General features: G+C 38.6%; 1 protein-coding gene and 1 pseudogene across 2 annotated transcripts; one reads left to right on the forward strand and one right to left on the reverse strand.

Moving 5' to 3' along the window:
* The first annotated feature begins 6,461 nt into the window (after nt 1–6,461).
* LOC149022492 (AP-2 complex subunit alpha-1-like) lies at nt 6,462–110,506 on the forward strand. 2 transcript variants are annotated; one of them, XM_089150563.1, is made up of 24 exons: nt 6,462–11,944; nt 12,029–12,126; nt 12,227–12,434; nt 28,242–28,313; nt 28,396–28,488; nt 34,055–34,156; nt 34,348–34,445; nt 49,608–49,689; nt 49,830–49,918; nt 60,020–60,125; nt 60,224–60,289; nt 67,240–67,346; nt 67,433–67,537; nt 68,130–68,250; nt 68,472–68,654; nt 68,751–68,993; nt 101,283–101,363; nt 101,565–101,729; nt 101,852–101,938; nt 102,031–102,156; nt 108,910–108,990; nt 109,066–109,137; nt 109,939–110,018; nt 110,095–110,506. In XM_089150563.1, the coding sequence occupies exons 2-24, from the start codon at nt 12,029–12,031 to the stop codon at nt 110,258–110,260; spliced, it is 2,631 nt and encodes an 876-aa protein (XP_089006689.1). In that variant the 5' UTR covers nt 6,462–11,944; the 3' UTR covers nt 110,261–110,506. The 2 variants fall into 2 exon arrangements, with proteins under 2 accessions (XP_089006689.1, XP_089006690.1); XM_089150564.1 differs by lacking the exons at nt 6,462–11,944; nt 12,029–12,126; nt 12,227–12,434 and adding an exon at nt 27,544–28,075.
* On the reverse strand, nt 72,122–86,049 carry LOC149022493 (F-box protein At3g07870-like; annotated as a pseudogene).
* Nucleotides 110,507–144,179: the final 33,673 nt, after the last annotated feature.

Consider the following 144,179-nt stretch of genomic DNA (forward strand, 5'->3'; position numbering starts at 1 on the left):
TTAGGGTGACAGCGTCTAATGGTGGGGATTAGGGGCAGGAAGGCTTCGGTCAGGGGGGGAGAGGCAGAGGGAGTTGCGTGAGCAGGGTGAGGGGTGTAGAGGGCTTGAGGACAGAGATGGGGGGCTGGGAATTTTTTTTTTAAGGGGGGGGGTCTTGAACTTACTTGAATACCTGTTGGAGTTGCTGATCTGATGTTCCTGAGCTTGAAGATGAAATGCTGGAATTGAATTAGAAAGCTTCAAAGCTAACTGCCAAGGTCCAACCTCACAGGAAACCCTGACTCAAACACTCAATTCATTGATTCATCAAAACTGAAATCAAATCACAAAGAAAGGCTATTTACAGCCTGGGAAAGTAAACACTGATTCAAACTCTGGATGTCCCTTTTGATAAGGACTCCTTTACAAACCAACTTGAACTCTTGAATTAAAATACTGGCTTAACTAAATAAGATAGGAAACCTATCCTAACTCAGTTGGACTTTTTTAAACTTAACTCGACTCACAAAGACTTACCCAAAACAATTTCAAATTGACTCAAAGAAAACCCCGAAGACTCCAAATTGCAGACTCTAAGTTTGAAGTAAATCCAACTCTTCAAAATGGGGCAAAATGCCCAAATTACCCCTCAAGGGGGTTTCTGCCAGATTAAGGAGGCCTTTTTAAGCCCTCTTGAGGGCCCTACTTGCTATTTTGATTGGGGGCATAGCTTGTGTTCACATCAGGAGTGCAGACTGGATCCCTCTAACCTACCAGTGGATGTGAGGAGTGGAGATTGAGATTGATTCGCTAACCTCCCAGTTGATTTACTTACGATGCATTGAGCGGGTTGGCTGCAATAACCCGATTGATGCAAGGAGTGGTGACTGGATCTTGTTACCATTGGTTGATGTGATACACAATGATGAATGAAGACAGATTGCAAGGGGCTCCCATTCAAGCGTGTTTGCTGTAGTTAGTACTGCATTTATTGTAATCGCATGTAGGTTGTAGTCGCTCATGCATTTGGAAGTGTTTGTGCCCGTCACTAGTTCAGTGGAACCTCTCCCGTGGTTATCCTTTCCTTGTTCGCTAATGGTATAGACGTAGGAATCCCTTTGGAGCAGGATCCCCAGAATCCTGGAAGGGATGGTGTTGTGGTCATTGGGTAGGTGGATACTGGCTATGTTGCTACGTGTGCATGTTATACTTGCTCGTGTGGGATCATCTAGTGTTCTTGGGCATTATTAATACATTGAGACATTGTTAGTATTCAATTTCTTTGCCACTCTTTTTGGGTTATGTAATTTTATCTCATTTTGGAACTTGTGTTGGATTGGGTATTAATCATTAGAACTCCTTAATTATTAATATCGTAAAGTTATTTGGAATCTCAATTTTCTCACTAGTGATTTGTGTTGCGAATGAAGTGTGTGGTTATGGTACTAAGTTTTTGTCATGTCTTGAGATCTGGTTTTTCAGAAACCAACCACCATGTGATTTAAACCATTTCTAGGGGCAGCACATGGCCTACGGTTGCTCCCCCAAACCCTTCCCCTAATTCCAGTTGGGATATTTTGGTTATTATGTTAATTTTCGTTGAGTCCAAGTTAGGGTATAATTGGGTCGATTGTGTTTGTGGGACTCTAGATCTACTTTTAATTTTAAATGAGTCCTTAGTTTGCAAGTTACTAAAGAGTCTTGATTAGAGTTGGATTCCTAGTTTGTGAAGGAGTTCATTAAAGATATCATATACTTTTCAAGGAATCTACATCTACTCTTAGAATTCAAATTTGATTCCTCTATAGTAAGTTATGAAGGTTCCTTGTGTGGGTTAAGGTCGTAGGAATTTTGGTTTGAATTTAATTACAAGTTAGATTCCAAGTTTGATTTCCTTCCTAAAGATGAGTGCTAGTCTAATTTTTTTAGTAGGCTATAAGATAAGCCCTAAAACCTTGTAAACAACAGATTGATTTTATGAATAAAGTTATTGAGCATTGAGTAGGGGTGTAAATGGATAACCAAAATCCTCTTCTGAATTCGCATCCGCATCCGTCCGATTACTAATAGGATGCGGATACGGTATACCCCTTTCTTGCCGATTATGATCTGTCCGATAAAATTATCCGATTAAGTTATTTAGATTTATTTTTCTTATTTTTATAAAATTTTACCTGTGATATGTGACTATTATTCTAGATTTTCTACTAAAATAGCTACCAAAGTTGCTAAATTCTTAAATTTCAAACCTAGCCCTCACAATTAAAATGGTAAAGATGTAAATAGATAGTCGAAAACCTGTATTCAATCTGTATTTATGCCCATTTAGAAGAATCTACTTAAGAAAATAACTATCCGATTATCATCTGAATCCGACTGAATCTGTTCGAAAACTAATAAGATATTATCCGAATCCGTCCAAATATAATAGGATGCGGATATGGTATTACCACTATCTGATCCGAATCCGGTCCATTTACACTCCTAGCGTTGAGGGCAAGAATCTATGTAGCTGACCCCAATTTAGTTGGGACAAGGCTTCTTCTTGTTGTTTTGATTGAGTGTTGAAAGCGTCCAAGAGTCGTGGGTTCCCTAGTGGGAGCCTGCGGCAGCATATAATAGAGTGAATTTTGCAGAAGGTTTTGAATTCCAGCAAGCTATTTCAACACCAAGTACCAGCTCTCCCTCCCCTCCGTCCCTGCTCCATTCCTCTAGCCCACCCATAAGCTTCCCGCCATCTCCCTCACTTGGTTTCTGCAATTTCTGCACCTCTCCCCCCATCTTAAATCAACCCCAGCACCTCCCCAACCCTGCAGCAGCCCTAGGAACCCTCCCCTCTCACTACTAGTTTACTCTGACGTTCCCCTAACCCTGAACTGTAGTTACAGCTGTCCCCTTTCCTGTCTTCTTTTCTTTTTTTCTTGTCCAGAAAATTAAGAAACCTGAATGGTTCCCAACCCCTTAAACCCTAGATCACCTGTATCTTATAAACCCTAGCCCCAATTTCCTCGCCCTTTTAGGATTATCTTCCCCATCCCCTTACAATCTCACATTCATACCAACCTCCATCCCTTACTTTCGTCTAAAGCCTAGAAAAATTATGCAAATTCCATCTTCTTTATTAGTAATGCTAACCCTATAATTTCAAATTCCTAAATCTTTACAATCATTCATCCAAATGTTAAGCCCTTCTAGAATTAGATTCATCCAACCCTAAGAGACACTCGAACTTAACCTTGGAAACTCTGATTTCCAAAAAACCCAAAAAACCCAAAATGTAACCTTGAATACTCAGTTCTGAAATTACGAGTACAGCTGTACAGCATAAAAACTCAAACCTGGGGCCCCTAAGCCTGGCTGAAACCTATCCTGACCCTAACCTAGCCCTAGCACCGTTATATTTGTTATAAAAGCCCTCCACCGAAGGTGATTAAAGCCGTAGAAGACTGCGGGTTCTCAGGGAGGAGGATGGTGGAGTGAGCCTAGATCTAGGCATTAATCCCACTACTTAACCCTAGATCTTGGATTACATGACTATGATTGCAAAAAGTCACATCAACCAATGCAATGACTGAAACATATGAAAGAAAGTCAGTTACATGACAAGTAGCAAGCAACTTGTGGTTACACATACAAGTAATTGAAGTGGAAAGAATGGTGTCAGTATGGGACTAGGGGGCCTGACTGTTCTACTAAGGCTTGGGTTGTATAAATCTTAACACTGACTAATTTAATTATCAAAAGTTAGACAAAAACATGAGATACAAAAAGGTAATTAATGATCAACCAATATATATATGCTAGTTATCTCAATTCAATATCTAAGATACACATAATTCTTTAGGGGTAAATGTGTCCCACACTTCCAATTTGCCACACGTTCTCTCACATGGGTTTCATATTATTTATTATTTTCTCTCCTCCCTTGATCATATTGGCCCCATATAGATGATACTGTTCCTCATGCCACCATTGTCGTGGCATAGGAGATCCTCCTTGCCCCACAATGGTGGTTACCAAGTAGGAAGATTGGATGGCTCAAGACTTGACCGGTTCCAAGCATGGTCATTAGCTTCTTGTTTTCATCTAAATTGAATTAGGAATACTAAGAAAAGGAGGCATCAGAATTTGCTTTTCCATGTATTAGCTTTTGTAGATCTTAGGGAAGATAGAAGAAGAATGAATTGAAAGGTGAGAAGAAGAAGATTTGAAGGAGCCTAGAAGGCCTTGCGTTCTTATGTAAGCCTCCAAAGCCATTACCATATTTATAGATGAAAAGAACACAAGCAACAATAGGAAACTGTTGGTTGAGTTTTACTAGGAGTTAAACTCTATTAGAGTTTTTGTTCATGTAAGTTTCTATTTCTTATTACCCAAGTAAGGGTATTTATGTAATAGTGTTCTTTCCACTTTATTACATATAGAGGGCTTGAGATCATACTGATTAATAAGCCATTCCACCAAAATTGTGTTTCTCAACATGGCATCAAAGTCTAAGTTCGATTAGGGAAGAGAAAGAAGAAAAAGAAAAGGAGAAAAAGAGCCGCTGCAACTGCTCTGTCACCGAAACCGAAACCGAAACCGAAACCGAAACCGAAACCGAAACCGAAACTGAAACCTCCGACTGCAACCTAACATCACCACCTAGTCCTAGAACCCATCGCAGAAACCGTCCGCCTTCTTCTTCTTCTGATTTCATATTCCGCCTTCTTCTTCTCTGAATTTCTGAAACGTTTTTCTTCTTCTTTGAATTTCTGAAATGTTTTTCTTCTTCTCTGAATTTCTGAAACAAGAACTCCATCTCCATCACAGACTCCATCTCCATCGCAAACTCCATCTCCATTGCAGACTCCATCTCCATCGCAAACTGCATCTCCATCGCAGTTCTGATTTCTGAAACGATATTCTGCCTTCTTCTTTTTTTTCTTCTCCTTCTAATTTGTAGACTCCATCTCCATCGCAGTTCTGATTTCTAAAATGATATTCTGCCTTCTTCTTCTGTTTTTTCTTCTCCTGATTTCTGAAACCTTCTACTGATTTTGTAACAATAGCTTCTACTGATTTTGTAACGATAGCTTCCTGCATCTTTTTCTTCTTCTGATTTCGTTACAGCCTCTTTACATTTTCTTCTTTTGAGTTTTAAAACGATAACTCCTTAAAAACATACTCAACCCTTAAACCAAATCATTCCTTGAACCAAAATTATGAACCAAATCAGACCAGGGGTCTACTTGTAAATCTGTATAGATGAAGGGGTCTTTTTTGAGAATTCACAGTTTTACAGGGACCTATATGAAATTGTTCATCTTTATAGGGGCCTATCTGCAAGTATTCATATTTATAGGGTCTATTTGTAATTATCTATGTTTTTAGGAATTTTTATGTAATTATCCATATTTTCAGGGCCTTTCTGCAATTTTGCATAGATATAGGAGGAAAAAACATGGTGTTCCTTATATGAACTTTTTGAATCGTGGTTTGGCTATTGCATTTTGCAACGTTTTAGTGAAGACTGAAGAACTGCAGATAACTTTTTTCAGCATGGCAACTACCGATGGTTCTACTGCTCCCATTGGCTCCGATCATTACCCCACTCTTTATCTTATTTCATAAGATTTGATGGAACAAATTATTTGATTTTGTCTCGATCTGCTTAGTTGACTATTGTCAGAAGAGGACTTTTTGGACACATTACAGGCACTACTATCAAACCTACTACCCCAAGTGTTTCACAGGATAAATGGATCTCGAATGACTCTCTTATTATGTCATTCCTTTTGAATGAAATCCAAATATTACCCGTGGATACCTATTACTTGATATTACAGCCCAAATCTGGAAGGCTACTACTGAAACATATGGACAGTTGAGGAATGATGCACTTGTTTATGAGCTACGAAAGAAGCTTCATGAGACTACCCAAAAGGAACTGACTGTGGCTTAATATTATGCTGAGTTGCGATCTATTTGGTAGGAATTGAATCATTATGGGGATTATCACCCCACTAATCCAGATGATGTGTCTACGTATAGGAAGCATGTTGATAAGATTTGGGTATATGACTTCTTGGCAGGTTTGAATGTGGAGTATGGTCAGATCAGAGTGCAAGTATAAAGTTGTTCTTCCTTTCCTACACTAAAAGAATCTTATGCCCTTGTTCAGTGTGAGGAGAGCTGTCGGTTAGCCATGCTTCATGCTCCTATTGTGGAGAGATCAGCCTTATAGTCTGTTAGCACTAAATCTGATTTGGCTAAGGAGATTGTCAAGTGTGAGCACTATCACAAACCATATCATACCAATGCCAATTGTTGGAAGCTCCATGGCAACTCATGCACTAACCTCCTATTTCCCATGCTTGGGCGGGTGGTGTCATCTATCGCGCATGGATCCCCGATTTCCAGCTAACGAAAAGAAAAATTCAAACGAAGAAAAAAGTAGAACTCCCGCGGGGCCCGCTGCCACCGGAAGCCTCCCCGATTTTGAGCAAAAAAGAGCACAAAGAAGGGGAAAACCGAAAGCTAATCTTTCTGAGACAGTTTCCACAACACCCTTTGCAGACATTGGTTTTTCACAAGAGGAGTTAGCTACTCTGCGACGTATTCTGCAGTCTTCTACTGCCGGTACAACTTCTACTACTGCTTCTTCCACTACTCATACCAACTCCTTTCTATTTTAGGTAAAACTTTTATAGGCTACCATGTTTCTTCAGTTTCTGCTCCCTGGATCATTGATACAGGAGCCACAGATCATATGACATGTTCATCTTCTTTTTTCTTACATAATGCTTTAATTTCTGGAAAAGATAAAGTTCAAATTGCTGATGGGTCCTATTCTTCCATTGCTGGAAAATGGACCATTCAACATTCTCTATCACTTTCTTTGTCTAAAGTTTTACACGTTCCCTCTTACTCTACTAACTTACTCTCCATCAGTAGTCTTACACATGACTTGAATTGTAAAGTGACTTTTTTCCCATCTTACTATATCTTCCAGGATCTGGTAATGGTGAAGGAGATTGGACGTGGTAAACTAGACAATGGACTTTATTTGTTGGAGTCAATTGGATGATCTACTTCTACTCTGATTGCATCTCCTAATCATGTCTATTCGGTAATATTAGACCTTCAGCAGTGGCACCGTAGGCTAGGTCAACCCCCTCTAGGAACTCTTAAGAAAGTGTTTCCGATTTAGTTTCTTCTTGTAACAATGATGATTTTTTTTGTGAAGCCTGCATTTTTGCGAAGCAAACTTGTTCTTATTTACCTTCTCTTCATAATAGAGAATCTATTACTTTTGGACTAATTTATACTGATGATGTGGGGCCCTTGCCGACGTGTGTCTATTACTGGCCATAGGTACTTTGTCACTTTTATTGATTGTCACTCTCATTCTACAAGGATTTATATTTTAAAACAAAAAAAATGGTGTTTTTCGATATTTTCATGATTCACATAATATGATTTAAGACTCAGTTCAATGCCACTATGAAGATCCTTCGCAGTGACAATGGCACAAAGTATATTGATGGTGAATTTCATAGATATCTCTCTGACTCTGGCATAATAAACCAAACCAGTTGTGTTGATACAGTTGCCCAAAATGGGGTTGCCGAAAGGAATAATCGGCATCTTTTAGAGATAGCTTGTTCACTTATGATTGCTATAAATGTCTCTGACCAATACTAGAGTGATGCTATCCTCACTGCCTCTTTCCTTATAAATAGGATGCCCAGTAAGATACTTAGTTTTAAATGTCCTAATGAGCTTCTTCAGGGAATCTCTTCTTTTATTATTCCTCCAAAGGTTTTTGGATATGTCTATTATGCCAGAATCACCACTCATTATAGTAAGCTAGTTCCCCGTGGCCTATGCTGCATTTTCCTATGGTATTCTGCTACTCAGAAAGGGTACAAATGTTATCATCCTCCTTCCAGGAAAACCATTGTCTCCATGGATGCCATTTTTAATGAGTCTTGCCCTTACTATACACCTCTCCAGGGGGAGAGTCGTAGAGGAGAGGTGCTTTTTCCAACCCTAGACCTTTTTATCACACAGCCACAACACAACTTAGAAGTTCAAGAAGTGTTTCCTGACCAGGGGGAGACTTTAGTATACCTAGGGACTCTAATACTCCCCCTCCGTTTTTAGAACCATGTGAAGAACCTGGCCAGGAGGAGACTACTCCTATGAGGCACATTATTGAGGTATTTCAAAACAAGATTGACCAGAATAAGGAGGTGCAGACTTATCAGAGGAAGAATTACAACCAGCCAAAGCAGATGGAGAAAGGTGACACCTTACCACTTCAGTCTCCTGCTCCAGAATTAGATTCTACTGTTCCCCTTGAGGTCTCTTCTTCTGATCTTCCTATTGCTATTAGAAAAGGAGTCAAATCTTGTACTCAACATCCCATAGCTACATATGTCTCTTATGACTCTTTGTCTGACTCTTGTTGTGCTTTTATATCCTCTCTATCATCATATCTGTTCCTAAAAGTTGGCGGAGATGGAAGGTAGCTGTGGTAAAGGAAATGTAGGCAATGAAGAAAAATGATACTTGAGAGTAAGGAACATTCGGTCGAAACTGGAATTTCGGTCGAAATTTCGACCGAAACTATACACTTTTTTTTTTTTATATTTTTATGTCGGGCATCAAATGGACTCAAAATGATTTGGATTCTTGCATACTACCTATTTTAAGCATAATAAACACTATAGAACTACTAATTTACCAAAAAGGCAATGCAAATTAACATCAAAGTACATACTACATATGAGAAGAAGTGAAAATGTTACCAAATACAAGAAAGAGAGTGCCTGATACAAGAAATACACACTAAGTAACTTGAAAAGCTCCACAATATGCTCAAAAAATTATATACATGCTTCTAATAATAACCTCCTATTTTTAAATAAAAAAATTTTTTTTAATATATAATAATTAAAAAATATATAAAATACACACTTACTATCTTAAAAGGCTCCACAACATGCCCCAAAAATTGCATACATGCTTCCACTAATACTCTTTTGTTTTTAAATTTAATACAAAATAAATTTTTTTTAATATTTAAATATATATTAAATACAGTAAAATTACATAATTAACAGAAAAAAAATTGATTCAACACCATCATAGTAATATGGTGTCTCAACTCTCACATACATTAATTTGAAGCTCATACATCTACTATACATATACATTTTTAGCAATATACATAATTTACTAAATAATTTTTAATAACAAAAAAATAAATAAATAGTAGGAAGAATAAAAAAATACTTAATTTTGACACTACAAATTCATAGATCAACACTCTAAAGTAAACATACTTAAATTTGGAAGCAATCCAAGAAGATTTAAGGCACACAAAAAAAATAAAAAAAATAAAATGAGGAAGTTGGTTACTCACCTTGCAAGATTTGAGAAAATGCACAAATGGAGGAACAAATCTAGTGTTTGAATGAAATGGAGTTGTAGAAATTAGGTGAAAAGAGGGATGAAATCAAAAGAAATAAATTTTTTTTTTTGAAAAGAGGGTCGAAATGTTTGAAGCAATATGGCTTGGTAGGCTCGAAATTGACGATAGGTCGAAAAACAGGTTGAAAATGGACACTTTATAGCATACCATTGTGTCATTTTGGCTCAATATCATATCAAGTCGATATTTTATATCGTATTGACCAAAATTTTGGTCGATACGATACGATATGGGACAATTTTCGTATATATCCTTGTATTTCGTTTCAATTTGGAAAAGTGCAGGCATTTCAACCCAAATTTTGTTAATTTCAGCCGAATTTTGTTCTATGCTTGAGAGCTGGTTACACTTCCTCCAAAAAAAACCAGTGGGCTACAAATGGGTGTTTGTGGTTAAACAAAATATGGATGGATCAGTCAACAAGTTGAAGGGTAGACTAGTTGCATAGGAATTTACCCATACCTATGGGATTGATTATCAGGAGATTTTTGCCCCTGTTGCGAAACTGAACACTGTCAGAGTTTTGTTGTTTGTAGCTGTGAACAAAGACTGAAACTTGCACCAATTGGATGTAAAGAATGCTGTATTACATGGGGAGTTAGAGGAAGAAGTCTATATGGAAATCCCACATGGTTTCTTTGATGACAATACTGAAGGGAAGTTTCTCGGTTGAAGAGGTCAATTATGGGTTAAAACAGTCTCCTAAATGTTGGTTTGGACGCCTCTTGAAGGCAATGACTTCTATTGGGTACAAGCAAAGCAATGCTGTTCATATACTATTTGTCAAGAAATCAGGTATTAACATCACACTTCTCATTGTTTATGTGGATGACATTGTCATCACAGGGAATGATGGTGAAGAAATTCAAAGGTTGAAGGACTTTCTTGGTAGAGAATTTGAGATTAAAAATCTAGGGAAGTTATAGTACTTCTTAGGGATTGAGGTGGCTTGATCAAAGAAGAGTATATTCCTATCCCAAAGAAAATATTTCCTAGATTTGTTATCAGAAGTGGGAATGTTGGGGTGTAAAGCAGCTGATACCCCTATTGAAGCTAGAGCTAAACTTAAAGAAAAAGAGGGAGAACCAGTGGACAAAGGAAGATACCAAAGGCTGGTGGGGGAGTTTATTTACTTGTCCCACACTTGGCTAGACATCGCTTTTGCTGTGGGGATAGTGAGTCAATTCATGCATGATCTGTATTTAGCTCATATGAAGGCTGTTACCAGAATACTACAATATTTAAAAGGAACTCCTGGAAAAGGAATATTTTTGTCACCCACTGATAATCTAAGAGTAGAAGCATACACTGATGCAGACTGGGCTGGATCTCCAGACAGGAAGTCAATTTCAGGTTACTGTACCTTTATAGGAGGTAATCTAGTTACTTGAAGAAGTAAGAAATAGAATGTGGTAGCTTTATCCAGTACCGAAGCTAAATATAGAGCTATGGTTCGTGGAATTTGTGAGCTACTATGCTTGAAAGGCTTACTATAAGATATTGGAGTCCAAGGTCCAAACCCTGTGATGCTATATTGTGACAACAAGGCTGCAATTAGTATTGGTAATAATCTTGTGCAACATGATCAAACTAAGCACATTGAAATTGACAGGTTTTTTGTCAAAGGAAAGTTGGAACAAGGGCTTATCTGCATGCCTTTTGTGAGATCTGGAGACCAAGTGGCATATGTTTTCACTAAGGGTTTGATAGAAGGAGATTTCATTTCTATTGTAGGCAAGTTGGGCATGACTAATATATATGCCTCAACTTGAGGGGGAGTGTTGGTTGAGTTCTATTAGAAGTTCAACTCTATTAGAGTTTTTGTTCATGTAAGTTTCTTTTTCTTGTTACCCAAGTAAGGGTATTTATATAATAGTGTTCTTTCCACTTTATTATAAATAGAGGGTTTGAGATCACACTAATCAATAAGCCATTCCAACAAAATCGTGTTTCTCAACAGAAACTTACAAAATGGAAAAAGAAAACCAGAATAGAACAGGAAACTACTATCTCAATCCTCAAATTAGTGCGAGTGCTAACTTGAGATCCTCTCTCTCTCTCTTCTTTCCCAAATTTGCCCTCTAACAGCTTTATTTGGTAATTTCTCATCTCAGTAGAAGCTTTCCAGAGAAAAACTATTATAGCCAAATTAGCAGCTCTTAGCAGCTCTTGGGAGGATAATAAACACTGTGTGTTCTATTCATTACCCCAAGTAATGCATCTGAATGCTTACCTCCTGCCAAATTTATCCCTTAAGATAAAGACATATTGGAAGAAGCAATTGAATGATAATCAGATGCTCAAAGAGCAGACCATCAACTCTGGAGAACCCTCTCTGGTTCTCAAATCAAAGAGAACTACACCCTTTTTGATATTGTTTTTTGTTGATTTCTAAATTAATTATGTGGATCATGTTTACAGGTTGGGAATATTGGTGGGAGGGAGTTTGCTGAATCATTGGCACCTGATGTCCAAAAATTGCTTGTAAGAAAAAAAAGAATGCAACTTTCCTGGTTCAGTTAGCTTTGAATTGAGTCTTGATGATGCATGGTGCATATCTGTTGTCAGATGTCCAGTAGCTGTAGACCACTTGTCCGAAAGAAGGCTGCTTTGTGTCTTCTTCGTCTGTACAGAAAAAATCCTGATGTGGTTAATGTGGATGGCTGGTGAGTTCAATTTTGTATTTTATATCCACATGCATGTTTTCCACTCCCAGGTTATTGTAATGTGTTCCAATTCATTATGTTTCTTCTTATGCCTTTCCAGGTCAGATCGTATGGTACAGCTTCTGGATGAGCGCGATCTCGGAGTCTTGACAGCTGTTATGAGCCTTCTTGTTGCTTTAGTGTCAAATAATCATGATACTTACTGGAGTTGTCTTCCAAAATGTGTAAAGATCTTGGAGAGGGTTGCAAGAAACCAAGATATCCCCCAAGATTATGCATACTATGGTATCCCATCTCCCTGGCTACAGGTTTGTGCATTTGCTTTTCTGTACTCTCTTTTCCAAGCTCTACATCATGCATATACACAAAGATGCACAGTGTGTGTATCTGAACATAAGTTTTAGTAGGAGAAGCAAAATAAATGCTATAAGGGGATTTCTATATTCAATACCAAGAAAAAAGTACATATATATATATATATATATATATATATATTATATATATATATATACATATTCTGCATGGGAAGATTGCCTTGTTGTCTCTGTTAGATTGTGGCTGTGTCAAAATCTGATATTGTGTATGTCCACCTCAGCTACAAGGCTTATGAGGAAGAAGTCTTGGTCACTTAGCATATCTGTTGAGCTGATTGAATCATCTTTGAAAGTAGTGGATAAGAAAGAGTTACAAGTTCATTACCTCTCATTGAAGATTGATATTTATCCTGCTAGACTTGTGCATCTCTGTTTGCCTTTATACCCCTATATCTGATAGATCATCTCTCACATTCTGTCAAAAACTTTAATAGCCTGAATAAATTAAGGAACTGATGTTAAGAGTTTCACATTAGATGCTCTTTTGTTGAATTGATGCTTTGGCTCATGGATCATGTTAAGACACCCTTAACACGTCAGTTGACATACCAAAGATACATCGTATAATTTTGTACCTGGTTGCAGGAAAATGAATTTTTTGGTAGGTTATGCTAACTGATTTAGGTTTTAGAAAGGAGATGCTCTCATTAAGGTTGTGGCTCATTTTCTTTCCATGATAAGTAGGCTTTGTATTATAAGAGGAAATAACAGAGTAGGCAGCCTCAGAACCCCCATAAGACATGGGGGCAGAAAGAATCATTCCAAGTAAGGTAGTACCTCCTAATCCACATTCCATACAGGATAAAAACCCTATTATTTTTGTTATATACAAATGATTTTTCATCCTTCTTAATGTTGTCTTCTAGTTCCCTGGGAAGGTTTGTGGGCTTCCATAGGGGGATGGGGTCTCAAATAAATTCGGATAAATTGAAGAGTCAAACCGGGGGAGAAAGAGATAGAAAGTGGTTTAGAGCCAGGCCAAGGGGAGAAGGGGGGGGGGGCTTGGTCAAGAAGGAGATCCAAGGGGTGGATGGGACATGGGTGGGGTGGTTGGGGGGATGAGGGTTTTGGTTCAAGGGAGTAGTGGATTGGTCTGGTCAAGCAATGGTGGACTGGATGGGTCTAACAAAGGTCAGGGTGGATTAGTCAGGTCTAGTAAAGTTAGGGGTGGGCCCCAGGGGGAGGAGGGAGTGGTGAGAGGGTTTGATTTGGTTCACAGTGGCAAGATGCTTCAAAGGAAGGACGTTCAAGTGGTGGTCCGGTTCCGTTCACCCAGGTGAGAGGGAGGGGTGAGACCCAGTTACTAGTCACAGGATCTCTCTGAAGAGGAAATGTAACGGGGATGGGGCAAAGAGGAAAAAAGGGAGGCGAGTTCATGGTTTCGACAGGGGAATGTTGCAAGGAAGGGGAAAGGGGGTTGATGTAGCGGAGACAAAGGGGGAGGGTGAAGCAGTCTTATAGCAGTGGGGTTGGCAGTGACTTGGGTAAGGGGATTTACATGGGCAGGCCCCAAAATAAAAGGCGCAGTTGAGATGATGACAACAGAGCATGCTAAAGTGCAATGGGTGGTTAGAACTGGTTCCTTGGGTGAAGACTCCTTTGCAGATGACAAAACAAACTTGCAGCTGTGAGACCAGATCCATATGCAGTGGCACCAAGGACAGGGTCAGTCTCAGGCTTGTTTGCAGTTGCAGCGGCAGCATCAGATGAGGCAGAGATAGTCTCTTCTTGGGCAGAGCAGCAGAGGTGGTCCCAGAGTGATGGGATTGCCCAGGCAGGGAGCTCGACACTGGCTGACCTCAGTGGCAGTGTGACATTGACAGGATCACCTACAATCATAACTGAGGTAAGGGGGCGATACAGTGTACCTGCAACCTGTTGCTGGCAGGAGCAATGAGAATGCATCAGTTGGAGGTGACGGTGCATGAATTGCAACGACAAAGGTACTAGTAGTGATAGCATCAGTTGCATCCCGTTGTTAGCAGGGGCATTCAGCAGCTTCTTTAATGGCAGAGGTGGTGACTGTGTTGGTGTCTATTGCAGCGGGACAAGTAAGGTGAGATAGCATTGAAGGTGGTGGGGAACTTGCTGCTATTGGGATGATGCACAAAGATTTTGCACAAGGTGGAGTGGGAAGGTATCCCATCATACTTTACTGGCTGATCAATGGATAGCCCCTCGTCATCGATAATAGAGATCTGTTGTAATGTGAAGAATTGCTCATCAAAGTATTTTATTGACAAGACCCCAACAGGGTATTTATAGTTACAACCTAGTTATGCCCTATACCAAGTAGGAAAAAGGAAATATAAAAACAAATAGAAATAAAATTCTAAACTTATTAGGAAACATAATCCTATTTTAATTAGAAAACCTCACTCCATGTTTTCAACACTCCCCCTCAAGTTTGAGCATAGATATTTATCATACTTAACTTGCTCATAATGTAATTGAATACCTTTGTGCTCAAGCTCTTTGTGAACACATCAGCTCATTGCTTGTTTGAAGTAACAAAGGTGATTTGGATCAACCCAGCCTCAACCTTTTCTTTGATGAAATGTCTGTCAATCTCCACATGCTTAGTCCTATCATGCTATATTGGGTTATGAGCTATGCTGATTGCTGACTTACTATCTGAATATAACTATATAGGAACTTCCAAATCTGTCCCAACCTCTTTAAGTAGCCCTTTAAGCCATAGTACCTCACAAATGCCTTGAGCAATCGCCCTAAACTTGGCTTCGGCATTGGACCACGCAACCACAACCTGTTTCTTGCTTCTCCAAGTCACAAGGTTACCTCCCACATACACACCATACCCAGTGGTAGACCTCCTATCATCTGGACATCTTGCCTAGTCTGCATCTGTATATGGCTCAATCTTCAAATGTCCATGAGCTGAAATTAAAATTCCTTCTCCTGGAGTAGTCTTCAAGTATCTCAAGATCCGATATACTACATCGAAGTGTGAGGAGTAGGGATCATGCATATACTGGCTATACTGGCTAACAAGACTTACTGCAAATGTGATGTCAGGTCTAGTGTAAGATAGATAGATCAATTTTCCCACTAATTTTTGATACATTATCTTGTCAACTGGTTCTCCTTCCTTTGCCTTCAAGTGTAGGTTAGTCTCAATAGGAGTCTCAGCAGGCTTACATCCTAGCATCCCAGTTTCCTTAAGAAGATCCAATGTATACTTCCTCTGGGATAGAGATATATCGCTAATAGAATATGCTAACTCTAAACCTAGGAAATATTTGAGTTTTCCCATGTCTTTGATTTCAAATTCAGTTTCCAAAAAAGTCTTCAATGTTGAAATCTCATCCTCAGTACTGCTTGTGATCACAATATCATCCACATATGCTAAAAGTATAGTAGTGTGGGAACCATCTCTTTTAATAAACAAAGTGTGGTCTGCATTGCTCTGTTTATAGCCATTAGATATCATTGCCTTATAGAACCTTTCAAACCACGCTTTTGGAGATTGCTTTAATCCATATAAAGCCCTCTTTGACTTGCACACTTTCCTATAAGTCTCTGTAGTAGAATATCCATATGGTATATCCATATATACCTCTTCTTGAAGTTCTCTATGCAAAAAAGCATTCTTCACATCTAATTGTTGTAAACTCCACCTTTTTTTAATTGTATATGAAATAATAGTACGAACTGTGTTCATCTTGGCAACATAGGCAAATGTCTCCTGGTAATCAACGCTATAAGTCTAAATGAAGCCTTTAAGCCAGCAATCTTGCCTTGTACCTTTCAACAGTCCCATCTACATTGTGCTTGATCACAAACACCCATTTGCATCCAATAGTTTGCTTTCCTATGGGCAAAGTCACAAAGTCCCATGTTTTTTTTTTTTTCTTTTTCCAGAGCTTGCATTTCCTCATTCATAGCTTCCAGTTTGAGTGAGATAATGCTTCCTGCCAAGTGTTAGGAATATAAGTAGAGGACAAAGAGGAAATAAAGTTTTGAAATTTTGGAGATAGTGACTGGTATGAAACATAATTGGAAATAGGATGTTTGGTGCAAGTTTGAGGCTGCTTTCTTAATGCAATTGGTAAGTCCAAAGTAGGATTAGAAGAAGGGTCAAAGACAGACTCACCTGGAGGAACGGATTGTTTAGGGCCAAGAACCAAAGCTTCTGATTGGCTTGGTTCAGAAGGGGTCACTCGTTGCTTTCTTTGATAAGTTTTCAGAGGTATTGTCTCCCCTTTTATATCATCCACCAGCTGTTCCTGTCCGGTCATTCCATCTTCCAAAGGAGGATCATCTGCAGGAATCTCAAGAGAAATATTAAAAGGAGGAATCAACACTAGAACTTCTTCACTAAAACTCTCCCCTTGAAGAGGTGTAGGGAAAAAAAAGAAATTTGTTCCTAGAACACAACATCCATAGAGACGAAAAAACGACGAGAACTAGGATGATAACACTTATACCCATGGTGGGAGATCTCGCCACTAAGAAAAAGCGAGATCTCGGTCGAGATCTACCAAAAAATGGGCGTAATCTCGGTGGCCCATCTTGGTGGGTTTTAGGGCCCCAGTTGGGCTAAAACTTGGTATTTAGCCTATTTAAGGCCTTTTGAACACATTGGTGGCCTTAGATTTGTGAGAAAATAGCCCTAACTATGTCTTCTAAGTCGACCCTATGTGTAAAACCTAAATTCTGTGACCCTATTTGTAAAACTGAAATTCTGTGAAATGCAAGGTTAGACAACATGTAATGTAAAGATATCAAGTAATTCAAGTTATCAAGTATTAAATACATTAACATTACACATCAAGTATTCAAGTGATCAAACTATCAAATAACTTAAATAGTTAAATGTCTTCAAAATTTTACAACCATAAGAAGTTTTAGACTTTTAGTTAGTCATAAATCATAATCCATAAGTTTACAATCACAACAAGAGTACAAGAGACAAGAGTAACAAGATTTGTAGATTACAACTTACAACTTACAAGACTATAAGAGTATCACTCAACACTTTGCATCAATTGATTCTGAACGGTGGCCAAATATGACTCCCAAGTCAACCCATCACTGTAGTATGTCACATATCGGTTTATATGGAACTGATATGTCTCCATGTCAGAATACTGGAGGAATAACACTCTGGATAACCGTTAATCGTGGGTGGGTGAAAGTGCCATTCTTGTTTTTGTTGTTCATATAGCTGTTGAGTATGTGGGTAGGGGTTTCTAAACCACTTAGTTAACAACCCACCTTCACTCCCATATTTGTACTCTCCAGGTGCAGGGTCTTGAGGAATAGCATGACCTCCATAAGAAGAATACCCACTATAATCTGACCCGGTGCTGTGATCCCCGTATTGGTACCCTGATGACTGGCAAGTGTCCAAACTCTGTTGTTGTGAATCACTATGACCATGATCTAGGCTCATGCTTCCCATGTTCAATTCAAGATCATGCATGCTCGCTTCATCATTCGTTTGCCCCTGGTTTGATATGCTCTTCCTACTCCTAGCATAAGTCCGAGAGATAGGGAACTGTGGCTCGTATGTTTCGGATGACTCGGACCTGGTGGAGGTGACTCCCTTTGTTGACGCCGACTTCCACCAGCAACACCACTAGCCTGATTGCCTCCATGACTCGATGGCTGACTTGGGCCACTTGGCCCTCTGTTATCATCGGCATCATCTGAACCCCCACTACTGGTTGTCACCTCAGTTGTTTCAAGTCGACCAGGTGGCTCCACAAATGGTATAGTTGGTCCTTTTGATGCTGCTACAGTAGCTTGACCCTCATCAGAAGACACATGCTCAGCCACAACATCTAGGCCCATAGCAACAGCAGCAATGGTAGGATCCGGCTGCCCTCTTGGCCCATCCAGCACTGGGCCACCTCGATCCTTAACCCACTGATATATGACATCATCTTCCTTATCTTTTGGGGGGGGGGCGTGGAATATATCAACTCAATCGGTTCACGATTGTCGTCATCTATATCATCTTGTATGTGCCCTACTCTCAATCTCATGTTGTAATTCACATACACTAAGTCCTCGAGCCTCTTACTCCCCAATCTGTTCTGTACCTTACTATGGATGAGCAAGAAGGTGTTGCAGTTCCTCTCGCAACCAAAGGATGAGCAAGTTTGTGAGAGTACTTTAATTGCTATGTCCCTGAGATTTAGCACACTAGTTCCATATGGCACCCACCAGTCAGCTACATAATCAAAAATAAGAATGCATTAGGCAAGTAAATCTTAATATTTATATAACTTATCAGTTATCATTTATAGAGTTATAGACTTAATGACTTATAGTAATGGACTATTTACCAGGATCATTTTTTTCCTAGTTGCAACTGCAGAAGGCTTTCCAAAACTCCTAGAGGCATCCATGAACTCCCTAATTTGTACTCCAATTCTTCAATTATTGTATTATGTATATGCTTAATGCACTAATGCAAGAAGTTGAAGAAACAATTGAATAAGTTCTCACCTCTCCATTAATTGTCCCTTGCATGACGGGATTTGACACAAGCTTCTCCACCACGTCTTGCACCGCATTCATCAACCTTACATCAAGCCCCAGATCATTCTTGTAATGGTACTTTGGGTTGAGGTAGTAAGCTTGCATTATGGAAATAAAAAGTTTGGTTAGTTTTGGTTGTTTACTTGTTTACAAATTATAAATTTTAAGTTATAACAAATTAAGAATGTAAATTAAAGTATTAACAAAAACTTAAAGACTTAAAAGTGACTCACCAGCCAAGTGCAAAGGATGCATCAAGTGCGTATCCCATCTATTATCGATGATCCTCTCGTAGGATTTGAAGGAGCTAGGGGCAGCAGCTCTAACGAACTCTTTCATTTGCTTGAGGGCAGCATATATGTGGGCTTTTTCTCTGAATCCACCATCCTTAAAACAAACACAATAGGCTCTATAATGCCCACTGTCCTATTCAGCTGCCTCCAAAAGGAATCATCAGCAATGGTTTGTTGAGCTAGTACTGCATTAGGATGGCTAGATTCATGCCAATCAAACCACTCCTCACTTGCAAACATGTGCCGTAGACCCACCACTTTCTTCTGGAAGCTTTTCAGAGCTACATAGTTGGTGGCAAATCTAGTCAATCCAGGTCTGACTAGATCACCCTTACAGTGGTTCCTCATCATCTTCAGCACATAACCAAGGTTATAAATAAAATTACTTACCCTTTTAGCCCTGTCAACCACATTATTGATTGACTTTCTTTTTCCTAAGTCCTTCAACATAAGATCAATCGAATTTGCTCCATATGGTGTCCAAAAGAGGTGGATTCTGCTATTCTTCTTCTTCATCAACATTTCACCAGCTTTTTTAAAGTTAGCAATGTTATCTGTGACAATTTGGATAACATTCTTTGGCCTTACCTCGAGGACCACCTCCCTAAGAAGCCTGTAAAGGTAGTCAGCATCTTTGATTTTATCTGAGGCATCCACTGACTTAAGGAAGGATGTCTTTCCATTGCAGCTCGCCATGAAATTAATGATGGACTGTCTAGTAGGACCAATCTATCCATCAGCCATCACAGTAACACTATATGTACTCCATTTTTCCTTTAATGAACCAATGTATTCATCCACCTCCTGCTATTCCTTTGGTAAATATTTATTCATTACTTCCCAAGTTGTTGGGCCTTTAACGCCTACACCTGCCATAGCAACTGCATTGATTATCCCTTGATGGTATGGTGTTTTGGCTACATTGGTTGCAATGTTGTTGTAGAGCATGAATTTGCTGATTGCCAACCTAGCTTCCTCCTCCCTACTGCCTTCTTTACCTCCAACAAACATATATGGAATGCTTATTTGATAGATGTTTACAATACTTGAAGAGGGAGGGGTCTTGGTCAAATGTGGCATCATAATGTCTAGTCTTCCTCCTCCTTTCGATCCTCTCACTTCCATGAAAACTATGTCTAGGTGGCATGGATGCCCCTGACCCCGAACCACCTGCTCCTCTTGTTTGCTCATATTGCCTCAGATTCTCAACATGTAAGGATTGTCTGTTAGCTTCCATTGTAGCCTTCATCTGTCTCCACTTGGCCCGTGACTCAACACCCATAACCCTCCTCTTTTCATCGTCGCTTGACTCATCATCAACATCAACAAAAGGTCTAGACAACACTGTATCCTTAAATTCCCTTTGCTTTTGTGCCATCTCGTCCTTTTTTTGTTTCCCTCCCTTTAACGTTGTTGCAATTGCTTTTTGCACTTCATAAGGAACCTTGGGACACTTGGAAACATCTTTGTAGCCACCAGCCAAATGTTGCTTTAATCTGGTTGAACCATCAGAATTCAAAGTCTTGAGGCAATACTTGCATTGGGATTTTTTCTTGTCAGCAGTCAATGGATCCCCATGCTGCCAAGCAATGTCCTGAGTCCCACTACCAGTGCCACCCCTCCCACTAGTTGCCATTTAAGATACAAGTGTACATCATTAAAATGCATACATCAAGGAAAAAATTTCGATCGATATGGTAATTTCGACCGAAACTGGATACTTTTTATCCGACTCTTGAAAAGTCAATTTCGAGCCTCAAATGCACTCAAATTGATTTGGATTTTTGCATACTACCTATTTCAAGCATAATAAACACTATAGAACTACTAGTTTACTAAAAAACTACTGAAAATGTAACATCCAAGTATCCAACATTCCAAGTATATAGTACATGAATTAGAGAAGAAGCGGGAATGTTATTACTTAAAAGTTTAGTGAGCTACAAGTCTATTCTACACATAAACTATCTTAAAAATATCCACAACATGCTCCAAAAATTGCATACATGCTTCCACTAATACTCCGCTATTTTTAAATTTAAAACAGAAATTAATTAGTTTTTTTAATATTTAAATATTTTTTAATTATTTAAATATATATTAAATACAGTAAAATTACATAATTAATAGAAAAAAATTAATTCAACACCATCACAGCAATATGGTGTCTCAACTCTCACATACATTCATTTGAAGCTTATACATGTACTATACATATACATTTTTAGCAGTATACATAATTTAGTAAATAATTTTTAATAACAGAAAAAAAAAAAAAGTAGGAAGAATCAAAAAATAATTTTGACACTACAAATTCATAGATCAACACTCTAAAGTAAACATACATAATTTGGAAACAATCTAACATGATTTAAGGCACAAATGAAACAAAAATAAAAAAATGAGGAAGTTGGTTACTCACCTTGCAAGATTTGAGAAAATGCACAAATGGAGGAGCAAATCAAGTGTTTGAAGGAAATGGAATACTAGAAATTAGGTGTAGAAGGGGATAAAAGCAAGAGAAATCAGCAAAATTTTCCAAAGGAGGTCGAAATATAGAGGGCGATATCGCTCGGTAGGTCAAAATAGCGTAGATAGGTCGAAAAGTGGCTTGGTTTTGTTTCGACCATATCGATCGATATTTCGACCATGTCGATCGATTTTTGTTTCATGGCATACATGAATGTTCCCAAATAATCATTAGAATAATTTTTAGATACATAAAAACATGTAAAAACAATTTATAAAACAACAAAACACACACTTTGTTCTAAGATAACATATATACAATGCTCAAACAAACATGTTTGTATTTTTAAAATAAACTACATAATATAAACATCATTTAAAAAAAAAGATAAATTTTTAATAAAATATTATTTTTTATAATATTTTATTTAATTATTTAAATAAAAAAAAATACATCAAGCATGATAATCAAAATATGAATACATGGGATTGTAGACCTCTAAATGTAGTTTAACATAAGTGATAATCACATTTATATCATAAGTATTTTTTTATAATTTATAATTTTAATTTTTTAGATAATATATTTTTTAAATACGAAAATTCAAAAAAATAAAAGAGGTGATTTAGAGGATGAGGTTTCCCAAAGAATTAAAATAGGGTGGATGAAGTGGAGAGGTGCGTCCGGGGTCTTATGTGATCGGCGTATTTCATTAAAGCTTAAAGGAAAATTTTATAGGACCGTTGTTCGACCAGCTATGATGTACGGTGCAGAGTGTTGGGCTATTAAAAAGAATCATATGGATAAACTCAGTGTAGCAGAAATGAGGATGCTAAGATGGATGAGTGGCAAAACTAGGATGGATAAGATAAGAAATGATCATATTAGAATTGGTCTGGGAGTTGCTCCCATAAGTGATAAGCTTCGAGAAAGTCGTTTGAGGTGGCATGGCCACGTTCAACGGAGACCTATAAATGCCCCTGTACGGAGAAGTGATATAATCCATATTGAAGGAACTAGAAGAGCTAGGGGTAGACCTAAGATAACCTTAGGAGAAGTGGTGAGAAAGGATATGTATAGTTTAGGCCTTGTATCTAGCATGGCCTCGAACATAACTGATTGGAGGGCAAGAATCCATGTAGCCGACCCCATTTAGTTGGGACAAGGCTTATTGCTGTTGTTGTTGTTGAAAATTCAAAAAAATAAAATAAATTAATAATAGAAAATTAAAATTTTCCCCCTAAAAGTGTAGATCAAAGCTTGATCATCAACATATATTTATACTACACTCACACCCATTGTAGAACCTTCTATTTGAAAAAAATTCAAATTTGGGGGAAAATCTTACATTTGTTGAAGATCACTTGAAATAGGTTTGAATTCGCTGTTGTAGATGTGTTGATGATGTCTAGAAGTTGAATCCCCAACAAATTCCGGCCAAAAATCGATTTTTCCGGCAAGAAATTGACTTGCAGCGAGAGGGAGGCTCGAGAGAGGCGAGATATGCTTCTCTCTCGAGCGAAAGGGGGCTTTTAAACCCCCTAAACTGGTGGAAAAACCACCTCAAGCGAGATCTAGCCGAGATATTGGCAAGATCTTGTGAGATGGCGAGATCTCGAGTCGAGATCTCCCATCTCTCTCTCGCCTCTCATCTCGTCTCGCTATCATGAGATAGCGAGAGATCTTGTGAAATCTCCCACCATGCTTATACCCCTTATGTGTAGGAGGATAATCCAAGAAAATGCACTTTAACCCACGAGGATCTAACTTTCCATGAATATGGTTGTTTCGGACAAAGGCAACACATCCAAAAACCTTAGTTGACACTATAAAGGCTGCTGTCCCTAAAAGAACCTCAAGGGGACAACGTTGGTTTAGGACTCCGGAAGGCATTCGGTTAATTAGATATGCCGCATAAAAACGACGTCACCCCAAAAACGAAGAGGCACATGCATAGTAAACATGAGGGAACGTGCTACTTTTAGTAGATGTCTATTCTTGCGTCCGGCAACCGAATTTTTAGGTGGAGTGTCGACGCAACTAGTTTGGTGTATGATGCATGGTTCGCTAAATAGGAAGGGAATACGCCACCCAAGTACTCAGTTCCTTTATCCGTATGAAGGATTTTGACTGTCGCCCCAATGTGAGTCCTAATCATATTATGAAAATTTTGAAAGCATGAGAAAACATCACTTTTTTGGTGAAGTAAGTAAACCCATGTGGTCCTAGTACAACAGTCAATAAAGGTAACAAACCATTTATGACCAGATACAGACACGGTCCGAGAAGGACCCCACACATTAGAGTGAATGACTGAAAAAAGAATTTTATTACGATTATCTGAAGTAGGATAAACATGCCTGGTCTGTTTGGCCAAAATACATGCCTTACAATAAAAATCATTCAAATTACACCTTTTAATCAGATCAGGAAGTAACTTGGACAAAATAGGTAAAGGAACGTGGCCAAGATGACTATGCCACTGTAATAAGGTAAAAAGTGTAGGAGAGAAGAGACCGTAGAAAGAGCTGATTGGGACCCATCCAATAAGTAGAGCCCCCCCTTCTGTTTACCACTACCAATCGTAAGCCCAATTTCCAGGTCCTGAAACACACAATGAGAAGGAAAGAAAGTTATTTTGCAGTTCATATCATGAGTAAGGCTAATAATAGATAAAAGATTAGTCGAAAACTTAGGAACATGCAAGAGTCGATTACCCATGATAGAGAAGGCGAACAAATAATAGATCCTGTCCTAGAGATAGGGGAGAGAGATCCATCAGCCGTTCGAACATCCTGAGCAAAAGCGACGGATGAATAAGTATGAAAAAAAGTAGATGAACCTGTCATATGGTTGGTTGCCCCAAAGTTGATTACTCAGGAGGGATAAGTCGAATTGACATTGTGACAACAAAAAATACCTGTGGGGAATTGTGGATCAACAGAGGGAACAATGACAGAGGCTATACTCGTACTGGAAGTCAGTACTGGAGAAGATGAGTCAAGTCTGGACATCAAATGGCGAAGGTGTTGGAGCTCATCTGAGGAAAGAGGTGTTGGAGTACTTAGGGTGTCAGAACTAGCTTGATTTGCAGATGCTTGATTGCTGCCCATAATTCCATTTCTAACTCCTCCACGGGAATTTGTTGGACGTCCATGCAATTTCCAACACTTGTCATTTGTATGATGCTATTTTCTACAATACTCGCACTTTACTGGAGGGCGAAAATCACTAGAACTAGATTTATTATTGCCATAACCAGACACCAATGCAGATCTATCAGATGTCTGAGTGTGTACCATAGCTGTCCTTTGATTGTCCTCTGTATCTACCATAGTATAGGCTCGAGCCAGAGAAAGGAAAGGCTCTCTAGAAAGGATTTGTACGTGAATTTGATCAAATTCTATATTCAATCCTGCAAAAAAATCATAAACTCTCTGTTTATCTTCCCATTGTTGATAGGCAATAGCATCTTCAGCATGCTTTGGTGTAAACTTCCTATAGAAATCTAAAGTTTGCTAATATCCCCGAAGAGTGTTATAGTACTGAGAAAGAGTAAGGTCCTTCTGCTGTAACTGATTGATTGTCCGTCTAATTTCAAAGCACTGTGCATCATTGCCAACTCTGGAATATGTATCTTTAGCAACTTTCCAAATAGTTGCCGCATCAGGAAGGAGGAGATAACTCTCTGTTATGCTTGATTCAATGGAGTGGAGGAGAAAACTCATGACCAAGCATTCATCTGTATACCACTTAGAAAGTTGCAGACCAGGTGTGGAAGGTTTGGTAGAAGTCCCATCAAGATTGCCAGTAAGACCACGAGCACCAACAACCAGGGAAATTGAACGAGACCATCTAAGATAATTCATCCCATTAAGTTCCACAGTGGTTATCTAAAGTGGAGAAAACTCACGATCCCTATGAATAGAAGACATAGGAGACTCTTTAGATGTACTAGATAAAGGAGATATGAGATTAGCCATCGCAAGAAGAAATCACTCAAATTTACAAAAAAAACCAGGGATTTTTTTTCTATTTACGAAAAAGTCCCTGAAACTTTTCGAATTTATGAAAAAGTCCATGAAACTTTTCAAATTTACGAAAAAGTCCCTGGTTTTATTCAAACTTGCCATGCAACTCCCGAACTATTTAAATTACCAACTAGCCCTCTGTGAATGCATCAAATGAAAGGGGTGCAAAAACAAAAGTTTCCTTTTTTTTGCAGGTTCTGCAATTGGATGAGCACCTGTGAACTGGGATTCAAAACAGCCCTCTGACCATAGGGTCTAGCAGATTGAACAATTATATCCTAGGGGTTCTCAATAGCTATGATTACTCTGGCTGCCAATTGAAGCTTAGCTTGCTTAATTGGCTGATGATCTGTTCTAGGATCCGTAAGGATTAGCAATCTTGGCTCGCTAAAAGATGTTTGGAGCTGATTGGTGAAGGTTCGTGGTGTTTTCTTTTTGCAGGTTCTTTTTCGTCAGCGAGTCTTGCTGATGGAGGTGCAGGAGTCTTCTGGAGAGATCGCTAAACAAGAAAGAAAGGCAGTTGAAGAAGGAAAAAAACAGTGATTGCAGCAGCTGCTTCCTTGGCAGCCAGGCGTGCTCTAAAATCAAGAGATCGGTAGCGGCAGCGGTAGTGAGGATATCGGCAGCGGCAGTGGCAGCGAGGGAAATCAAGAGAAAGAAAGTTTCTTCTAGTTCCCTCTTCTTCCCTATAATCAAATATTCGGCTCTTGATACCATGTTGTAATGTGAAGAAGTGCCCATCAAAGTATTTTATTCACAAGACCCCAACAGGGTATTAATAGTTACAACCTAGTTAAGCCCTATACTAAGTAGGAAAAGGAAATATAAAAAAAAATAGAAATAAAACTCTAGACTTATTAGGAAACATAATCCTATTGTAATAGAAAACCTCAGTCCATGTTTTCAACAAGATCACATTAGGAGGCGTTTTTGCGGCAGGAAGCTCAACTCAGATTTGCACAATGGATATTCATTCCATCTTCATGGTGTGGGTAACAGATCTGAGGGGGAGGCCATTGACAATGCTGATTCAGCTGAGGCACTCAGCATTCTGAAATTCCAGGGGTGGACCAGGTCGGGATATCCACAAGGGAGATGTAGTCAGCCTTGTGGAGATGATTGGAATGCTCCCATAGGCGAAGGAAGATAGGTTTGTTTTCTACTAACCAGGGAGCACCCTCGAGAGCTCGGTCCTCATTAGCAACAGTGTGAAATTTGAAGAGGAAAATATAGTTATCCAGATGGTTTGTTTCCAGGTTGCCAGAGACCTTCCATTGTTTGCAAAGGGAATATTTGATAATATTGAAGAGAAAAGGGGGGGGGGGGGTGGTTGAGCATCAAGGAATTGGCCAACAGTGGCATTGTGTCATTTCAGAATACCAGGTTCAAGGGAAGAGGTGGGGCAGTGGATGTGAACAGAGGGGATCGACAATTGGGGGAATGGAGCAGAGGTTTAGGCTTGGGGAAAAAGATGATTTAAAGCAGGGAAGAGGGAGGACCAGAGATGAGGGCCAGTGGAGGGAGGGACAGAGGGGGTGGGGGGAGTGTGAGGAGCCGGGGGAACAGGGGGTGGTCGCCGGTGTTCATCAGGGCATCAGAAATGGGGCAGGAGGTTGGGAAGGCTTTTGGAGGCTGCCCTATTTAATTTGATTTATTAGTATAATTACCTTCTCAAAACAAAATTTTAACATTTTGAAGGGGGGATTCTATTTTTCTGCTATAGCATTTTCCAAACCTTCACAAATACCTTGTTATGGTTCTTTTTAGTTGTTGCTGTTATTAATTTTATTATTATTATACTCTATTTTATAGTTATGCGATATTCATTTATACCCTTCTATTGGCACTGTTGTATAAGGACTCGCTTATATGTTGGTACTATCTCGTCCTTTTTGCTAATTGAGACAAGATTACATGAGTTCATAACTTAGTCATATTTTGGTTTTATCCCAGAATTTTACTGTAAACATATGCTTTCCATCCAAATTTGACTCTGATTTCAACAATTGTTTTTGGCTTTCATTTCAACTAAAGGAATTTATCCCTACTTGGCAAGATTTGGCAGGATGTTGGTCCTCCTCTGTTTTGGACAACCAAGTCATCCATTGAGATCGATTTCTCAAACCTTGGTGGGTACTCATGCATGTGCAACTCAGAAGGTTGAAATGGAATGGGGACTAACATTACTGGGAAGTAGAGATCATTCCTTGTTTGGGAATGTGACTTTGAAGTGATACTATATGAATATTCTATTGTATACCCAATGTGTAGGTTGGTCTTTTCCTTCTGATAACTATCAAAGTGTGTAGTTTTATTTGCTTTCTGGCTTGTTCCTGCCACTTTATACGGGTTATGAAAAGCCTTGATTTTGGTTCTTCTGAGATGGTTTCTTGGGGTTTGAACAACATAACATGTTCAGTATTTTTGGTTCTTACAGGTTAAGTTAATGAGGGCTCTTCAATACTTTCCTGCAACTGAAGATCCAAATGTTAGAAGAATACTTTTTGAGGTCAGTCTTTTCTGACTTGAATACATCAATGTTATACTCATAATGCATTAGTTGTGATTAACGTGGCTGTTGGCTTCTGTAGGTTTTACAACGTATTCTAATGGGAACTGATGTTGTGAAAAATGTTAACAAGAATAATGCATCACATGCTGTCCTCTTTGAAGCCCTTGCATTGGTAAGTTTGTAGCTTGACAGTGTTTCTTAGTGTTACTATGAGATGTATATTCATGCATATAGGTTAATAAGCGGGTCATTTCAGTAAATATAAGCCTTAGGTTGGTTGACATGTTATGGCTTTTGCTTCAAGGTTGTCTTTTTTGTTGTTGTTGTACCGTGCCAATTTGATGGACCTCGAAGTGTGGGTATGACATAGGAAGATGGGATGTATTAATTGCGTAACAGATCTTCTAGAAGTTATTTCCTTTCTTCTATTCTAAAGTTCTATTTTTGGATTTAGATAATTGTATTCCAATATGTTTGGCGGCAATTTTCAAACATACATATAGAGAATTATGATGTCCGAACCGAAGTAAAAGAAGCTCTAAGGTGGATAAAAGTAGGCAAGGCACTAGTTCTTGTTAAAATCTCAATAAAAGTATGGAAGAGCTTAGGAACCTATGGGCTAGCTTGGTTAACCAAAATTTTTTAATATTATTAGCACAAGGAAAATACCAGATGAATGGAGGAGAAACATCGTGGTCCGAATTTACAAAAATGGAGGAGAAATTCAAAGCTGTAATAATTATAGAGGCATAAAACTGATAAGTCATGCTACAACATTGTGGGAGAGAGTAATTGAAACCCGTTTGGGACAAGAAACCACTATCATGGAGAACCAGTTTGGCTTTATGTCGATAAGATCTATAATAGAAGCTATTTACCTTATTAGGAGACTTATAGAGTGGTTTAGAGAGTGTAAGAAAGGTCTTAATATGGTCTTTATTAACATATAAAAAACTTATGATAGACTCCCTAGAGCACTAATTTGGCAAGTACGAGAGAAAGAAATGTTGCAAGTGAATATGCGAACATAGTTAAAGCTATACATGATGGTTCGTTGACGAGCAAAAGAACAGTGTGGGGACAAAGTGGTAGAATTCCCAATTACAATTGGGCAACATCATGGATCAGCTATAAGCCCGTATTTATTTGCTTTTTATAATGAATGATTTAAGCAAAGACATTTAACATGAGGTTCCTTAGTATATGCCTTTTGTTGATGATATTGTTTTGGTTAAAAAAACACAAATAGGGATTCTATCATGTTAGAATCATAGAGAGCAACTTTGAAATTAAAATACTTTAAACTAAGTAGAACAAAGACGAAATATTGTGTCTAACTTTTGTCGTGATTGGACAGATGATGTAGTGGTGTGGTTATTTTATGTATCTAAGCCTAGTTAGTGGATGATGTCTCTCAAAGAATTGAAATAGGGTGAATGAAGTGGATAACTATGTTCAAGGTTTTCTGTGATTGTCGTATTTCTTTGAAGTTAAAAGGAAAATCTTATAGGACCATTGTATGACCAGTTATGATAGAGTGTTGCATCACATAGTTAAACTCAGTGTAGCAGAAATGAGGATGCTAAGATGGATGATTGCCAAAAACTAAGAAGAACAAGGTAAGGATGATCATATTAGAGCTGGTGATGTGAACATAAAGACCCCTTGCCTGAAACCCTAAGTGGGGCCCCTTGGATGGCTCCAAGAAGCCCCCTCGATCTGGCCGAACACCCTAGTAGGGGTATTTAGGGCATTTTAGCCCTCTTTTCAATGCTGGAATTATTTCCAGATTTAATCCTAGAATCTTATTTGAGTTAATTGTTTATGTTATGCTTGAATTGGTCTTAGGAGTTTTATTTTAATTAAAGTTGGTTCTGTTGAGTCCTTGGTTATCGTAAATTGACACATGTGCTTTGGAGTCTTAATTAGAAAAGAATTCAAGCATGTCTTATTTAAGTTAAAGTCTTATTTCAGCATTGTCTTTACTGATTAGATTCCAAATCAAGAGTCCATGTTAAGTGGTGGGATCCTTGTCTATTTAGGAATCCCACTGGGTCCTAGAGTCTTTTGAAAACTATAAATAGCTTGGGATTCTTTGTAGTTTCCAGTTTTGATGATTGAATAAAGTCGATTAAGTTTGAAGATCATGGTTTCCTAGTTTGGGGGGGGGGGGGGGGTTGGTTGAGTAAGAGTTTTGTTCAAGATCAGCACCTTCAACTTCAGGTTCTTCTTCATTCCAGCCATCTTCAAGCATTCAACAAGCAGCCTTTAGTCACTCCAGCAGCAGCCAAGTAAGTACAGAAATTCCCCACCCCATCCCCAGCCTTCCCCCACTTTCCTCTGCCTTGCACAGGCCAAGAAAACCCATCCCACCCCATCACACCTCCCTTTCTTTCTCTCTACCCTTCCTCTTCAGTCCCTGCCAGACCCCAGCACTTCCCTCACCCTCCCTCACACGGTCACACCTGCAAGGAGCCCTGCCCCCTCCCCTGTTCTGGGCACATCAGATTCCCCCCTGCCAGACCTCCGCAGGTCCTGGAAACCTTCGCCCCTCTTTTTCAGACCCCTGTCCATCTTTCCCACCCTCCTGCATTCCCCTCAGATCATTCTCCCAACAACCCCAGCTCCTGCTAAACCCCCCAAATCTGCCTTCTCTCTCTCTCTCTCTCTCAGTTCTATGTTTGTGGTGGAAATCAGAAAACGGGAAAAAAAAAATTCAAAAAAAGAAGAAAAATAAAACAGAAGAAGAAACAAAAATAGAAAGGAAAAAGAAAAGAAAGAAGAAAAGAAGAAAAGAAGAAAAGAAGAAAAGAAGAAAAGAAGAAAAGAAGAAAAGAAGAAAAGAAGAAAAGAAGAAAAGAAGAAAAGAAGAAAAGAAGAAAAGAAGAAAAGAAGAAAAGAAAAGAGAAGCAGGAGAAAGAATACAAGAGAGGTTTCAAGATTCTTCCCATATTGACCATTCCCTGACTTTTGTTCAACCCATATCCGTCCTTTTCCCAAGAATTAATTAGTTTCTTTTCTACCAATACTAGGAATAATAATTTCCCTTCCTCTTTATTTTTGTTACATCCCATATTGATTTCTGATACCATTCCCATCGTCTCCTTAGAACCCATCTGTTTTCCCCAAGTATTTCCATTCAACTCTTATCTATTTCAGAGCAAACCTTAGGTACCCATACAATTATTACATTATTTGTTGGAAGATTCTGGACGAATCCTATATTCCAGGGAATCTTTCTGAGAAACCCTAACCCTAGAATTGGATTACATCAGCTGATCTGGAAGTAGCTTCAATAAATGATAAACTATGAGAAAGTTAATTGAGGTGGCACAACCACGTAAGACAGAGGTCTTTAAGTGCCCTTATATGGAGAAGTGATTTAATGTAGATCAAAGGAACTAGAAGAGCTAAGGGTAGACCGAAATTAACCTTGGGAGAGGTGGTGAGAAAGGATATGCATGGGCTTTGGCATTGTATCTAGTATAGCCTCAACTATAGCTGATTGGAAGGCTAGGGTCCATGTAGCTGACTGCATTTAGTTGGGTTAACAAGGCTTCTTGTTGTCATTGTTGTACTGTTAACTTATTAGGTATGATTGGAACGTTCCAATTAGTTGCTAATGGATGTTTTTATTTTTTCTTCGTTTGACAATGTAAACTTTCTCCTAAGCCAACCACTGGCTTTTGGAGAATTGGAGCAGCTATTAATATATGTACTTGCTATACATTTGAAACTATATTCTTCTTGTTTATGAACACGAATCTATGGACCCGGACCAAATTGTGTGATGTCATGGTGTTTACTGCTGGAGTTTTAGGTGTTTCTGTTGGGTTCAATTGGAGACTTAGGTGGACTTCTTAGTGAAAGAGTGGATTCTGTTTGTAGGATTTGTTGTTTTCCTATGGTTTAGGCGGACTCTGAAGCTGTTTTGTCTTTAAATTTGTTACTTTATCTATTAATCAAGGTATATGTTGGATGTGATTCCTCACATAACCTGTTTTTGAGTCGTGTTTTATTTATTGGTTTGTGAATTGTGATATATTCTTCTAGTTCTTGTCAAGGCGTTTAGGCAATTCAAGGCAGTTACAGGGGGTGTGATCTGAAGCTACACCAGCAAGGTGACACCTGGGCAACGAAGAGAGCAGCAAAGCTCCTGGACTAAAGGCACTGGCGAAGGGAGGCCTTGACAACTATGGTTTTCATGTTATTTTATTTATTCCAGATTTCTCTCTTTGAAGTTCTGTCTTTAATTTCAAAAACCTAATTAATATCCCATCTTGTTTTTCTCTAATCCTTGTCACAGGATTCTCAAAAATTAACTATTCTGGTTCACATTCAAACTTGATTCTGTAGACATTTTAAATGTAGAAGACCTATCTTCGAAGTTTCAGGACTATCTAAGTTGTTTAATTGTGGTTACAAAGTTTCTTTCCTACTCTGTTTTTGGTTGATATTCTCTGTGTTCAGGCAATGTTTCAACTGGATTTCCCTGGTTTGGGTAGTCTTCATGGTATCAGTGTTCATTGAAAACTTAACCTTTGAATTTGTTTATGCATCTGGTGCTAAGGTGATAACAGTCATGATGTTAGCAATGATTATGTTCAAAGTTCTTTAGGGCTAGTGTCAGTATTCTGTTGTTTGCAATGAAGGTAATGTGCGGATATTAATGTATGTATCTAAATTGTGGATTAGTGGATCAGTTGTTGATTTTAAATTTGAATGAGATCAATAAAAATGATCAGTTGTTGATTTTAAATTTGAATGAGATCAATAAAAATGAATTCTTCATTTATTGGCCGAATCCTTTGGATTATAGATAAGTGCACACCTGAAATTGGTCAAATAACCTTTAGACTAATTCACTTACCATGCTATATATTTTATCTGAAGGATGATGTTAGGACTGTGTTTATTTTGTTTAGTATAATGGACATGTGTATTTTGGGTATTCAGTTCTAGAGCTACTAGTATGGCCTCAGTTGGACCTGATTGGAAGGAAAGAATCCATGTAGTGGACCCATTGTAACTGGGGCAAAGGTTTATTGATTGTTGTTGTAGTTCTATTTAGGGGCCATCTGTAATGTTGTATATATCAGAGGTATATTTGTCCCATTGTTGTCAAGCTGTAGCCTAGGCACCAGGCATGTGTTCAGGCTCCTTGGTTTCAAGACAGTACTTCCTTGACTATGGGTTACATTGCCTCTCTTTTTTTATTTATTTTATTTTTATTTTTTTTATATAGGCTTATATTCTGTCCTACAAATATTTCTTTGTTGCAAATAAGCATAATTATATGATCTTGTCATTACTATATCACATATAGTCGTATACTGCACGCCTATGGAGCACAGGGAGATGCCTTGTCGCTAGGTATCCCTCCAATGCCTGTATCCAGTCTCCTTGATGTGCTTCTCCTGAATGTTATTCATTAATGTATGGTCAGTCTGTAGCCCATGGTAGGAGTATTCTCCCTACCCTTAAGCAACAGTTATCTCTCCAAGTTTCTATGGTTCTTCTTCTCTCTCTTTCTCTTTCTCTTTCTCTCATTTTTTATTAGCACTGATTCCCTGTGTTTAATCACTTATGTTGTCTTGAGATGTATCTTCTTGCATACACTCGATTTTCTCATAACTTGAATCCTTGAATCTTTGCAGCTGTATGGATCCCATTGGATGTATTTTATTGTTCTTATGTTTTATTTATTATTTATCTATTTTTGAACTTCCCTATTGCAGGTCATGCATCTTGATGCTGAGAAGGAAATGATGTCTCAATGTGTTGCATTGCTTGGGAAGTTTATTTCTGTCCGTGAGCCAAATATCCGATATCTTGGATTGGTAGGTGTTCCCTGGAAGTAATGAGGTCAAATTACTTGAGTTCTCCTTATGGTATTCATAGCTTCATCTTGTTGAGAGACTATACTGGGGGAGATAGGTCTGGTATGCTTTTTGTGCACTGAGCAAGGTTATCTTGTGCGATTGATTCATATAGATAACTTCATGGCATAATGTGCATTACTCTTTTGCAGGAGAATATGACCCGGATGTTGATGGTAGCAGAAGTGCAGGATATCATCAAGAGGCACCAATCCCAGATACTTACCTCATTGAAGGATCCTGATATCAGGTTATACACACTGAGTTCTGTCACGGTCTGATTGCTGGTGCCCATTATCCTTATAATTGGAAGCATGGTTCAGAATCTCGGTTTCGGGGCTGATTTCCACCAGCCAGAAACCGAGATCTGATTGTGATCTCGAAAAACCTGGCCGAAACCGGGGATTTTTCCCAGCTTGCCTCGACAGGTGGTTTCAACACCAAATACTAGGTTTTTTCACCTGATTTTTGGTATACAGGCTATTTAAAGGCTTTTAGACATAGTGCATGAGCTATTTTCTATAAAAAATCACTTGAAATTGATTTGTATGATTTGTAAGTCAAGTTTACCATTATTTGTTAGAATTCACATTACTATCCTACTAATTTAGAAACACATAATGACAAATACAAATAGTTCTACTAGTACTTCAATACAATAACACCATTAATACAAACCATGGAGAAGACTCGCCTCGAGAGAGATCTCGCCACCTGAAAAAGAGATCTCACCATCTCGGTGAGACTCGGTGAGATACAATTTCGTCACCGGTGTCCCATCTCGGTGGGTTTTAGGGTCCCATGGGTAACTTGGATTTAGCTTAATTGGCCTTGCCGTTGGTGGCCTTGGGCTAACACCCTGTTGTTTCGTCTCCCTGTGGACCGATGTGTAGATTATGGTGCTGTTACACTGTATATGCCTTAGCTTATGAAAAGCAGTTATCATGCTCCTCTTCGTTTCTTCCTCCTTGGTTCTTCTCTTTTCGAATAAAATAATTATACACCATTGGTTCTATTGTCTTAAATCTAAATTCATAAGACAAGTGAGATGATTGATCTTCCTTGTTGTGTGTGTTGGTAGTTGCGTGAAATTTAGCCAAAATCCACAAAAGGCATTGGGTTCCCCCGTTGGCGGTTGGCGGTTGGCGGATTGCGAGATTGGCGAGTCTCGGCGGTTCCCCTCGCGTCTCGCCTCCTCTCGCTCGCCGGTGGCGGTTCTCGCGGTCTCGTGGTCTCCCCCTGTCCTAAATGATGTAAACCCTAAATTAAAGAAGCAAAATCGGTGTTTCTGGTCTCCACTTCACAAAACCTACGTTAATTCCATGAAGAGTTCGTTGGTGGATTGTATTTGTCTAAGCCTATCCTCTGAATGTGCAATATACACATCCCATGACGTGTTGTTTTGGTAGTCTGTAACTGCCCATCTTTAGGTTCTTTTGTCAACATGAGAAAAGTATCCCAATCTCGTAGTGGGTAACCAAGAGTATAAGAAGATGATGGAGGCATACGTGGGTGTGATGGGTATCCAAATATAGATTCTACATAAGATGACCCTATGCCTGATCCATCCCCAGACCCATGTGTAGACATAGTAGCAGATGACCCCCCAACACTCCCATGTAGATGTGCTTCAGAAGGAAAAAAATTGAAACTACGCACCATAGTTTGAGTAATGGTGTCTCACATTTATTTAAATGAATCTCATCTATCACATATTAATAGCCTTCTTTTTGGAGCTATGTTGTGTGGAGAACAATTTTATAGGCTAGAAATTTTTCAAAAAAAGTATGACTACACGAGGGGGGAAAAAATCACCTCCATAGAATCATAGTTTTGGACTCTAAACCATACATATATCAAATTCAACAACATCTAACATGTATTCATAGGTGTCCTACAAAATTGTATCTTGGGGAAGAACAATATTACCTTTTCTTGTGGGGCTATTAGACACCTTCAATCCACCTTCCAAGAGCCAGTAGGAGATTCAATGTTGAAGAAATGCTGAAGGTTTGTTGAAAAACCAAGAGTTGAAGCCGAGTTATGGAGGAGATGTCAAAACAGAGATGAGGCCAGGCGAAATCTCCCCAATCTCATCGAAACCAGTGACTTTGAGTCACTTAACTGGCAGTTTCAATCATTTCGGTGGAGATTTTGACCAACTCGAACTGAGACATGTGATTCTTTTTTCTTCTGGCAGTTGCTTCTTGGTTCCTTACGAAGCTGAGATTTGGTTGAAGTTTCAGTTGGTTTCAACCAAAACTTGTACCCTGATTCCAAGTGAAAACCAAATTCTGAACTTTGGAAATCTGTTGTGGTTGTTATCTTTCCCATTCGTAAGTACTTTTTCCCCGCCCCCTCCTCACCTGCTCTATGAATATGTAATGGCAAATAGAGGTTCCTTTATGATTTTCCCGACGATTTAATGAGTGGTTCAAGTGTTGCTTCAAGCAAGTTTTTTCCCACTGTGAGGATGAATTGCTGAGAGCCTGGCTGGTGTACAGCGAGAACCGGAACCAAGGGGCTGAGAAAGTGCGGCTGGTGAGAGCTGAATATCCGGCTGATGTGTTTTATCTTTTTCGTTTGTCTCTTTAGTCACGGTAATTGCTAAGATCTTCTGAAAATGATGTAAGAGCCCTAAAAGCACCAAGGGCTGGCCGAATCTATCCAGGGGTATTTTGGTCATTTTACCCCTCTTTTGGATCTCCAGTAGGGCTAGGTAGATGCAAAATGCTGTTAAGATACTTCTAAATTTGGTTTTGTTTGGTCAAGTTATTGAACAGTCCTTGTCTAAGCAGAAATCCCAGTTGGAGTCCAATTTTTGAGTAGGATTTCCTTCTAGAAGTTGGTTGTTTAATTTTGCAAGTTTTCTTGTTTAGGAGTTCTGTAAAATACTTCTTTTCTGGTTGTCTTATTTAAGGTGTTGAATTGTAAAAGGAATCCCAATCCAAAGTGGATTCAACTTAATTCAAGTCTATGTAAGTTTCTTAAGTTGAGTCTTACTTGGTTTCCTCAAGTCTAAGGCTATAAAAAGTTCCCATCCTCATTGTAATCAATTCAGTTTTGCATTGTTAGAATTTTAGCACCCATAATCAGCCTAGGGACTGAAAGGAAATTCAGAAAAGAAAAGAAGAATAGAAGAAGAATGAAGAAGAAGGAGAAGAAGAGAAGAGGGAGAGAGCTTGTATGCATATTCTTTGGCTCTCCCTTGATATTTTATTTATAATGTAAAATCAAGTCTTAGTTTAGGAAAGTTTCCTAAACTAAGTTATAGCAAAAAGAAAATTACATATTGCATAGAATCTGCCAAATTTACTTAAGAGGAAACTAGCCTAGGGAGATTACTTGTCAACTAAGCAATAAGAAAAATAGGAAGTAACCAAAATAGAAAGCAATTAAAAATAGACAATAATTAAAATAAAAAGTAACTAAATTAAAATTTTCCAAAAAGGAAACTCCAAGCCGCAGCTCCAAAACTTGTGCGCCAGGGCAGCATCTCCATAATAGAAATATTTTCACAATAGAAACTTGTTCAGCTTGTGCTCTAAGGGTGCTGCAATTCTCAACACTCCCTCTCAAGCTGGAGTATACACAAAGAAAACTTCAGCTTGGATAATAAGAATAAACTTGAAAGGCAACACCGGTCTTGAAGCGTGTAACAATAAAAGACGGTGATAAACACTGAGAAAACTTCACCTAGGAGATAACCCACATCAACTTAAAAAAAAACATTAATTCTTCATGTCGAATGATTCATCCAATAATGAGAAGAATCCGTGATTCATAAGTATAGCAGCATCAAAGGCACTATCCAAATAATGCTAATTATTAGGGGGGGGGGGGGGCCTTCACACTAACAGATAAAAATTGCAGCTCCGTTGTCCACACACAACCTTTTTGAAGAAGGCAAAATATAGGCAAAAGTATAGGGTAGGTAAAAGGCAGTATTGGTTATTGTTGACCAAGTAGGTAGCTAAAAGGCAGTATAAGTCACACCAAGTGGGTAAGGTAGTATGGGTTCCTATAGACCAAGTAAGTAGATAAAGGTAGTATAGGTTACTAAAGATCAAGTAGGTAGGTAAAGGTAGTGTAGGTTACTACGGACTAGGTAGGTAGTTAAAAGATATTATAGGTTACCATGGACCAAGTAGGTGGATAAAATGCAATATGGGTTGTTGCGGACTTGATAGATAAAAGGTATACAATACCATCTTTAAGTAGGTAGATAAAAAGCAGCCAAGTAGATCGGTGTTACTGTAGAATACCATCTTAGGAGGATAAAAATCTTCACACATAATACTCTTCAAAAGACTTGAACAGATATAGATTAAGGCTCCAATCTCCTCCTCACATGTAGCATTACATGTGGATAAATAATGACTGTAAATTACCAATATATCAAAATCTGAACCGAGGAACCACTTGGGTAGTTGAAGGCTGAAGGAACCATATTACTTGATGAATCCAAGTACAGGAACTTCCAATCATTACAGAAAAAAATTCTGAACCACCAACATCATCTCAAACGGAGAATCCAAGTACAAGAACTTCCATTCATTACAGTAGAAAATTCTGAACCACCAACATCAACTCAAACGGGGCAGTAGCAAAAGTAGTAAACCATTAGCAGTAAGGGAAGCACCAACAATATCAGAGGAAGTGTGATAACCTGCAATATGTCCCAGGGATCCAAAATATAGCAAATTAACTGAGAGGAAATTATTGCAGAACTAGTGACCATTAATATAACGTTCCATCTACCAGAAGAATAACACCATCGAACTCAATTTTGGTAGACAGAGAACCAGGGAAACAATGGGGCTGCGGTCGATTCAAGTAAGTAGGACAGCATTACCATCTAAACAAAATTTTCCAAGTGCTATATCACCTGAAACAATTAATAGTGGCAATGGAGAAGCAATACAGTTGAAAATTTTCAGAGCAGAAAGAATTGGGGCAAGTAGCAGAATTCATACGGCATCAATAGAATTTTCCAGAGCAAACAATTCAATAAAACAGGGGCAACAATAGTATATCTTGCAGCAACATTATAAGTAGGACTAGTGATCTTCCCCAAGAGTTCACATCGACATGAAGGTTTGGCACCTTGATGTCGGCTCTTCGATACTTGGGGCTGTAGTATGTTAGGGTTGGGCTGTTTGCCCATTAAAGGGTACGTGAGTTGAATTTAGAATGTCGTGAGACAGTTTGGTCCATTCCGGTGTGGGTGTTAGACCATTGAGAGGACCTTTCCCTAGTACGAGAGGCCGGGAAGGGCGCACTTCTGGCGTATGAGTTATCGTGCCCATATCACAGTAGAGTATGAAGGCAGCAAAACAATATCAATATCAGGATCACATCCTATCTGCCAGAAGAATGATTGATTGGAGTCGGTTCTAGTAAATAGGTTACCACCAAACCTAGGGCAACAAATACAACATCTTGTAGGAAACCATATAGAAGCAGTCTAGCAGCAACAATAACACCAACCCCGTATGGCATTGAGGTTACCAATTGAAGAGTAGTAGCAGTTGAAGAAATCACATAAAAAAAGAAAAAGAAAGTTGAATTGAGGCAATAGATGCAGTCCAGACTCCAGAGAACCAAAGTAGAGTCAATGGATAGAGGAATAGTTGTTGTTTCGGCTGGCGCAGGGCTATAGCAAGTTTGACAGGTCCTCTTGTGTATAAAAAGTTCAACTGGTCTCTGGATTCTGCGATATTGGTAATAGCAGGTACATAGATCACGTCATGAATTGTGAAGAAAGATCTTATATATAATTAATGCTGCAAGGGGAGGCTATGCACCATGTAGAGAGGAAAAACAGGGAAAATTGATCAAAATTGAGAGAGAAGAAGCAATCTGTAGGTCGAGTAAACCTGACTTTGATACCATGTTAGAATTTCGGCATCTGTAATCAGCCTTGGGACTGAAAGCATATTCAGAAAGAAAAGAAGAAGAGAAGAAGAGAAGAAGAATGAAGAAGAGGAAGGAGAAGAAATGAAAAGGGAGAATCTTGTATGCATATCCTTGACTCTCCCCTAGTACTCTATTTATAATGTAAAATCAAGTCTTAGTTTAGGAAAGTTTCCTAAACTGAGTTACAACAAAAGAAAATTATATATTGCATAGAATCTACCAAATCTACTAAAGAGGAAACTAGCCTAGGGAGATTACTTGTCAGCCAAGCAATATGAAAAATAGAAAGTAACCAAAATCAAAAAACGACTAAAATAGAAAGTAACTAAAATAGAAATTATCCAAAAAGAAAACTCCAAGCTGTGGCTCCAAAACTTGTGCCTAAGGCAGCATCCATAATAGAAAATTTCCAAAATAGAAACTTGCGCACCAAGGCTGCTGCAATTCTCAACATGAATGTTGAATAAAAGATCAGACTTTGGATCCGTGGGGAACAAAGCCCACGACCTGGGTTTTTTTTGAGGGGTATGAGTTTTGTTCAAATTCTCAAGTTGTTCTTCATCTTCTCCAAAGCCTGCGGCCAGCCATAAAAAGTCCAATTTTTTGCAATTGATCAACAGCCCCCTTTCCTTACGAGTAAGCATTACTGTCCCAACCCAACTGTAGCCTTCCCTCTCTTCCCATTCCGTCGCACCCTTCTTTTTGTATTTTCTTGAAATGTCTTGAATTTTCGGACTTTTTCAGAAACCCAAATTTTAATGTCAGATCTACACCAATCTAACCATTATATATGTCCCAAACTGTATGAAATCCATCACCCTTACCCTAGTGACCTTAGAACCTAATTTGACCCCATTCTGACTGTCCCTATTTCAAGATATAATTATTTTCTTGAATTTTCATACTTCCTAAGACCCTAGAAGCAAGAACTTTAATATCTTTTGATTTGAGCCATCCAAACCTTGCTAAAGTTGGGAATCATATCCCTATATTATTACCTACATTCCCTCCAAGTTTCAACCCATTGTGAAACCTATAACCCAAGCTTCCATCTCAAGGAATTTAACCCATATCTCCCACGGGATGGGTTTCGTATCTTTGAGATTCTTAGAACATGTATGACCACAAAACATTACCTATGCTTTTCCTCTAGTATGTCATCCCTTCACAAAACATTACCTATCCTTTCCCTCTAGTAAATCATCCCTTCACAACCCATATCACAAAGGATCCCGTATCCCTAAATTCCCAAAACCCTAGAAAACCTAGAAATTACAAAGCCCTAAATTCCGTAAACCCTAGTTTGAAGAATAATTCTGCAATTTAAAATTCTGTTAAACCAGAATTATTTTCTTCTTTTTCCACCGCTAAGACAGCTTAGCCGAATCCTATTACCCTTCCCCATCATACCTACATCAACCCTAGATGCCCGTTAGGCCCTAACCCTAGCCGCAGGGCATAATCGGACTTTATCAGTTGCTGTCCAGTTGCAGTTTGCCCTAAACGGAAGAATTGAAGCCCTAGATTAGTGTTGGTTCTTAGAAAGTGGATGCTGGCCCACCCTGGGTTACATCAGAAGGCTCCAATCTGAACTCCAATTATTGCAGACTGTTGCTGCTGCTATCATTAAGAAGGCTAAATAAAACCTTCAGCTCCTGCTCTGCCCTGTATTTTCAGCAAAATTCAAGCTTGCGTGACTCCAGATTTCCCCCCCCGAACCTGCTTTTGTAGTACAGAAACAGAGGCACAACACCCCACCCCCAGCCAATATACCAAAACCTCCACTTGATCTTAATTCCAGTTGAACTTAATGGTTTGTTTGGCCTGCAGAGCTTAGCTTTCTACTTAGGTGTTACGATCATATCTCTGAACCTAGACATGAAAAGTGGCTGTGATTTATGGGGTGGTTTCTCATTACTACAAGCTCCACTCGGCCACAGTTTAAGTCTCCACTGCTGGCTGGATGTTCTCCATTGTCACCTTTATTTTCTGAGTCAAACCTTCTATTTTCAAGGTCACTTCTCCTTCTGGTGAACAGTATGGGACCAAACTGAAGGTAATGCTTCATCCCATCAAGTCTGAAACTTGATCCACTTTGCAGTCCAATCCCAGTACTTCATGTTGAAGTATATGCGCTTTGAAATATTTACTGTTCACGGTAACAGTAAAGTATGATATTTACTGTTCACGGTACTGTTCACGTGAACAGTAAAGTATGATTTTTACTGTTCACGTTAACAGTGAAATCTGTTTGTATGATGTTAGTGATGCTACTCTACTTTCTATTTCTAATGTAGGAGTCTTTCTACATAAGTTTTGGTAGTTTCTAAAAAGCATAGTTTCTATTTTGGTGGTGGTTTCTATTTTCATAACTTTCTATTTTAGGAACTAGGAAGTTACTAAAGCTGTAATTTTTTGTTTCCTTTTTTTCTAGAGGACAATTACTTGTCTCTCAAGTTGTATTAGATTCATTAGAAGCTATAAATAAAAGGGCTCTGTGATTCTAGACTCTTAAGCAAGAATCACAAGCCTCTTCTACTAGTTCTTCATCTCTCTTCTGTTTTTTTTTTCTCTCTTTTCTTTGTTCAAGTTCAGCTGCTGTTTTGATTATTTAATGCTTGTTTTCTAACATGGCATCAGAGCAAGTTTAATCAACTTAGGGACTGTTTTCTCTCTCTCTTGGCTGCCCAGCTTTTTTTTCCTTTTTCTTATCTAGGGTAGCCCCAACCTTCGCTGCAGTAATTTTGCATGGCTGTCCTTCTTCTTTAACTTTTGAAGCACCAAGTATCTATGTATTAATACTACAAAAAGGCCCTAAGCTTTCTGGGGATATGTCTACCTATTTGATTCAACTGAGGCTGCTACGGCCCTTTTTTGTGTGTGCAAATCTGAAGTTCAATTTGCACTATACTGATGTCTTGGGATTCCTCTTGATTCTTGCAAAGATATGCCATAATTCGGATTGCAAGACCTAAGTATTGTCTTCCATTGTTTGTGCTATAAGTTTAGTTGCAAGTCGTATACTAGTACCCCTGTTTCATTGAATTTCTCTCTTCTAAAAAATTCTGCTGCTACCTTCTTGCTTTACTATTTCTTCCGTTGTTTATTTCAGAATCAAGTTTAGCCTTCTTTTTATTTAATACTTCTACAAAGACCTAGAGGACTATTTTTCCTTCATATCGAGATTTGTTAGAGTTTCAAATCTAGCAGAAGTTTGCTGCTATGGTCCGAGATCTGATATTATCTGCTACTGCAACAACTGTTATTGCACTTCTTCCGAGTGGATTGCTGCAACGACTACTGCAATTTTGAGATTCCAAGCTGGTTCAATATATATTTTTTTTCCTGATCTAATTTGCTCTTGCCTAAGGGTTAGCGGTGGTCCAGAATTTTTTCCCCCTTGGTGCTGCTCATCATTAATTGTCCACGTGTAATGCTACACGTGAGGGGGAGAATGGTACCTTATTCTATATCTACTCAAGATGTGCTGATGGATATTATTTGTGAAGATCTTTGTCCTCAACTTATGGCATTCTACAACGATATCATTACATGTCTTTACCTATATTATCCTTTACCTAACTACTTGGTCCGTAGTAACCCATACTACCTTACCTACTTGGTCCGCGGTAACCCATACTATCTTTTACCTTACCTACTTGGTCCGCAGTAACCCATACTATCTTTTACCTTATCTATTTGGTCCAAAGTAACTCATACTGTCTTTTACCTTACCTATTTGGTCCAAAGTAACTCAATATTGTCTTTTACCTTACCTACTTGGTCCACAATAACCTATACTGTCTTTTACCTACCTACTTGGTCCATAGTAATCAATATTGCCTTTTACCTACCCATCATTTACATGTTACTTGCCTTCTTGTGAAGCATTTATATGGACATTGGAGTTGCAATTTTGAAGATTTAGCGTTGGATATTTCTCCCTACTACCTGCATTTTGTGGATAATGCCTTTTGCCTACCTACTACTTTCCTTCTTATGAAGCATTTATATGGACTTTGAAGTTACAATTTTGAAGATTTGGTGTGGAAATTGCTCCCTACTACCGGTGTTATGTGGATAGTGTCTTTGATCCTGCTATACTTGTAGACTTTGTTCGTCTTCAACATCGTTGATTGTTCTCATTATTGGATGGTTCTTTGGACATGAAGAATTAAAGTTTTTTAAGGTGGTGTTGATTATCTTCTTGGTGAAGTTTTTCAGTGTTTATCGACGTCTGCTATTGCTACACGATTCAAGATTGGTGCTACCTTTCAAGTTTATTCTTATTATGCGAGCTGAAAGTTTTCTTTGTGTACACTCCAGCTTGAGGGGGAGTGTTGAAGTATATGCACTTTGAAATATTTACTGTTCATGGTACTGTTCATGTGAACAGTAAAGTATGATATTTACTGTTCACGGTACTGTTCATGTGAACAGTAAAGTATGATTTCATTTTTACTGTTCATGTGAACAGTAAAATCTGTTTGTATGATGTTAGTGATGCTACTCTACTTTCTATTTCTAATGTAGGAGTCTTTCTACATAAGTTTTGGTAGTTTCTAAAAAGCATAGTTTCTATTTTGGTGGTGGTTTTTATTTTCATAACTTTCTATTTTAGGAACTAGGAAGTTACTAAAGCTGTAATTTTTTGTTTCCTTTTTTTCTAGAGGACAATTACTTGTCTCTCAAGTTGTATTAGATTCATTAGAAGCTATAAATAAAAGGGCTCTGTGATTCTAGACTCTTAAGCAAGAATCACAAGCCTCTTCTACTAGTTCTTCATCTCTCTTCTGTTCTTTTTTTTCTCTCTTTTCTTTGTTCAAGTTCAGCTGCTGTTTTGATTATTTAATGCTTGTTTTCTAACACTTCATATCCTGCTACTTTTGAGTATCATCATATCTTAGTAGCTTGGTTCTCACCTCCTTCACTCAACCTGTACTTCATATTGTTTTATATAGACTGGTTAGGTTGACATCCTAAGTTATTAAGTCTGGTTTATTGCTTGTAGATGCTCTACTGCAATGTGTCATTGGTGTTGGAAGAACTTATTGAATCCTAACTTGTGTCTAAAGGACATCGTAGGAGCTATATCTATACTTAAAACTTACCAAATACAGAACAAATAAAATCTTGCCAGTGTGGGAATCTCACAAGAAAAAAAAGATCTTAGCAAGTCTACCCCCAATAAGGAAAGAACAGAAAAAGGAAACTAAACTAACTATAGCAATCAAATCGGCCAAAACTCTAGATCTCCTCCATTTGATTCCAACTTACAATGCTCCCCCTCATTGTGGACATAGATGTATATCATGCTCAACTTGCCAATGATACTACTGAACTCCTTCGTGCTTAAGCTCTTTGTAAGCACATCAGCTCGTTGCTTTTTTGAAGAAACAAAGGTGATACGAATCAACCTAGCCTTAATCTTTTTTTTATCAGGATCTTCTCTTTGATGAAATGTTTCTTAATCTCCACATGTTTGGTCCTATGGTACTATACTGAAGTGTGAGCTACGCTAATCGTTGACTTACTATATGAGTATGACTATATAGGAACATATTAATCTGATCCGATCTCCTGAAGTATCCCTTTCAACTATAGTACCTCACAAATTCCTTGAGCAATTGCCCTAAACTTAGCCTCGTCATTGGACCTCGCAACCACAGCCTATTTCTTGCCTTTCCAAGTCTCCAAGCTACCTCCCACATACACACGATATTTAGAGGTAGACCTCCTATCATATGGACCTCTTGACTAGTTTTCTTTTATAAATGCCTCAATCTTCCAAGTGTCTATAATCTGAAATCCAAATCCCTTTACTTGCAGTGGCCTTCAAGTACCTAAAGATACGGTACACCACGTTTAAGTGAGAGGAGTAGGGATCATGCATATACTGGCTAACAAGATTGATTGTAAATGTGATGTTTGGCTTGGTATGAGATATATAGATCAACTTTCCCACCAACTTTTGATACCTTGTCTTGACAATCGGTTCTCCCTCTTTTGCCTTTAAGTGTAGGTTAGGCTCAATAGGAGTCTCAGTAGGGTTACACCCTAGTATCCCAGTTTCCTCGAGAAGATCTAGCATATACTTCCTGTAAGAGAGAGACACACCACTGGTGGAATATGCCAACTCTAGCCTTAGGAAATTTTTGAGCTTCCTGTATCGTTGATCTCAAATTTAGTTCCCCAAAAGGTCTTAAATGTTTAAATCTCATCTCGTTGCTGCCTGTGATCACAATATCATCTACATATACTAGAAGTACAATAGTGTGGTAACCATCTCAAAGTGTGGTTTGCATTGCTCTGCTTATAGCCATTAGAGATCATGACCCTATGAAACTTTCAAACCACGCTCTTGGAGATTGCTTCAGCCCATAACCCTCTTCAACTTGCACACTTTCCCATGAAACTTGGCAGTAGAATACCTAAGTGGCACATCCATGTATACTTTTGATACCTAGTATGTTTGTCCAAGATATAGGCCTCACAATAAAAAGCATTCAAATTACATCTTTTATCTAGATTTGGAAATAACTGAGACAAAATAAGTAATGAAATGTGGCCAAGACGACGGTGCCACTATGATAAAGTAATAGGTGCTGGAGAAGTTCAACTAGAGGCCATAGAAAGTGCTGATGGAGACCCATCCAATAGGTAGAGCCCCCCTTTTTGTTTACCACTACCAATCATATGCCCCGTTTCTAGGCCTTGAAACACAATGATAATGAAAAAAGTTATGTTGCTGTTCTTATCACGAGGAAGGCTACTGAATAGATAAGATGTTAGCCGTGAACTTAGGAACATGCAAAACATAAGATAGGTTAAGAGAAGGTGAAAAAAATAACAAAACGCTTCCCAAAGATAGGAGAAAGAGATCCATTAGCCGTTTGGACAACCTAAATCAAAGGAATAGAAGAATAAGTGTGAAGTGAGGAAGATGAACCAGTCATATGGTTAGTTGCTGCAGAGTCAATTATCTAGGAGCGATAAGTTGATTTGATGCTATGAAACCCAGAAGTACCTGTAGAGGACTGTGGATCCGCAGAGGGAATAGTGGTAGAAGCTACACTTATATTGGAAGTTGGTGCTGAAGAAGATACATCATGTTTGGACATCAACTGACGAAGATGCTGGAGCTTGTCTGAGGAAAGGGGTGCTGGAGTACTCATGGTGTCGGACTAGCTTGATTCATAGATGCTTGGTTGCTGCCCTTATTTCTACTTCTAACTCCTCCACGGGAATTTGTTGGATGTCCATGCAACTTCCAACACTTGTCCTTTGTATGACGCTATTTTCCACAATACTCTCATTTCACTAGAGGGCCTGAACCAGACTTATTATTGTCAGGACCATCCACTAATGTAGATTGATAAGATGTTTGAGTGTGTACCACAACTGTCCTCCAACTGTCCTCAATATCAACCATAGTTTAGGCTTGCTCTAGAGAAGGAAATGGTTTTGGGGAATGCTTGAATCTGATCATACTCCATATTCAGCCGTGCCAGAAAATCCTACACTTTGAGCCTGTCTTCCCACTTCTGATAGGTAGCAACAACCGCAACATATGATGGAGTAAAATGGTCATAGAAATCAAGGATTTGATAATAGCCTTGAATAGTGTTGTAGTGCTAGGATAGGGTAAGCTCTTTTTGTTGTAATTGATGAGCCTTTCTTCGGATCCCAAAACTTGTGCATCATTACCAACTTTGGAGTATGTTGATTTTGCAACCTTCCAAATTGTCGCATTAGGAAGAAGAAGATAACTCTCTGCTATACTTGGTTCAATGGAATTAAGGAGAAATCCCATAACCAAGCACTCATATGTTTTCCACTTATCTTGAGCCATACCAGATGAAGATGGCTTGATAGAAGTCCCATTAAGATGGCCATTCAAACCACAAGCACCAACTGCAAGAGAGACAAAACGGGACCAGTGAAGATAATTTGTCCCATTAAGCTTAACAATGGTCATCTGAAAGGGAGAGAAATCACAATCCCATGAAACAGAAGAAGCAGGAGGATCCTCCATGCCAATGCACAAGAAGAGGCAGAGGAGACTATGTTGGACATCGCAGGAACCAAGAAGCAAGTTAGGTACTAGAAAAAATTGTGGTAGGAAAAGGGTACTTATAGAGAATATTTCAGGACAATTAAAATTTTTGGAGCATGGGAAGGTTTTGCATCTGTTCTGTCCTTCACCTTCCCCCCCCCCCTGAAAGTTTACTGTTACTGAAGATTAGAAGAGTGGGGGCGGCTCAGAAGGGTTTGGGTGGTCTGGCCATGGTTTGGTTGGTTTTTGGTTGAGGTATTTTGGTAATAGTACTGGTCACCTTCTTCCTTTGACAGAAAAAACAGGGGCTGCAGTGAAGGGAAAAATGGCGATCGGTAGCAGGTGATGCGATGAAGTTAGCAGGTGATGAAGGCTCTGGTGGTTGAGGTGATGGTTGCAATGGGGAAAAGGGTAGAAAATAGGGAAAAATTTGGCGGAAGAAACCAGCGACAACTACATCTGGAAGTTACAGAGGTGGTGAATCGATGGTTAGAAAACTGTAGCCGATGGAAGAAAGAGGTGAAGAGATGATTTTTAAAGAGTCAGAGAAGGTTGGCGATGAAGCTGGTTAGAATCCAGGAAGAGGTGATGAGTTTTAGAGGGTTCAAAGTTCTTTTAGTCTTTGGTAGCAGGAGAAGAAACAGAGAAGAAGAAGAAAAAGATGAGGAGGGTTTAACAATGGCTGTTGTAGGTGTTGCTGGCGTGAAAGTTCTGGTTGTGGATGGTGCTCCTGCAATTCCCCCCCCCCCCGTTTCTATAGTTAGAATGCAGCAGTTGGTGGTGTTCTACGGTTTAGATGGTGTTTAGGGATGGATCAGAGTTGGCTCTGATATTGTGTTGGAAGAATTGAGTGAATCCTGACTTGTGTTTTACGACACAATAGGAGCTTTATTTATACTTGATGTTTACCAAATACAGAGCAAATAAAATCTTCTCATTGTGGGAATCTTTCAAGAAAAACAAGATCCTGGCAAATTTACACCGAATAAGGAAAGAACAGAAAGAGGAAAGTAAACTAAGTAAATCAAATCATCCAAATCTCTAGGTCTCCTCCAACTGATTCTGACTTACAACAATTGGTTATACTTTGGAGTGGTTCATAGTTGAACCCTTTCTACATTAAGTATTCTCTAGGGCATTCACTTTGGTTGTATCCTGTGGACTGCATAAGAAAAGTGGCCTTTTATTTATACATGCTCCATAGTGGGAACTGATCTGTTATTTTTGTACTTATAGGCATACTTGGTTGTTCTGGTTGCCACCACAACTTTTAAATTCTAGTAGCGGTTACTCTGTTAGCTTTAACACCATCATGAAACTTTGTTATTCTAGAGATCCTATTTGTTCTTTGTATGTGAAATTTTTCCTGTTTTATCTGTTCTTCAAAATGCAGAGGACCCTCAATGATTGTGGTTATCATCGTGTTTACCCTTGCAGTATTCGAAGGCGTGCTCTTGATTTACTTTATGGCATGTGTGACATGTCAAATGCAAAGGACATTGTTGAAGAGTTGTTGCAAGTGAGTGTTAAGTAAAACCAATTACTTTTTTCTCCGTTTAGCTTGTGAATAGAACACAGTTGTCTGCTTCATCATTGGAGATTTGTTATCCACTTCCTGAATATTCAAACAGACATCTGCCTGATATCTGTCTCTTTCAGTATCTCAACACTGCAGAGTTTGCAATGCGTGAAGAATTGGCTCTCAAAGCTGCTATTCTTGCGGAAAAGTTTGCCCCTGATCTATCATGGTGAGAATAGTTTTCCTATGCACTGATGGCTTTACTCCAGGCTACAGCCACTTGGTCATAACTCCTATTTATGTTAGTTTCCCAAATACACACACATCACTGTTTGTGGATATCAATTAATACTTAATATTAGGAATTATTACATCCTGGAATTCCTATATCTAGCAAAATAACCAGAGAGTGAAGAGGGAGACGTAAGAGATGGAGAAGAGACAGATAACTGATGAGAGAGATTGCAGGAGACTGGAATACTATCGCTCCTCCGTGATAATATTATTTATTTACAGTTTAGGAAACACTGCTTCCTAAACTGGTTACATCAATTAAAGGAAATAACTATTTCTAGAATCCTATGGTTGCTGAATAAGGGTATAACAGTGGAATCCATAAATAGCACACACATGATCCCTGTGGTCTGTGTGCCATCATGAACAACTCAAAGCTCCCCCTCAAACTGGAGCATATAGATCACCCATGCGCAGCTTGAAACACCCATTTCTGAAGGTAGGGGCTTTGTAAAGATGTTCCAAGTTGATCAGCTGGCTGACAAAAGTGTGATAAAGTGATGATTAATCATGAATTGAGAACTTGATCTTGGTGGGCCAACAAACCGAGGACTCAAGAGTGGGTGGAAAAATTTCCTCCCATCTGGACCCAACTTGGTGGCCCTTTTTCGATGACTTTTAAGGGTCTTTTGGAACTAGAAATTGCTGTCAGCCTATTTTAGGCCTTCTAAACACATTAGTGGCCTCTAGTGATGAAAAAACAATTGTAAACCTAAGTTCCATTTGATCCTAAGTTTGAAACCACTGCACTAAAGAAGTGAAGATACAAACTCATAAAACAATGAAGTATACATGATTTACTTAACATATATGAGTAAATTAAGGTTCAAACCCAAACAACTGATATAGTATACATCACACATGTTCATCTTCAGCATCACTGTTTAAATTAGTAAGTTCATAGGAGAAGATCGGCATAGTTATAACACTATTAGATGATCACACTGAGTAATTGTAGAGCTGAACTTATCAAACTAAGAATGTGGAGATCTTTTTAGCCCATATATGGCTTTTTTGCAATTGACAACCCCATCAAAAGACTCTTTGTAAGGAAAAAAAAATCATGGATGTTTCTCTCTGTCATGGTGATATGAACACAAAGCCCCCTGGCTGAAACCCTAAGTGGGGCCCCCTGGTGGATCTAAGTAAGCCTTCATAGGCTGGCTGAACCCTACTGGAGGGATATTTTGGGCAATTTTGCCCTCAATTTACTCCTGAAATTAAATTAGGATTTATTTCAGAATTGATTCGAGTCAATCAGAGTTCAATTTGAAGTTGTTTGGAGTCTGTTATTGAGAGTTGTAGTTATGTTTGAAGTCAATTCATAGTTGAGGTAGAATTACATTCCCCATCTAATTTAGTCAGGAGTTGTTTCTTTATGAAGAGTCCAATTTGATATGTAATGGGATCCTTATCTGTTGAGGATCTCTCAAGCTTCGAGTTAGCGAAGCGTTGTAGTAGCGCTGAAGCCCTAAAAGCTATAATGCTGAGCCAAGGGCGCTCCGCCTTATCTATAGAAGCAGTCAACTGAATTCTGAACGAATTAGCTCCTTGGTAATGACTCAATCTATAGATAGAAAACTATGATGGGAAACTACCATGTTAGGTCTGGAGAGAGATGGGACTGGTTATATAGTAAGGGGAAAAGATGCAAGCTTTTTCTTACGGTGAAGGTTTAGGGTTCCTAGGGTTATTGGGAATTTAGGCAGGAAAGTGGAGTAGCGTTTAAACTAGGGTTTGGTTGGTTCAATTGGGCTGAAATTGAGAGGGAAGGTCACCATGCCTGGAGGGATGAGGCTCCTAAAGTTTGGGATAGATTTGACAGTTAGATTGCTGTAGATCTGACCTTGAATTTTTGGTGTTAGAGAAAGTCTGAAAATTCTAGAGAATAAAAAAGAAGACTATGGGGCTTAGAGTGTAGGGGAAGAAGAAGATGGTTTTCAGTTTTGCTGGTGTTAGAGGCAGTTGGTGTTCAAGGAAGGAGGAGGAAGAGAGTAGGGTTGGGGGCTGGGGTTGTACTTGATGTAGAAGGAGATCAATCAAACAATTATAGAATTTTGCAGGAAACTAGGAGCACAACATAGCCGAAGGCCTCCCATCTTGGGAAACCCATGGGTCCTCTCTAGCATGGAATAAATTTCGATTGAAACGGTCAAGATTGAAATATCTGCATTTTTGAAAATCGAAATGAAACTATAGATATTTTGTTTCGATACAATATTTCGACTGAAACATACTGAAATTCGAAACTGGTTGAAACCCTATTTCGGTTGATTATTGCTTATAGAATCCTTGATCGCGGTCAAAACATACGAATCATAGGTTTCGACCTTTTTGCCTAGTTTCATAGCTTAGGTTTTGACCTATATTTGCTGATTTCTTGTAGGTTTTGACCTTTCTGCCCTTGTTTTGCAGCTTAGGTTTTGACCTATATTTGCTGATTTCTCTTGTATTTGTTGATTCCTACCCCATTTTCACCCTATTTCCACAACTCCTTTGCCTTTAAACACCTCTTTTACTCCTCCTTTGCCTTCAAGCACCTCCTAGCCACAACAATTATTCATGGGTCCAAGCCCAGACTACGAAGGAAACTCCGAGGCCCAAAGTGATATAAGGCCTCTACAGGTCTCGAGGCATTGCAACAAAATGAGAAGCATGAGCCATATTCAACAATTCCAAACTTCCCATTTTTTTATTTTTGTTTTGTTCATGCCTTAAATGAGCCATCATTTGATCTAGTTGGTTATTGTATTTTGTTGGCTTGTTGTATATGTAACCATTCTATCAAACCATTCATCCATGCTGATGATTCAATGCCTGTGTGCAATACATTTTGTATTTCTCGAAACCAATCCTTTGTTAGTATACTTGAATGATTACTTTTAAGTGTTTCTTTTCTTCTCTCTCTCTCTCTCTCTCTCTCTCTCTCTCTCTCTCTCTCTCTCTCTTTTTGGGTGGGGGTGGGGGTTAAACTACTAGTTCTATTGTGTTTATTATGCTTTAAATAGGTAGGAGACAATAAATCAAATGAAATGGAGGTCATATAAGGCCCGAAACTTAGGGTCGACATTTTCAAAGAAGTACTAGGTTTCAACCGAAATCTTGGTTCAGTCGAAACCTGGAGATTTCGGTTTTTGGCTAAGTTGAAACTGGCCTCAAAACCGAAACCTCAATCCTTGCTCTATAGTCACCTTCAAATCTTCAAATTTTATTAATCATCAAGTCTGACTTGTTATAGTTGAGTGGGATTATATTTTTAGCTTCTTAAACAAAGAAAATTTTAAATAGGACTGAACACAAGAAGCGACTATTTAGGACTCAATGACGAATTCAATTTGAAATGGAATTCCTTCCCACACTAAGAGACTACTCACACAACTAGAAGAACAACTTTTTTTTAACTCCTCAACAAAAGAGACTTGTAAAATTTGAACTTCCTACTTTAAGAAGGAATCCAAATTAAAACGATTCCAACTAGGACTTCAATGACTCTGTTATAACTTGCAAGAACCCAAACTGAAAATAAAAAGTACATGATGTAAACCCAGTTCTAGGGCTAAGTGTATTTTGGAAATTTCCCTAAATGTAAGGGCTGCGCAGGAATTCCAGCAATGAAGAATGAAAATCCCAGGGGTTTATAGGGTATTTTAGTACTTTAAAAATCTGCTGTAATGTAATGTCATATCTGAAATTTGAACAAACCAGAAAACTAGGGTTTCTAAGTATTTCGGATAGGGTAGGATGAGCTCTGCCTTTTCTGTTTGTGCAGATTTCAGAACTGGCTTTCTTGCTATTCAGTAACTTCAGAACTGAATTTTATTGATCTGCACTGTAGAATATTATCAGAACATAAAACAAATGCAGAATTCAGAAATTTAAAGTCTGCAGAATTTTCCCAAGGAAGAAGATGATAGCAGAGTTCTTCTAGACTAGGAGAACTAGGTTTAATAGGGCAAATAACTGTAGGACTATGACCTAGGGCTAGGTGCGACCCTAGGGGGAGGGGAAAAAAGGCTAAAGGGGCTGGAAAAGGAAACTACAGGGGGTGGGGTTCTAGGGTAGCCTTAAGGAAGAAGAGGGAGTGGGGGAGCTGTGGCATTAGAGGAGAGGTGGGGGAGGCCTAATAGGGTTGTGGGAGGGTAGGAGAGACACTGGCGATTTGTGAGGCCTAGGGACGCTGCTTCACAGGTGCATCAGCAAGGGCAGGGGATGGGAGATGTTGCGCAGAACAGAGGAGGGGCAGGGGAGAGGTGCGATGGACCTAAGGGAGGTGGGGGAGGGTAGGGAAGGCTCTCTACTTACTTGGGTGATTGATTGATTGACTGGTTGATGATTGCTTGGGAACTGCTGGAATGCAGATGAAGAAGCTTGAACTTGAACAATTCTACTCAACCAGGGGCCCCTCAACTAGGAAACCCTGATCCTTTTCTAATCATCAGAACTGAAAATTACATAGACTGTTTAGCTAGTTAAAGATTTCAAAAGACTCTTAACTTGGCTGGAAATCCTTAATAGACAATGATCCCACCACTTGACCAAAACTCTTGAACTGGAATCTAATTACTTGAGTCCTCAACTCTTGATTTGGAATCAATCTACTAAAAGACACATGCTAATGACTAGACTTTGACTTAACTTAAATAAACACATGCTGGATTCTTTTTTAATTAAAACTCATGTGCTTAATTTAAGATAACTAAGGACTCAATAAAACAACTTTTAATCAAAACAAAACTCCTAAGACCAATCCAAATGAAACTCAACTTGCTAAATTAAACTCAGCTAAAATTCTGAATTAATTGGAAATAATTTAAGACTTAAAAGGGGGCTGAAATGCCAAAATTACCCCCTAATATCATGGTTATTAAAGCGACAAAGCGACTAAAGCGATTGGGGTTCCGCCTTTGCGATTAGGCGACTAAGTGGCGCTTAGGCGGCAATAAAGTGACCAAAGCGGTTTAGTCAATATTTTTAATGTAACTACTTTTAAACTACTTTCTAATACAAATTTTTTTTTAATAAACTAAAGTACTAAACAAACATTCAACAATTGCATTCATAAAAATAAAAAATAAAAAACATTCATGAATCACAATAATATTCATATATAGTTAAATGAAATGATTTCACAAATTATTTTTAACATGACTTTTTTGTTAAATATACATGAATAATATTCGAATTGGAATAAGAATTGATGTATCCATTTTTCCCTTTTCTTAACCAAACAGTGTCGACATGATAAATTAATAGATCTCATTATTCCGATTTTCAAGTCATTGTTTATTTAATGATTCATTGATTATCAATGTTGAATATGGCTCATGCTTCACATTCTGTTGCCGACAGGCACTATGGGCCTCAGAATTCATTTGCAAATTGGGCCTCAATTCCGAAATGGCTCACATATTTAAATTTATATACGGCATTGTAGAATAAATTATGATTAAAAAAAATAATATGCACAAATTACAAAATGTAAAAAAAGCTACTGCTTTAGCATCTAGGCGGCAATATGGCGCAAAAGGCGGTAGTGCCTAAGCAAAAAAGCGGAAAGAAATCAGACCGTTAGTTAAGCGGTCACAATTTAAGCGGTTCAAAAACCGCTTTGCCGCCTAGGCGTGCCTAGGCGGACGCTTTGATAACCATGCCTAATATTGGTTCGGCCAGGTTAGGGTGGCTTCTTGGATCCATCAGCGTGGGGGTGGGGGGGCACTTAGGGTTTCGGCCAAGGGAGATCCTTGTTTTCAAATTAGTAGATCTGGACTCCTTGTAGAAAGTGGGGCTGCAAGTCTGCAACTAAGGAGATCCTTCTCTAACTGGGACTCCTAACCTGATTGGGACTCTTCTATAACTAATATAAGACTAACTTAAATTCAAAAATGAAAGTAGATATGGACTCCTAACAGTACTGTTCGTCTAATATGACCCATTAGCAACCAATAGGGAGGGAAAAAAGACCAATTTGCCCCTGTCAGATTTGCCTTCTTGGAGGGCTATGTGAAAAAATGGCAGGTCCCTCCCTGGTTGCATCAGACTTGTGTTATGTCTTAGTAAGTGATAACCTTGTTGAAAGTAGATATGGACCCCTAACAGTACTGTTTCTCTAATAAGACCCATTAGGAACCAAAAGCGAGGGCAAAAAGATTTGCCCTGGTCAGATTTGGCCATCTTGGAGGGCTGTGTGAAAAAATGGCGGGTCCCCCCCGGTAGCGTCAGACTTGTGTTATGTTTTAGTAATTGATAACCTTGAAGATGTATTTATTGGCCTTAAAGTAGGCTGTCCGCAAATAACCAGATCAAAATCAGCCTTAAAACCCACCAAAACCATCAACTGAAACCTGGCACAATTTTGAACCAGGTTTTCAGTTGAAATTTTGAAAATCTCAGTGTCTCGACTTGGTCGAAACACCAGATTGGAACGAGCTTTCGAACCATCATAGGAAATGAAGAATGCTGATGTTTCCCAGTTCACATACTTCACGTTCAAGGCTAGTCACATGGTAGCAGCTAGGTTCAAGCATTGGAGCATGAATAAAGGAGGGTGACTGTGATGATTGTGCCATTCAAGAGGAGATAGTGCTGATGCTGTCCAAGTAGTATAAGCCAATGTTGTTCAGGCTCTTTTCCAATTGTCCTCCTTGTTTGGGGGCTTGCAAGACACCATAAGTAAAGAAATAGAAGTTAAAGAGACTTTGAGAGTTGGATAATTGATACAAGACTTAAGAGGCATTTTGGGAACAACCAATACAGGGATACATCTATGGAGGAAACAAAAGCAGTCTTACATGTATGGGCTAAGTGGTTATTGTAAAGGTGAAGGGCTGGGTAGCTTCAAGATGTTGAAGGCGTCGGCGTGTGGCCATTCCAGTAGAAAAAACCTCCTAATGTAATTGTGAAGTGGGTCGCCAGTGGTGTTTTAATTGTCCAGTATTTAGGGTGCTCTTCCATGACCCAGGAGATGGATCCAACCCGACACATATTTGTATATTGAATTCTACTTCTTGTTGCATTTTAGTGAAAATCTTAGTGTTGTCTTGCATAATATCCATATTTACGTTTGTAAAGATGCATATTCCAGACTTCGAGTTTCGCTCGCATACAGCCAAGCATGTGCCGTTTAAGAACACCACTTTGGTTACGTTTTAGGTCAAAATAGCACATCCATTGTGTTTGTTAGCCTCAAATTAGCTGGACACCAAAAACCAGCCAAAGAATCACCCAAACCCCACCAAAATCTACTATCAAAATTTAAGGGGGGGGGGGGGGGGAAGAAATTTTGCTGAAATGTTGGTGAAATTTCAGTGTTTTGGCCATCTCGCCCATAGGCGGGATGGTGAGATGAACTGAAATTTTGAATATGATTTTAACTGATTTGTAATCAGGGTGAAGACCAGCAGGGGATTTGCCAACATGATACTCAGCATGTTGCTCTTCTAATTTATTCAAATTGATAAGTGGTTGATAAATCTGTAGGTTCTGAAATAATCATTGAGGGATTTGCCATCTTGAGAGAAGTGGAACAGCTTCATAGGGTTCTTATTTTCTTTATGTATTTCTTTTGCTTGAGAACAAGTGTCACAGAGGTCTTCCTAAACTCCATTAGCAAGAGAATGAAACATTACATTGGCTGCCGTTGGGGTTCACAAATCACAACTTCTCCACAACTAGATTCTTCATGGAGTTTCATCACATCCATTCTTCTTGCGCAGCAACAGAGTGATGTCTTTTAGTTCAGAAATAGGAGGATCTGCTATTAGATATTTTTCTTTCCCTTTAGCATTTGCGTATAGGCTTGAACAGCTTCAGCCCTAAGAAGGTAGTTAGTAAGACTGTATAAGATGTCTTCAAGATCAGGCACAGCAGCATCCATTCTTCTGCGTTATCTTTCATCCCTGTTGTATCGTTCTCCAGGTTGTTCAATTCCTTTTACACATAGGTTGTGTGATTCCTTCTTTTACACATTGCATGGATGAATGACTTTTCTTTTAGTATATATTTTTTCAAGTACTTGCTATCAATGTCAGTTCACTCTTCATGAACAACTGTTTTAGGTCTCTAGAAAACTACAGTGTTGTTTGATTGGTGTTTAATCTGCATAGTGGTGTTATCTACTGCTCGTATGTCAAGATGTCAGATTCTAAAAGTCCTTATTACTACTACTAAGTTGAATGTCAGGGCACCTTAAGGGCTCTAGGAAAAGGGCTCATTTAATGACTCGAAAAAAATAAAGCTATGCCTCAAATCCCTCATTAGGAATTATTGCTACCCACTGCTACTGCTTATTGTTCCCATGGTAAATGCTGGGTAGCTGAGTGCAGAGGGGATAACTGCTGCAAGTGTCATACTAAGCCCACACCAAGATGAGTGCTTTCCTATTCCGACTTCCCCAAAGCCTTTTGTAGCACAGCCGAGACGACTATGGACTCTCTGCCCCTGCGGGAATGGATCGACAGAAGTTTTGAGATATCAAGACATGGAGGGGCGCCATAGATCTGTTGGTGGTGCCCGTGGACGACTTTGAGGAGTGCTCTCCTGTTCCAACTTCCCCAAAGCCTCAGCATGGATTTCCTTAGAAGGGTTAATGCACTACTCATGCCATTCATTAGCATCGTATGCATCATGTTAGCATATTGATTTGGTTGATATTAGGATGCACACTAGGCTGCTGATTTCTGTGATGGAATATCTACTACAAGTAACTGTATGTTCATTGTGGAAATTTTGTAATCTGTGGAAGCAAGAAGCAAACTACTGTTTCTAATTTTGGTGCTCTATAGGGCTATTGGTCATACTGCAGCTGAATTGATATAGGCCTAAAGTGTAATCATGGCCTTGAGATTTTTGGATTTCCGATTACTTTTCAACAACGAAGATTTTCTACAACAATCAAACTGCAACCTATCTTGCTAGCAACGTGGTGTTTCATAAAATAACTAAACACATTGAAGTCAATTTTTGTCTTGTAAGGAAAGCAGCAATGTTGAAGTTGAGTGATATTCATTTGTTTCTTCTGCTGTTCAGTTGGTTGACATGTTTGCCAAACCCCTTTTTTACTTTTGCCTTCATGAAGGGTTCTCCCACACTGACCATGGGTGATCTATACCAAAGGTCTGAAAATTCATCTTGAACAGCCATCTTGACCAGGTCTAGCTTCCTGAGAATTGCTGAGATCTCAGAGATATGGTGCATTATTTCTGTTTTGTTTTAGTCTGATGTTTCGGTGGGCAATTGGGCCATAGTTGGCTTTGAAATTTCACGAGAAGCTTGTTTTCTTCTAATAAATACATTTATAATTTCAAATTGTAAAGATAACCAATTTTGTGTTTTATTTTTACTAATTGTTGGTAGTGAACATCATAAAATCAAATCCTTACGTAGTAGTTACATATATACATTGTTTTGGTACTATGAGACATAATGGGATAATAAAGCATGCAAATTATTTAATAATGTATGAAGGCACATCATATTGAAACTCAAATTTGAAAGACTTGAGTAAAACTTCAATGTCGTAGTGAACAATGCATATTAAACAAATGAAATGTCCCTAGTGTATCAGACATTAGTCATGTCATAGACATTATAATCTTCCATGTCTCAACTCTCAAGACTGTAAACGGTACAATGTTGTGTCTTTGACTGTTTATGGATACAGACTATGACATCCTCAATCAAGTTAACTCATAGGTTGTTTCTTCTCAAGCAGGTCAATATTGTTTAGAGGTTGCTGAAATTTTCTCATGTTTACCAAAATCACGTAAGAATATATTCTCATAACTTAGGTTGTGATTCTTGTGGTGAAATCTCAGTGAGTTTTAGAGTTATGCTTTTCAGTGATTTTTTGTAAAAGAGCTGGAATAATGCCCTTCTGGAGTATGATTTGCCTTCTGGATTTATTTGTAAAAGAGCAGGAATAAGCTTGCTTAGTTCCCCTCTTCAATAGTTCTTTTTTGGTGATTAAGCTGAGCTGTCACTCCAGTCTAACTATATTCAAATTGAGTTGACTGTATCTTAATCTTTATTCTTCATACAGGTACGTTGATGTGATTCTTCAGTTGATTGATAAAGCAGGGGATTTTGTCAGTGATGACATATGGTTTCGTGTAGTGCAGTTTGTTACAAATAATGAAGATCTACAAGTACGTCGAGTTCTACCTATGATCTTTCTCCATTCCTTTGAAGATTATTATTAGCCTTCGGAAAAGATATTTATATGCATCAATTTTTTTATTATCAGCCTTATGCAGCAGTGAAGGCCAAAGAGTATATGGACAAACCGGCTCTGCATGAGACTATGGTGAAGGTGTGCATCTTGTTTCTATGTTTGATTTTCCCTGAGATATTTTTCAATTTGGCAAAAGTTCACATTCTATACTTTGTTGGTTATTGTGTCGATTCAAGAGTCAGTATTAGCATTCAGAACACTAGTGAATCGATGTACAAACCATGCTATGTTGATAAAGTGTTAGCATTAAAAATGATGCCAGCATCTGTGCACAAGTTTTAGGTCTCAGTTATTGCTCCTGGTTTTGACAGGTCATGTAACTAAGTTCTTTCAAGATCTCAATGATTGTTGTCAAGGCTTTTAAGCCAAGGCAAAACGTTATATCCAGGTGCTTTGCTGTTGCCTAGGCCTGGTGTTACCTTGGTCACTTAGCATGTCACCTTAACGTGTCACTTAGTTCTAACACCCCCCTCTTCTTTTGAATCGCTGGCCCAGATGGCATGACAACTATGATCTCTATGAGTCAGTGTATTTTTTCCTGTCTTAATATAGTTGTGGCCTTGTGGGTTCTGGCCTGAAACTTGACAGCCTTTCTATTTAAGCCTTCTAAATACAACAGACGCATTAATTTATAAAACTCAAACCGAACAAGTAATTTAAAGTTGATTTTTGCTGCATAGGTAGTTCTACTACCATCTGCAAAAATATTGTAGAATAATTTCCAGATGAACTTATATGCATGCGGTTCAAGCCCTGTTCACTTATAGAGTGTAATGAAGAGTACAAGCTACAAATATTCTCTTAAGACACCATAAATAAGAACATCTATAGACAATTCTGTCTTTGGATGCATATTACCTCTATTACATTGTGCAGTTTGTACCCATACTACACTCCCGCTCAAATTTGTGTGCTTAATTAATCACACTCAACTTGCAAACATTGAGAAATACAACTTATAGTACTTAACCTTTAGTATAGACATCCACTGACTATGAGTTGTTGCACTGGACTTGCAGATAGTCTTGTTCTGTTGTCTCGCTGGTTAAAGAAAATTCAATCTTCACATGTTTGGTTTGATCATGTTGAGTAGAATTGTGTGCACTGCTGATTGGTGAGCTTACTGTCTGATTATGAGTGCATAGGTACCTCCACGCTAGTAAAAAGGTCTTGAAGTAGACCATTCAGCCGTAATTCCCAACTTATAGTACTTAACCTTTAGGATAGACATCCACTAACTGACTATGAAATGTTGCACTGGACTTGCAGATAGTCTTGTTCTGTTGTCTCGCTGGTTAAAGAACAATCAATCTCCACATGTTTGGTTCGATCATGTTGAATAGAATTGTGTGCAATGCTGATTGGTGAACTTACTGTCTAATTATGAGTGCATAGGTACCTCCATGCTAGTACAGAGGTCTTGAAGTAGACCATTCAGCCGTAATTACTCCCAGGTCCCATGGATCATCCTAGCTTGAAACTTTACTCCAGAGACCTAGCTGCCTCTGTCCACTTATTGCTTCCCCATGTAACTAGGGTACCACCAACTGTAATACAAAATTTCGCGAGATTTCACAAAATCTCGGCGGTTTTAACTTGGTCGAGACGATATACACCCCAAACAATCTCTGCAATGTCTCGATAAAATATCATTGAAATTTTGACTGTTTTGGTTAAACTTGAAATATGTTGAAAAATGTGGGTTTTCGATACCAATTGGTCTCTTCATTTCTGTAAATATTCACCATTTCACCCATTTTTCACTTAAATCTTGGGGTTTTAACCTGAACCTTGTTGGCAAACGCGAGGTGGAGGTGGGTTGAGCTTGATTTCATCAACATTTGGGCATTTCTTCATATTGAGAAGTACCGTTCTTTCATTAAACTAAAACCTCTTTTTATTATATATATATCCGTTCTTTCATTAAACTAAAACCTCTATATATATATATATATATATATATATATATATATATATATAATTGTAATTGTAATTGCATGTTCAATAGTAGCTCAATGTTGATGCAAATAATGTATGTTGAACACTGTGGGCCGATCTACGAACTCACGTTGTCAAAATTTCTTTTTCGCTAAGTGAAGTATTCTTCTATTTTTTTTATTTAAAAAAAATCTATTTTCCTACATACAGAATGTAAAAAGTATATATGATATACAACTTGTATAATGATGGAATAAAAATTTGTTGAATTCCATGGGCCAATCTACGTTCTCACAAAGTCGAAATATTTTTCCCCCATATAGTTATTTATTTTACTTTTCAAAATTATAGTATAATATAAACAATATCAAAAGGGGAAAAACATGTGTTTAGGTTTTGAAAATTATTGAAAAATATGGACTGACTCTCTATATGTTTTTGAAGTGCTGTCCATATGATTTCATAGCCAGTTTTGCCATGGGCAACCAATTGAAAAAAAATACATGTGCAAGGGAAAAATACTAGATAGGAAAAACATTGCTTTCTTTGTCTGAAATAAATTACTTTGATGTTCTCAAGTTACTTATGCAAGCATTTTATGTATGAGACTGTGATAATGTCGGGGTTTCGAGGCGATTACCACAGAGGCAGGGGGAGGGAGTTCATAGGGGTTCACAAGGGCAGGATGACAGAGCTAGGGTTCATCTAGGGGTGGTACTACTCATAGAGGTGACATTGCAGTGGATTACTGTAAACCTATAGATGGAGATAACAGAAAAACTGAATGCAAATTCTGTCAACAAAAGTTTATGCCTTAATGGGAGGTGAGATCACTAGAGTAAAGGCAACATCTAGTTGACACTTCTAGAGACGTGGTAGCATGCCATATGCTTCCTGTTGATGTAGCATGGTCAGTCAAGGAATACATGGAGGGAATGAGAGGAAGGCAAACATAAAGTGAGAGAGTTAGGGTTTCACTTGAGGAGGCATGAGGCCTTCATTTGGAGTTGGGGATGATAATTATGATGATGATGATCCCATGACTTATGTAGAGAGAGTTGCAGAGGCTTGAGGTTTGTGCCAAATGATGAGATAGAGCAGGGCATCGTTGGCATTGTAGTAGGAGAGGGGTAGAGGTATTGTAGGAGCTGATATCTCCAAAGCTATAGGAGCTAGACCATTTGGGTTAGGTGGTGTGTTTGGTAGTTTGCTTAAGAGATCACAAAGTCAAAGGGCTTCACCATCATTGGTGCCTACACGAGATTTTTGCAGTGGATGCATGAGATGTGTAGTCTGTCGTTCATTGATGATCTACAAACATGTCCTGTTGCCTTTTGGATTTGTGGCATACACAAAGTCCCTCATTGCTTTAATGGCAGCATGTAGAGGGGTGTAGTGGGCCCCTTCAAAGAAGAGTCAACCAAATGTAGGACTTTATAATTGGGTCCATCAACTTCACTACATGCCCCAACTGTGTCCAGAGGTCATCAGATGAAATGGTAGCTTGTGCCTGCCACTCTAATTGTTAGACCGTCTCCACTAAAACCCGTCCTCGTATGCAAACATGGATCTCAATCCATATATCTTGTTCAGGTTGCACTCAGTGGCAACCGCATTTCCCTCTCAACATGTTAGAGTGTAGCTATGATTGCAGATGAAGTTTGTGACCTGTCTTGCCCTCTCCACTACAGTTTGCAGTCTTGATTCTCCTAATGTCCTTCAACAATAGATCAATGCAGTGCGCATCACACAATTTCCAAAAAGGATCTATCTTGTTTTATGCATCATCGTTTCTCCAGCCTTCTTGAACTGCTACTATTGTTAGTGAGAATCTACACAACATTACTCACCCCCTCCTCTTCCACAACATCCTGGACAAGCCCGTAGATGTACCTGTAAACTTTGACTTTTTTCGATGCGTTCACTGATATAAAAAATAATTATCCTCCCATCCAGTTTACCATAAAGTTGACAATGGACTTCCTCCTCCAATTGCTCCATTCATTACACATTACTCTCCAAGGAAGGCCTTAGCCCTGCAATGTACTCTGCAAGCTCCCTTTTCTGCTTTGGAAGATCCACATTCATTATTTCGTAAGGTGTGAGGCCATGGTACCCTGGACCAGCCTTTGCGATAGTGTCAATCATGTCTGATAGTAGGGGCCCTGTTCGGTGTTAGCTGGAATAGTGTTGCAGAGCATCCAGTTAGAATCTGCTTCTTTCACACAACTCTTCATGTTCTTCTATACACCTTTGATCTTGGGCTGCTTTGCCCCCTTCTTTTTGAATACTCTTGGATCCTACTCTAGAATAGGATTCTGTCGTGGAGGCACTAATGATGGAGGATCTCTATGACTCTGTGACCTCCTAAATATACCAAATACACCACTTGACCCAAATAGTCCAGCTGCTGTAGCTCTAAAGGTTCCAGCTCTTACACTACCTTTGGCCCTGTCTTGCTCCTGTGCTATTGATGCCCTTCTCTTTGCCATCGCTTTGAGTAAATCCCTAGTTGCTGTAGCTGTCTGTACATTGGCAGGTTCATCATCATATGAAGGCCTACTCACTGCTTCATCCATTACAGCCCTGATTCTTTTTATTTGCCTTCCTCTTCGTCTGTCCCTCCATCAAGTCTCTGACTAACGGTGCTACCTTAGTAGAAACCATGTTGGATTGGACAACATCTTTAGAACTTCCAATCTGATGTTGCTTGAGTTTAGTGATGCCACCTCCCATAAACCTTTAGTGATAGAAGTTGCATTGAGTCTTTCTCTTACCCCCATCAATCGGTGTACAATATTGCCATGCAACGTTACCTCTAGGATTACTAGACTGTTCCTTTGAACACCTTGTTTACTCCCCTGGCCGTGCCTTTGTGATGATGATTGCCCCATACTTCCCGAGATTATCCTTGTTGCACGTATAAAATGCTTTCATAAGTCATTGAACAACATCAAAGTAATTTCTTTCAAACAAAGAAAACAATCTTTTACCTATGTAGTATTTTTTTTTCCGTTGATGTATATTTTTCAAATTTAAAATCATTTAAAAAAAAAAATAATTTTGACAATAAAATAGGTTGCCCATAGCAACCGACTACAAAACCAGATAGACAGTACTTCAAAAGCATATAGAGAGCCATTTCATATTTTTCTATAACACATTTTTCTCTATTTTCCCCTATTTATTCATGATAATTTAAATTATTATACTATGTTTTCAAAAAAGATAATTAGTTATTATGTAGAAAAATATTTCAACATCATGAGATTGTATATTGATTCATGGAGTTCAACATATATTTATTCCATCACAAGATAGATTGTGTATTATATATATATTTTACATTTTCTATATAGGAAAATAGACTTTTGAGTTAGAAAAATAAAAAAAATATAATACACTTAGCGTAAAAAATTTCGAAACTGTGAGTTCGTATATCAACTCATGATGTTAAACATATATTATTTTCATGCCCATTGAACTACTATTTGACATGTATTTAAAAAAAAAAATAGTTTAGGGAAGAAAGGTATACCTTTAGGATTAGTAACTCCCAAAAGTTGATGAAATATAGCTCAATCCACCTCACATCTTGTAGATTGGCTCATGATGTTCAACATATATTATTTTCATGCTCATTGAATTACTATTTGACATGCATTTTCAACAAAAAAAAAAAAAAAAAAAAAAAAAAAAAAAAAAGAAGAGTTTAGGGAAGAATGATATACCTTAAGGATGAGAAACTCCCAAAAGTTGATGAAATGAAGCTCAATCCAGCTTGACATCGTGTTTGCTGGCAAGATTTGAAGAAAACAGGAGTTGGGGAACATTTGGAGTAAAATGGGAGGCTCTGGTAGAAATTTCGCTTGACATGGGCGTAGTCTCCCCAAAAGTTTCAAAAAGCCACCCCCCACGGAAATTCCAAATTTTTCTGAAGGACATCTCATCTTGAGATTTCGCCAAAATATTGGCGTGATGTTGCTGTTTTTTTTATGTCGCCCTCTCATTTCGTCTCAAGACGCTCAAGATGAACGAGATCTCTTGCAAGATTTTGTTCCATACCCCCAACTCAAAACCTCTTTTGTCCAACTGTAAACCAAGTAAACTAACTAAATGAACATTTATGTTGCATTTGGCAGCAGACATCATTGTTACTGTTTGGACGCATGATGCTGATGTGGAAATGGTGAAATGGGATTTGAAGCTTGCTTAGCTAGGAGTGTCCCATATTCAAATTTGAAGCCTGTTATGCTATGAGTGTCCGTATAGCTAAAGATGGGGTTTTCTCATCCCATGTTTTACTAATACAATTGGTTTTATTTCTGCATGAGTTACCCTGGCTAAGTCTGAATTGCTTAAGCATGACCTTATTTAATTTGTACATAAGGATTATGAGCCAAACATAGTTCATTTTTACCCCTGTTTATTGTTTGTATCCGTAATCTGATGATAGACTATCCAAAATTAGGTTTTTCAAGTCTGTTTCAGTTCTACCCTGTGTTGCACTTTAAAATTAGGTTTTCATCTCATTTATCAATTCCTTTATTATTGTCTAAGTCTTTAACATGAGGGCTGAATTTTCTCATTGGTTATTTTACCCTTTTGGTTTTTACACTCTTCTATGGCAATTCCTTCACTCCGCATGTGATTTCTTACGAATACCCTATGAGAAGTGGAATGTTAATGACAGTAGCAGTGGACAAAGGTGGACTAGTTCCTTTCAAAAATCTAGAGATCTCCATCCAAATGCACTGTAATAACATCAACCATATCAAAGGGAGTAGTGGCATTCTTGAATACCTTCCTATGCCTACTAAACAACTTATGCAAAGAGATTTATTACCAGTCCTTTTTTTTTTCGTGGATAATTTCTATAATTTTTGAGTCTGTAACAGTTTGTATCCAAGATGCCCTTCCTTCTAATTCTTCTCTGGTTTAGTTTATACTTTAATGCCCACAAACTGTTGGGTATTTTATTTGTTTTATATCCATGCATTACAGTTGGCTGATGAATTAACAGCTCATGATGGCAACTCCCTAAGTAGAAAGGTAATATAACTTTCTGTTGATAATGAATAATGTGACAGGTCAGTGCTTACCTCCTTGGAGAGTACAGCCACCTTTTATCCAGAAGACCTGGGTGTAGTCCAAAGGAGATCTTCACTGTCATACATGAGAAACTTCCTACTGTATCGTAAGCTTACTTGACCTTCGATCTGTTCCCTTACTAATCTGTGGTGGTCATATATTCCATCATCCTGGAAATGTCTTGTTTCTTAGGACTGCTACTGTTTCTATTCTTCTTTCAACATATGCAAAGATCATGATGCACACGCAACCCCCAGATCCAGAATTACAAGACCATATTTGGGCAGTCTTCAACAAGTGAGTTCTGCTTCTTCCTGTCAATATATAGTTGGTTTGTATTCATTATGTTTTGGGACTGTCTAAATGACACCGTTGTTGGTGTATTTATAAATTATAATATGTGATCTCCTTTTTAGTATCCCCTTGCATTGTTCCAAAAACTTATTTGAGGTTGAGGTTGAAAAGGGTTTTATAGAGCATTTGTGACTTATCATTTTGTTATGATCAAAAGATGTCATTCTTTTGCATATTTTTCAATTACTCAGGTGAAAAATTGGATTTACCCTTATTGAAAATTTAAGTGTCAAACTTGAGGACAAAAATTAATTAAGATTACTATTTATATGACACCTTGGGTTCTTAATAAGAAAAACCCCTATAGTTAAGGTATAATTTTTTCTGTCACATGGGTAGACATGGTAGAGGCTGGACCTCAGCGCAACAGTGAGGTCGTGGGTTCAAGTCCAGAAACTGCATCTGCGTGCAGGCAGTTAGGCTGCATACAGTATGGTCCTCATCAGACCCATAATGGCTGGAGCCTTCTCCACTTGGATACACCCTTTTAATGTTTATGGTGTCAAGTTCCTAACTCATTTTTGTGTAAATCTAGGTATCAAAGTTGCACTGATGTAGAGATACAGCAGCGAGCAGTTGAATATTTTGCATTGAGTAGGAAAGGTGAAGCTTTAATGGATATACTGGCAGAAATGCCGAAGTTCCCAGAGAGGCAGGTACATGATTCAGTACCACTTATACGTAAACATAGTTACTAAAACAAACCGACACCCAAAAAAAAGGGAAGGAGCTTATTTCGGTCATGATGATGATGATGTACCATGAGCAAAGAGAAGGGTCCAGTTTATGTTCACAAATATGTGTTCAGCTGGATTTCTGCATAAAAAACAATTTTGTTACATAATATGTTAATTGTTACTTATTTTTGTAAAAATAGTCATCATTACTCAAGAAAGCTGAGGATACTGAAGCCGATACTGCGGAACAAAGTGCCATCAAGTTGCGAACCCAGCAGCAGATGTCAAATGCATTGGTTGTAACTGATCAACACTCTTCTAATGGACCTCTACCTGTTGGACAGTTTAACCTTGTTGTAACACCAAGCATCAGAAATAGTGTTGTGAGATCTTCTGCGCTTATTTCATTGCACTGCATAGTGCATACATTGAACGCAATAGATTCAAGTTAGGGATGATATGATGTGATTACTTTGCAGGCTGCAACTGCAGAAGACCAAGGGTTGACCCATGTGAATGGAACTTTGAGCAGTGGAGATCATCAACCTGGTGCCCCCTCGGCAGATCTCCTTGGTGATCTTTTGGATCCACTTGCTATTGGGGGTACTCCTGGAGCTGCTTGTTCTGCTCAGCAAAGTGTTTTAGCTGGAGTAGAGGGTGCACCAGTTCCAGCTGATGCGCTAGCACTTGCTCCTGTTGGAGAGCAGTCAAATTCAGTTCAGGTACTGCATTCTGTTTTTCTAATTCATCTTTATGTATAGATTTGTTTTGCTTCTATTTGCAAGGTTGATTTTTTTTTAACAAAAGCCCTTTTCCCTTGTAAAACAGAGTGCTTTTCTGTTGAATAAAATAAGTTTATTTACAGAATAAATTAGAAAAAAAGTGTCCTCTAATCCCTAGCAATGGCTTGACATATTAGCTGATTAATTTCATTACCGTTGGAGAGAGGGAGTTGTTTCCTGACTCAGATAATGGATGTTTTCCAGCCAGTTGTCTGCTCTTTTTTGATAATTTCTTCCATGACCAGTGAATTCCATCCTCTAATTTAAAAAGTGTTAAGATGTTTGCTTTTGAAGATTAGGTTTCAAAGGAAATGTAGCAAGGCTGCCAAGTTGTCTGCCTTCTGCTGTTTCATGTTTGGTATGTTAATTCAAGGTGGAGAATAGGCAATATCTCCATGTAGACTTGGTGATGGATGTTGTCTTAGCTTTAAGCATGTCTCAGAATCCTCCCGAAGTCCTGATAGGTATAATCATAATTTAGTAGTTATAACTAGAATAGAAAAATTTAATAATAATAGACTAGAAACTCGTATCGGCCGCAGTTTCTGGTTGAGTATTCTTTTGAGATTCAAATCTTCAATCAGGCACTGATCCAGCATTTGGTTGGTCTAGTAATATCTAATAATGCAGTAATTCAAAATAGAAACTTGGATTTCAGGTATTATTAACTAGCAGGGAGTGGCCATCGGCTGAAGAGATCAGAACCTAGTTTTGGTTGACAGATGAGTATGGTTACAATGAATGAACCTGGAATATCTCATGCATTCGTTTGTTAGATGTTGAGATACAACTTGCTGTTGCCCTTAAAAATAAAATAAAATAAAAGAAAAGAAACTAAAAGCAGGGGTGGCAAATTAATTCTGGTTGCAGTAAACCAGCTGTAAATCTCAATCTGATACGACGGTGATGCACAGCAATGACGTTAAAATAACCTTGAGAAATGTAGTATATAAACTGAAAAATGGTCAGATTCTTTGTTAGTATTGCTAGAACAGAATGCAGAAGAAGAGGATAGAGAAAATGATGATATGGCCCAAGTATCGCAGCCAAGCCTTGACTAGTTTCACCTTAATTTCTGGCCCCCTTGGACTGGCTCCATGGGATGCCTTGTTGGTATCACCTTATTAATTCCCCCCTTTTGACTGTGTTGCTTTATCTATAACTTAAAGGAACTATCTAAATGACATCTATATTGAAGCATAGATCTTGATCTCGCTATAACCTCTCCTATCTTTGGGATTCCAAGATGAGATGGGATACAACTTAACATGATGCAACACAACCTGGAGCTGACCCAAACCACTTAGATTTCTAGATGTAGATGAACTGAGTCCAATTAAATTTTGGGTTTAATAGGATATTTAGTTATTTTGGATTCATTTATTGTGCCTGTTGTAGACGATGCATGTCAATATTTATCAAGTGATTTCAAAAAGTTTTGACAAAAACCAAAACACGATGGTATGTTCCAACTTGTATTAACATGTGTCGGCATGTATCAATATATGTATTGGCATGTATCAACCATAACTGAAAATCACAGTTTCTTGGTTTTGTTTCTCATGAAATTCAATGGAAATGGAATACCAGCTTCATCCAATTTTTAAAGTATTTTCTTGCTCATTTCTCTCGAAAATTTGTTGGAGCTTCAAACTTGGGCTGGATTAAACTTTTTATTCACTTTGCTTGTTCACCTTGGGTTAAATTTTCACTAATTAGGTAGATTAGACTGTATTTGTATTAGATCCTCTTATCACATCAATCCACCCTTTCTACCACATGATAGGTGACGCCACACTAACAATCGCTATAAACTATGGGTTGGGAAACCTATCAACGTGTAAACTGTTGAATTGGTGAGTAGCATAATATGTCTCTAGGTTACCACTCAATGCATTGTCAGATAACAAAAATTGAAGGTCGCACCAGTCAATGTTAAAATCATGTAATCAAAGAAGTGTATCTTGCTTGCTACTAGCTACAAGAATAATGGGAAGCACATATATTGAAAGTAAAAGGTGTTCTTACTTTGAAACCTGTTTTGGGGTGGTTTTTGTTTCTTAAATCTGGTCAAGAACCCTTCACAGAAAGCAAATTGAACGTAGAAGCATTAGGAAGTTCCTGTATATGGCTTCAAACCTCCCTGATGCTCTTTATGGTGTTAGAAACTGTGATACATGTAAAAAAACCCCATTTTTAGTACTCTTTGTTTAAGTGTTTATGTATGTTAGTGTAACTATTTATTGGCCGTACGTTTTATTTTTGTTTGAATTTAACTATTTCCATGCATATTTTGACCATTTTGATGCAATTTTACTGTCTATGCGCTTATGAGGTACGATGGATACAAATTGATACGTCTCTTAAAACTGCCCAACCATTATGTTTACTGACATGTGATACTTCAAACCTTAATTCTCTTTCCTTCATCTTCTATATTCTGTCCCCCATTAGTTGGGATCAGAGCCCACGTCTGGGTAAATATGTTTTCACTTTTTCTGTTCTCAGTAGCAGTTGGAAGAAGAAAATATAAATTATTTCTTGGACCTCAGCAAACCCCTTTGCCGTCTGCTGCTGTCTGCTGAAACATTACCCCAATCCACATTTTCCATTCCAGTTTCCCACCTATTAGAGTATATTGCAAGGGCAAAAGAGGAAAAGAAAAGCACTAATCATAGACTTGCTTTAGGAGTTAATTATTGTCCTTTTTGGATTTGTTTTCTGTTATTTTTATTTCCTCATCTATCTCCGACTCTACTATGAGTCTATAAATAATAGGGTAATTTTCATATGGACCCCTCAGGTTTGGTCCATGTCACTTTTTAGTCCAAAAAAAGTTTCCCTTTGCACATGGCTCCCTTGAGGTTTATAGAAATGACTAAGGACAAACCATAATTTTGATGACCAAAATACCCTTATGGTGCAATGGTCAAGATTGTACCATGTGTGCTATTTCGATCTAACGGTTTATGTTAAAAAGACAAATTATAATTGCAATTTTAATCTTTTTATTTTATATTCAAGGGTCTTAAGATTTCAAATTTACAAATTACACCCTGGATTGAAACTCAATGAAATCCCATTCCCATTGGATGGCTGATAGAGAACTGCTTAGACCAGGACTCTTACACTCCATAATCCTTCATCACCCATATCTTGATCAGATTATCAGGTATGTACAAATCAAAGAAAGAAATCCTCCCAAAGCCTCCAATTTGCTCTGAAAAGTATGATCCCCGGAATAGGGATTTGGAAATTTTCTGAGCTTCTCATCGCCAACGTCAAAAGAAACAATATTCTCAGCTTCGGAGCTGCTACTTGCAATCAAATGAGGAGCTCCATTAACGAAAATCCTAGAAGTACTGTAACCAATGATTCCAAAGGGAATTTCACCGATTCCCCGCCATGAATCCAATCCGAGGGTATGAACCTCGACCAAGGAATAAGAAGACCTGATCAACCTACGATCAGCGGGGAAGTGAATAACTCTAATCACTTTGTACACATGCCTTGATGGACTGTAACCAAAACCCATCACTGGAAAACGAGAACCTGGATACCGCTTTGGTGCGAAAGGCAATTTATTGAAGTCTCTAGTAAATGGGTTCCAAACGATGACATCAAGGAAACGCTTCGTGAAACCCAAAAGGCAAACCAAGCCATTGCAGGAGCCAACAATCCCAATATTAGAAAGCTTAAGGGGAAACTCAAGTTTTGGGGAAACTCAAGTTTTACGGGCTGATCATCCCAAGTGTTATTATGATTGGAATAGAGAACATGATACATAATGGATCCACAGTTGATTATGAGATTAGGGTTAGAAATGTTGGTTTCAACTGATCGATTCAGTTGCTGTTTGATGAAATGAGGATCTGAAAGCACATGTTGCCAGGTTTTGCAAACACACCTGAATTGAAAGGGTTTTGCAAACCCTTCGTGTTTTCCGAAGAATTCTTCGGAAATGTATAAACCCAAATTTTTCAAAATTTCAAAACCCAAAACTACTGGTGATTGATTTTGTATCAGTAACGGATCACAATGAAGCGAGCTCCGCTAGCTGAACTTCCCTGTCTGTAATGGGAATGGGGTTTCATTGAGTTTCAATCAAGGGTATAAGTTTGTAAATTTGAAATCTTAAGATTCTTGAATATAAAATAAAAATATTAATATTGTAATTATAATTTATCTTTTTAACATAAACCGTTGGATTGAAATGGCATACATGGTACAATCTTGACCATTGTATCATAAGGGTATTTTGGTCATCAAAATTATGGTTTGTCCTTAGTCATTTCTAGAAACCCCAAGGGGAGCCGCGTGCAAAGGGAAACTTTTTATGGACTAAAAGTGACATGGATCAAACCTGAGGGGTCTAGATGAAAATTACCCTGAATAATATTCATCTGTTTTGAGTTCGTCACAATTAACATGAGGTCTTTCCCATATTTTCTTCCACTTCTCTATTCACTCTATATTTTTCTGTCTCATAACTTGGTATCAGAGCTGAAGCACTACGAGCTCTCCATTCTCTGCCCTACATCTCTCTTCTCCTTCCAGATTTCAAGGAATAATCAGTTGTCCTCTTATGCATCAATTTTAAAGGTCTCTGACAGTTTTTGTTGAAAGGGTACTACACCCTGTTTTGGCTTTTGTCCAGGTAAATGCGATTGTTTTTTGGACTCTTTCTGGTTTTTCCACTTTGTTATAGCTGTAATGAAGGTAGTTGGAAATTATTTGAGTAAGCTACTGCTGCTGCATCTCTGTTTGCCTATTCAACTTGAATTCTATTGCTACTGCTCCTTTCGGTTAATGCTGCTGCTCCCCTGCTTCTATGGCTCTGCCTTTATCTCTTTCATCTATGGATTTGGTTGTAGTCCTCCTCCTTCTGAACTTGATATTTTGATTGCCCTTTGAAAAGGGTACTCGGAGTTGTGCTGAACTTCTCATTTCTAACTATTTTTCTTATTATGGTGTTGCTTTCACTTTTCAAACTTGTTATCTACTATGAAGAATCATCCTATTCCTAGGGAAGGTTTAATGTATTCCACGATGCCATACGATACCAGCCGATACATATCTATGTCTCTCTATGAAATTGCACTATAATGCATTTGTTAGAACGATACAATACTCAATACGGGACGATACGTCTCTTAAAATCACATAACCGATACTCGATACCGATACTTTAAACCTTGTTCCTAGGTCTATTTCAGAAGCTTTGTCTAGTCCTGGGTGGATGGTGGTGGTTGCTGAGGATTTGCCTGCATTACATGAAAATTGGACCTAGGACCTAATTCCTTTACCACCTGGGGAAACTACCATCGGATGCCTTCTGCTTTTTGTTGTTAAGGTTAATCCTGATGGCAGCCTTGCTTGTTTGAAGGACAAACTTGTGGCTACAGGGTGTCCTTAGGTTTATGGTATGGATTATTTGGATAATTTTTCTCCTGTAGCAAAGCTCACTTTTATATGCATTTTGATTTCTTTATCTGGTATTCTTCATTTGCTGTGAAATAAACTTGATACAAAGAGTGCATTCCTTAATGGTGATGTCCATGAGGAAGACTACATAGGGCAACCTCCTTGGTTTAATGCTTTAGGAGTGGCTAGTTTAGTATGTCGATTGAAGAAGTCATTATATGGGCTGAAAGGGTCTCCTTCAGCGTGGTTTGGTTGATTTACTTCATTTGTTATAGATTTTGGGTTGATTCATTGTGAAAATGATCATTCAGTGTTCTTCCGCCATCTCAGTGCAAGAGAGATATTTCTTGTTATTTATGTGGATAATATTATCATAACTGGTGATGACTTAGTTGGTATTGATGAATTGAAGGCTTATTTGCAGCAATAATTTCAGATCAAAGACTTGGGAAGACTAGTTGCTCGGTCCAAGAAAATATCTTTTTATCACAACATAAGTATATGGTTGATTTACTGTCTAAAACAAGGATGCTTGGGTCCAAACCTTTGGTTACTCTGATGGATCCTAGTGTAAAACATCTACCTGATGGTGGAGTTGTTCTTGATAATCCAAAGAAGTGCCAAAGGCTTGTTTACAAAGTTAAATTTGTTAGAAAATCGGCTATAATGAGTCAAAACTGTGTAGAAACAAGAAGAACAGAGAAGAAGGAAAGGAGAAGAAAATAGGAGAGGAACCACATCAAGACCGGTGACTCTAGCATGAAGAACTAGAACCACAGACAACATTTATTTATAGCCTTCAAATCTACAACTTGAGAGACAAGAAACTTGTCCTCCAAAAGAGGAAATAAAAAATCCAATCTGTGGACAGAAATTTCTAGCATTCTAACTCCTAAGATCTGTCCAAAATAGAAACTACTAAAAAGGGAAGTGCTGAAATTAATGACTAACAGAAAATTAGAAAGTATGCTTTCCAAAATTCCCAAACCTTGTTCACTAAGGCTCCTACACAAAAAATAGAAGGTAATGCAGCACATCTAAAAAGGAAGTATCCTCAAAAGTAAGCTTGCGCACCAAGGCTGCCTTGGTGCTTCTGCATTCTTCAACGCTCCCCCTTAAGCTGGAGCATACAAGTCTCCCATGCCCAGCTTGCAACAAATAGTTTGAAAACTTGGCTTGAACGGGGCTTTAGTGAACAAATCTGCTAGCTGGTCAATTAAACTCACACAGGGAGTCTCAATAATTTTCTTTTTTACTGCATCACAAACAAAGCAACAATCCACCTCTATATGCTTTGTCCTCTCATGGAACATTGGATTGCTGGCAATATAGGTAGCTGCCTAATTATCAAATGACATTTTCATAGGTTCAGTAATTGGGAATCTCATTTTCCCCAATAAGGAATAAAGCCACATCAACTCGGCAGCTGTGTGAGCTATGGCTCTATACTCTGCTTCAGCACTAAGATCAGACAACAATAGATTGTTTCTTACTCCTCCAAGTTACAAGATTTCCACAAGGGAAAGTGCAATAACCTATTGTAGACCAACAATCAGCTATAGACCTTGCCCAATAGGCATCATAAAAAGCCACCTAATCCATACTCAGCCTGGATGATAAATCAGTCCCTTCCCAGGTGGACTGTTGGGATACTGAAGTACTCTCATTGTTGCATCCTAATGGGTCTTTCTAGGAGATTGCATAAACTGGCTTAACACACCAACAAAATTGGAAATATCAGGATGAGTAATGGTGGGATAAATACGCTTCCCAATAAGACTCCTGTAACAATGGATATCCTCTAGCAAGTCACCCTCATCCACTCCTAACTTCAACCGGGGGTCTAGGGGAATATCAGTAGGTTTAGAAGCAAGCATACCCGTTTCTGTTAAAAGATCCAACATATACTTTCTGACAAACTAACTCCTCGTTTACTACGAACCCTCAATTCGCAAGAAATACTATAGACCACCCAAGTTTTTGGTCTGGAAAGACTTTTGTAAGTATGCCTTGATTGTATCTATAGCCCTAGTATCACTGCCTGAAAGAATGATGTTATCAACGTAAACTGCCTTAATGACAACACCACCATCTTGTCATCTAACAAAGATAGAGTGATCACTCAACAAATCCATAGGATTCCACAGTCTTGTTAAATTTCTCAAACCAAGTCCATAGAGATTGTTTGAGCCCATGGATGGCTTTGTGAAGCCTACAAACACGAGTATTGTCTCCCCTCTGAGCAATATAATTTGAAGGTTGCTCTATATAAACCTTTTCATTGAGGTCACCATACAAGAAGGCATTCTATTTGTCAAATTAAAATAGAGGCCAATCATAATTAACAGCTTAGGAAATCAACATACGAACAGAATTAAGTCTAGCCACATGAGAAAAAGTCTTAAAGTAGTCCACATTGTACGTTTGTGTATAGCCTTAGCTACTAAGCAAGCCTTTTAGCTGTTCAACTGTACCATCAGAATGATATTTAACAATATACATCCATTGATAAAGCCCTCAATAAAACCCCATTAATCTCTTCTCTGCTGACAAATATAAAGAGTTAATGGCTGAAAGCTATGAACTTAGAACTGCCTTACTATAGAATGGCAATAGGATTACAGCCAACTTCATTAATCTTCCCTGCTTGGGATATGGCAGTTGATTACAAACTGCTCGTACTAACTAATAAAAACTTCTGAAATAAAGAGAAACTACATAGAACTTTGATGAACAAGTTCATCCCAATGGCTAGGCCATCCCCTGAGAGGTTGCCCTCTCCTTAAGAACTCGCTTGTCTTCTTTTTTTCGCCTCCCCCTATCACACTTCTCCCCTCCCTCTCTTCTCCACCTTCCTAACAAACTCTCACTGCTCACCAATCTTTCACAGCCACATGGAGGCTCCTAATAGTACCATGCTATTTGTCCCCTGCTGGTTGGTTTGCCCCCCTGCTCTCTGCTAGTGTTGATCCCCTGCTTCCCTTCATATTCTGCCTATTGTAGACGTGAGTTATAAGGGGCTTATCATCCACCAACAATGAACCACATCTTTTCCAGGAGGCAAGTCTACGAAGGACTATGTATGACGAGATTGTAAAACATACATTTCCACATCCATGGCACCTTTCCAGCTAGAGTTTTAAGGGCCTCATTATGATTGGTTGGAATAAGAATGTTAGATAGGGAAAGGGCAAGACACCAAAAGTTGGGTGGTAAATGTGAAACAGATCTATAATTAGAAATAGGATAAACAATGTTAGAACGGAAAGTGCAAGTACGGGTACCTTTTCTCAAAGCAATCGGTAAGTCATCTAAAGTAGAAATGGGATCTCCACTAGAAGAAATAGCTGGTGGAGAGGTGAAGAAGGAACTTCCGTAGGACCAGCCTCGACCTCCACTAAAGGAGAGCTGCCAGTATCAATAAAAGGAACTGTACTATCCACAATATGCTCCACTAACTTATGTCATTGTTGATAAACTTGTAAAGGGACACTATCGTTTGAAGGAACAAAAGAGGGAATGGGAGGAGCATCATTTGAAACATGGTTTTCATTAGACAAAGATGGACTGGTGTAATTCGGGGCGTCCTTGAAAAAGTCACATCAGTACCTACAAATTGTTTCTGATGAATAGGTCGTAACACTGAAAATCTATTTGAGTATTAGAGTACCCAAGGAAAATACATTTAATATATTTGGGAGAAAGTTTATCCACAATAAGTGGTATGTAAACAAAACAAACACAACAAAATTTTTAGGGAGGAACTAAGAACGGTTTTCTATTCGGAAAACCAAATGAAAAAAGGGATTTGTCAAAAGGTAAATTCATAGGCATTTGTTTACCAGCAGTTAAAAATTACATTGCACCCGTAACTCTTAGGAATATTCATCTAAATTAAAAGAGCATGTGCAACCTCCAAGAGGTGGTGATTCTTGCGTTCAGCCACTGCATTTTTTTAGGGAGTGAATGAACAACTGGTTTGATGAATCATTCCAAGAGAGTTACAAAAATTGGCTATCTCATTTTGTACATATTCTAAAGCATTATCTGATCTAAAAACTTTAACTGAAGACAAAGTTGAGTTTTTATTTCATGAATAAAATTTTTAACTAGAGACGAGAGCTTAGTTCGATCCTTTAGAAGATACAACCATGTAAGACATGAAAAATCGTCCTCAAAAGTAACAAAATACCAAAGCCCATGCCTATTACTAACTCTGTGAGGACTCCAAATATTTGAATGAACTAAAGAAAACAATGACTCATTACAAGGGATAGGACGTGGAGGATAGGTGGCACAATGATGTTTCCCCAACTCGCATGCCTCCCAATTTAACCTTGACACTGATTTCAAAAAGGAAACCAAAATTTTCATCTAGCTAAGGAAAGATGTCCTAAACGACAGTGCCACTGGAAGGCATCTACATCGTCATCGAGAGAGCCCCCAGTAGGGGCAGCATAATCCTTATTAGGGCTGCAATTGGGCCGGGCTGGGCCGGGCTTTTGCAATCTCAAGCCCAGCCCTATATGGTATAATTTGAGCCCATTCCCGCCCGGCCCTAGTTCAGGGCCAATGATTATTGTCCCTGGGCCCTAAGCCCTACAGGCCAAGCCAAGCCCATTCCCGCCCTAATTGGGCCGGGTCGGGATGGGTTGGCCCTGATTAGCCCTAATTGGCCCTGTCCCTGGCCCTAATTGGCCCTGTCCCTGACCCTGATTGGCCCTATCCCTGGCCCTGGCCCTGATTGATCCTGACCTTGATTGGCCCTAATTGGCCCTGTCCCTGGCCCTGATTGGCTTTGTCCCTAGCTTTAATTGGCCATATCTTTGGTCGTAAATATCAAATGTAAGACAAGTAGTAATTAAAATACATATTACAAATAATCCAAAACTTATATTCAATATGTATTTAACTATTTATACTCATTTAGATTTTAGAGAAATAGAGAAATCCAAATTTCTAGGGTTTTTTAATTTGCTATTAGATGAAAACTATGGTTATTATATGTAAGCTCAAAGAGAAAAAGAAAAAGATTTATCTCAATTCTCAATTAATTTCTAGTTTCTAAGACAATGGTCAAACTTCATTCCAAATTTCCAATTTCTAGTTTCTAAGACAATGGTCTCTCTCTCTCTCATTCTATTTTTTCCTTTGGTTTTTCTCCATCAGCAAAGAGTTAAAATTATTCATGAAATGGAATAAGTAGAGAGAAGAATTGTAATTAAATTTAGGCATATTTGAATGTCAAGTCAATTATAGAGAATGTCACACAAACTCTTTTTGTAAACTTAGAAACACTAGAGATTCAGAATTCAAAAGGAATCTGATAAATGAAAATTTTATCTTCAAAGTCAAGAATTTAAGCCGTAGGTAGGTATGTTTTCATTCATAACTGTTCAATAAATTGATATCTTTATTTAATACAAAAAAAATCATATTCAAAACCTTGTTAACAAGTAAATTGACGAGAATTTAGTATTCAACAAAAAAAAAGTATTTTTTTCATAGTTAAAGAAAATGATGTTTTAGTTACAAACATAGCTATAAGTTTTTAATAAATTTTTTTGAAATATCATAGTAGATTTGTTAGATATTCATGATGAGAAGTTGGGGTATAAATTTGTTAGATATTAATTATTTATGTAATAGTTTTTATTATTTATAATATATTATCTCGCCTTAGTCAAAAAACAAAATCCATATTTTATTGAACTAAAAATGACTTTGTTGGAAAAATAAAAATTACCTTAAAAATAATATAAAAAGTGAATTTATATTCAAATATGATCAAAGTGACTAAATGTTAAAATCAAGACTCATATCAATGTTAGTATGAAGATCAGGGTAGAAATCTAGTACTATAGTACATGATCATCGTCAAATTAATATTAAGATTAGAGCCAAAATTAGGGTCAGGATCAGGGCCAAAATCAAATAGATGCTTATTACATTGGTAATGAGGTTATAATTAATTTTCTACAAAACATGATCATGTTTCTAAAATTTGACACGTGTCAAGTATCCACCTATATGTATTACAATTAATTCCTCTCCATGTGGGTGGAGGGTCCAGAGTCTTTAGACTCAAATCAAGGCCAGGATCAGGGCTAAGATCAAGGGCCAAGATCAGGGCCAAAATCAGGGCCAGGATCTGGGTCAGGATCAGGGCTAATATCAGGGCCAAGATTAGGGCCAAGATCAGGGCCAAAATCAGGGCCAGGATCAGGGCCAAGATCAGGGCTAAGATCAGGGCCAAGATCAGGGCCAAGATCAGGGCCAAAATCAGGGACGGGCCGAGATGGGTTGGGCGGGCCAGAGAGTAATCCCAGGCCCGCCCTTGGCCCTAGTTCAGGGCCAGAATATTTTGGCCCTAACCCGCCCTTAGGGCCAAAATCTTTAGCCCAAGCCCTATTCGGGCTCAGGGCGGGCTTAAGGCGGGTCATGGCCGCTAGGGCCAAACTTGCACCCCTAATCCTTATAGTAGAGACCATTTCTTTCACACTTTTCGCCAATCGTCTTCCTTGTTTGCAAGTCCGGTAAAACACAAGAGTTAGGAGTAAAAGTCACAGAGCAATTCTAAGCTTTAGTAACTAGCTAATAGATAACAAATTAAAAGGAAAATTAGTAACATGAAGTACTGATGATAAAATGAGGGAAGGTATAGGGGAAATACTTCCAAAGCCTAGAATAAGTGTGGAATTACCATTAACTATGATAACAAAGTTATTTGTAGCAGATTTAGGAAAAGAACTAAAAAGTGATTACTTACTAGTCATGTAGGAGAAGCCCTTAAATCAATGATCCAAGGGGTGGATGTGGAAGTGAGAAGAGCTGTGTTAGCTGCATGAGAGAGAGAGAGAGTGGCATCAAAAGTACCAGTGGATGTGGAAGCAGTGGTTTCAATATTTTGTAGACGACAATGTATTTGGCTTACATCATTTTAAAGGGTCTTAGACAAGCCTCAGAAGAAGATCCAAAACCACTAGCATTGGCTGCTATTGTATCAGTTCCACCATTAGATACGACATAATTGGCAAGTTGCTTGGCCCACTCTAGCTTTCCATGTTTGGCCTAACAAGCTTCTACCAAATGCCTAGTTTTTGCCATAGTGAGTATAAAGCCTAGATGCCTTATCAGACTGCTAAACACCACGGTTTCCAAGAGGTTGACTAACTCCCCCCGAAGGCTTGAACTAGGACCATGTCCCCTTCCACGAGATGTAGTAAGTAAAGACAATATTTTCTCTTTTAGAACTACTTCCAGAAGAACCCCATTCAGGCAAGGGAATTCGTTGAAGTCTAGAATATGCTTCACTAAGGCTGGGGACATGTTCACCAGCAAGAAGATGTCCTTTCATAGATTTCACTTCAGGGTTCAATCCTGCAAGAAACTTAGATACACAAAATTCATTCCGTTGTGCCTTGAGTTTCTCTATGTTTGTAGTGAGAGGTTGAAAAACATTCAACTCCTCCATCATGCCTTTAAAAGAGTTGTAATAATCTTGCGGAGATTTGTCAGCTTGCTGAAATTGAAATAACTTTTTTCATAAATACTATAAATGCGAGTCATATTTTTAGCCTGGGAATAGATTTCTTGCAAGTCATTCCATATTCCCTTGGCAGTCTTGTAAAACATAACATTGGCTGCAATATCAAGTTCTATGCATTCAAATTTTGATGATTGTTGCATCTTGAATCCAACGAGGACAAGATTTGTCAGTCTCAGCCGGATGTTCAGACTCAATGAACTTATGTTTGCCTTTTGCAAGTATGTAAACACAAAACAACTTGTGATGCATTGATACAAAGCAAATAATTAATACCACCTTTGAGTTTGATGGGGGTAATCTGAACATTCACTAGAACAACTTCTGATCCCTTGGATTCAACAATACTGGTAGTCGAATCACTAATAATTGAAAACATTATAGCTTGTAGTAGATATCACACAATCAGAAGGGTAGAAGCTCGAACCAATATTCCAGAACTTGAAGTGGAAATTGCACTAGAAACTATGCAAAATACAAGCCGAATGGGGAGAAAATGAATTCTGCAAAGTGCAGAATTAGAAGCTGACAAAGTGAGAGGTAATAACCAGAATATACTGAGTTATGGGACCTTTAAAAGTAGGGTACTAGGTAGAATAGATCAGTTCACATAAAAACCTAATCTAACAATATATTAGGTGCAGCATTGGGTGGCTGGTGCACCAAGGAGAGCTGAACACAAATTTGAACTTCAGTAGAAGAAATGGATCTGCACTGTTTTGATTTAATAAAGCTCTGATGCCATGTTAAATATAGGCTTTAATTAGTTGAAACAGTGTAGAAACAAGAAGAGCAGAGAAAAAAGAAAGAAGGAGAAGAAAATAACCACAACAAGAGCTACGATTCTAGCTAGAAGAACTAGAACAGTAGACAACCTTTATTTATAGCCTTCAATACTACAACTTAAGAGACAAGAAATTTGTCCAAAAACGGGAAAAAAAAAAAAAATCTGTGGACATAAATTTCTTGCATTCTAACTCCTAAAATCTATCTAAAATAGAAAGTACAGAAAAGGAAAGTTATGAAATTAGTAACTAACAGAAAATTAGAAAGTATGCTTTCGAAAAATCCCAAACCTTGTTCACAAAGGCTCCTACACAAAAAATATAAGGTAATGCAAGACATCCAAAATGGAAATATCCACAAAAGTAAGCTTGTGCACCAAGGCAGCAACCTTGGTGCTTCTTGCACGTTCTTCAACAAAATTATTTGATTGTGACTCGGCCTGACATTGCCTTTCTTGTCAACGTTGTGAGTCAATTTTTGTCTAGCTCTCGAATATCTCATTGGGATGCAATTTTACATATATTGTGCTATCTTAAAAGGATCCCTGCTCATGGGCTCCTATATATTGATGTAAATCCAATTACACGGTTAGGGTCTCTTGGGAAGATCCCTAGAATTTAGGATTCCCCAAAATATTCCAGCAAATAAATTAAAGATATTTTGGAATGTTTATGGGTAACCAAGAAAGTTGTTGGAATCTCTTAGGAGGGATAAAGGTGACAAGGGTTGATCCATAATTATGTGAGAAATCTCTTTGAAGAAAAGGGGAAAATTATGGTTTTTTCGAAACTTAGGATGAGATAGTTTACTTGGCAGTAGGATGGCCAAAGTATTACAGGGGAGATGGGAAGGGTATAAGAAACCCGTGGTTGCTGTTTGGATGGGTTTGGGAATGATTCTTGGAAAGGCTATGGGTGGATCTCAATTCAAGATCTTGATTCTTTAATCCTCTTCTCTCTTTTTTTTCTTTCTTTCTTCTTTCTTTCTTTCTTTCTTTCTTTCTTTTCTTCTTTTCTTTTTTCTATCTTCTTCTCTCTTTTCTATTGCCAAAAGGAACAGAGACAGAGAGGGGCTGAAAGGATTAGGAGGGATAGGGGGGGTGTTGTAGTGCAGGGATAGGGTGGGGGAGGGGCCGAAAGGGATCGTAGGGGGTAGGGGTGCGCGGGTACCTGGGTTTTCTGCTGCCCAGTTGCAGCTGCAGAGGAAGGGGATGAGATGGCCTGTGCAAAACAAGGGAGGGGTAGGGGGAGTCTTTTGGGGATAGGAGAGGGGCTATTAAGGGGCTGCAATGAACATGGAGTGGGTTCTTTGTTGTTGCACAAGAAAGGAAAGGGGGTGGGGAAGCTGCGATGGGGTCGGTAGAGGACTTACCTGGGAATGTTCTAGAGCTGTTTTTTAATGGTTGTAGGTTCTGGAAGATTGCTGGAAATTCCAGGGCAGAAGTTAAAAGCTTGAAAAACCTTGCTGGAAATCTTAATGGTGCTGAGTATTGAAGATCTTTACCAAAATCCATCGAGGCCCCCTCAACAGGAACCCCGGTCCACAAACTCAAAACAATTTTCATTCAATAATTGGACTTGAGAATTACAAAGAAACAATAGGCTATTTATACCCTACTAAAAGAACTAGACTCTAAGTGGGATTCCTTTATAGATTAGGATCTCATCACATAATCTTCGTTCTTGAAAGAGAATCTCAATATCTAGAGATAATTGAGAACTCTATCTAAGGAAGCTCACTTGAAAAAGAACTCCTTAGGACCAAGGAAAATATTTTGGTCGAAATAGGAATTTCAACCTTGAAAAATGCCGAAATTTTGAAGTTTTGACCGAAATGTTGGTCGAAATTAGTGATTTTTTTTTTTTTTTTTGAAACTTTGAACTTCAATTTTGTGCCCCATATGAACTCAAAATGATTTGGATTCTTGCATACTTCCTATTTCAAGCATAATAAATACTATGGAACTTCTAGTTTACCAAAAAAACCATTGAAATGGTAACATTCAATTATATACTACATATGAGAAGAAGCGAGAATGTTACCAATTCCGAGTATACTCTATTCCATTTCTCCCTCTTCCGTCTGCACCCCATACAAATGACAATAAAAGTCCCATGATGTTTGCCCCATATAGTTGTCAACATAGTCGGCAATTGCAACTCTGTACGTGGCCTCATCCACATGCCTAAGATTTCCTGATGGTGGGAAGTTTTGAATCTTTGGATAAGGAACTAGCTCAACTTCATTTGGAAAGGCTAGTGGTGGCTATAGTATAGAGTGGAAGATTTTCTTAACAAATGAAGGAACACCTTGGTTGTCAGCATAAGGTCCATACTGATAATAAGGTTCCAATGGCAGACTTCGATAGGTGACAGTGGGAGGGACACCATAAGCTCCATAACCATAAGGCTTCACAGGTGGCTGACCCTAGGTTTGATAGCTAGGAGGGACGCCATAAGGTCCAGCTCCATAAGTTGACCCAGTAGAACCAATACTCTCCACAATAGTATTATATGAGGACTTTGCAGGCCTATGCCATCCGGGACCTCTGGAGGTGGAGCTTCTGGAATCATCTATGCTCATCGATCTCATAGATCCCACTAAGCTCTCCGCATCAGCTTGGACGGTAGGACCCATGTGATGGCGTGTCCTCTGTGCTATAGTTGTGCTGTCTCCCCTTACCCTTCCTCAAATATATAGAAGAAACATTTTTGCCTCGAGATGCAGCTCCAATATGGTATGAATCCTGTGTCGCGTGGGTGAACTGACTCTCGCCTGTGAATCTCGATGGTCTTCCTCCCCCTTAACTCTCACGTACTACTGGTGGTGGTGGTCTGTCCCTAGGATCTATTGAATTCTGATCATGAGGTCCAACGCCCTCCTCATCCCCTCCATCATCATCATCATCATCATCGTCATCATCATCACCATCGTTGTCATCGCCGGAGGCCTGAGTCACATCATCCTTAGTGTCAGACTAGATAATCAAATCCTCACTCTAGGTGGATGCACTAGGGTGTGGTGCAAAGGGACGGGCGGGCACTGCATGTGCACTCACCTCCTGGGTATGAAGTCCTCCACATCAACCCCCATCTCCTCTGTAATCCGTCTACTGGGACGACCTCCCTTCTCATCTAGCAATGGTTCTTCGCTGTCCTTCATCCAGTCAACTATTGGGTTATCATCACTTCCCATCTCAAATATGTCGACCAACTCAATATTGTTACTCTCTTTGTCCATCCCCTGTCTAATATGATCCTCCCTTAGTCTCATACTATAGTGTAAGTAGACAAGGTCCTCTAGACGCTTCACACCTAATCGGTTGCGCCTCTTTAAGTGGATGAGGCTGAAGGTGCTCCGATTTCGCTCACAACCAGTGGTAGAACATGTCTGGTAGAGGCTTTGCTTGCAATCATACTTAAGCGAGGTGAGTCATGTTTCAAATTGCAATCACCATGCAGCTGCAACAAACATAGACTCCAAGTCATTTTAATACTTAAATAACTAAGTTAAAGATAAAATATAATAATTAAATATATAATGAATGAACTTACCCGCAGGGGCGGATTCTAGTCCCGATACGGCCATGGAACGACCGAAGCTCCTAGTGGCATCCCTAAATGCCTTTATAAAAGATTTAAATAAAAAAAAAAAAAAAAAAAAAAACAATAATTAGGTTAATAACTTAGTATAAAACTATGAATTGGGAATATTAAATCACTATCTCACCTCTATAAGGATGATTGCTTATTTAGATGGATCCGGTTCCAACTTCTCCACTTCAGCTTGGATGACATCCATCTTGCCTCATCCCAAGATTGTCTTTGTAATGGTACTTGGGATTTAAATAGTATGCTATGTAGAAAAAGAAAAAAATAATAGGGAATAGTAAATACTTAAATACTTAATAGTGTGATAACATAATCAAAATTAAATTGAATCCTAGATTTATCAACTCAACAGCCTTATGCAATGGATGCTACAACATAGACTCCCATCTAACTTGGATGATGTCGAGGACTTTCTTGTTGCTATGTCGGTAACTTGATGAACTTCTGCTTCATCCTCTCTACTGCAGCCCATATGTGTGGTAGAGTATGTCTTCTTTGCTGATATACCATCCTCAACACATACACCACAGGCTTAAGCATGTTCACCATTGTCCTCACATTATGCCAGAAACTCTCATTGAGTATGGTCAACCGTGCTCCCCTTTTACGGATGAAGAATCCTCCCAGTTTAAACCACTACTCGATGCAAATAGCTCTTAAGGCCAGTCTTCCTACTCTTAAAGCTCGACAACGCTATCCAATTGGTAGCAAATTTGGTTATGCATGGCCTCACTAAGTCACCCTGACACTTTTCCCTCATCATTTTTAATACATATGTGTGGTTATAGATAAAGGTGCTAACTTGTCAGGCTTGCTCCACAGTCTTCTTCACAAGCTTGACCTTTCTGATGTGCTTTAGCATTAAGTCAATGAAGTGAGCAGCACATGGAGTCCAAAAGAGCCTATATCTGTCCATCCATCAAGGCACAATACAAAGTTATAAAGTGTACATGTAATGTGAATATATGTATTTAAAAATGAAAATTAGTACTAGAAGTAGAAGCATGTTTTGATACCTGGGGTTCCCCTGCATCTTCAACCTAGCTTTCTTGTAGTTGGAGCGATTATCAATCATATTTTGGATCACATTCTCCACTCCAACCTCCTTTACCACTTGCATTAATAATTTATAAATGTATTTTGCATCCTTCTTCTCACCGAATGCGTCTACTAACTTGAGGAACACTATCCTCCCATCACAATTCAACATGAAATTGATGATGGATTGTCTAGTGGGACCAGTTCAACCATCAGCCGTCACAGTCACTCCATAATAAGCCTAGGGCTTTAATCCATTAATATTCTCATTTAACTCCTTATGCCTAGGCAAATAGACATTGTATATCTCATATGGAGTGGGTCTTTGTACATCATTGTAAGCCTTGCCTATCTCCTCAATTATATCCCTATAGTAGGGCCTTTGGATTGTATGAGTAGATGAGCTGGAATACTATGGTAATAAGCCCATTTGGAGAAAGCCATCCCCACTTTCTCTTTCACACTCTCATAAGTGCTTCAATTTTCTCTGCTTTTGCTTAGGCCTCCTAAATAGGGCTGGATCATTGTGAAGAATCTCTAAATCCAGATTTGTAGGATGTGTTGATGAAGCTCGACTTGTTGATAGGGCTCGTGGGATAGGAACCTCCTGCCTCACACTCTGACTCCTCCTCATAAGGACTTGGGAGTTGCCTGTGCCTCCCATACTTGCTGGCTCTCTAAAGGACTCACAACCCATAAACCTCTGTTGCCTCCTCATGTCATCAACCCTCTGCTGCTCCCTACTCATCATCTTCGCCCTCTTGATCTGTTCGGTCTCTGGGTCAGGGTCACATCCGTACTCTCCTCACTCCGCTAGATCATAATCCTCGGGCTCTCAAAGGTCATCGGGGCATGCATCGTCGAACTCCTCCCTCTATGTTCTCTTCTCTTTCCTTTTTTGCTTTCCCCCACTCAGGTATGAGGCCATTGCCTTCTTGACCTCTGTGGGCACCTTTGGGCACCCTACTACATCCCTGTTTCCACTAGCTAGATTTATCTTCAGTTTAGTGGCCCACCTCCTTCTATTTGTTTCTTGCAATAATTACACTCGCTCTTCCTCCTATTAGCTGATAGTGGCCTCCCGTGTTGCCAAGCTATGTTTGAATTCTTTGAAAGAGAGTGCCTGATACAAGAAATACACACTAAGTATCTTGACAAGCTCCACAATGTGCTTAAAATATTACATACATGCTTCTAATAATAACCTCTTATTTTTAAATATAAAAAAAATAAATATCTTTTTAATATCTAAATAATTTTTAAAATATATAAAATACACACTAATTATCTTAAAAAGCTCCAAAACATGCTCCTAAAATTGCATACATGCTTCCACTAATACTCTCATATTTTTTAATTTAAAAGATAAAATAATTAGTTTTGTTTTTTAATATTTAATTTTTTTTAAAATTATTTAAATATATATTAAATAGTAAAAATAGATAATTAACAAAAAAAAAAAAATTTATTCAACATCATCACAGCAATATGGTGTCTTAACTTTCACACACATTAATTTGAAGCTTATACATCTACTATACATATACATCTACTGTACATAATACAAAATAATTTTTAGTAACAGAAAAATAAGAAAATAATAGGAAGAACCAAAAAATAATTTTGACACTACAATTCATAGATCAACACTCTAAAGTAAACATACTTAAATTTGGAAGCAATCCAAGAAGATATAAGGGACAAACAAAACAAAACAAAAAATAAAAAATGAGGAAGTTGGTTACTCACCTTGCAATTTGAAATGAAATGGAGGACCAAATCTAGTGTTTGAATGAAATGGAGCTCTAGAAAGTAGGTGAAGTAGGGGTAAAATCCAAGAGCAATAATTTTTTTTTTGAAAATAGGTCAAAATCTAAGAGGCGATATCGACCGAAATCACGTTACCTGCGAATTAACACAGGTATCGATTGAAAATGTTGATTTTTATAACATGGTTTTTATCATTTCTGCCTGATACCGAAAGATAGGAAATTTCATGTCGTATCGACCGAAATTTCGTATCGTTTCGGTTAATACAAAACATTTTAGATGCCTGACCTTGTGTTTTGTTTCGTTTTTGAAAAATGCAGACATTTCAACAGAAATTTTGACCAAAATTTGGATGCTACCTCTATCAACCAGTTAGTGTTGAGCCTATCTCATCTCCTATCCGTATTGAATGAAGGGATAAAGCAATAGTTAGCTTTGATCACGTAGAAGTGGCAGCTCTCAATTCAAGCTAATCATGGGAACACACGAAACAAAGATATGAACTGGGTAGATGGAAATGGAAAAGAGATGTTTCCAATTCATCAAAATCAGATTCGGTCAAATTTTTTCTATGATTGTAGCCACCACTCAGCTGCAAGAAACATAACCGACCAAATTAATAACGCTAAAAATAAATTGTGTAAAAAACTCAAATTGAGTATCTAAACAGGAGTGATGTTCTCCTGAGCTTGAATAGCCACTAAGCGAACAAAGCTTCCAAGGCTCTAAAATCCTTTAACTATAATAAATAATTACAACTTTAGTATAAAAAACAAGAAGTTATCTTGAGTACTACTACTAGTCATCTTATAAGTCATAAGTCATAACTCACAATCTTACCTCGTGATTAATTAATGCTTGTTTCGCCGGATCTGGTTCCAACCTTTCCACTACTTGTTGGACTGCTGTGATCAAATCTGTCCTCATCCCAAGTTCTTTACTGTAGTGGTACATGGGATTCAAATAATAGGCTATCAGACAAGCCAACTAATGAGATGATAAGAAACTACACAACAACATAATTAGTACTAACTATTAATTAATAACTTGACAATTTTAATAACTTTCATCTGACTAGCCAAATATAATGGATGTTTCAACTGCCTCTCCCACCTCTCTTGGATAATATCAAGGAATTTCTGGTTGCCCTTTGGATATACCTTCCTAACCATCTCCTTCATCATCTCCATTGCATCCCATATATGTGGTAAAGTTGGTTTCCTTTGTTGATCTACCAACTTCAAGACTGTCACCACAAGGTTTAGAAGCTTCACAACAACTTTTAGATTTGCCTAGAAGGTATCATGGATATGGTAGCCCATGCTGCTCTCCCTGCCAGTGAATTTGACTAGGGCCAATCGAACCTCTCTTCAAATGCAAACATTACACGTAGTTGGGTTTTCTTCTTAAAACTCTTAAAGGCAATCCAATTTCTAGCAAATCTTGTAATCCCAGGCCTCACCATGTCACCACCACATATCCTCCTCAACATATACATCGGATATCCAAGGTTATATACGAATGTGGTCATATGTCGAGCCTGCTAAACAACCTTCTTCCCAAATTTGATTTGCTCAATGTCTTTCAGCGTCAAATCAATATGATGTGCCGCACAGGATTCTCCATTAACTTCTTCCCAGCCTTCTTGAAATTGGAGCAATTATTAGTCACAATTTGCACCACCTACTCGACTCCAACCTCTTTCACCACTCTTCAGCAACCCATATATGTATTGCATCCTTCTTGTAACCGGATGCATCAACAGATCTTGAGGAACACCGTCCTCCCATCACAATTCAGTATAAAATTGATGATAGACTGTCTAGTGGGACCAATCCAACCATCACACATCACTCACCCCATAGTGCCTCCACATCGGCTTAAGACCATCAATGTAAGTCTTCAAGTCTTCCTTATGCCGTGGGAGATATACATTATATATCTTATATGGGCTTGGCCCAACCACCTCATGTCCAACACCACTAATCTCATCGACCATCGCCTTATAATAAGGCCCTTGTGCAGCATTTGCAGGAACACTGTGATATTTACCCACTTATAAAATGCCATCCCCACCTTCTCCTTCACATTACCCCACATATGCTTTAATTTCTTTTGTTTTGTCTGTGGCCACGCAAACAAGTCAGGATTAGTGAGTAGTATCTGCACATCGGGATCTATAGCAATGGGTCTAGAGGCAACAAATGCGGCATTGGGTCTAGGTGCAGCAAATGTGGCACTAGGTCGAGCTCGTGTGGCCCGTGGTAAGACAGCTGACTCTCTAACACATTGGCTCCTCTTCATACTGGATCTGCCCCCGTTTGCCCTCTCAAAATTCGGATCTTTAGATGACCCTGCACCCATGGCCCTCTGTGTCCTGATCTCATCGAGTCTATGGGACTCCCTACTCATCTTGAGTATTCTCTTCATCTCTACCTTTGGGGATGATGCATCATCTAGATCCACAGTTTGCTCTCCCACCTCCTCTAAGCATGCTGTTTAAAACTCATCCCTCTTTGCCTTCTTCTGTGCCCTCTTCTCTTGCCCTCCTGTCACCTATTTTATCATTGCCACTTTAACTTTATAAGGGACATTGGGGCATCCAATCACATTGTGGTCCCCTCCCGCTAGATGGATCTTTAGTCAAGTGGCCCCACCTGATCCAATCTTTTTCAAACAATATTTACACTCGACTTCTTCCCTGTCATCCATCAGAGGCCTACCATGCTGCCAAGCTATCTCTGACATCGTGTTTTTGAGTCTCTGACTCAAAAGTTTGTGCCTAAAACAAACATACATAATAATCATCGTTAAAATACAAACCCAACACTTTAATTTTAACCTAAAGACACTAAACACACATTACTTGTAAACTAAGTTATTCATAAACGTTTTGAAATTTTGTTCCTAATTAAAAATATTTTTTTATAATTAAAATATTTTTTATAATAATTATTAAATACAAGAAAAATCAGAAAACATAGTAAAACACTTCATAAAGAAGATTCAATCAATTACATATGTAAATCTACCTATTAGAGACAACATATAATAATTTCAACTCAAACCAATATGCTTTGAGCATGAAGCAAATAAAACAATGTAATTTTTAGGTATTTTTTAAATTCAGAAGAAAAAAAAAAAAGTAGAACACTACAAAGATCAAATCCAACAACAATCACTTGTAAATCTATCAATTAGAGGCCATAGAAATTTTTTTTTTCAAAACATTCCAACACCATTTGACCATAAAAGAAAGGAAAAATATAAAATAAATATAAAAAACAAAGCTTGAAAACAGGTTGAAATTTGGGGGGAAAATCGAGTGGAAACTTTATGTTTCCGCTTTCGTTTCACGATCAAAACTCTTCTTTTGCAGAGTTTTGATCGAAAAAGGTGACTTTTTATGAAAGAGCTACCTTAATTTTTCTTTTTAATTGTTTTTTGTTGGTTCTAGGATTTTTTGGGAGCTTAGAAAATGCTCCAGATATCGGGTGTTGTACATGCAAACTTACACGTAAAGTGGTCTTAGATTATTTTTGCAATTGGAAAGAGAGCTTAGTTCTAAGCTAATGGGCCGAAAGTGAATCGAGATGTAATTTTTGGCCAAATTGTCTCATTAGAATGATATTTTCGGTATTAAAAGAAAGCAGTTATGATCAGAGGTTGAGATTTAGTTAGAATTTTATTCTTTTGGAAAAGAAAGAAGCTCTAAGTGTATGCATGGGGCCCACAAGAAATAGAGAATAAGATTCTCTTTCCTTATATGAGTTTGTCTTCTTCCTATTCTTCCATATTATACCAAGATTCTGTGAAGCCTTTTATTTTATTTTGGCCTAATTAATTGTATCAAACTGTATTAGATTTTGATTTCTTCGCTAAATTCTCTCTCAGTTCCACTTTACATTTCACATATTATTTTTGCCCCCTTTTTTTTCTCAAACTCACGTTGATCACTTTCCATTTTTACTTTCTCTTTGTCTCTCACCTCACTCTTTCCTACATGCATTCACATTCTTCTTTTATTTATTTTCCTTACCTTTCTCTCTCTTTCTCTCTTCTCTTATGTGTGTGTGTGTGTGTGTATATATATTTTTTCCTATTTCCTCTCTTCCTTTCTTTCTCTTTCTTTGTTCTTTGATTATTATATTATATTATTATATCATTCTTTCCTTATTTTCCTTCCCTATATCAGCTCTTCTAAACATAGTGCGAAATTTCACTTGGGTGTCACCGTTTCGCCACCTTGCATAAACCACTAAAACCCCGATATTTCTGCGATATGTAGCCGAAATTTAGGAATGTTTCCGTAGAAATTTTGCCCCCAGTTTCAAAGGGTATTTGAGTTCATTTTGGGTTAGTTTTTGGTGTCTAGCTTAATTTGAGGCCAATAAACTCACTGAGAGTATTATTTTGGCTAAAACATAACTTAAAATGGTGTTCTTGATTGGCATATACCTGGTTATATGCGAGCAAAGCTAGAAGTCTATTGCATGAATATAAAGCAATCTAAATATGCAAATAATGTAGGAAAACACAGGGATCTTCATTAAATTGCAAGAAAGAAGAGAACAACCCACAAATGTCGAAGATCGAACGCAAATGAGTACATGAACCAAGGTAATGAAGAGAGAGAACCTCTAGCTTTGAGAATCGAAATTTCACCCAAATGAGGGGATACTTCGACTCTCGAACGGCATATATAGGCGATAAATCTGCCAAAAATTAACTGAATGACGATATATCGCCACCATTTGTTGACATTTTGTAATATCGTTTTCGTTAAGGGTTTTGTGTCACTCCTTACCGAAACACTAGAATATCGCCAGGTTTGTGTGATCATTTTGTAATATCATTTTCACCAAGGGGTGTTGTGTCATTGCCCAAAATATCGCCGAAACTCGGCAATATTTCTCACTATGTTTTATAAATACCCCTCACTTAGGCTTTACATGTTAAGTTCTTTTCTTTAATTCAAGTGCAAGGTTTTCTCCATAGGATTTGGCTTTCTTTGGGTCTAGTAATTTCAGATTTGGTTTAGTCTAGATCTGATTTTTATGGTCGGTTGAATTATGAACCAATCAATTTTATTTATTTATTTATTATATTTTTTCTTTTGTTATTCAAGAAATTGAAACTAGAAAACAGCAAAACCTTGCAACCAACAACTCCATCGGCAATAAACTGGCAATCAATAAAAGATCTGCAGAAAACTTCAAACCAAAACTTTGAGATTACCGTGCTCATCAACTAGCACAGATCGTACAAATCACAGATCTCAGTGGAAAAGACCAGCACCAAAACTTCCAAAGAAAAAATAAATAAAGGGGAAGAAGAGAAACAAAAGCTGAAACCTAATTTTTTTTTTCTCCATGTTAAATCTTCATGGGAACCCTAGTTCAATGAAGAGTTTATCATCTTCATTGAACTAGGGTTCCGTTCTTCAAACTGGAAACCTAAACAAATCTCAAACCAGCAAATGCTGATTAAACCTGTTTTGATACCATTTTAGGAAACAAGCTTTAATCAACCAAAATAGTAGCTGAACTTGAAAGAGAATGAAGAAGATGATGATGAGGAATCTACAACAATGGGGTGCAATTTTAGCTTAGAACTCCTGGAATCACAACCTCTTATTTATAGATCTCAATAGTTTAGATTAGAACTTGTGAAGCAAGCCATCTTGCCCTCTAGAAAAGGAAATAAAAAAAGTCCATTTAATGGACTCATGAATCTATCCAAAATAGTACATGAAATCAAAAAGAAACTTGAAAATAAAAACTATGCTGAAAATAGAAACCATGCTTTCTAATTCTCCTAAACCTTGATCACCAAAGAAGCTTTTTCCAAGAAGGGAAAGTATGTGATTCAAATTCTCCAAAACTTGTGAACCAAGTCACTATCTCCAAATTAGAAACCCAATAACTTGAGCACTCAGGCAGCAACCACAATCCTTGTGCACCAAGGCTGCGCAATTGTCAACATTCCCCCTCAAGCTAAAATATACACAAGGAAAACTCGAGCTTGGACAATGAGAATAAACTTGAAAGGTAGCACCAATCTAGAACTGTCTAGCAATAGCAAACGCCAATAAACACTAAGAGTACTTCACCTATGAGATAATCAATTTAAAAAAATTCAATTCATTACGTTGAACAACCCATCTAATAATAAGAACAATCGGAAATCCATAAGTATAGCAACATCAAAGGCACTATCCAAAAAATGCCAGTAGTAGAGAGGAACCTCCACACTAATAGAAAAGAAATTGTAGCTTCAATGTCCACACATACCCTTTTGCAAAAAGCCAAAGTAGTAGGCAAAGGTATGGATAGGTAAAAGGCAATATTAGTTAATGTGGACTAAGTAGGTAAGTAAAAGGCAGTGTAGGTTATTGCGGACCAAGTAGAGAGTAAAATTTAGTATAGGTTCCTATAGACCAAGTAGGTAAGTAGGTAGGTAAAAATTAGTATAGGTTAGGTAGGTAAAAGTAGTATAGGTTACTACGAACCAAGTAGGTAGATAAAAGGTAATATAGATTACTGTGGACCACAAGTAGGTAAGTAGATGGGTAAAAGTAGTATGGTTGTTGTAGAATACAATCTTAGGAGGATAAAGTTTTTACCAATAATATTCTTCAACACATTCTGAGTAGATATATAAAGAGTATCCAATCTCCCTCTCACGTGTAGCATTACACATGGACAATTAATAACAACCAATATCCAGTAAAGAAAGATGTCAAGCGAGAATTTGCAATGTGCCCTTTATGGTAGATATAATCTTCATTTTTCTAGCATGTCTGAATCCAAGAAACAATTTCCAAACTCTCTCATGGTAGATTAAGATAATGCCAACATTATAATAAACCAGACTTTTACGAGGGGTAATTGGTAAATAAAGGGGAAAAAATGACAAATTTGTAAATATCCTAAAACTAAAACAGGACTGACATAAATGTAATTTTAGAAATCTCCAAAAGGTAACATAAACAAAAGCCAAACAGTGAACTTGGAAGCCTGAGTGGGAAACACTCCAATAATGGAAACACAAATTAAGGTAAGTTTAAGAATCAGGAAACTGGATGACAAATCAGAATAAAAAATCCAAATCAGGAACAGAATCCGAAAACATGACCAGAAACTGAATTAGGAATAGAACATAAAACAGAATTAAAAACGAACTAGATATTGAACCCAAAATTTATTCAAATCTGAACCCAAAATTGAACCTACAACCAAATCATAATTGAACCAAGAACTGAACCAGAATCTGAACTAAACCAAACAATGAACAAAAGCCTGAACCAGAAGTTGAAACGAAAACTCAGCCAACAAAACCAATAACCAATCGACTTATTTTCTTCCCCAAACCTTAAAATCAAAGATGATGACACCTACAATTTCTCTCCGGCATTCCCCCCCCCCCCCCTTCAAAGATGTCGACTCTAAACAACAATGACATTCCACTACAATCAGATCTTGAACCATCACCTCCTCAGGAAAATAGAATTTCTCCAATGCAGTAGGAACAATAATCAAAGTACCAAGCTTACTTTGCAGCTTCAAACTCTCAGGTGGAAGAAGAAAACAAAACCAGAAAACAGATCTTGAACTCACGATCTGAACAGAGTTTCAAAGAAAATTCAAGAAACTGAAAACCAGAAAACATCGAAACCTAGCAGTGGGCAATAAACCGGCAATCGATCAAAAATATGCAGATAAACTTCGCACCAAAACTTTGAGATTACCGTTTCTCATCAACTAGCACAGATCGCACAAATCACAGATCTCAATGAAAAAGATCAGCACCAAAACTTCCAACGAAAAAAAATTGAGAGGGGAAGAAAAGAAACAAAAGCTGAAACCTAAATAACTCTTAATCCAGCAATCATAGAGAAACAAATGCTGATTAAACCTACTTACTTTGATACCATGTTAGGAAATAAGCTTTAATCAACCAAAATAGTAGCTGAACTTGGAAGAGAATGAAGAATAAAGAGAAGAAGATGAAGAATCAGCAACAATGGCCTGCAATTCTAGCTTTGAACTCCTAGAATCGCAGCCTTTTATTTATAGATCTCAATAGTCCATATTGCAACTTGAGAAGCAAGCCATCTTCCCTCTAACAAAGGAAATAAAAAAGTACATCTAATGGACTCATGAATGAATCTGTCCAAAATAGAATGAACCAAAAAGGAAAGTACATGAAATTAGAAAGAAACTTGAAAATAAAAGCTATGATGAAAATAGTAACTATGCTGAAAATAGAAACTGTGCTTTCTAATTCTCCTAAACCTTGATCACCAAGGAACCTTTTTCCAATCAAGGAAAGAATTTAACTCAAATTCTCCAAAACTTGTGAACCAAGTCACCATCTCTAAATTAGAAACTCAATAACTTGAGCACCAAGGCAGCAGCCACAATCCTTGTGCACCAAGGTTGCGCAATTCTCAATAGTTTGGTTCCTCAAGGCGACAACATCGTGGTTTGAGTCAGTTGTGTCATCTCCGACGACGATGGTAGTTCCGCAACTGCTGCTGCTGATAAGAATCTTGGTGTTTTCTCCAACTTTTTCCGGTTGGTCTTTGATGGAATCGTTAAACCTCTACAAACTCTTGGGCATTTTCGCTTTTGCAATCAAATATACCCAACCCAAACCCATACCCATACTCTAGACAAAAGCTGGAATCTATTTGAGAAAATCTGAAAACTAATGTTTCCTGCACAAAGAACCAAAAACGGAATCAATAAACATTAGATCTAATTTGGTTTTTGAAGATGATCAAAGCTTGATCCAACTTATCAACCCTTGCGAAGGGATGAAATTCTCTATCATCCTGCCTAACTTCACCTAAGTTGCCCTACCCTCCAAGATGCTCTATTATGATTCATATGGTCTTTTGTCTTTCTCTTTTGTTGTATTGTGCCCACTTCTCTTTCCATTTATGTATTGTTAGTCTTTTTTATCGTTGTTGTGTCATTCTCCCCTGTCAAGGTTTCTTTTTGCCTCTCGCCAGGAGAAACTTACATGAGCATTAGGGTTTAGGGTGAAAGGGGATAGTGATGGGTGATTTTTGGCATGGGGTAGGCAGGGGCGCTAGTCGTTTTTTGGGGAGGAGGTGTGGTGGTTTTTGGTGGTGGTGGGTAAATTCTGCAAGCTGTAGGAAATCACCACCACCATCCCCTTTGCCCTAAGCCCTAATGCTCACCTAGGTGGCTCTTGATGAGAGGCCAAAAAAAATCCAGACAGGGGAGAACAACACGGTAACGATAAAAAAGGTTGGAAAAAGATGGGTGAAGGGGGAATCCATTCACCACCTAAGCATTGGGTATGGTATGAAAAACAAGGGTACTTCAGTAATTTAACCTTAACATTGGGAGGTTATTTTGGTCATTTGGCATTGGGACTTTGGAGTTGACTGAGCTAGAACTCCAACCATTAAGTTGTGGGTTATTTGTAATTTATCCGGCATAAGGAGTCAACTAGAGTTTTGGCCCATTTTAAGCGGGTCAAACTTTTTAAAAAAATAAAAATTATTTAATACTTAGTTTATTTAATTTTGCATTATTAGTTATTTCATTAGATGCATGTTTTAGGACCTTTAGTTTAGCTTAATGAATTATTAATAAAAAATAAATAAATAAAATAAACAAAAACTCCATCTCGCTCTCACATTATCTCAATAGATAAAAGCTAAATAGCATGTCTCCTTGGTTTTAACCTATTAGCTATACGATACTGTGTGTTTGCGGTTACCATTTTTTTCACAAACACAGTGTTGGATGGAAACTTTACACCCTTATAGATCTTTTTAAAGGATAAGAGTGTTCTTGCATTACCAAATCAGAATCCAAGTTAATGCATATCAAGTCTCCAATTTGGAGTTCTACAAATCAAGAAACGTGGGGAAATGTTCTTTGCTTTGCTAGAGAACAGTTAGGAGAGGTTTCTGTAATTTGCCCTAAATTGTTTATTTACACCTAAATACCTGAAAAAGCACTTCTTTGTTCATCTCAATGGTAGATGCATGCAGCCTTAAAAATAAAAGCCAACTCAACTAAAACACTTGGAACAGCTAAAATTGTACACCCCCAATGACAAAAATTCCAGCCTTAGTTAAGTATAAATGTTTGACACTAAAAACCATGTGACTCGATGATATGTTATTTAGGATTTTGAGTGTGTAATATAAAGATGGTGATTAGGCATCTATAATCAGTGTTTGGGGATTGTTGCTTTGAGTACCTTCCCTGTAGTGTGTATGTTTCCCCGCTGCCTGGTGCTCCAGCTGTTTGTTCTGAGAGATCTAGACCAGATGGTATGATTAATGGTGAATCATTCAAATGATCTCCCTTCCTAGGGGCTTGACAGGCTTTTAAGGGCTGTAGGTGACTGTTTGAATTACAAATTATCTGATCACGGTAAACATTATTTGAAAACACCAATTGCAAGTTTTTGTCATTCTCGTTCTTATCGGATGATGTTATGTTATTTTTGCGCAGATTGTATCCAAGTTCACTTGTCCTAGTGACGTAACTCAAATTGTAGGGTTTTGAGAAGTGAAATTAAATCCCTAAAATTAGGGTTAATTAAGGCTCCTCTCCTTGTGAACCATAAAACAAAGAACTAATATTGGTAGGTATAGAGAAAATTAGGGATGATGTGATAGATTTTTGGCTGATTAGGGTAATGGGGAAAGATTTGGGTTAGGTTTGGTAACAAAATATAATTGGGTTGGGGTAATTAAGAAAGGAAGGGATTTTGAAAAATCAGGATTTTAACAAAATCAAATATGGGATGGGTTTTCGAAGAATTATGGCTTTGGGTTAACCAAACTCAACCTGGGATGGGAAAGAGAATTCTGGAGTTGGGTCTAGGGAGGGTTTAGGGATGAAGCAATGAAGGTATGGGCTGTATTGAGGTTCTTAGTTGATCTTGATTGGGTTCTTGAATTTCTTGGATGGATCTTGGACTCTTTTCTTTTCTTTCTTTATCTTTCTCTCTTCTTTCCTTCTTTCTTTCGTTCTTCTCTTTTCTTCTCTTTCTTTCTTTTTCTTTCTTTTTCTTTTCTGCCACAAGATCAAGACGAGAGAGAAGGGAGAGGGGGTGGGGGAGGTGGGAACTTGCTGCTGGAATGGTCAGGGAAGAGTGGGGAGGTAGGGGCTTGCTGCCGCAAGGTTCAGGTGAAGGGGAAGGTGCCTGCGGTGGTGTGGGGGAGGGAAACAGGGATGGGAAGGGGTCTGGGGTGGTACTCAATGGTTGGGGATGGCTGGTTGCTGTGTTTGAGTTGAAGAGGGCTGTCACCAAGAGGAAGAATAGCCCTGAATTGCAGAAAACTCACAAACTTCTCAACCCATGTTGTGGGCTATGCTTCCCATGACTCCATGTTTATTAATCTAAAACTGATTTATTTACAAGGAGGGTGGAGCTTTAAATAGCCTACAATTGGAGGGAAAAGACTTGGACTTAAACAAAAAACCAAATTGGAGGGAAAAGACTTGGACTTAAACAAGAAACCAAATTGGACTCAACTAGGGAATCCTCTATAGAGTAGGATCCCCTTTCCAACTCAATAAATAAACAACCACTAAAAAAGAATCTTAGAGAAAACAACTTGCAAAATTGACACTAATTATGCAAAAGGAAACTCACTTAAAGATTGATTCCAATTGGGACTCCATCTCTGACCAGGACTCTTAATGTGGGTTCATTTAGAAAAATAAAAGTAGACATAGACTCACAAAATTATAATGAAAATTAATGGACTAATCAAGTGTCCAAAAGAAGTGGGAGAAAGACCAAACTACCCCTTATAGGGTTTGGACCCACTCAGTGCACCAATGTGCTTAGTTCTTGGGCCCAATTTGCTGATTCGAGAAGTGGAGTAGGCCAGCTTACATACCTAATACAAATATCATGCATATGCACTACTTGGTTTCTCTATTTCTTATTGCTAAATTAACAACTGTCATGCACTTATGACAATGACTTAAAACTGATCACAGGCTGTACCTATCAATATGTAGCTTACTCTATTTTATATATTTGCAGCCAATAGGAGATATTTCTGAAAGATTTCAGGCTTTGTGCCTGAAGGACAGTGGCGTGCTCTACGAGGACCCTTGTATCCAGGTCTGCTATCCCGTCTGTATTATTTTTCAGTTGTTCACTTAATTGCAATGGATGAGTACTGTATTTCTCTTGATATTTATAATCAGATATCAATAAAAAAAAATATGATCTTTTGGGACTACTGTACTTTGGCATTTTCTGTGATACTTTGTGGTTGCTTTCGTTGAGCATTTGGTGATTTGTTTGTGAACTACTTTCCAGATTGGCACAAAAGCAGAATGGCGAGCCCACCATGGGCGTCTTATCCTATTCCTGGGAAATAAGAATACTTCCACCATTGAATCTGTCAAAGCCTTAATATTACCTCCCGCACACTTGAATATGGAGCTCTCATTAGTACCTGAAACTATTCCTCCAAGGGCACAGGTGGAGACTTGTACTAACTTTATGCTTTTATTCTCTCTAAATTTAATATCTTTATCTTATTTGAGGCAAATCTTATATTTTCTCCCCCTTTTTTTCTCTTTTGATGCCCACTTCTTCCCTAGGTGCAATGTCCACTTGAAGTTGTAAATCTACGCCCAAGCAGGGATGTAGCTGTTCTTGATTTTTCATATAAGTTTGGGATTGATGGGGTACAGCTCCAATCCTTGGTTACTTGTGCTTGTGTTGATTACTATTTCCCATTGTTCAGTATTTCAGTTATCATTGATTACACTTTCTGTAGGTCAATGTCAAGCTTCGACTTCCAGTTGTCCTAAACAAATTTTTGCAGCCTATACCTCTGGCTGCTGAAGAGTTTTTCTCTCAATGGAGATCACTTTCTGGCCCTCCTTTAAAGCTTCAAGAAGTGGTAAATACTTCTTGATGTCAAAGTTTATCCAGTGGTTGAATAGTATTTCCTATTTTTGTTTCTTGCTGATAGTGGATTTTTATGGAATATTTTGTTGGTTTGTGTTAATAAATAAACTTTAATCAACCAAAGCAGTGCAATAACAATAAGAACTGAGAAGAAGAAAAAAGAAGAAGAGAAGAGAAGAAGAATTGATAGGAATCACATAAACTTGCAATTTTAGCTTAGAACTCCTAGAATCGTTGCTTCTTATTTATAGATATCAATAGGCTAAATTACAACTTGAGGAGCAAGCCATCTTGTCCTCTATAAAAGGAAATAAATAGTACAACTTATGGACATAATTTTCTAGTCTTATAACTACTAAAATCTGTCGAAAACAAAAAGTACTGAAAAAGGAAAGTTTTGAAATTAGTAATTAACAGAAAATATAAACTATGCTTTCTAGAAATTCCCAAAACTTGTGTGGCAAGATTCATACACTAGAAATAAAAAGTAGAGTAGCATCATTGGCATAATACTGTTCATGTTACTGTTCACGTGAACAGTAAAACAACCCATTGTTCCTGCATATATTTCAACAGTTTGCTTGATGGTTTCAAACTTCAAGGTGGCTGCCTTAGGATAAAAGTAAAAACACAACTTAAAATAGACAACTATGAGTTTGGTCTTCTGCAAATCTGATTTCAGTTGGGTGATGAAATAAATTATTGGTATGGTGGTCTTGTCCACTTGTTCCTGTTTGATGGTCTAGGGGCAAGGTTCAAAATTTTGTTCTGTTTTGTCCATTTCAATAGTTTCAAGCCTAATTAAGGTCGATAGTTGATGTGCACCCTATTCTAACTTTTAAGCCACGTAAACACAATTAAATGTTTAGGTTGCCGAAAGAAAATAAAAGAAAAAAAGGTACCTTGACTGGTGTTTTGGATTCGCTCCCATGCTTGCTAGTATGCAGTCAAATCTGAATTTAAATCACTGTGTTTTTACACATTCTTAAAAGATAAATGTACATAAATAATATGCAATTTAATCTAGACTATGTAGTAATGAAGTGAATCGTTAAGCCACACTATGAGAGATCCATAATACAAAAGTAATCATTAAACACCAACAGACTTAATGGTTTAGTACTATGGCGACCTGAATCTAGTCCATTGTATGTCATAGCTTGTATTGACATGTGAATGCCATGTCATAATTGACGAGAAGAAATGAGTATAGTCCATCACCATTGACATACTGAAGGCAACATGTCCCAGGGTATAGATCACCAAGCTATGTACTACCCATTGATCCACATTCATATGCATTAGATGGCGCTATTGGGAATTTGGGACAATATGTGGCTGGTAGCATGTGTATGAGAAACAGTCATCCATAAAAGACAATCTGGTATTTCCCTTTGACTGTGAATGAGAGTGATGTAGGAAAGTCCTAGGAATTAAGGTATCCTACAAGGAAACAGGATCTATGGCTGTCTAGGATACTAGGAGGGGTAAGGGGAGGGGATTCCACAGCTCAAGTAGCTCTGTGGCTAGGGGAATTTTACTTCCAATCCTTGGAATTATGGTATCGAGGTCTAGGGCTTAAAGAGGAATTGATTGGAGCGTAAGTTAGGGTAAGGCCAGGCTGTATAAGAGTTGAAACTTGAAGAAAATAATTCTGTTTTAACAGATTTTGAATAATGTCCTTAAGTCAGGATCTAAAGAATTTAGGGTTTGTAATTTCTAGGGTTTCTAGGGTAGTTTTAAGGTTAGGGTTATGGTCAAGTGTAGGCAGGGGTTCCTAGGGTACTAAGTCCAAAAGGTGGTTGGATTTGGGTGATTGATTGACGAGTTGTAAGGGCTTGAATGTTTTAGGGCTTCTAGGGTTTGAGGGAAGAAGATGAAGTGCAGGTTTTAGTAATCTAATAGAGGGTAGGGGCTGTGATGTGATTTAAAGGAAAATTGGAGGGGATGGGGAGGTGCCATCCTAGGGCGAGGGTAATAGGGTTGATAGGTAGGGTAATTCTTGGGTTTTAGGTTAGGGGTGGGGGCTACTGCCACTGCTGCAAGTAAAAAAGAGGAAGGGGAGGTTGCACAAGTGCTGGGGAAGGGAATTACGGTAAGATGCGGGTTGGGGATTGGACTTGTCACTTGATGGCTGCTGGAATTGGAATGTCTCTAGGGCCCTAGGCTGCCGCAAGCTTGAAGATGATAGAGAATGATGGAAAACTGCAGAATCTTAAACAACTCAGCCGTGTGGTTCCTCTTTGGGACCCATGACTCCCGACTCTTCCTTCATATCTCAACTCGTTCAATTAATCAACTACTCTAATCTGTTACAGCTTCGTGGGCCACATTTACAGCCTCTCACAAGAAGGAAATTTAAAATAGGACTCAACATGGGGATTCAATTTGGACTGAAATTCCAGCACACGCTAATAAGACTATTTAGGAAACTAGAAATGAATTCTAATTAAGAAACTCCTAAACTTGTAAAATTAAAAATCCTATTTTAGAAGGAATCCAACTTGACCAGAACCATAGAGCCTTAATTCCTATACCCCATCATCAATTTTCAGTTCTGAAATTCAAATACAGCAGCAGCCGAACCCTATGCCTCTTCAATTCAACCCTAAAAACCATAGACCTAATCCTAGATCTAAATTCCAGATCTAAAATCATACTTTACAGCAAGCTCTAACCTAGGATGAAGAACCCTAAGTCCCCTAGCCTCGCTGAAACCTATTCTAGCCCTAACCTAACCCTATCACCTATCCTATATTACAAAAGACATATTATCAAAGACAATTACAACTCTAGAAGACTGCTGATTCTATTGATGAGGATCTTGGAGTGAGCCTAATTCTAGGGTAATATTCCTACAAGCTAAACCCTAGAATTTTGTTTGCATCATGTTATCTCAATGGTGTTACCTATTAATGGTTTGTTGACAACTTCTTCCTGTTTGTAAGCAGCACCAGTCGCTCAGCCAGCGACAAATCATGGGACTCATCATCATCAGAGCTGATTATGAATACAAAGTGGTGCATGTGGAAGTGGTGGTGGTGCTGGAAGCCTTCTGTTATTGCCCTTTTTCTAAACTATTGAATAATATTCAGCCAGCAACAAATCATGATACTCATCATCACAGATAATTATGAATACAAAGTGGTGCATGTGGAAGTGGTGGTTCCAGAAGCCTTCTGCTATTGCTGTTTTTCTTGTCTATTGAATGATATTAGTGACGTTCAAACTGTCTCCTTCAATATGGAAGAATGGCAGTTTAACCATTCTCACTGTTGAAATGAATCTAGTGCTCATTGGATGGTATTAAGGAGTGAACTTATAAAGATAAAATGTGCACTTACAAGTTTGTCTTTATAATATGCACATTAAAACCAATACACCTTGTGGGTTTTAAACTCATGCAAAATAGAGTGAAAATTACTTTTAAGCAAAAAATCAAAAAGATCTTGAGACTTGTTTTTAGTTTTTGTATTTTTCTTCAACTTCATGAAGTAGAAACAAGTACAGCTTAAAAGAATTAGAAACAACTTGAGACTTGTTTTTAGTTTTTGTATTTTTCTTCAACTTTATGAAATAGAAATGTTAGAAACAAGCATTAAATAATCAAAACAGCAGCTGAACTTAAACAAAGAAAAGAGAAGAAGAAGAAGGAGAGGAGAGATGAAGAACTAGTAGAAGAGGCTCGTGATTCTTGCTTTAGAGTCTAGAATCACAGAGCCTTTTTATTTATAGTCTCTAATGAATTTAATACAACTTGAGAGACAAATAATTGTCCTCTAGAAAAAGGAAACAAAAAATTACAACTTTAGCAACTTCCTAGCTCTTAAAATAGAAAGTTCTGAAAATAGAAACTATGCTTTCTAAAAACACCCAAAACTTATGTAGCAAGACTCCAACATTAGAAATTGAAAGTAGAATAACATCAATAGCATAATACTGTTCACATAAACAGTACAAACAAAGTTACTGTTCACGTGAATAGTAAAAACAGATTTTACTATTCACGTGAACAGTATCGTGAACAGTAAAAACAGATTTTTTTACTGTTCACGTGAATAGTGTCGTTAACAGTAAATAGCCCAAGTGTATATACTTCAACACTCCCCCTCAAGCTGGAGTGTACACAAAGAAAACTTCAGCTTGCACAATAAGAATAAACGTGAAAAGTAGCACCAATCTTGAATCGTGTAGAAATGGCAAATGTCACTAAACACTGAAAAAAAATACTTCACCCAGGAGATAATCAACACCAACTTAAAAAAAACTTTAATTCTTCATGTCAATAGAACCATCCAATATTGAGAACAATCGATGATGTTGAAGACAAACAAAGTCCATAAGTATAGTAGGATCAAAGACACTATCCATATAATGCCGGTAGTAGGGAGAAATATCCACATTGAATCTTTAAAATTGTAACTCCAAAGTCCAAATAAATGCTTCGCAAGAAGCCAAGTTGTAGGTAGGCAAAATGCACTATCCACATAATGCCTGTAGTAGGGAACATGTCCACGCTAAATCTTCAAAATTGCAACTCCAATATCCATATAAATACTTCGCAAGAAGGCAAGTAATAGGTAAAGTATGGGTAGGTAAAAGGCAATATTGATTACTGTGGACCAAGTAGGTAGGTAAAAGACAGTATAGGTTACTGTGGACCAAGTAGGTAAGGTAGTATGGGTTACTATGGACCAAGTAAGTAGGTAAACGACAGTATGGGTTACTACAGACCAAGTAGGTAGGGTAAAAGACAATATGGGTTATTGCGGACCAAGTAGGTAAGGTAAAAGACAATATAGGTTACTGTGGACCAAGTAGGTAAGGTAGTATGGGTAATATAGGTAAAGGTAGGTAATGATATTGTTGTAGAATGCCATAAGTTGATGGCAAAGATCTTCACAAATGATATCCATCAGCACATCTTGAGTAGATATAGAATAAGGTATCATTCTCCCCCTCACGTGTAGCATTACACGTGGACAATTAATGATGACCAGTGACAAGCATCTTAAAGTATAAGCACAAAAGAAACCCAATAAGGAAAAGTAGCAACCACAGAGCAGTGTATTATTCACCAATAAAGCTGATCAAGCAGCAGAAAATCGTCTCACAGGACAGTCTTGTGCACCAAAGGGGGAAAAAAATTCTGGACCACCGCTAACCCTTAGGCAGGAGCAAATTAGATCAGGAAAAAATATATATTGAACCAGCTTGGAATCTCAAAATTGCAGTAGTCGTTGCAACAATCCACTCGGAAGAAGTGCAATAACAGTTGCTGCAGTAGCAGATAATATCAGATTTCGGACCATAGCAGCAAACTTCTGCTAGATTTGAAACTCTAACAGACCTCGATATGAAGGGAAAATAGTCCTCTAGGTCTTTGTAGAAGTATTAGATAAAAAGAAGGCTAAACTTGATTCTGAAATAAACAACGGAAGAAGTAGTAAAGCAAGAAGGTAGCAGCAGAATTTTTCAAAAGAGAGAAATTCAATGAAACAGGGGTACTAGTATACGACTTGCAACTAAACTTATAGCACAAACAATGGAAGACAATACTTAGGTCTTGCAATCCGAATTATGGGCATATCTTTGCAAGAATCAAGAGGAATCCCAAGACATCAGTATAGTTCAGATTGAACTTCAGATTTGCACACAAAAAAATGGTAGTAGCAGCCTCAGTTGAATCAAATAGGTAGACATATCCCCATAAAGCTTAGGGCCTTTTTGTAGTATTAATACATAGATACTTGGTGCTTCAAAAGTTAAAGAATAAGGACAGCCATGCACAATTATTGCAGCGAAGGTTGGGGCTGCCCTAGATAAGAAAAAGGAAAAAAAAGAAGAAAAAAACTGGGCAGCCAAGAGAGAGAAAACGGTCCTAAGTTGATTAAACTTGCTTTGATGCCATGTTAGAAACAAGCATTAAATAATCAAAACAGCAGCTGAACTTGAACAAAGAAAAGAGAGAAGAAGAAGGAGAGGAGAGATGAAGAACTAGTAGAAGAGGCTCGTGATTCTTGCTTTAGAGTCTAGAATCACAGAGCCCTTTTATTTATAGTTTCTAATGAATCTAATACAACATGAGAGACAAGTAATTGTCCTCTAGAAAAAGGAAACAAAAAATTACAACTTTAGCAACTTCCTAGCTCTTAAAATAGAAAGTTCTGAAAATAGAAACTACTACCAAAATAGAAACTATGCTTTCTAAAAACTCCCAAAACTTATGTAGCAAGACTCCAACATTAGAAATAGAAAGTAGAATAACATCAATAGCATAATATTGTTCACGTAAACAATATAAACAAAGTTACTGTTCACGTGAACAGTAAAAACAGATTTTACTATTCACGTGAACAGTAAAAACAGATTTTTTACTATTCACGTGAATAGTGTCGTGAACAGTAAATAGCCCAAGTGTATATACTTCAACAAGAAACAAGTACATAAACTGTACGAAACACTGACAAAATGATTATTTGGGTTAAAACGAAAACCATACCAAAGACAGCTAAGTGAGAACTCATTATCCAAACATTGCCAGCTCCTGGGGAGGCAAAACTGTAATTTAATCTTAAAATGCTCAAAATGATGCATGATTTCCTGGCTATATTTCCAGCCCCATTTTCAGTTCAGCTGTTTAGTTCACTGTGGCTGGATATTTTATTCTTCACGAAGATTAATATGCAAACTTCCTATTGAACAAAATATCCCCTCATTATCTGTGTTTTCATATTTTGAGCAGCTTAGAGGTGTAAGACCGTTATCTCTTCCGGAGATGTCCAATTTGTTCAACAGCTTTCACTTAATGGTTGCACCTGGACTTGTAAGTTATTGTTTCTTATGCGCTCTGACTTCTCTGAATCTGTATAACGCTTTAAAGTTTTAAGTTCTTTTTCAGGATCCAAATCCAAACAATCTGGTTGCAAGCACAACTTTCTTCTCAGAGAGTACTCGGGCCATGCTTTGCTTGGTAAGTGACTATATCTATCCTTCATTATCCACTCTGCCTCCCTCCATACCACCCATGCCCACACGCACACCCCACCGCCTCCTACACGCAAACCCCCCCCCCCCCCCCCCCAAAAAAAAAAAAAAAAAAAAAAAGAAGAGAAAAAATGTAATCTCCTTTTCACTTAGTTTTAAGATTTTCCAGGGATGTAATTTTTGATAGACTATAATAATTCTGAGTTTTTAGCTGAGTTGGAAATGAATTGCGAGTGATATTATTTTCTTTCTTCCTTTTTCTTTTAATAAGCAAATAAACCATTGTGAATAGCTTCTGGTGAATGAGAAATGAATATAAGACAGCTGACCAATAGCTCTATCCATGGAGGGTGACTATTTTATCCTTTTATGGGGGGCCTAATTCAACCCCACATCATTTTGAAGGGAATTAATGTATTTCTGAAAATTCAAAGCTGAAATCAGTTATTCTGGAACTTAAATGTGCAACTTCGACACTAGAAGATACCTGATACCGGAAAAGGAACCAGTTGAGAACTTTCAACTTTCAACTGATCTCCAAGATTATGAACCACCAAATTTCCTTTTAGCTGTATGGCTAATTTGTGCATTGAATACATTTCTCTCAGGCCATAGGTACTCAACTACCTAAGTTGGGGTGGTATATCCTTTCTAGAATATCCATTGTGTGACTAATATATATGCTTTCAAGTTTCTTTTCTTGACAAAGAAATACATGATTTTTCGTTGTTTGTAAATAGAACTGTTAAGGAATTTTATGTGATTAACCTTGCTTATCTATTTTCAGATTAGAGTTGAAACTGATCCAGCAGATAGAACACAACTCCGAATGACAATTGCTTCAGGAGAACCTGCAGTAACTTATGAGTGAGTATTTCAAATTTAATGTGGTTAAATGAAAAAACTGTTATATAATTTATGGTTTCATCTCATTTCTCTGCAGATTGAAAGAGTTCATCAAAGAGCAATTAATTAGCATTCCTACACCACCCCCTGCATCTGCTTCTGCACCAGCTCCAACATCAATACTAGCACTACCACAAGCAGAGTCTTTAAATCCACCTACAAGTGTAATGGATCATGGTGCAATGCTTGCTGGGTTGTTTTAAGAAGATGGATTTGAAGGTTGTGTGCAGAATTTTTTACTATAGATGATTCGTGATTGTACCTGATTTAGGCATCCTACCATTGTTGAGTGCCTCAAATTGCAGAGGCGGATTGGGGAGAATCGGTACAATGCAAGGGGTGGCGGGGTTGAGATCAAAGAATGTTGTGGTCGGCCTAGCATTGAGTGTATTTTCCCTTTTTTTCTGTTGGGAAAGTTAGTCAGGAACTGTAGATTCTCTTTTTTTTTTTTTTTTTTTTTTTTTGGGGGGGGGGGGTCATTATTTGGTGCAGTTGATGAGATGGGGTTATCTAGTTAATGTGTATTAGGATGTATTCTGATGATGGTTAAGAATGAGGAATGCATGAGGTGGTTTTTGTAGCAGTTCCTGTTTGTGATTTGTCCATATTGATTTTATCAATAATAGCAAGAAATGAGTCAGTTTTTTTCCCCTTTTTCGGCTTACAACCACAACCTTATATTCTCCGTACTTGCTGCTACTATGGCAAAATAGCTTCCCCCCCCCCCCCTCACCCCACCCAATACTCATTGGAACTCCATGTAGATGTACTACATTGTCCACATATAGCCTTGCTAGTTTATCTATAGTATAAGTAATCTTCATAGGGATGAAATGGGCTGATTTAGTCAATCTATCGATGATTATCCATATAGTATCATTATCTTGGTCAATGATTATCCATACAATATCATTCCCTTTGCTCGTCTAAAGTTAGCTAGCTACAAAATCTATGGTGATGTCTTCTCACTTCCAACTAGGAACAGTAAGAGGCTGTAAAAGTCCAAATTGAGGTTGTCGAACTGCTTTCACACGTTGACAAGTGTCACACTTGGCCACAAAATCTTCCACATCGTTTGTCAAACCAATCCACTAAAAATGTTCTCTTAGATCTTTATACATCTTTGTACTTTTTTGATGCAAGTGAAAATTGATTGATGTGCTTCTTTTAAAATTTCTTTTGTAAGTTATTCAATTGTTGGCACACATAGTCTTCCTCTATAAGTCAATGCACCGTCAATAGACATATAGAAATCAGGTTCTGCTTCAAGACTAGAAGAAATCTTCTCAATGTTCTCCTTCAATTCCATATCTGAATCTTGTAAGGCAATTATCCGATCTCTTAGAGTGGATATTGTTGTTGTAGCTGCAAGTATCACTTCAAAACCTTTTGAAACAACTTCGATACCAAACTCCAAGATAGAAAACGAAAGTGGCTTAGTCAAAGCATTCAAATCAAATTCTTCTCTCTTACTTTTCTTGCTAAGAGCATCAACAATCACATTAACTTTTCTAGGGTTATTGAATGTCATAATTATAATCCTTCACCAACTCCAACCACCTACGTTGCCGCATATTCAACTCCTTTTGGGTGAAGAAGTACTTCAAACTTTTGTGATCTGTATATATGTCAATTCTTTTTCCAAACAAATAATGACACCAAATTTTTAAAGCAAAGACTATTGTCGCTAACTCCAGATCATGAGTAGGGTAGTTTCGCTCATATTCCTTTCAATTGTCTTAAGGCATATGCCACTACTTTCCCATGTTGCATCATAACGCAACCCAAATCAATCTTTGATGAGTCAGTGTAAATTGTCAAACCACCAGAGTCATCTGGTACAGTCAACACTGGGGCACTAGGCAATCCATCCTTCAGTTCTTGAAAATCCTTCTCACACACATCAGTCCAAACAAACTTCTCCCCTTTTCTAGTAAGCTTAGTCATAAGAGCAGTCAACCTAGAAAAGTTCTCAATAAACCTTCAGTAGTAACTTGCCATTCTCAAGAAACTTCTTATTTCAGTTACAGTCATTGGTTTGTCTTAGTTTGCAACTACTTTCACCTTATCAGGATCAACATGAATCCCTTCAGCTAAAACCATATGGCCTAGGAAAACTACATTCGATAACCAAAAGTCACACTTACTAAACTTAGCAAAAAGTTGTTCTTCTCTTAACCTTTGCAAGGTGAAATGAAGATGCTCCATATGCTCCTCTTCATTCTTCGAGTAGATCAAGATATCATCTATAAATACAATCACAAATTTGTCCAAGATATTATGAAATACTCGGTTCATAAAATCTATAAAAATTGTAGAAGCATTTGTCAAACCTTGAACTCATAATGATCATACCGTGTTCTAAAATTTGTGCATATATCACTTGGCTTTACTCTAAGATGATGATATCCATATCTCAAATCTATCTTCAACAACAATTCTACACCTTTCAACTGATCAAAGAGATCATCAATTCTAGGTAGCAGGTACCTATTCTGATGATCAACTTATTTAGCTCCCGATAACCAATACATAGACGCAAGCTACTATCTTTCTTCTTCACAAACAGAACCGGAGCTCCCCAAGCAAGACACTTGGTTGAATAAATCATTTTTCTAAGAGATCATTCAGTTGGTTCTATAGATCATTCAGTTTGGTAGGTGCCATTCTATACGAAGCTTCTAATATCGAAGTGGCTCCTAGGATCAACTCTATGGTGAACTCTAGTTCTCTTTCCGGTGGCATACCTGACAAGTCTTCAGGATAAACATCCACAAAATCATTCACCACATTGACTTCCTCAAGCTTCTTTTCTTTCTTGCTCTCACTTCCATATGAAGCATTAAGTGATACACTTTCCATCAATGCATTCACTTGCATCACCGCAATCAAAGTCTTCCTGCTAAGTCTTCCTTGATCACCTTGAAATTCAAAAGCTGAATTTCTTTCAATTAGAAATTGTACTCTTCTCAAAGAATACAGGATAACATTTTATGTGCAGTCAACCAATCCATTGCCAAAATCACATCAAAATCCTTCATATCTAAGAGTACCAAATCGGCTTCCAAGATTCTTCCCAAACAATAACAGGGCAAGCTTCAACTACTTGATCTAGCTGAACTATTGATCTAGTAGGTGTACTAATCATCTAGCATCTAGGTAATTTCTTTGATGTTATAGTAGTTCTTCTTACAAATGCAAATGATATGAAAGAATATGATGCACCAGTATCAAACAAAACAAAAGCGGGAATTGAAGCGACAAGTAGCATACCTGTCACAACATCATGACTCATATTTTGCTCAGTCTCGGTGATGCTAAACACTTTCCCAGAAGAGGGGTTGGTGTAGGCTTAGCTACATTTGTTGCCAGCTGAGTATTTCTTCGAGGGCAAGTGCAGGCATAGTGTTCAGTTTGTCTACAAAGGAAACAGATAGGCTCTTTTGGTATCACAGTTGTCACTGCCATCGGAGGTCTTTGGTTAACAGGCCTAGGGTTTGCATAAACTGGCCTAGAGACTTGAGCATTCCCAGCTGGTATGTTCCCACTAGTTTGATTCTACTGTCCGGTCTAAGTATTCCCAAAACCTTGTCCCACATTCTTAGGCTGAAATGTCAAGGTAGGGTAAAGTGTAGGTCTAGTAAATTTCCTGTCAGTCCAGCCCACATAACTAGAATTCCTACTCTGCAGGGATCTCTGGAGACGGTAGTTCTCTTTCTCAGACTCTTCAACTTTCTTCGAATGTTGCACTATCTAAGCATAACTCTCAATAAGAAGGATGGTGAGGTATGTCTTGATGGATGGTCTCAAACCTTTGAAGAACTTCTTTGCCTTCTCACGATCTGCTTTCACTAACTCAAGGGTGAAGAAAAATAACTCTTCAAACTTGTGCTAGTACTTCAGCACAGAAAGTGGTCCTTGCACAAGAGCCATGAACTCCGATTCTTTTGCATCCTTCACGGCTTCAGGGAAATAATTCTTACAAAATGCACTTTAAATATTTCCCAAGTAAATGCCATCCACATGTAAAGCTTCCATGATAGGGCGAGTTGCATTCCACCATGCATCTGCTTCATGTTGAAGCTTCTGCTCGGCGAACAAAATCTTCGTTGCTTCAGTGCACTACAAGTTCCTGAAGGCCTTCTCTAATTCCCTCAGCCATTTATTAGGGAAAGAGTATCCTTTGTCACACCAGTAAAGTTTGACACCTGAAGTTTCAAAAAGCTCTCCATCAGCTTGGAATGAGGTAAGCCCATATTCCTTCCAGCAGTAGGCACACTAGTTGTGTTAGGATTCACTTGGGTAGCACAAGTCTCATTGTGCATAGCCATGAACCCAGTCATCATTTGGTTGAGTTGGGTGCTTTGTTGTTTTATGATGTTCCCCATAATATTTATAACATCCTACAAATTGAAAATGGGGGAAGTAGTCGACAGATTTCTAGCAGCTGGACCATTCAAAGGTACCTCATCACCAACATCATCAGCAGATGCTACACTGTTCGGCACGGTTCTATTCACATTCTGATTTGCAGAGGAGTTGCGATTCCTTGTGTTAACCATCATGTTAATCCATCATCAAGGTAAACAATCAAAAATTTGTTAGAAACTCATTCCCACACTTCAAGCATGTATATCACACTCATCTCGACAATATAGGCCATTACAAATCCAAAGATATGCATCAAAATAAAATAAAATAAAAGTTCACAAAACTGGCCAAAATCCACGATTCTGACTTTGTTGGTTGCGCTTGGCTTGGTCGTTTGGGATGATCAATGCAAATGACCAAAGGTCCTTGTGTGAAAAATTAACTTTAAAAGGGCCCACAATGCATCATTCAAAACATTTCCAACTCTTCTAATTTCATGTGAGGGCTTTGGAGATAAGTTCCTTGGTGCATTCCAAAGATTTTTAGGGATTTCACATCAACATCTGACACCATCTTGATCATCAACCTAAGGTAAGTGATATTCAAACTCTTGGGTGGCTTAACCCCTTTGTTGTTTTTGCTCAAATCCATGAAATAGATGATGGTCTAGGTTAGAAACATGTCTAGGAGCTCCTTTCTATACATTCCATGCATTTTAAACTCAATGCCATGCTCCAACATCAAGATCTAACATACTTTGCATGCACTTTTACTATTCATCACCTATTATGCCCAAATTTGAGATTTTCTTCCAAACCACAAATGTAATTGAATTTTTGACTTGAGGCACACCACACACATATGATTCACTATGAATAAAGTCCACAAACCTTGTATTCGATCAAATTACAAAATTTCAAATTTTCCAAAAATTCACCCAAAAGAGGGTTTTCTTTCTTTCTTTTTTTTTTTTTTTTTTTTTTTTTTTTTTTTGGTAAGACAAAAGAGGGTTTCTCACCAATTTCCTTCTTGTTGATTTTTTTTTTGTTTTTTTTTGGTAATTTTGATGTATTTTTCTCAAATAAATCATCTTAGCATACTAATCCACCTATTATACATATGCCAACTCAAAATTTTCCAAAAATTTACCGAAATACCCTTCTTCAAAAAAAATAAACTTGTTGTATTTTCTTTACTGACTCTATGCAAACTTTGCCTTGTGTTTTTAGATTTCATCACTCTACCTCGAGAGAGACGTCTAGGGGCTAGGAGAGGCAGAAGTAGAGGTCATGGTCCTTTGCCACTGGCAGAGGTCATTCAAGGAGATCTCATCGACTCACCAGAGGCAGAGTTCCTTTATGAGATCTTTAAGGACTCCAGGTTTGAGTAAGTCCGTCTGGTCGTAATGAGAGACCTAGAGGTTTTCCACATGCAACAGAGGCTAGAGGCTCTAGAGTGGCACCTCCTATTCACTGCATATTTGCCAGTGAACCCCGAGCTTGTCAGGTACTTCTACAGTAACCTGACCTACCACATCGAGATTGATGGTTACGGCGGTTTGAGACTAGTTAATGAGACACGGGTCCAAGAGATTGAGATTCGCTTCTCTACTCGAGTGCTAGCCTATATTCTTGGAGTACCCCACGATCCTAGTTCCTGCTCTTCTACCCTACGAGCTTCACAAGATATGCTCCACTCTTTGGGATGATGATAGGTGCTATAGTTTGAGGAGTGGCACTGACATGATTCCATCCGCTCGAGTCATCGCTGGCATCATTGGCCGGAACATCATACCGAAGGGTGGTCATCACAGTAGAGTCACCGTGATGGAGGCATTCGTTATCTATTGCATCTACATGGGCCATCCTATTGACTTATCTTATATTAGCATGCCATGATCGATCGAGTTGAGTATCCTAGGGTCAAGAACTTAGCTTTTGGTCGACTTCTCACTGTCATCTTCCGTCACTTTGATGTTAACTTAGAGGATACAAAGGATTTTGGTCAGGATTTAAGAGAGGTCATTGGGTCTCAACTGATCGGGATGATGCACCTCCAAGGATATGAGGGCTTCGAGGACGATGGCGATGATGAGGAGGCACAGGCAGCAGTCTAGGCTCCAAATGAAGATCAGATATAGGGTAAGGATCATCAAGTGCATGAGGAGGATCATGTAGATGAAGAAGATACAATTTTTCCTTGACAGTTTGAGGTATGAGGTCCTTCGCATCAGACTTCTGAGGCATCTTCACTGCTGCTCAGTTGTCTGCAATGGCTTCCACACTAGAGAGGATGGAGGCTCATATGCTTGTGATCAATGGCAAGTTGTTACGGGTAGAGGATGATATTCGTGCTCTCAAGGATCAACACACCTCAAGATCACAGATAACTCCTAGGTAGATAGTTTCTAGGATTTTCTTTTTATGCTGACTCAGATGTACTTATTTTCCTTCATCTTGTAAAATTTTTCTAAAGAATTAATGAAGTTCAGTTTGTTTCACTTGTCTTAATGTGTATTATGCATTTGCTTTATTGAAGTATAATGTATTTTTGTTTAACCATAGTTATTGTGCATTATTCAACTTGATGTATTATGCTTCATTTGTTTATGTTTCTACTCTAATGTTTCTATTATTCACTTCTAAGAAGATTGAGTCGCTTTTGGATTTATGACTCAAGGATGCTCCACTACTGTATTATGTGGTTAGGATTGTCCGAGAACTTTGGGCTCTATACCATTTTGTCACATCCCCCCAGCCGGTACCCTAACTGCAATACCCGGAGGTGTGATCTACAGCCCTAAAGATTAGTTCATAACAATCATCCTCCCATATAGCACAATAGTATAATCAAGAGCAAAAGCAAATCATTGTATAAATATCATTAAAGAAACATTCAAGGATGGATCTTAGGAGAGATCACAAAGAATATCAGAGTGCAGAATAAATGATACCAATATAAAATCAAAGTATAGAGTATAGTGGAAGTAACTCTATAGTCAAAGCGGAAAGGTAGATCAAAACTCTAATGTTTTACAACTGAATAAAAAAAAGGAAGTATGTATCTTCCATCGGTTCTTCCTCTTCTTCTTCTTCTTTGACCTTCGCCTTTTTCACCTTGGGCTTATACACTGGAATCTTAGGATCTGCATCCACCTCACGTTCCCAGCGACAAACAAGACGATGTCAACTACTGTCAATAGGTGCAATCATAGTAGTCTAGACCGGTGTTCGTGTCATACCATTGGTCACCAACTTCTCCCACTGCGTCCGCAACTGTATGGAAGGGTCCTCCATACAGGAGCTCAGGATCTCTTCCGTACTTGCATAGTCATCTAACAAACATTGTCCTTGAAGGGTGGGCTCAAAAGAACTCAGCAAGTAGTTCAATCACAAATAACAACTATAAACAGTTTAGAACAAGCATGATGCAATATGATATGAGACAGTAATGCAAGTATGCTTCTAGCTCTATATATGCTAGTCTCTAGTGGCAGACACGCATTAAGATAGAACATCATACTCCTCTGGGTAGTCTCAATCACTCTCCCTCTATAATCTATGTATCTTGGGTTCTCCGCGGTAGTTGGGTCAAGGCATCCATCTCAAACATTCCATGGCAGGGGTTTAGGTCATTAGTCTCTCACTCCACCATTGGTATGAGTATTGGCATGTGTCAGGGGTATACCTAGCCCAATGCAAGTCATCTATTGAGTCATATCTATCTTGGAGTCAGATACTTCTCTTCCGTGCCAATATCTTTACCTCCCTTTCGTGCCTAGGCAGTCTGTTCCAGTATCTCTCTCCCTAGAGTCATTAGATCCTATGGCACCAACTACGAACTACGAACTCTTAACCCTATCGGTCATCCACATATAATAAACAAGAAGCTCTCATGTCCTCTCACGGGTTGTTTACCGGTCTTGAGCGCCCATAAGCCCAGGCTTATTATGTTTTGTGACCCTACCAATGAATGGCCCCCACAATGTGATTATGTCCTCTTATGGATTGGATACCGGTCTTGAGTGCCCACAATCCACATTGCTGCCATTGGTCACTCAGCCTCAATACCCTTTCCGATAGGGTGAGATATGACGGGGTTCCCTAGCCAAACTCATCTAGACAAGTCTTAGGTATGAAACATAAATACCAAAAGGACATTCCCCATTCCACAATTACAACCTTGGCAATCACATCTCAACATGATTCAACAAATATATCATATCAAGGTCCAATCACAATAGAATCAATCACATTCATACAAGTATGCAAGTTAACATAATGAAACATATTCTGAAATTACAAAAGTATAACAAATATAGAAAAGTTGCAAGACAATATTTAACACATGCATACATGTCCTATTAAAATTGTTAATGACTAAAATGGTCATTCTACATCCCCGATCTGAACCGGCAGTTGCACGATCAGACCAGGTTCGCAACCTAACAGGGTCCGACCAGGAGGTTCATGGTAGGGCCGACCACATTAATAAATCCATCCGAATAACAGTATGAGATGGCCTCACGAAGGTAGACTCCTACCACCCAACAACTGGAGAAGAGAGTTAGTTAGGTAAAAGGACTCTTCTAAAGAGTTACTCTCCTACAATAACTTAAAGCAAGGTTATTCCGAATATAACTCTATCACCATACACTATATAAAGACCTCTGGTAAACACTAGAGGGCAGGTAATCATACTTCTTGTGATCAATTACTTAAATTCTCTATTGAGTAGTTGAGATCAGATTATTGGTACTGACTTGTTCGTCGGAGACGTACCTCGACCCTCCAAGGTCGAGCTCGTATCTTGCAGGTTCTTGACAGGGAAGGACGAGCGAGATTCCGTATCAACAATTGGCGCCGTCTGTGGGAATTGCATCAAAAAGTCATGGTGCGATCGAAAGTGAAGGCTGTAAATCAGAAGGAGGTGGAGGATGATGCTTCGAAGGGAATTCCTCAACCTGAAAAATCGGTAATTCCCAACCAGGTGGAAATTAATTCCGACCAGGTGGAGATAAATACCGATCAAGGAAGAAAAACCCCGAACACCCGAATCATGGAGCATTAGCAAATCAAGTTGAGACACTCCAGAAGGAACAAATAAAGCTTCGGGAGGAATTATCCTCCATGAATGAACTACTCAGGATGGCCGTGGGTCATATAATTGCCCCTAATGCAGATCCTAAAAATACTCAAAAAATATTGGAGGGAAGCAAGAATAACCACTCGGTCCTCCCCGATCGAACGCCTCGACCATCTCTAGAAGACGGACGGAGTCAAAAGAGAAGGTGGGCGAAAAATCCCGCATCCGAGAAAGAAATTCCAAATAAAGATCCTCTGTTCAATGAAGATCATGATCGTGGAAGTAGTAACGATCCTCTCAAAGAACCAAAAAACAAGAGGGTTGAGTCCGGACCGAACAAGAGGGAAGATCGTTTGAGCAAACAAATCAAAGAGTTAGACGAGAAGGTAAACAAGTTAAACGATCCAAAGAAAGAAGAGCTATATGCTTTTCTAAAAGAGGATCCTTTCATCCAAGCTATCTCGAGGCGGAAATACCAAAGAGTTTCAAGTGCCCAACTTTCATCTGTTTGATGGATCGCAATGTCCAAAACATCACATCACTCGCTACGGATCGACCATGTCGATTTATAAGCATAATGAGGCAGCCATGTGCCAAAGTTTTGCAGCCTCTTTAACCGGTTCCGCGTTGGTGGTTCTGGCACGCCAAGCGGTTCGATTATGAGTTTCGATCAACTAGGACGAGTGTTTGTGCAGCGCTTCCAAGGAGGAGTCGGGTTGAAAAAAAGAAGATACTTTGTTTGCTATAAAACAAGGTAGAACGGAATCTATCCGAAGTTTCCTTCAAAGATTCAATAATCTTACCATGCAAATTGAAAGCATGGACGAGAAAATTGCCTTTCATCGTTATACCAAGGAATTACTCATGAAGGATTGCTAGAGCGATTGCTCCAAGATATGCCAAAAACATATGCGGCGAGCGAAAGATGTCACAAACAAGCGAGATTTGGAAACCATAGAATCTCAAAAAAGAGAACCAAGGGCCGAAAGAAGAAGCGATCGAGAAAGGGTTCAGCCGACCAGGATGTTAGGGATAAGCTCGACCAAGAAAGCTCGACCAGAATCCCCAAAAAAGCAAGAGATTAGTAATCTCCCACCACTGAATACAAGAATATCCGAAATCTTGATGCAAATAAAAATCAAGGACATATGAAGTGGCCGGATAAAATCCGAGCACCGCCAGGAACGTGATAAACGAAAGTATTGTGAATATCACAAAGATCACGGCCATTGACGGACGATTGCAAAAATCTAAAGACGGAGATAGAAAACTTAATCTCCCGAGGACACTTGAAGAAGTATATCCAATCTAAAGAAGATGGCCACCACGGGACAACCCTATCCCGAAGAGAAAGGTCGAGCCACGAGAAGAAAGAAGAAGTCCCCAAACGCCGACCCGAGGTGGATGAAAAACAAAAAAAAGATCTCCGGTCTATCTGTATTTGGTGGTCCGACGAAGAATCAAATCGACAAGCGAAAAGAAAAGTACGATATATTGGGAATACAAACCCATAAAAATATATCTCGAGCCAATAATTTTCTCTTCCGAAGATCTACGGGATATCACAATCCCTCATGATGATGCCTTGGTAGTCAAAATCCTCCTAGAAGGAACTGAAATTCATAGAGTCTTTGGTGGACCTGGATCGTCGCAGACATATTATCTTTAGATGCATTCAAAAAGATGAAGCTAAAAGAAAACATGCTCGTCCCATCAAACCCAGCTTTATGGTTTCACGGGATCATCAACCCGAGCGAAGGAACGATCCGATTAGAGCTACGGTTGGAGAGCACCCACGAGATAGAATCATACGGACTAATTTTATGGTCGTACGAGATTTATCAGCATACAATGCAATCATAGGACGACCAACCCTTTGTGCACTTGAAGCGTGGTCTCCTCGCTACACATGAAGATGAAATTCCCGACCACCGAGGGATTGGAGAATGTTAGCCGACCAGAAAAGTAGCCGGCAAAGTTACAACGACTACATGCGGAAAAAGAGAAGACAAGCGACCATGACCATTGAAGTTAGAGGCACCCGATGAAGGAACCTTGCAAAGGCTAACCATGGAAAAACTAGAAAGAATCCACTTCAATCCCGACCGAATGAGCAAGGTACCATGATCGGTTCCAGCAAGAGCGATTTCAAATCGAGCTTCTGAGTTTCTAAAAAAATTATGATTTTTCGCTTTCCTGAAGATATCCGATCACGGTGGTGACATAAACTCTTTGATCCACCAATTCCTTGTTGAAAGAAAAACTTCGCCATTAAAACATGAAGCCATTCGATCGTGCAAAACTAAAACAATCGCTTTATAAACCACAGACCACCCGCAATGGCTAGCTAATGTGGTAATGGTCAAAAAGCAAACAAATGCGTGTCATTCACGATCTCAACAAAGCCTCCCAAAGGACCACTATCCACTACCAAGAATCGACCTTCTTATAGATGCAACCCCCTGCTCGGTTTCTGTGCTTTCGATCAATCAAATCCTTATGCATCCCGATGACGAAAGCATCGCATTCTACGATGGGACACTTTACTATGGTATGCCTTTTGGTCTAAAAATCGAGCACATACCAGCGGTATTTTTCAAACATCAAATTTCAATTGGAAGTGTTGTGACGATATCTGTAAAGCATCTCAGGAAATCATCTAACCGACCTCGGTTTCAAGTACTCCATACAGATGAGCTCATCTAGTGCCTTTCGAGTATCTTCCATTCCTCGTTCTGGTATCCCAAAGAGGAATCGCCTCTATCCTTTTGATATGCCCCAAACCATCGGTCCAATCTGCGTTTCCTAGTTTTTTCTAGATCGGTGCCCTTTTTCAAATTTTACTCTCCTCTGTGATGCCGCTTTGAACCTAAAGACAAACTATCCACCACCCTTCTTGTTTCCCCGAAAGGCTACACTTTTTCCTCTCTCTTTCTTCTCGGGTAACATCCACAACTTCTACTATGTTAGTCTGTCTATGATGCCGGACTCCTACCCGTGATAAACCCCCCTGTTTCCCCTCCTCCTATTTCCAGTCTCTCCCTTACGTGATCTTTCCACTCATTCTTCATCCCCCGCCGGTGTCTCCTTTCACATCAATTTTAAACCCCGACCAGTATCAAGGCTCATCCCTCACTTCATTGTTGAAACACGTCGGGGGCCGGTTCATCATCTCTTCTCTCACTCCGTGCCCTTTTAGGCTGGGTTTGATAATTCCCTTCCTTCAGTTCAGCATCCAACATGGGCTGATCGGCTTGTTCGACTCGTGGCCGCTTTAAGCATTCAACATCTGGGTCAGTGATTCCAGTGTTTATCTGGGTTTTGCCAGAGGTGAAAATACTTAACCTTCAACATTATCTCTTTGGCTATACTCGTGGTTACCCTTTCTTTCTCACTTCTTAGGTTGTGTCCAGCACCTTCTACCTTGCTTGCCCTCATACGGTCCCACTCTTTCACCCCTTTCCTCTCTTATCTTCCCCCTCCCGACCAATTGCTCCTGCAACCTTCCTCCCTTTTCTCCTTCACCCCCACTTCTAGTGTTTGCCATGGCTACAGTGTTAGAAGTTCATGAAGGAACTCGGTCTCACGTGGATCCCAACACTCTCTAATACAATCATACCAAGGTTCTATTCCCCTTGGGTGCCGACTTCTCAAGTGTCTCCCCTGCAATCTCCCATATCCCCGTTCCTTTAACATCAACTCTATCCCCAATCCTTTTCAGTGATGACCTGGTTACCCAGGATCGGGAGTCTTAGTGGCTGCTACTTTCGTGGGTGCTGAACCCCTTCACTATCTCCTCTTTTTCCTACATATCATCTATGTTCCATTTAGTCCACCATAAACATTCTCCTTCTCACATTCGCAACAAGGATCGCTTTCTCTTTCTTTCCCCAGTCCCTTTTCTATCCATCTCTCTCGCTCCCTGAGTGGGTCACTACCCGTTCTTTCTCCAACAACTCAGGCACCACGGAGATCTCCATTCCACTACATATGGCCCGTCCAGTTAATCCAAATTGATCCCTTGATAGATTACACATCATCACCAATCTGTCGATTCTCCCCTTCCCCTTGAGATATCAGAGTCCTTTTTGCCGGTTCTACATACTTCCTCTCTCCCCTTTCCAACCATCAGCATTATCCCCATTGGGAAGACCATACATTCATCCATCCTCCCGCATTCATTTACAAGATCCAGCCCTCCCGATCTTGGATTCAACAATCTCATACTTCTTTTGTCTCTACAATTTTCGTTTTATTTCAGTTTTGCTATTTATTCCGGTGTGTAGACAACATGGGAAATTTATAATCCCAAGAAGTCATATTAGTTTTTATATATAAATAAAGACATTCGTACAAATTATTACTCAACTTCAACATGACGCTCAAGACCTCTCGAAAAGACCGAAATCTCGAAGGAAAGACCCAAAATCTCGAAAAAAAGACCCAAAATCTCAGCGAAAAGACCTAAAATCTCAACCATCCCATCTCCGGGACCTGGCAGACCCGAGATTCTTAGGAAGGCCCTATGAATCTTAAGGCATAAAAGACCTAAGATATTACTTAGGCGAAAAGACCTACACTCAATAGGCAATAAAGCCCTAACATTCCTTAGGCACGAAAACTTCATGATTATACCAAGTTCACATGCCCGGAGGTAGGGGTTTGACCAGCAGTTGTTGACGACGATTACTCAATTCATGACCAAACATACCTTACTATACCGAACACATGCTTGAGATGATACAGGACATGACAAGAATGAGCACATATCTACCGAACAATTGTATTCCTACGACCAAGTAAACTTTGTGCAAAGGAGGGGAATATGCCAAGAATGGTATCATACCGAACAAACGTACTTGGTACAAAAAATGGGGAAATCCATTGCCAAGAAAAATATTTTTACATAGGCAAAATAACCTATGATAAATTATCTATTACAAAAGTTGTGAACAACAACAAAAAGATTTGTTACTCCTCTACATCATCGCGGTCTGTTTCTCTCTCCTCCGTGTTCCTTCTTCCTCCTCTCCTTCCCTCGTCCAAATCCTCACTCACCTTCTTCGCGAAGCTTCTTACCAACAGCCCAGCTGTGGGTTTCTCATCGATCTCGTCCTCTTCGTCCAAGATCACCTCTGATTTCTCACGCCCTAAAGCATCCTTCCACCATTTTAATCGGGCCCTTTGGAGACAAACCCTATCACCTTTGTACGGATCCACCTCGAATCACTTCCGCGTAAATCCTCGAGAGTTCTCGAAGGCCCTCTGGCGTTGTCGGTCAAACCCTTGTTTGATCCTTCTCTTCTCCTTTTAACGCTCTTTGTCTTCTAAAGACTTCCAACTACAACCTCACGCTCAAGGCTAAGATACCTCCTCCCTCCCGCTCCTTCCTTCTCATCTTTCAAGACCTTTTCACCGTTCCTCTCCATCCACCACTCAAGTCCTTGACTTTATCATTAGCTTATAGATCGTGACTCATCTCTCCCTCTGTTTCCTCCCAAGCTTTCCCAGTCCTACCAAGAACGATCTTGTGGGTTTTTTATCTCGATAAACACTACCTCTTATGTCCGGTTCTAGGTCCAATCTTCAAAGAAATTCTGATCTTGCACGTCAACCAAGCTTTGCAACCTCTCCCATCATTTTGTTATTTAAAACATAAGAGCCCCCTGTGCCGCCCTGCTCTTCCCCTCCCATTCCCCCTGGTGGAGCTTTCTTCTTTCTCTCTCTCCCTCTTTTGGGCCGTACACTTGTTTCCTTCTTTCACCCCTCCTTTTCCTCTTCCCCTCCTCCTATCTTCATCCTCCGCTTTCCCGTTCATCCTGAAGCATATTATTCCCGTCGATAGTAGTTAATTGAATATCTCGGATACATACCGGAAGGAACCCCCATCGTATCATTGGGGTATTCGGCATGCCCATGACCACTTTCTTATCCTCTGGCCAGAATCTTCTCCCCCTTTCTCCTTGGGATTCTTGCCCTTCGGTCCACGAACCCTGGTTTCCCTTTACCCACCTTTCGTGTTGCGAGTCCCGTCCCGTTACCTTCCCAACCACCTGGGTCCTGTAAACAACCATCTTGCTCCTCTTCTTCCCCGAGTGATATGCTATGTCACACCTACCTTTTGCAAAACCCAAAAGCAATTTCCCACTTTCCCAACATCCGCACTTTTATGTACCATTACACCTATAAACAGGGGTGTCAGCTCGCTCTTCAGCTCCTCTCCTGCCGGGTTGGCCTTCATCTTTGGTGACACATCCTATGATCCGGTTTCATTTTTACTAAGAAACTCGTCCTCTTTCATTGAGGTTGTCACCGCTGGTCTGTCTTTGGTGTCACTCCTTAATTTGTTCTAACTTTACTCTTGGGTTGCTATCTTTCCACGTTGACCTCCCTTCCTCCACTTTTTCCAACTCCACTCTATTCCCTCCTCCCATCCCCGTTTTTCTCACCGGTTCCTCTCCCTCTTCGACCTATCACCAAGCTATGTTCGTCTCCCTTTCTTCGCCCTCATCTAAGTCTCTCCTATTTTCTCCCCTTTCACTATTACCATTCTCTTTTGGGATATAAAGGGGGAAACGTCACAGCGCTCTGTGCGGCTCCTTGTCTCTCCAAAAACGGTTGGGCTTCTGTGGCTTACTTCCTTCAACCCTTCTACCCCTCTTTTCGTTCTTATTGGGTTCCATCCAACCTTCATCCCTCAAGCCTTACTCTAGTCCCATCCATGCCCTTTCCCTCTCTTCTCTCCTCCTTTTCCCCCCTCCTTCCCCCTTTTTCTCCTCCTCCTCCTCTCTGTTTCTTTCGTGTTGTTGATCGTCCCCTCATCCTTTAAATTGAAAATAATCCCTCTCCCCTTCTCACTCTTTTTTGCTATGGTCTTCTACATCCCTCACCCTTCCTCCCCTTCCCCTCTCCCCGTTCTTACCCCCATTAATAAATCCATCCGAATAACGGTATGAGATGGCCTCACGAAGGTAGACTCCTACCACCCAACAACTGGAGAAGAGAGTTAGTTAGGTAAAAGGACTCTTCTAAAGAGTTACTCTCCTACAATAACTTAAAGCAAGGTTATTCCGAATATAACTCTATCACCATACACTATATAAAGACCTCTGGTAAACACTAGAGGGCAAGTAATCATACTTCTTGTGATCAATTACTTAAATTCTCTATTGAGTAGTTGAGATCAGATTATTGGTCTTGACTTGTTCGTCGGAGACGTACCTCGACCCTCCAAGGTCGAGCTCGTATCTTGCGGGTTCTTGCGGGGAAGGACGAGCGAGATTCCAAAAAAAAAAAAAAAGGGGGTGATAAGGTCAATTGTGGGTTAAGATTTTCCCCTTACGCTTGAATTTAAATTTCAAGGGAAAATATAAAGGGAGGGGCCCAAAATTACCAAAGAAACCCTAAACATATAAGGATTAAGTATTAGGAACAAACCCTAAAAGATTGGAGATGAAATGGAGTCAAACGAGGCAAACTTGTTGTCATAGGACCCCTTGGTCACTTGGCTTTGTCACTTGGGGTGACCAAAGTAGTCAACCAAGCATCGATGTACGGACAGAAAACCACAATTTTGATTGGAAACTCATTGTTTGAGTTCCAAATACTCTGAAATTAATAGAAAATTTTGAAATAGTATAAGGAGACTATCTATAAATAATTAAGCATCAAACATGGTCATTGGAATGAAGATCTAATAAATCACATAATAGGCTCAATCCGTTGATTTCACAGGTAGACTAGAGTGATTGGGAATTCACTCTAGAGATAAGAAAACAGTATATCATGGTAAACAAATAATCTAAGAATGGATCTAACATGTATTAGAAATCAAATAATTCAAACAAGTATACGATCATGATGATCACACTAGGTGATGAGCACATTTATGTGTGAAATCTTAGGGCATAAAGCATGCATTTTACACACTTATAGTGGAGTTACCTTGGGTTTTATGTTGTTTTTGCATATTTGAATTTTTAGGACTTGAGCAACTATTTGGAGTTTTGGGTATGAAATATGTGATTTTACACGTCAAGAGGTCCGTTCAAATTCTCAAGTATGGAAATGGGCTTGATTTGAAGCATGATGGGTTAGAGATGCGATTATGGGCAAACTCCAAAATATTTTATAAATAAATAAGCCAATTTTGATCTACAGGCTAAGATTTGATTAGGATTTTTATTTTATTTTTCTTTATTGTAATTGAAAGATGTATGGGCCCCACAAGTAGTCAAAAATTAGGATTTTCTATTATTTTTCTTATACATTTTCTGGAAGATTTTATTTTGTTGGATTTTATTTATTTCTCTAATTATTTTTCTCTCTCCCCCCACTTTCTATTTTTGTTCACTTTATTATTTTCTGTTTTCTCCTTAATTAATCCAAAAACACTTTTCTAAAAATATATACTTTTTTTTTTTCCTTCTCTCCACCTTCTCTCCACCTTCTCTCCACTTTCTTCTCCACGTGAACTTCAAAATATAATTAAAATTTTTTTTTCTCTCTCTCTCCCCTTAAAATTTTCTAACGAATTTAGGTCCTTCTTTATTTTTTGTATATATTTCTATTTCACTTTTCTTTATTCCTTATTATTATTATTATTATTATTATTATTATTATTATTATTATTATTATTATTATTATTATTATTATTATTATTATTATTATTATTATTATTATTATTATTATTATTATTATTTATTATTATTTTATTTATTTCCTTTTTTGTAATTCATTCTCATCTCCTATAAATATTACTTCCCCTCTTAGATCTAGGACACTTCATTTTTCTCTTTAGTTTATTTAAGTCTTGCACCTTCTATTCTCTTTAGCTTGTTCTAGGTTTTCTCTAGTTTTCTTTGATTACTTTGTGGGTTCTAGTTTATAGATTGAATGTTTAGGTTTTAATTTTTCTATGTATTGCAAAGAATATTGAAGTTGTGTAATTTATTTATGCAAGTGTATTTCCTTTCTTTTTATCAATGCAACTTCAATTTCAACTTCAAGTTCAAGTTTGAAGATTCATTTTTCTCTGGGTCTAGCAATTGTAGATCTAGATTATTCTAGATCTGGTTGTTAGGGTTGGTTGAGATTCAAATCATTCATTCAAGTTTTTGGAGATTCAAAGATGCAAGTAAGTAACTTTCTTCAATAATCTTCTCTCTCCCCCCCCCCCTCCATTCCTGCTTTTATCTACCCCTCCATATTCTTAACTTAGGATTTATTTTCTACATTTATTTATTATTTTCCTTTCCCTCTGAGTCATTGATCAAAGATGCCTACAGTCATGCCTCTCTTTGGTTAAGGTTTCATTTTTCCTTTTATTGCTTTGTTATTTACTTTTTGCAATTTATATTTCAATATTTATTTATTGTTCTCCCTTCCCCCTAGATACTTGATCAAAGATGCCTACAGTCATACCTCTCTTTGGTTAAGGTTTCCCTATTGCTTTATTATTTACTTTATGCAATGTTTTTAGATGATGAATGGTTAGCTTTTGTTTGCTTAAATTTTCGTCTCCATTCGATTGCATTAGATGTATGGATTAGGACCGCTTGTTTAGTTTAATTAATTAGTTAAAATCTTTGAATCATTGTACTCTCGCATTACCATTAAGAGGTTAAATTCTAAGTGGCATATTTCCCTGAGATCAACCTGTTAGCTACACGGTATGCTGTGCGCTTGCGGTTATTTTTATTTTACAAACACTAGGCTTAATACTGAAGTCACACCGTGTTGTCCACATAAATAATAGAGTAAATGGGGATTCACTCTAAGACTATGAGGTTAGGAGCATGGGTCATTATAGTAGCATAAGACCCTTCTCACAATCACCGTAATGGGGAGAAACAGAAGAAATAATAGATCTAGAGAGAATGAGAGCGATTACTAACCTTGAATAAGATGTTTCGATAAAGGAATCTCTCACATATGCTTGGGGATCTTCCTTGGCCTTGGAAAAAAGCTCTAAGGTTCTTCTCACGTTCTCCACAAGCTTAGAGCCAAAGTGGCTCTAATTATATCGAAGTTTGAATGTATAGGGCTTCGAAAACCTAATTTCCAAAAATACCAATTTTGTCTCGGGGAAGCTTTGGTCGCTTGGCTTGACCAAGGCAGTAGTTCCTTTTGGTCAAAAATTATCTTTTAATCTCCAGAAGCAACAAATTCCACTCGGGTCCTTTTCCAACTTATAAAAGAGTTTTACTAGATCTATAGGACCTTCCACTTGTGTCAACACTGCACTCATGGTCCATCTTCCAAGGCCACCATCATTCAAGATGCATCTTCTTCCAAAGTCAGTCAGGGTTTCCATAATGGGATCTTCATTATCAATACCCATTGGTTTTAGGTTAGACCCAATGGATTCCAATGGAATGGCCCACAATTGTCTTCTTCCTTGACTTTGGATTTTTGGACCTACAACATAGATTTTTGGGTTAGGGTTTGTGAGAGATTTCACAATGGTTGATGATGTGGACCATACCCCTTACCAAGGATTCCAAAAGGCAGCTTGGGTGTCGTGAGGAATCAAAGTGACGAGACCTACCCAGAGGAAGGTTGGTGTATATCTTAAAGCATGTCGGTCTAGATAGACACTTGCATGTTAAGAATTTATATGTGCATTTATAACATGGCATTTCATTTATTGATTTCATTAATCCTGTGAGATCATGGTACATGTATGTGATTGTTGCCTTACTGAGTTCGTTATAACTCATCCCTTATGATTTGTTGTTTTCTTTCTCATATGGTTATGTAGGAACAAAAGAAGCCTCATATTTATGGAAGAACCTTACTGAAGAGATACTAGAGACACTAGTGGGAACTGGTTACGATGAGCACAAAGCTTCTTGTGGATGCATGGAGTGCTCTTACGACACCCATTGACGGGAATAGAGCTCTGCTTGTCCACCGTTGGGATAAAGGGATGAAGGAAGGTCTTATGACTCCTTTCATAGAGAAATTTGAAGAAGAGTACCCTAAAATGCTAAAAGATAATTGTCCCCTCATGCTTCTCACCTTCTTGGGTGCCCACGAACCCACCCCTATTATATACAACCCTACTAATGAATGGCCTCCACGGCAATCTTGTGTCCACTCATGTTTCTCGTAGTCTTGGGCTCCCACCAACCAAATACCGCTATCATGGGTCACTCGACATCAATACCCCGCTAATAGGGTGATCATATGATGATGTACCTAATCATACTCCACTAGACTCCTTACTCATGTCATCTAGTAATCGTGAAAAGCTCCAAGGAGCATTATAGGATTGTGTCCCATACCACCTCAACTAATATCCCAAGACAAAAATGACCAAATAGGTATTCCCCAATTCACAACCACAACTTACATTCACAAAGCAAGAAAGTTCAATCACATTCTCAATCCATAAATCAATCTAAGTCCATAAAGTTACATGTTGATCCATATATCAAGAGCATCATTAATCACTTATATATTGTAATTCAGAGTCATAATAGTCATTCTTAAACCCTAAAACAACATGTAAACATATAAGCAAGTTTCAAAACAATCAAGAATTTAACAATGGTTATGTGCAAGTGAACGTCCTCATCTTGCTTGATTTGTAACCTTGTAAGGCCAAATAGTATGTTTCATGCTTCCCAAAAAGTCCTATTAACATGTTGGTTCAAAGTTATAAATAACCTTAGAGATTTGACATTGAAAAGAGAAACAAATGACCACCATTGCAGGGTGTGGTTGGTCGGGCTGGTTGCTTCGGGCAACTAGGGCAATCAACCGGAGAAAGGGACTAGTGCATGGGTTGGTTGCCCAAGGCGACCAAGCCGTTCAACTAGCCTCTGTGTACGGACATATTTTGTCACATCCTCCCAGCCGGTACCCTAAGTGGCATACCCGAGAGTGTGATCCACAGCCCTAAAGATCAAGTTTAGGAACGATCATATCCATTTCACACAATAACATAATCAAAAGCAAGAACAAATCATAATGTTCAAGTAATTTATAATAAAAGTCAAGAAAGGATCTCAGAAGGATCACTAAAAAATATCAGAGTGCGGAATAACAAGATACCAAAACAAAAGACAACTGTAAAGTATAGCGGAATTATACCCTACAAACACATGCGGAAGGTAGATCGAAATCCAAGTAAAGCTCTAAGCTAATACAAGTAAAGTAAAAGATAAGTCTAGAAGAAACAAAAGAAATCTAATCCACATCTTTAGTCAGCTCTTCTTGCTCTTCAGTCTTCATCTTCTTCACCTTGTGCTTCCTCATACATACCGTCAAAGAAATCCGAACCTGTAGAGAAGTCTAACAACAGATTGTACAAAAAAGGAATGAGTTTCGAAAGAAACTCAGTTAGGCAAGTTAATCCATAACAACATAAATAACATGGAAGCAAACCATAACAAGATGCAATGCAATATGAAACAAACAATGTATGTATGCATCTAAACTTTATGTATGCTGGTCTCTATGGCAGACATGCTTTAAGTCATAGCATCGTACTTCTTTGGGAAGGTCCGCTCACACCCTCAACCATATAAGATATCTTGGGTTCTCTCACGGATCATTTCACCGGTCTTGAGCAGCCGGTTGGTAATGGGTCCTTCATCCCTCAGGACAAACCATGGCAAGGGGTTAAGTCAAAACACTCTCTCACAACCATTTGGCATAAGTACCGGCGCATGTCAGGGAAAAGCCTAGCCCAATGCAAGTCATCTACTCAGTTACATCAACTCAGGTCCAGATACTTCCATTCCTCGCCCCGGGCGATCCTTTCCGGTATCCTTTCCACTAGAGTCGCAGATATTACTCATTGGACTCATCAACCCTATTGGTTATCCACATATGGTAAACGGGAAGCTCTCATGTCCCCTCACGGATCATTTCACCGGTCTTGAGCGCCCATGAGCCCAAGTCTAGCCATATGCAACCCTCCAATAAATGGCCCCCACAATGTGATTCCTGTCCTCTCAAGTATCATTTCACCGGTCTTGAGCGCCCGTGAATCCCCATTGCTACCACGGGTCGTTCGGTCTCAATACCCTTCCGAATATATCCTAGCCAAACACTGCTAGACATCCCTAGGTATGACAACCATTGATTCAGGAAAGTGTCGATGGGCATCTTCGGAGAACATCCCATACTATTCCCTCCGATGTCCAAGGACAGAAGCATCAAAAGGATACTCCCCAATCCCAAACCAAACTTAAGCAAACACATTCAGATCAGTCATGACATACACAACCAGCAGTTCATCATATTCAAGAGAATGTAAAAGCAAAAAATCAGATTAAGCAATAATAAGTAATTCATATATGATGAATAATAAAAAGACAATATAAACAAGTGCTACTGTTCCCACAGTAGGAGATCAGAATTAAAGTACAACAACAGTAGGTAATCTCATAGTTTCATAAAGTAGAAACCAGAGAACAAGCAACCTATGTAGTTAAGGAATTAATTGTCCTTACCTTGATTATCGCCGAAGATAATCCAAATATCAAAGAGAGAGGCTCCAAACTTAGCAAATAAACCCCTAACAATCATAGATATAACATTAGGAAAGATGCCTAAAAGATCAGAGAGCAAACAAATCAAACTGAGCGAAAATTGAAGCTACTGTCTTCATTGGTCGATTGATTGGTCTACTGACCCGGTCAACCAATCAGTCGACCAATCGAGTCAGTAAGGGATAGTGAAAACTGTTTTGGCCATAACTTCTTCGTTTGAAGTCGGATTGATCCGAAATTCGAAGGGGAACTTCCTAGGATGTATTAGAATCATATGGGAAGATAAAATCATCAAGTCATGGTCAAAATATGGGTTCTTGATTTGACCCAAGAAACTAGGGTTTCAACCTTATGGTTCCCATAAAAAGGTTATGATCACGGAAAGAGAGGGAATGATTGTTATCAAGAGAATAACAAGAAATCATAAGAAATCTAGTTTAGGTTAATAGAAACATTGCCCATGAGGTTTCCCTCACATGGGAGGTTACAAAAGGTTTCCAGAAAGATCATACAAGGGTTAGGGTTAAGGTTTCAAGAATCTATTGGCTAGGGTTAAGATCATGATGATGATCATAGATCTCAAAGAATAGAATGAGATCATGGAATAGATGGTTGCAAAGATGCATCATCTTTTTCCTGATCTCAATCAAGAACAAGAACGAAGAAAGAATAATTAGAAATCCTAATTAGGTTAAACATGGATCATGAAGAAAATATAGTGTGATCAAGGATAAAGAATTAGAGAATGATAGGTTACAATTCTAGTAAGGAAAACACATTAATTGGATGTTAACAAGATCAAACAAAGGGTTCTTGGTTTGATCCAAGAGGTTAGGGTTTCACCCTTTTTTGGCTCCCATGAAAAGGTTGAGAGCACCGGATGAAGGGAAGTAAATTGTTAGTCAAAAATAACAAGAAGAATCATTCAATGATAAAGTTTAGGTTCACATAACTTTTACCCGAGAGGTTACCCTCACATGGGAGGTTACCAAAGGTTCTTTGGATGACCACACAAGGTTAGGGTTTCAAAGGTTAGGGTTTCAAGAATTCAACTGGCTGGGGTTGAGATCATGATGATGATCATAGATCTCAAGGAACAAGATGAGATCATGGAGTGGATGGTTGCAAGAGTGCATCATCTTCTTCCTGATCTCAGCCAAGAAAAGATTAAAGAAAGAAAATCAAAGATGGAGAAGAAAGAAAAGAGAGTAGACATACCTTTGATGCGAGAGGAAGAAGATTACTTCAAGTCTTGTGAGAGATCACCAAGGAATGCAAGGGAATTGATTAGATTAGGGTTCTAACTCATTCCAGAGGCTTAGGAGGCATAGGAGGCGAAGTAATCCCGAGATTTGGACTTAAATAGAAGAGATAGGACCAATTTGGTAAATTCAGACACCATTGGTCGATTGATTGGTCTGTTAGTCCAATCGACCAATGAATCGACCAATCAGAATAGCAAGGTTCAAACAGCGATTTGGAGGGCTATACAGGGTCAAATTGAGTGAGGTTTTCTTCTACGAGTCAATCAAGAAGTCTAGTTTCCAGAAATACTTTCAGATCAAGAATTGGAGTTCATTAGGTCCACCAACTAAGCTCATATTCTTTGATGCGCAAGCAGGATTTGACAGACATAGTTCAGCAACTTCGGACAAGGATTTGGAAGGTTATATGGGGTCAAATTGAGTGGGGTTTTCTCCTGGAAGTCCATTAAGAAGTCTAGTTTTGGGAAATATAATCGGATTGAGCACAGGAGTTCATTAGGTATTTCAACTAATTCACCCCACTTCGATGCGCAGATTCAGAACAAAACTGATGGCTCTCATGGAAAGGCTAGGGGTAATCAAGATTCACCCTAAGGAAAGAGAAACAAAGAATGCACAATCTGAAAAGGTGTTGGGAAGTTTCCAACAAATAAAAGAACATTAGGGTCTCAGATATGGTTACCTCTCATAAGAGTTGGTTACCTCCCATGAGAGTTACCCATAATTAACTCTCACAAAAACAACCCAAGATAGATAAAGGAACATCTCATTAATATTTCAAAATCAAGAATGGAATTAGGAAGGGTCTACCAATGAGAGGAAAGAATGTAAATAAATTCAAAGGAAAGAAATCCTAATATCCCATGGGAAGACTAGGGAGAATAAAGATTCACCCTAGGGAATAAAGATAAAGAAATCATAATAAAGAAAGTCTTGGGGAGGATCCAATGAATTAATAGAAAATAGAAGGTTGCCAATTGGTCCAAGGAAAAACAAGGATCAACTCCTCAATCATGAGGATACAAGGGAAGGTCATGGTAATAGTATGAGACCTTCCCCACAATCATAAAGATAGGTAGAAAATTCAGGGAAAGTATCATCAAGATTTTGGTGGAGTCAAATTCAAGAATCATCGCCATATAGCTTCAAGAACATAGAGTGAATTGGGGAATTCACTCTAGGGCTAAAAGAATTAGAGAAGAGATCATTACAGCAGTGTAATACCCTTCTCATAATCAGAATATCAGAAGTAGAGAAGAAAGAATGAATTAAAGAAGAAACAATTTGAATACTAACCTTTTAGAAGAGAAACCGATGTAAAAATCTGAACAGATGCTTGAGGGTCTTCCTTGGCGTTGAAGGAGAGGATCTAGGGCTCTTCCCACGTTCACCAAAGGTTTAGAACAGATTGGGATTGAAAAACATGGAGTTCCCCCTCTTTAAATAGCACACAGAGTCCAAGAATTACTAGGATTTCACCAAACTGACCAAATTGACCCTGTTGATTGATTGGTTGCCAAAGAGGAAGATCTAAGGTCCTTTCCACGTTCCATAGAGAGTTAGAAACCTAGTGCGAATGTTTACCACGAAATTAAAAGAAATAAAGCTTTTAAAAACCTTAAAAACAGAAAATTACCAAAATGCCACTGCCTGGACAGCTTGTTCAAAAATAGGGATTTAATGGGCCTAACTTCAATATTTTTGGATGGGCTTCTTTCAACACATCATACTACTTACCTAGTATGGAGGGATGTTTTCAAACCAGGTCCAACTAAGCTTTAGGTCAATCAACCAAGTTCTTCTTCACTAGTGAGTAGTTCAATACCAAATCAATTAAGGTTTCCATAAGGAACACCATCATCAATATCCATGGGTTTTGGGTCAAACACCATATCTTCTACTGAGATGGCCCACGAAGACATCATCCCTCATTTTGGGACATTGGATCAACCCTAAGAGAAAGGTCTGACATGGCTTCCTAAGATTTTCAAAGATAGTAAAACTAAAATCACGGTCAAACTTCAAAGTCAACATTTAAACAAACCCTTCTTTACCCAAAACAGATAGGGTGCCCTGGCTAGGTTTGGGCTAGATTTCACATATTTGGCTCAGATGGTCAGAAAGCTTTCTGATTGAGTTCTAAACTACTCCAAAAATACTTAGAAAATTATGAAATCATACTAGAACATGATATATCATAGTTTAGACATCAAACAAAGCAAAAGAAATGAAAACCTAAAGAATCCTATATTAGGTCTTCTTCGAAATCGATGCAAATGATTCACGGATGAGCCAGAGTGAATGGGGATTCACTCTAGAGTAAAGAGGGTAGAAGAAGTAGGTTGATACCACAACTAGAAGCCTTCAACTAGGTCTTGGCAATAGAAGGAATCAATCATAGAAGAGAACTAGAACGAAGAAGATGAATACTAACTTTTATGAAACCAAATCGTCGTTTGGAAACCTTGATGGGATGCTCTCTACACTATCTTTCACCTTGAGGAGTGTTCTCTGATGAGTTTGGATGTTCTCTGACGACTTTAGATCATAATGACACGTTTTAGAAAGAAAACACATTAAATAGGGCTTCAAAAATCAATTTTCTAAAATTGCCCTTTTCTCCCGCAACCAGGCTAGTCGCCCCATGGCAGGCAACCAGCCCCTAGAACTTTTCTTCAAGGAGAAAAACCAAGGTCTTGAATGCTCAAGCTCTGCCCTAGTTCCTATTCTATGCTATAGAAGAGTCCTACTTGATTTTCCAGGACCTTCTATATGTGTCATCATAGTAAATTTGATCCATCTACCAAGTCCATCAACGTCCAAGTTAGATTTCCTTCCAAACTCTGATAGAACTCCCAACTCAACCTCATCTCCATCTAATTCCATTGGTTCGAAATCCAATCAAATGGTCTCTACCTAGATGACCTATAGTTGCCTTCTTCCCGCACTTTGAACCAATGGAATTAGATGGAGATTTTTGGGTTAGGATTTTGAGGGATTTCACATCCTCCCCCCCCCCCCCCTAAAAGAAATCTCATCATCAAAATTGGAAGTTTACATTGGTTTCCAAAGAGATAGGGATACTTTGATCTCATTTCATCTTCTTTCTCCAAAGAAGCTTCCTCAGGGGTATTGTTCTTCCACCAGATCTTTGTCAACAGTATGGTCCTGCTCCACAATTGTTTGTCTTTCTTATCCAAGATCTCAACTGGTTCTTCATTATAGGTAAGGTTTGCACCTAGACCTTTTAGTTCTTGTGAGATGCTCAGAATTTTCCACACATTGACGTAGTATCGATACATGGAATACATCATGCGCATCGACTTACAATGAGGGTAAGGTTAATTAGTATGCAGATGGTCCAACCTTTTCAATGATCTCGTAAGGTTTGATGTATCGAGGGCTAAGCTTTCCTTTGATGTTGAATCTCATTACTTGCTTTATAGGTGATACCTTCAGAAAAGCTCTTTCCCCAACTTGAAACTCCAGAATCAGTCCCTTTTGTCTAAAATCACCACGTGGCTTCCAAGTTCTACCATCTATAGCTATAGGACATGATTCTACTTACTTCATGTAGTCGAACTATAGCTCTAATAGGTGTATTAATCACTAGAACCTTGGCTAACTTCTTAGACGAAAGAGAAATATTCATCACAATTGTAGGTGATATGAATGTATATGATGCACATATGTCAAATAAAATGAAGGTAGGAACCGAGGCTACAAATAGCATACCTGTCACAACATTGTGACTCTGATCTAGCGTAGTCTTGGCTATGCTATATACCTTTCCAGTAGGAGGGGCTTGTACTGGCTCTGCCACTACTGCAGTTTGCCGATTTGGTTTATGAGGGTAGATACGAGCACGATGTCTTGTCTATTGGCAATAAAAGGAAACAAGTTCCTTTTGTCCTATTGGTTCCACCGGCACTAGAGGTCTTTGATTTATTGGCCTTGGATTAGCATAGACTAGCCTAGGGGCTTGAGTAGCACTAATTGGTCGATTGACACCACTCTGTCCATATTGTCCATTCTATGCATTCCCATATTCATGTCTCATACTCCTCGGCTGGAATGATGGAGTAGGGTATGGAGCCGGTTTATTAAACTTCCTATCACCTCTGTCAACATAGCGAGTGTTCTTATCTGCAATGTTCACTGGAAGATGGAAATTTTCCCTTTCGATTCTTCTACCTTCTTCAAATTCTGAACCATCTGAGCATAGCTCCTGATGGGTAGGATTGAGAGGTATGTCTTGATAGAAGGTCTGAGTCCTTTGAAAAATTTCTTCACCTTTTCTCTATCCACTTTTGTTGGTTCAGGAACGAAGTGGAATAGGTGTCACATCCACCCAGCCAGTACCCTACCTGGCATACCCGAGTGTGTGATCCACAACCCCGAAGATCAACTATCGAGGTAATCAACCTCCCACATACACAATAACATAATCATGAACATAAATCATCAATGTACAAAGTATAATCCAAAAGATCCAAATAAGGAAAGAATAAATCATATATCATCAGAGTACGAAAGACAATGAAAATGTCTAAATCAATAAGTAAAGTGAGGCGGAATCCCACTCTACAACCAGCGGAAAAGTAGTTCTAAAAAGAAAAGGAAAATGATTGAAAACTAATCCCAGTAGTAGGTACAATAAGTAACTAAATTGTTCTCCATCTTATAGACAACATCTCTATAAGTATAAATCTCAAAAATGGCGCAAGCGCGCTTCCACTCTATGGTCGGACTAAGCATCGTACGCAGCATAACCACCCGCGGAATCTTCAGTGTAATTGTCGTAACCGCAATCACCTTCCTGGAGATATGCCTCTTCTCCTTGCGCTTCTTCATACGAGCAGTCATGATACTCAGAACCTATAGAGAAATCTAACAATACATTGCACAAAAGGAATGAGTTTCAAAGAAACCCAGTAAGGCAGTTAATCCATAACAACATAAATAGCAAGATTTCAAAGCTAAGTAAAATGCTATATGATATGAAACACATGATGCGTTATGATTCTAACTCTATATATGTTGGTCTCTATTGGCAAACATAGCTTTAAGTCATAGCACCGTACTTCTTTGGGAAGGTCTCATCACACAACGCCTTTTGGTAGTGGGTCCGGCATCCCTCGGGACATTCCATGGCTGGGGGTTAAGTCACCACTCTCTCACATCACCATTGGTCTAAGTATCGGCGCATGTCAAGGTCAAAGCCTAGCCAAATGCAAGTCTCCTACTTAGTTACATCAAGTCAGATCTAGATACGTCCATTCCTCGCCTCTAGCGATCCTTTCCGGCATCCTTCACACTAGAGTCCTCATAGTCCCTGACTACGGACTCATCAACCCTATAGGTCATCCACATATGGTAAACGGGAAGCTCTCACGTCCCCTCACGGGTTGGTTACCGGTCTTGAGCGCCTGTGAGCCCAGTCTATCCATATGCAACCCTACCAACAAATGGCCCCCACAATGTGATTCATGTCCTCTCACGGATTGGGTACCGGTCTTGAGCGCCCATGAATCCCCATTGCTACCACAGGTCGTTCAGTCTCGATACCCCTCCGATTAGGGTCTGACATAACAGGACATCCTAGCCAAACACTACTAGACAGCCCTAAGTATGTCATCCAACAGTTTAGGAAGGTGTCCAAAGGGCATATCCGGAAACATCCCATAATATTCTCGTAGTTATCCAATGACAGAAGTGTCAAAAGGACACCTCTCCTTTCCAAACCATACTTAATCATTCACAAACATAAATCCATAACATCACATATATGGTAACTTCTTTTATGGAAATAAATCAATAATAACATCCAACTTGCATATATTTGGTAAGTAAATCATACATGAATCAATTAACATAAACAAGTAATGCTACTGTAATTCAAAGTAGTTGCATCAGTTGTATATCATTGTAAAAATCTAATTAAGGAAACAAATCAATGATATTCAAATATAGAAACTAGATCATGCAATCTATGTAATTAAGGAAATAACCATCCTTACCTTATATAACTTGCAAAGGATCTTAGGGAATCAAGTAAGACCTTGACTAAACTTGGGAAGAAAGTTCTAAACAAGTGTATATAACATATTAGGAAAGATACTAAAAAGGAAAGATATCAAAACATCCAAAACAGACCAAATATGAGGTTGCTGTACTCATTGGTCAATTGGATTGGTCTACTGCCTCAGTCTACCAATGAGTCGACCAACAAAGACAATGGCCTTCAAAATTCAAAGTTTTAGAATATGAAACCAAATTTGGTGGTTCAAAAGGGTACTAAACAAGGGGGAAACTACAATGGCATTATACTAGTATATAGAGGACTTCAAAACACTAATCATATCAAGTCTTCAAGTCACAAATTAGGAAACAAAAAGTTACCATAATTAGATCAATCATGGTTCTTGAAGAATTCATAGTAAAAATCATGGACAAGAACAATAGGATGATGGATCACTAATTGTGATAAAGAAATCATGAAAAGCATGCATAGATCTTCAAGAAAAATAGATCTAAGACTGAAGAACATCAATCTAAATAAGGAAAGAGAATGAATACATGTTTTCCTTCAAAAGCGAGTGATGATCTTGATGAAGATCATCCACCAAGCTTTAGATCCTTAGGAAAAGAGAGGGAATGAGTAAAGAGATAGTTGCAACAGAGATACAACATCATCAATCAAAAAAGGAAAGAAAAGTAATGAAGAATCAAAGATGAAACATAGAAGAGGATGATCACATACCTTTTTGTGTAAAAGCACGAGTTTTGAGGAAGATCTATCAAGAAAATCACCAAGGATGCAAGGGAGATGACTTGCAGAGGGCTCTGGTATGTTCCAAAGAGTTTGGAGGCAGAAAATACGAAGTAGACTCGAGATTAGACTTAAATAGAGCAAGCAAAGACCTAATTAGCAAAATCAGATCTCATTGGTCGATTGATTGGTCGACTGGCCCAGTAGACCAATCAGGACAGCAAGTCCAAAACAAGGAAATGAAGGCTCAGATCAAATCCAAACATAAAGGGGTTTTGCACACACATTAAGTGACTTACCTAGTAAGTAGAAATGCCTTCGAACCATGCCAGAGAGCACTCCAAGTCCATCAACTAATTCCATCTTCATCAGGGTGCAGTTTCCATAAATGGAACACTGACATCAACACTCATGGATTCTAAGCCAGCCACCAAGTCTTCCACTGGAATGGCCCATAACTGACTTCTTTCTTTACTTCAGGTTGTCGGACCTACAAACAACAAGTGTTTCCGGGTCAAGGGTAGGGCTGGGTTTCACAATAGGTCCTCAAACTTCTAATGATACTCTAACTATGAAATCCAGCCCTAACCTTGACCCAAAAACCCTGTTGTTTGTAGAGCCGAAGAGCCGAAGTAAAGGAAGAAGTCAACTATGGGCCATCTCAATGGAAGACATGGTGTTTGACCCAGAACCCATGGAAGTTGATGATGGTGTTCCATACTTGGAAGCTTTGGCATATTTGGAAATGAAACTGCACCTTGATGAAGATGAGATTAGTTGATGGACTTAAAGCTTAGTTGGACATGATTTGAAGGCATTCCTCTATGCTAGGTAAGTCATATGCTGAGTTGGGAGAAGCCCATCAGATTTGGAAGAGGTTTGGACCTTGATATCCTTGTTTAGGCCTTGCTATCATGCTTGGTCGACAGGGATAGTCGACCACCCAATCAACCAACAGGGACACAATCTTTGAAGATCCTTTGTTTAGGTCTTTTGGTGCTCTATATATTAGAACTACGTGTTTCTTAGCCTCTTTTGTTTCTAAACCCCTTAGAGAACGTGGAGAACCCCCCCCCCTCAAAGCCTCTCTTGTGATTGAAGAAGATCTACTTGCAAATTTTCAAGTTTTCATCGATTGTTCCTCAATCAAGGTTAGTAATCTCTCATACTTGTTACTGATTTACTCTTGCCCTGAATTAGTCTATGTACTATGATTATGAAGAAGGTATTGCATCCTTGCAAACACCTCTTTTGCAGTATTCAAGGTTGGGAATGAATCTCCATTCATTCCAATGATCTTCGTACTTGATCAAAGCCATGATTCTTATGATTTCTTCATGAAGCCATGATCTTTCTTTCGATTTGATTTCTCTAGCATGTTAGATCTATTTTCATGTTAGATTCATGTATGATCTATTGTTTATGTTCTACTAGAATGAGATCTTATCATCTCTAGCTCCTCTTTTGAGTTCATAGTTTGTTTTCATTGAAAACTATGATTTTCACCAAATTAGAAAGTCATGTTTTCTGATGCGTCCAAAATCTGCTCAGCCCTTAGATCTCCTGAGAATGACCTGCAAAACAAAGCGTCAGATGTGGCCCGACCGCTGGGGTCGGGAGTCCACCTCCGAAGGCTAAGTCAGTTGATGAACTTAATCACAAACGGCTCTACTAGAACACAGAGCTAAGGAATGAATAACTGGAATATGATTCAGATAGTAAGCATCTGAGTGTTCACGTTCAAGTGTGTGTATCTAGATCCTTTCCCCTTGTGGGGAGGTGATGTTTATATAGAGTGTACCTTAGAATCTTCTTCGTTGGATGTATATGAGCCTTCTTCGGATAGTCGTTGGATCTCAACAAATAGATCCGTTGAGTGATAGACTTCTACTAGTTTGGACAATTAGAGGACTCCTAGGATAATCCGATCGTTATCTGATGGTTATCATTTTGAAAGTGATAAGTGACAGCCGCCGAATTCTGCCTGTCGTCATTAGGTTAATTAACCTCCTCCATAAGTATTGGATTAGGGTGTGCCTGTAGCTGATTTAGTTTTCTTCCTCAGCAAGCTACTTCCTGAACCCGGATTGTTCGGAAACAAGTCGATTCCCTTCGTCTCGACCGGAGTCGAAGGTCGAACCATGAATGAACCAAGTTCGATCATATTTTCTCCGTATCACGAGCCCCCAGACCAAGCGTTCGGTCGATCCCGAGGGCTTGGTTTTTAACTGGGTTTGTCGTCAAGCAATAGTCTTGCATAATCCTTTAAACGTCATTTGGCATTTAATGCGGTAGTGTCGCTTTTTCCTCAAGCTTTGTGAGGGTGCCACTACACATCCTCTTGCAGTTGAAAACTATCGTAGCTCATGCAATATAAACAACGGTTTTTGAACACTTGTTTTGGATTCGTGAGTTCAAACTTACGAATAGTCTTCAGATCTCGATCATTGATGCCGAATGAATCTCGATCGTTCATGTCCTCAAACATCCGTGCGGGTGTTAAAAAGCGGTTTGTTGTCTTCGTAGGTTTCATTCTTCTTGTCTGGAATTTTGAAACCTCGTCATCTTCTTCGCGCCTTTACGATTCTTTCGTTCTCGAGCTCTCTGCCTCAATGAATCAGTAAGTTTACTGATCTTTTTGCAAAGTTTACTTTCTGTCTCCAGGTTTCTTTTTCTCTAGAAATTGCCGTCAGACCTTTTAGTAATGGAAGATAATAGGGTTTCACTTGTGCCAAGCGCTGGTAAAAGCGATAGTGGCAATGAGGCCTTTGTTTCTCTCCCCTCTGAGCAATTGGATAGTGACAACAAAACCCTAACTACTCTTTGGCGTGACTTTGCAGAAATTAGCCAACAAAAAGTAGAAGAAAGAACTGAGACTTCTTATGTGCATCCTAAGTCTGGACCTTCCATGACTCCTAGGGTGACTGCCGAGTCTTCTTGGCGGTCAAAAGAATCCATCAAATCCGTTGGTGGGCCTGATTCTGTAGCTTCCTCCTATAATGAGGAAAATCTTCCTTTAGCTGTCCAGGGTTTTGGCCTTCCTCCTTCATACCCTCTTAGGGCTCCCAAATCAAATGAGAGAGTTGATTCAACCCTTCCGAGCGAATTTTCCCTATATATAGAT

The sequence above is a fragment of the Hakea prostrata genome, chromosome 3 (genome assembly GCF_041222555.1).
Source record: "Hakea prostrata isolate BN-2017 chromosome 3, UWA_Hpros_2, whole genome shotgun sequence".
Taxonomy (NCBI): domain Eukaryota; kingdom Viridiplantae; phylum Streptophyta; class Magnoliopsida; order Proteales; family Proteaceae; genus Hakea; species Hakea prostrata.

Bases quoted from the DNA above. Each gene is read 5' to 3' on its own strand.
- LOC149022492 (XM_089150563.1), top strand. From the start codon at position 12,029: ATGTCCAGTAGCTGTAGACCACTTGTCCGAAAGAAGGCTGCTTTGTGT. The intron at 68,251-68,471 runs GTACATGATTCA...TTGTAAAAATAG, and splicing joins CGAAGTTCCCAGAGAGGCAG to TCATCATTACTCAAGAAAGC. The intron at 108,991-109,065 runs GTAAGTTATTGT...GTTCTTTTTCAG, and splicing joins TAATGGTTGCACCTGGACTT to GATCCAAATCCAAACAATCT.